Raw genomic sequence first — 129,390 nt, 5'->3', positions numbered from 1 at the left:
GTTCGTCTGTTGTTGTTCCTGAAGTAGTTGTAGAGTCAAGTTCTGTTGTTGATTCCTTTGCTGTTGTTTGAGATGTAGTTGCAGCGTCAGTGGTAGATTCTGGTTCACTTGTTGTTTCTGCAGTTGTTGTAGAGTCAAGTTCTGTTGTTGATTGTGGTGTAGTTGCAGCGTCAGTGGTAGATTCTGGTTCACCTGTTGTTGTTCCTCCACTAGTTGTAGAGTCAAGTTCTGTTGTTGATTCCTTTGCTGTTGTTTGAGATGTAGTTGCAGCGTCAGTGGTAGATTCTGGTTCACTTGTTGTTCCTGCAGTTGTTGTAGAGTCAAGTTCTGTTGTTGATTGTGGTGTAGTTGCAGCGTCAGTGGTAGATTCTGGTTCACCTGTTGTTGTTCCTCCACTAGTTGTAGAGTCAAGTTCTGTTGTTGATTCTTTTGCTGTTGTTTGTGTTATAATTGCAGTGTCAGTGGTAGATTCTGGTTCACCTGTTGTTCCTGCACTTGTGGTAGAGTCAAGTTCTGTTGTTGTTGTTGTTGTTGTATGTGCTGTTGTTGATTGTGGTGTAGTTGCAGCGTCAGTACTAGTGGTAGATTCTGGTTCACCTGTTGTTGTTCCTCCACTAGTTGTAGAGTCAAGTTCTGTTGTTGATTCTTTTGTTGTTGTTTGTAATGTAGTTGCAGTGTCAGTGGTAGATTCTGGTTCACCTGTTGTTCCTGCATTTGTTGTAGAGTCAAGTTCTGTTGTTGATTCCTTTGTTGTTCTTTGTAATGTAGTTGCAGCGTCAGTGGTAGATCCTGGTTCACCTGTTGTTCCTGCATTTGTTGTAGAGGCAAGTTCTGTTGTTGATTCTTTTGCTGTTGTTTGAGATGTAGTTGTAGTGTCAGTGGTTGATTCTTGTTCACCTGTTGTTCCTGCACTTGTTGTAGAGTCAAGTTCTGTTGTTGATTCCTTTGTTGTTGTTTGTAATGTAGTTGCAGCGTCAGTGGTAGATTCAGGTTCATCTGTTGTTGTTCCTGCACTTGTTGTAGAGTCAAGTTCTGTTGTTGATTCTTTTGCTGTTGTTTGTAATGTAGTTGCAGCGTCAGTGGTAGATTCAGGTTCATCTGTTGTTGTTCCTGCACTTGTTGTAGAGTCAAGTTCTGTTGTTGATTCCTTTGTTGTTGTTTGAGATGTAGTTGCAGCGTCAGTGGTAGATTCTGGTTCACCTGTTGTTCCTGCACTTGTTGTAGAGTCAAGTTCTGTTGTTGATTCTTTTGCTGTTGTTTGAGATGTAGTTGCAGCGTCAGTGGTAGATTCTGGTTCATCTGTTGTTGTTCCTGCACTTGTTGTAGAGTCAAGTTCTGTTGTTGATTCCTTTGTTGTTGTTTGAGATGTAGTTGCAGCATGAGTGGTAGATCCAGTTCCATCTGTTGTTGTTCCTGCACTTGTTGTAGAGTCAAGTTCTGTTGTTGATTCCTTTGTTGTTGTTTTTAATGTAGTTGCAGCGTCAGTGGTAGATTCAGTTCCATCTGTTGTTGTCCCTGCACTTGTTGTAGAGTCAAGTTCTGTTGTTGATTCCTTTGTTGTTGTTTGTAATGTAGTTGCAGCATCAGTGGTAGATCCAGTTCCATCTGTTGTTGTTCCTGCACTTGTTGTAGAGTCAAGTTCTGTTGTTGATTCCTTTGTTGTTGTTTTTAATGTAGTTGCAGCGTCAGTGGTAGATTCAGTTCCATCTGTTGTTGTCCCTGCACTTGTTGTAGAGTCAAGTTCTGTTGTTGATTCCTTTGTTGTTGTTTGTAATGTAGTTGCAGCATCAGTGGTAGATCCAGTTCCATCTGTTGTTGTTCCTGCACTTGTTGTAGAGTCAAGTTCTGTTGTTGATTCTTTTGCTGTTGTTTGAGATGTAGTTGCAGCGTCAGTGGTAGATTCTGGTTCATCTGTTGTTGTTCCTGCACTTGTTGTAGAGTCAAGTTCTGTTGTTGATTCCTTTGTTGTTGTTTGAGATGTAGTTGCAGCATCAGTGGTAGATCCAGTTCCATCTGTTGTTGTTCCTGCACTTGTTGTAGAGTCAAGTTCTGTTGTTGATTCCTTTGTTGTTGTTTTTAATGTAGTTGCAGCGTCAGTGGTAGATTCAGTTCCATCTGTTGTTGTCCCTGCACTTGTTGTAGAGTCAAGTTCTGTTGTTGATTCCTTTGTTGTTGTTTGTAATGTAGTTGCAGCATCAGTGGTAGATCCAGTTCCATCTGTTGTTGTTCCTGCACTTGTTGTAGAGTCAAGTTCTGTTGTTGATTCCTTTGTTGTTGTTTTTAATGTAGTTGCAGCGTCAGTGGTAGATTCAGTTCCATCTGTTGTTGTCCCTGCACTTGTTGTAGAGTCAAGTTCTGTTGTTGATTCCTTTGTTGTTGTTTGTAATGTAGTTGCAGCATCAGTGGTAGATCCAGTTCCATCTGTTGTTGTTCCTGCACTTGTTGTAGAGTCAAGTTCTGTTGTTGATTCTTTTGCTGTTGTTTGAGATGTAGTTGCAGCGTCAGTGGTAGATTCTGGTTCATCTGTTGTTGTTCCTGCACTTGTTGTAGAGTCAAGTTCTGTTGTTGATTCCTTTGTTGTTGTTTGAGATGTAGTTGCAGCATCAGTGGTAGATCCAGTTCCATCTGTTGTTGTTCCTGCACTTGTTGTAGAGTCAAGTTCTGTTGTTGATTCCTTTGTTGTTGTTTTTAATGTAGTTGCAGCGTCAGTGGTAGATTCAGTTCCATCTGTTGTTGTCCCTGCACTTGTTGTAGAGTCAAGTTCTGTTGTTGATTCCTTTGTTGTTGTTTGTAATGTAGTTGCAGCATCAGTGGTAGATCCAGTTCCATCTGTTGTTGTTCCTGCACTTGTTGTAGAGTCAAGTTCTGTTGTTGATTCCTTTGTTGTTGTTTTTAATGTAGTTGCAGCGTCAGTGGTAGATTCAGTTCCATCTGTTGTTGTCCCTGCACTTGTTGTAGAGTCAAGTTCTGTTGTTGATTCCTTTGTTGTTGTTTGTAATGTAGTTGCAGCATCAGTGGTAGATCCAGTTCCATCTGTTGTTGTTCCTGCACTTGTTGTAGAGTCAAGTTCTGTTGTTGATTCTTTTGCTGTTGTTTGAGATGTAGTTGCAGCGTCAGTGGTAGATTCTGGTTCATCTGTTGTTGTTCCTGCACTTGTTGTAGAGTCAAGTTCTGTTGTTGATTCCTTTGTTGTTGTTTGAGATGTATTTGCAGCATCAGTGGTAGATCCAGTTCCATCTGTTGTTGTTCCTGCACTTGTTGTAGAGTCAAGTTCTGTTGTTGATTCCTTTGTTGTTGTTTTTAATGTAGTTGCAGCGTCAGTGGTAGATTCAGTTCCATCTGTTGTTGTCCCTGCACTTGTTGTAGAGTCAAGTTCTGTTGTTGATTCCTTTGTTGTTGTTTGTAATGTAGTTGCAGCATCAGTGGTAGATCCAGTTCCATCTGTTGTTGTTCCTGCACTTGTTGTAGAGTCAAGTTCTGTTGTTGATTCCTTTGTTGTTGTTTTTAATGTAGTTGCAGCGTCAGTGGTAGATTCAGTTCCATCTGTTGTTGTCCCTGCACTTGTTGTAGAGTCAAGTTCTGTTGTTGATTCCTTTGTTGTTGTTTGTAATGTAGTTGCAGCATCAGTGGTAGATCCAGTTCCATCTGTTGTTGTTCCTGCACTTGTTGTAGAGTCAAGTTCTGTTGTTGATTCTTTTGCTGTTGTTTGAGATGTAGTTGCAGCGTCAGTGGTAGATTCTGGTTCATCTGTTGTTGTTCCTGCACTTGTTGTAGAGTCAAGTTCTGTTGTTGATTCCTTTGTTGTTGTTTGAGATGTAGTTGCAGCATCAGTGGTAGATCCAGTTCCATCTGTTGTTGTTCCTGCACTTGTTGTAGAGTCAAGTTCTGTTGTTGATTCCTTTGTTGTTGTTTTTAATGTAGTTGCAGCGTCAGTGGTAGATTCAGTTCCATCTGTTGTTGTCCCTGCACTTGTTGTAGAGTCAAGTTCTGTTGTTGATTCCTTTGTTGTTGTTTGTAATGTAGTTGCAGCATCAGTGGTAGATCCAGTTCCATCTGTTGTTGTTCCTGCACTTGTTGTAGAGTCAAGTTCTGTTGTTGATTCCTTTGTTGTTGTTTTTAATGTAGTTGCAGCGTCAGTGGTAGATTCAGTTCCATCTGTTGTTGTCCCTGCACTTGTTGTAGAGTCAAGTTCTGTTGTTGATTCCTTTGTTGTTGTTTGTAATGTAGTTGCAGCATCAGTGGTAGATCCAGTTCCATCTGTTGTTGTTCCTGCACTTGTTGTAGAGTCAAGTTCTGTTGTTGATTCTTTTGTTGTTGTTTTTAATGTAGTTGCAGCGTCAGTGGTAGATTCAGTTCCATCTGTTGTTGTTCCTGCACTTGTTGTAGAGTCAAGTTCTGTTGTTGATTGTGATGTAGTTGCAGCGTCAGTGGTAGATTCAGTTCCATCTGTTGTTGTCACTGGTTGTGTTGTTGATTCGTCAGTTGTTTGTGTTGTTACAGCCTCAGTGGTAGTTGAAGGTTCACCTGTCGTTGTTCCTGCGCTAGTTGTAGAGTCAAGTTCTGTTGTTGATTCCTTTGCTGTTGTTTGGGTGGTTGCAGCGTCAGTGGTAGATTGTGGCTCACCTGTAGTTGTTCCTTCATTGGTTGTTGTGACTGGTTGTGTTGTTGATTCGCCATTGGTTTGTGTTGTTGCAGCCTCAGCTGTAGATGAAGGTTCACCTGTTGTTGTTGTTGTTGTTGTTGTTGTTGTTGTTGTTGTTGTTGTTGTTCCTACACTGTTTGTAGAGTCAAGTTCTGTTGTTGATTCCTTTGCTGTTGTTTGTGTTGTTGCTGCGTTTGTGGTAGATTCTGGCTCATCTGATGTTGTTCCGACAGTCGTTGTTACGTCAGGTTGTGTTGGTGGTTCCTTGGATGTTGTTTGTGTTATTGCTGTAGCCTCAGTGGTAGGTGCATATTCACTAGTTGTAAGTACTGTAAGAATGTAAAGATATCGTTATTTCGGCCAAGCAAACATTTTCTTTTCTCTTTTTCTTTTTTTCTTTTCTTTTCTTTTCTTTTCTTTTTTTTCGTTTCTTTTCTTTTCTTTGTGTGGTTGACAAAACATTAAGTTGATATACTTTAAAATTCAAGTATAATTGGCAACAATAAGATAGTTATTGAAATTAATAAACAAATGGACAGTATACACGTTAAGTATAACAGTATAACTGTTAAGTCAAAAATGATAATAAAACAGGATTATTCGGTAAAAAAAATTTCTGTAATCGGAGCTACTCAATTTGTTTTATTGGCCAAACAAAGATGGTTGTTTAGTAGGTTTTATGTTCATGACTGTTTAATATTTATAAAATTATGAAATGGCTACACGGTGGAGATATAAGAATCTCGCCTGCCTCACACCTCCATGGTCAGACTAAAATACGTCATGTCGCGCCACCCTCAAGGGCCGTGATGTAGGGCTCAAGCTGAAAAGAGTTGTCCATCATGTCAGCGGCGCTCCAACTCGGCGTACCTTATCAAGAAATGGATCAAAGAAATTTCGCTAATAGTAGATTGGCATTATTATCACTCCTAAGGTTATTAGGTAGTGGTTAAAATATTTTGACCTTGAGGCACAGTCATGTGACCTTGAGGCACAGTACAGGCAAGGGATAATCAACGGGCACTACAATAATGGATCATTATGGTAACATTATTGCAGATTGTTGAACTACTTTGGAGTCAATTTTCTAGGTTATAAATATTTATATATGAATCCATAGAAATGTCAGTTGGATATAAAATATAGTAAGTCCAACTCCTTAGACTCAATATGAAGTATTGTATTTACAATGATTGATTTGTTTGCGTGAACTGAATACAGTGTCATATATTACGTGCGGGTATACATGTAGTTGTAAGTGCATTGTCCAACATATCTTGTAGATTCAGTGGTAGATACATAACCATAGCCGATATATGTACAGATAATAAAGACTACACCAGAGACTCTTACCGTGTTTTCATTCCAGGTCATCGTATTATTGATTGGGAAACCATAATGACTGTACGGAAATGCTCTTTTGACAAATCCCTTTTTATAGCTTGGCCAAACAACCAATTTTCACACCCTAGATATTAACCCTAATCCGAAGTGAGCTTTAGACTTTGTGACAAGCCATTTCATATTGAATTGAATTGAATTGAATTGAATTGAATTGAATCGAATTGGAATTTATTCCACCAGAAAATGAAAACATGACAATTAAGGCTAATTTTGGGTACGAGATATAACAGCAAAAATACATCTCCTGTGAATAGTGATGGAGATTATATTGGAGGAAAAAGAAAACAAAATATACATTCTTTGAAGGTAATACAAAACAGAATTCTGGTGAGAGCCATGGAAATAGTTCCCAAGGAACTAATCAAAGTTCATGGACCAAACGTTCATGACAATTAAGGCTAATTTTGGGTACGAGATATAACAGCAAAAATACATCTCCTGTGAATAGTGATGGAGATTATATTGGAGGAAAAAGTTAATAAATATACAGAAACTCTCGGTGTAGCAAATAAATGAATAGAAATAAATAAAAAGCATACATAAAAGGAAACTATAGCGGCAAGTTAAAGGGTCGGGAAGATGTAGTCATCCCCTCAAAAAGCGCTGTTTTAGCTTCGCATAAAATGTTATGCCGCCAAATCTTTGACACTGGCACAGTATACAATGTATATCATTGTTATGATTTCTTCAGTGAAATGAATCGACTACCAAACATTAGGCAACATTTCCAAGCAAAAATACATGGCATGGTGACATAGCTCTTCTTTATCACTAGTAAACGTAGAAAGAAAAGTATGATGCTATTGAAATGAATATGGTCGTATGAGATTTAGTCACCATATGTTCGTTGTATTGTTTCAATCAATTGATCAAACAGTCATTCTGTGTCGACTCTTTACAGATTTCGGCAACCAAATTTGCCCTTTGGTTTCTCCTTTGGTTGGCTGCCGCCAGTCGTATCAATTTACATGGTAGTTTTATTCTTTGTGGCTCATGCTATCGCTATGCTTGCAAGCCCTTTCTTCCTTTAATACCTTAGAAGTTATATTTTATTAGTACGGACAAGAAAAAGATTTTAGTCTCTCTGGTATTAGTAAACCAGGAGGGTAATGTTCTTTCGTAGACGTAACAACTAAATATAAGAGTCGATAGTGAAGAACTTTGTTGGCATTAATCGAACTGTGACAGTCATGGAACATGTCCTACTGTCATTCTGACGTTATTTGTTGAATTGTAAAACATATCTAATTGTGTTGCAAATTGGGATAATTATGTGTATTAAAGTGTTCCCGTATTTCCATGACAATGTTAGGGGTTTTAAGTATTCGTATATGATAAAATAAGTTGGATCTATGATTTTAAGATAACATTTAACTAGCATTGTCAAGATAAAACAGATCAAGATACGTCATCTTCTTTCGTCTTTCGCCGGGTAGAGAGGATATGTTACAATTACGTTCACGAATACTAGAGGTAATATATGTCTGCCATACAGAATCCTATAAGCAATTCCTCGTGTAAATTCAATTTGGAGATTCATACAGCCATAACTGATGAGTGTATATCAGTTAGACGTTACCAACCCTTTTGCTCTCTGTAACTGTTAAGTGTTAGAGTATGACTAACTTTACATTACGACCTATTTACACCACCGTCAAGTCAGTCTATTATTTTCTTTCAATTTATCTTCTAAAACCGTCAACATTTACAAAACAGTAACACACACTATTTGTGATGACCTATCGCAATTAATCCTTTTACAAATTGAACATTTGGAGAAATTGACAAATATTTATCACTATTGTGTGTATAAGGGAAGACTGCCCTGCGTGTGTACGTCGTATGTGTTTGTGGGTGTGTGTGGATGGGTGTGTGTGTGGGTGGGGGGGGGGCATTTGCATGTTAGACCGGAGTACTGGTAGTTCTGGCTGGAAAAAGATCAATCTCAGTTCTTAATTTTGGATTATTTATGTTGCTGTATACTTCCTGAAGCATGTATGGCAGCATATATAGTCTAGTCCCTTGACGGTGTTGAGACCACGTTGGCATCCAGACTAGAACGCATAGCAGTCAAATGTTATCGACACCCCCAAATTAAGAAATTGATTCACGAATCTATGAATGATCTAGACCGCTTATTTGTACTGTGGTGTGAAGTCAGTGTATACAGTACCACCAATTACAATTGGATAGACTGACTAGATGGACTGACACATGTCAAATTCATATTCGGTGTATTTTTCAACAGGAAACTATTAAAAAGTTACAGCTTCTCATATCTAGGTTTACTTAGGTTTCAACTCAGTCGAAACCATTGATTAGTAATCATATAGGAAAGATGTGAAATATACATTTGGTATTTTGTTTTTAAGAAAAAAAAGGGAAGTTAGATATCATTTCAATTCCATTTCAAGTCATGAAATGATCACCTAGTATTTGGTCACGGGAGCCCCATCGTCCTCAGTATTTAAATCGTGGGTACTCGATTAATTGGACGGTTGCTGCAAGCTTTAAGTATGTCCAGAGAACCGGTCATTCGATTATTACGTATAAAAGACCAATACAAGACTAACGGCTTGGCTGTCGATGGACGGTTCTTGCTGTTATCCGCTGCAACACTATACGAGTAATACTGTACATATTTAAATACTCCTGAAGATTAAAGGAAATGTCTTCAATACAACTAAATGAAAATGCCCTTACTTGTACTAGTACCAGTCATAGGTAGTACTGTCTGGGTACTCAGGAATACGATCCCAACAATTAGGAGGATTTTTGTCACTCCTCTCATTGTTCCTGATGCCGCTATTTTTCCACGTCAACCGAAGCAGTTCCTTCTCTGACTGAGTAGTGCCCGAGTAGGCTGTAGTCCCCAATACGTTACGGTTTGCGCAACTTCAATGGTTTGTTCAATTATATTGGTTTTATGATGGCAGATATACCACGTGCCTAATTGTGCAAACAGGCTATATTAATAAAGGTGTAGTAACTAGCCGTCTGGCCAATGCGTGTGTCCCTTGCCATGTGTTAACATTGGTAAATCACCATGGAGAGGATTGAGTATGATAGAGAGTGGTCAAAAACCAGCATATATATAGATCTGATCACGGAATTAGTTTGAGATTTATGATATATTACATACACTATAATACATTAATAATATCACCTAATTGTGATACTCTGGGCCATCTATGTTAATTTAAAAGACATGCGAATAGTCATAATTTGAGTCAATAATCACTGAGGAATGAAATGTAGACTGGGTCTTACATTGTACTTCCATGGTAACATGAAACGAAAAAACCCCTTCTTCATTACTGTTCTAAATTAGTTAAATGTTGCACCTGTACGTCGCACCCCTATGGCAACCAGTCGCAAATAAATGGATTATGATTGCAGTATACTTTATTTCGACTTACTGGCCACATAATTTATTGACCCTTATTAGTCCTGTGTCCAACGCCCAGAAAGTAAACATGCTTTAATATAAAAGTCCTCCTTTAAACGCATGTCCAACATACCAATAAAACCTGTCAAAATTTCACCGTTCATGTTAAGAAATGTGATTTATCTAAATATTCAACAAACAAGTTATCAACTTTGTCGTATATGTTGTCAAGACTGGTCTTATGTGTGTCAACGAATGGTGTCGTTGAACCGTCAGTTTTCAAAATGATAGTTTTGGGTCATTATATTGTTTTCATTGCGACCGTGTTTTTTTTTCGCTACGTTATTTATTAGTGCTGAGAGGTACACCAACACTTCAGCAAAGCCCATACAATGACATGACTGTAATGGTATGTAAAAAATAACTATCATCCAAAACCATAAGGAGTGTATTCTTGCCAGTCGACACATATGCGTGTGTCTATGTCTGTGTCTGTGTCTGTGTCTGTGTCTGTGTATGTGCCTGTGCCTGTGCCTGTATGTGTGTGTGTGTGTGTGTGTGTGTCATGACTATCAAAATCATGCTGAAATATAGTAAATGCGAATAATCTATCAAAATCATGCTGAGATATAGTAAATGCGAATAACAGAAAAAAATCAACAGGCGGAGACAACCATGCAATCATTCTGTGAGGAGAAAAGAAATTTGATTTGACGGGCTACCGCTGTCATGATATTTGTTTGGTTTCCGGGTTGACCCCCACCCCGTCTCCATTTAGGCTTTTCTTTTAAGGAGCCTTTGTCAATCTACCGTCGGAAGGATGACAACGCTTCAGTTTTCAGATTACTTTGAGTTCGACCGTAAGAACTTTGATCAAACTTCTTAACATGCAAATATTCATTCAAGTAGTGACGATGCCTGAATATTTGTTAGTATTACAGTGCCATACTCAGAGTTTTCATCACGTGACCACTGGGGGATATTGGTCTCTGGCAGTCTGGGTAATCACGACAAGAAAGTCTATGGTGTAATGTAACTCTGTCATCTTTTTCACTCTGAATCAGCGATTGATCATTGATCAATATGCCATGAGTCAAGCAATCAACCAACCAACCTGTAACGTAGATAGTTACACTGATCCATCAACAAATGTCCTTGCAACTAATTTCAAATGAGTTTTGCAATTTAAAGATTTTTTATTATAAGCGACTACTTGCGTTGTTGAACTTCTTTGTTTGATAATTCATAGTGAGTAACGAACGAAAGACTAATCAAGTAACTATCCATGACCAATCAAAATCGTCGCTGTCTTCATAGAAGTCAACATGCCAGACTGTAGACTCTGTCACCAGCTACGGGAGCATCGCTATTAGCTGTTATGTATGTACCAATATCTACCGCATACCTGTACTGGAATATCCTTATAATGTGGTCCTCATCGACTACATAGAGCTAACCATTTGTTGACGTGGTACTGCGACTACGTAGTCGATGGGTCCACAGTACAATTATGCAGTGAGTAGATATCGGTACATACAAAAAAAAGCCCTTTTAACGATGCGATGCTCCGAGGACTGCGAGAGTCTAGTCAGCCTGTCGGTCGATTTTTAGCAGAAAATTGATGGCGCACTTAAGCTATCATTTAAGATGCAGTTTAGAATAGTAATTCAGCAGTTAATGTATAATATTGAACAAAGTACACATAGCGCTTTTACTATGACCGAACGATTTCTTCCCGAGATATTACTATTTTACCTCCTCAAATCAAATGTAGGGTTCATAAATTAGTTATATATAGTATTATTCCTTTGTCGAAAGCTTGACGACAGTGTCTGTGGTGAGGACTCGATTAGCAATTGTTTATACTAACACGGCCTCTCCTTCAGTGGTGACCTAAAATATTTAATTTGTTTGCATGTTTCACTTCGGGTTCAACGTCGATTGGGCGGGAAAATTAAGTAGGCATACATCAAAGTGTCATCAGAAAGGTGAAGGCGAAGAATATTTGTTTTCAGCGAGGAAGCCGAAGCTCAGAATATTACACCCAAGCACGTGCAATTACATTCCAGGCAGTTAAAGTTCGGCACATATGGCATATGCCGGATTTTGCCCTCAGGAATGTAATCAGGTTGCCCCCACCTGGATATTGGTCTGCGTGTTATTCATTATGTTTTTCAATAATATAATCGATGTCATAACTCAAGTCTTGACCTACATCTCCGGCATATTGATCATCAAGCTTACACAACAAACATACTAATTACGATTTTTATGATTCACCAAGCTTAGATACTCGGAAATTCCAGCTTTGGCTTCGTCACGTACTGCCTTTATTAGCACCGTTACTAAACTAACTCCATACCATGTATATGACTTTATAATGCCGCAATAACCCTCGAAAGGTCAGCTACGATTGTATATTGTAATTCATCAATAAGTGGACTGATTTCACGTGATATATTGTACATGTGGTTGTTAACAGCTGGGATGGCGCTTTCTGTGCCTTTGCTACTAGAAGAACGCCCGGAATATTGATCATCCTAAGCAGCCATTTCTAATGTTCAAGAATCATAGAATCATAGAATAGTTATACAATAATCTTCATCAACTTTGCAGCACATGGTGTTTCTGAATTACAACAAAAAATGTCAGATCTGGCATAGAAGGTACCTACGGCAGACTGGGGCGAAGCATTCTTGTAAGCAATGGCATCAGCTCGATAGTTGTCATAAACATTGTTTGGGAAAAACTTTGCTAACTTGCTCATACATAGTGCCGTACCGAGGGTAAAACAGCATTTTTCTGAGCAAGATTAGAGATATTACACGTGGGATTTCGTGGTTGTGTAAGCAATAGAGACGAAATCATCATCCTGACAGTTGCCCTCTCTCCATGAAAAAAGTGCTTTATTAACGAAAGCAAATTATTAATTTATTCCGAGAGTGAAACATTTTATACGGGTGATGTTTTTTCTTATTGTTATTCCTGAGAGTTCAATGACTCTCAAAATCTGCTAGCCTATTTACTGTCCGACGGTCGTTCTATCTAATTGTATAACAGAAGCGACCGTTGTTGAGTCACTCAGCTTACCGTGCCAGCAGAAAGCTAAATTATGTACACAATCATGATAAATGAATGACTCGTGTGCCGTTTCATTCTCAAGTACATTATTCGGTTTGTCACCTGGGGACTTTTCAATCACGAATCCAAAGAAATCCGACGATCAAGCTGTAATTGCTGTTATCCTTGCGTACTTGTAATCATGTGATTACATGACTGTAAATGACACACGTACAGGTAACAAATGAAAGGATCAGTGAACAAACAACATTATATAGCTTTTTGAAATATAATAACAATATTTTGTTTCAACTAGATTAAACGATTATACAACTGAATCTATACAATGGCTAATCAACAAAAAAGTACATTAATTTTGAACATACACAGAACAAAAATAGTTGACGAAATATTTAATCGAATTTGACCTCACTCAATGATGACAAATAGACAATATATACACATTTACAACCGGAAAAACTTATAAATAATACTGAACATGATACAGGGTTTATAATGTGTGATGATACATAATAAAAATATTATTCAATATATGTTGTATTGTGATAGCTTAGGAGGTAGTTCTTATGCACACAGTAATACTTCGAATCTGCCACTAGAAAATGCTGTGACTTTGCTGCGTTCAGACAACATTATCATTTGCGTTGTGTTGCCGAGTCATATTTCTTTTTAAAAATCAATATAAATTATGACCCTGCTACATTGTTACTGTGTATATTGCGTCCATTTATTAAATGATTATATTAAATACTAGTAATACCGGTCTGACTAGGGCTAAGAGTTCAGAAATCGCATTATACTAAAACTTCTTCCCATCAGAAACGCTTGAAGGGAAGAAGCAGAAGACTTAAAATTGTGTCTAGGTTTTGTACCATATAAAACAGGCTAGGAATTTTGACTGTTACATGTACATATCACCAAGTTGTTACTGTATGTATGTATGTATGTATGTATTACATGTACATATTTCTGGTAGTACTAGTGATGTTTTCTTGCCCCTCCATCACAAACAGTAACAGGGTATTGGCAAACGTTGAGTCTTTATATGAGAGTGTCTTGTTCATAGTTTTCTGTGTGCTGAGGTTTGTTTTAGTCTCGTTTCTTGTTAGGGAAGTTACAGAATTGAGTTACCTTTGTGCATTTTCCTCTTCTTTCGCTTTCATAGTTTCAAAATCCTGGTATATATCTATCTGTGTATACAGCAAGAGGTCATATCACCTTAATATATTTAAACAAAATCGTGTAACAAGGCGACCTGTAGGACCCTGTTTACGATCACGTAAATACCTTTTCACTTACATGTACTGTGATTTAATGCTTACAAAAAGTTGTACTATGTCACGGCAGTCCTGATGTATTCTGAACGGCAAATTAAATACGATGACTCCTTGACAGATTAATGTGTATGTTGTCTAGATATCTGTCCACACAGAAGAGTTAAATTCATCAGATAAGTGGTCTAACGTGATATACTAGCTTAACGGTAATCCATCATGTCTTGGCGCTTTATTCTCCCGGAGAGAACTCGACATGAACGGAAAGTCTCGTGGTTACTTAGTAACGTTTAGTCGATAGTCTTTCAAAATGCAGTTACGTTAGTCGTGTACTAAAGTCGTTACAGAGGTCGTAAATTATCACAGCTTCCGGGCTATTCAGACCGAATTTAATTTTCAAGTACGTGTTCCATTGACTCATTTTGTTTGAATCGACACCAACCTGACGTCCAAATCGTTATGTCGAAGTAAAAAAAAAACAGGAGAATGATACGATTTGAGATCGATTACACTTTAACTTTTAACCCATGGATATTACATTAAGATGTACACCATGAATACAGACAGTCACAGCATGTAATGTCGGTGTTCTAAGAAAACTTTAAAAAATTCTTGTGCCAAATAAGTGTAACACGAGACAAAGACATGTCTTTCAATTGTAAAATCAGGCCGCAAGTCTTCTTTTCCGAATACAATTTTGTATTTTTAATTTACGCTACAGGACGTAAAATTCAATTTCGCATTATAACTGAAATTTCAATTGGTGTTGATGAAGTAACAAATCTAATTAGGGATTAAATGATTGTAAAGTGACCTAACCTATGCACATACATTGTTTCTAACTAGACTGTAAAGTCTAGACTACTACTTGTAAAAGCATGTTCTACCAACTTCTGACTGAAGCATGTAATCAAACCGCAAGCTTGCTTCAAGTGGTATTTTATAGTGACATAACTCGACCTGTGACTCTAAATTAGAAATTACTAATACGAGCGATTCTGAATATTTAGTTGCTGATGGGACAGATGCAAGAAATGTGAAGGTTTTATATTATCTACATAGGGGTAACGCGTAATGATTGGATCGTCTTTGTAATTACAACAGTAATTTGTAAGGCTAAACTGTCCTTGTCTATCAATCATTTTTTTGGATTCTCACCATACATTAAATCAGGAAGTATAGTATACATGTGTAAGTATAAGTTGTTTAGACATCAGACCACTTTAGAAAACATGTGTGGGTCTGATTGTAAACTCGGCTCATTTCCTTGATCTGATGACTGTGTTGAATTAAATTGACTCACGGTAAAATCCAACTGCCCGGGTTTACTAGTTAAATGACCCTGAGAAATCAAAGCCTATATACATCTGATGATGCAATTATTCAAAATAACAAAGGATCGAAGTGAATTTATCATGTCAAACCTTTCTTCCATCTAGTCATCATCTAGTGCAGCGTAAATCTGAAGAAAATAATAACATTGCAATATTGCCTCTAGATCTGGGCACTTTTAAGATGACTTTATATTCTGTAGCATTGCTGCATATTTGTTCTGTTGTAATTGCTACACACTTCAATGTGTTGTCGGGGATAATGAAAGAAAAAGTCATTTGTGTATGAGTACGAAAATCTAAATGACGTTTGGTTTTGTGGAAAGTAACTTCTCCAGAAATCACTTCTCGACTTGAAATTGCCACCGGTTAAGGACTGTGATAATTAAAGAAAGCTCTTCGTTGATATTCGATTGGATGAAGCACACGATACGTGTAAGTGTATGAGTGTATAGAGACATCAGCTTACAGTCCGTTTTAGATCATACCCGCGACCTCAGGCTGCAGAGCTGTTAGTCAATGTCTGAGTAGAATTATAAACAACGCCTAGCTAACCAGGACATGAAAAGCTTCAAACTTTCTCCGAAACAGAATGTCACCACAGATATTTAGAATTCCCCTTCATAAACAACCACAGTGATTTATCTAGTATAACACAACAACATTTCTAACTTCTGCTTTCACGATGAGATTTTCTCATATGTAGCTAGCTCACGAACTAGACATTTAATGTGTCAATTGCCGATTTACAAGGGGTCTTAACCCATCTAATCTCATCATCATGATTGATCCTCACAGTCATATCTAGAACAGACGATAACGAGATGTGACGTTATCTACTCGAATGACGTGATGTCTGATGGACTTAACGAATTCTACAAAAACACATATTTCAAATCATTAGTAAACTTATCGATCTCAGGTATAAGGTTCGTATGTAATGGCAAATTCCGATGCAACTTGATTAAATGTTTAAATTCTGTTTCGAAAATAACTCGATGGTTTTGTTCGTGTGTACATTAATCGTACAATTACTCTCACTGAAGATCACAACATGAAGCAAAGCTTATTCTCCAGCAAGGCATTTCCACGAAGAGGTAGCTTCAGAGCTTTCGGTCACCGACCAAAATGTTTGATACTACAGCACAAGATTTACCTGGAATTCTATGGGGCGGCAATGTTTATCCAGCTTGTCTTCAAATGAAGATGATATACCCACTTCAAAACCATAAACTATTCTATTCGTTTCTTGTTACACTCTTTAATTTACTAACCCCCTTGTATGTTACACACATAATTATTTAAGTCACATTGCATTATTTATCGTCCATCGCAGAGGCAAGAGTTGCAATTACCTTGTTTTATTTTTCGGGAACATTGCAGTTTGACTATTAATGGTTTGAGAAATTCAACTAATAAATCCAAGAGCTCATGTAATAGTTTAACTTTTGATATACTGGCGTTAATTAGCTGGATCTCCTTCCACATATTTCTTTTCATACTCAGTAGTAAGCCATAAACCTATTATCGACAGTCGTAATCTGCATGAGTCTGATCTTGTACATATATTTAGGCGCCACGGTTCTTGTCTGATAGGCTGTGTTCAATTAAGAAGATTGCTTCTATTAAAACCCACAATTTATGCAAATAAATTTTATTCTCCATCGAAGGTCTAAAGTCCTCGATACCTTTCGTTTATAATAGGGATATTTACCAGAATTTTCGTATGTTCGTTTATTTGATATTGAGGGAACAAGATATTATTATGACACTTTACATTTGCATATATCATCGTTGTAACACCTGTACTTTTTTAGACAAGGTATGTATACCATACCATTTAGTCAGTAATTATTCCCAACAGGGTCATTTACGAAAATCTGCCTTGTTGCGATCATTTCACCGGATATTTATAAGACATTATTTCGATTTTCACTATAACGTTTGTTCTTCCTTATGAGTTGACAATGTACGTAAGCAAGACTGCCATTGTTCGGTTATAAAAAGTTGTTACCATTGCTCTATTGGGAGAATACTCATAATTGAGCGAAACATGAATCCTGAAAACATGCCATTGTGTTAGTCTATTCTTCGTCAAAAATATCATGCATGTGAACGAGGTTTGATTACCATAATTAGTTATGATCTAACAATCTGCTTCATTTAGTCCCAAATTCAACATTTTAGAGTTGTGTAATGTTTAGTTTAGGTGTCTAAGTAGTGTAGTTGTAGGTAGATCGGCAGAACGTACTAGTAAGTGATTCTCCACTCTAACTATCTTTCTAAGGTACCAGGATCTAACGAGCTTGTCTAAGTTTGGAATTAGCCACACAGGTATCGTCACTCACACGTACGCTTTTACACTCAGGCAGTTGCGTTGTAAATGAAAATCTAAAGTAGAAATAGGAATCCGGAATAGCTTTATTCACAGTTACATTCTCATATATAGTCTGAATGACGTCATTAATCTTGAGATACTTTGTCATAAATAGATGATCCCTTACCTAGATTCATTGTTCTAGAAGACATGGCGAACTTCCACCAGAACATTTAAGATTGACATTTAAGATTATGCCTTATGTAAATTTTCCACGTGTAAGACAAGTGTTGATCACGCTATTGGAAAATTAGGCATTAATCTGAATTCGATAATCAACAAGTTATCTTGGTTGCAAATACTAATAATCAATGTTGTTTAATCAAAACATTGATATTTGTTAGCTTCTAGAGATAAATGCAATTAATACAGGATTAGTAGATAAACCAACATATCACGCTGTTGTTAGCTCCTGTTTGTAATTAAATAGCATAAACTTTTTAGGGTAAATTTTGCGTTAATATTGGTAAAATATGCCAAAAATCCAAATATGATATTTCTGGATCGTAACAATATTACATTTCTCACTTGTGTTGTGTTTGTTCCAGTGAGTGTAGACTTTTTTATATTTTAATAAAACAGATTATTTACAAGAGCAAAGAGAACACTGTTCAATACTGAATTAAATTATGCACAGGAAAATTATGTAAAAAAACATCTTCTAAAGGCGACCATTTTCTTATATGCATTTCGGTCTTATTGCTATAGTTTCTGCAATTTATTTATCGATGTTTCTGGCCTGCGTCACTACCGGCCTGAAGTGTCTGAAATTGGAAGAGTTTTATGCAATTTGCAGCGATACAGATACTGTTTCCCATGGAGTACTAAATAATTCAGTATCATTGAGAAATGGTTTGAACCCAATATCATTTGTTGAAGTGTTAAGTGTAATCAAATTCTCTTGTTCCCTGAATGCATTCCTGAAAAGGTCCAAAAACCTTGAGCAAATGTACAGTGTTAAAATAAATGATGTCTTGTTTTGATCTCGTCATGGCAAAATGTACAAAGGGGATTGTTAGTTTTACATGGGATCATTCTAAATAAATCATTGTGCATACAAAATGCGGTGCAACAATTTGAACTGAAATTCTCTAGATTTCGTGTCACTCACCACTTTACATAGAAGATTATAAATCTTTGAAAACTGTTGAAAAGAGTCGTCAAAGTTTTACATATAATAACTTGCTCCAATCGGACCTTTGACCTCTGCTTTATAACCAGATTTTAGAAGCCCTGTACATAATGCACTGTGAAGACTTTGATGTTTTCGGAAATATAGAATTGATGTTGTCAACAGCTTTCTTCTTTACCCGGTATGGAGTATCCCATTCGTACCAAAGTTTACGTTCAGAGCACTGAGAGCTTTATCTTCTTTACTGTCAAAGAAAGAGTACAGTGGTCAAAGATATGACAATATTAGTACTGCCAGTAAATGAGTCAGACTGTATAATCGCATAAGCAATGGATCATATGTTAAGTCGAAGAATTGATTGTCTATCCATATGTTGCGCTTGCCAGAGATATTGTCTAACAGCAGATTTCATTTCAAGTGTCCACGCCATCCTGACATTTTCTCCATCATTGTTTGTTAACACAGAAAGACGAGACACTAACCTTTGCGATACATTTTGCTTCTTCATTGCTGTGATGAGGTGAACAATTATTGCTATAATTGTATTTTAAAGTGTAAGCGATAAACTATACTTCCAAGGACGATTTTTTATTAGTCACTGCAGTAAAGATGAAACATTGATCCTGGAATATTCCAAGGTCCTTCATTGATCAGAGATATATCAACCAAACACACTGACCATCTTCTGTTTGTTAACTGATATGTTAAGTGCACTAGACGTGCACCCTATGTCATTATTTACATTTCATGTGTTGCTGCCCTTCGAGACAATACGTTTTATGTCCATCCAGCAATCCTTTGAATATAATCACATCAAAAAACAACATAATTACTCTAGTACCTGAAGGTTTATAAGCTGACAATGCTCTGGATCCAGCTTGATACGCATACACACGTCATACACACAGCCATTGCCCCTGGCGATTTCATTTTAGTTCATCTGGTGCAGCACAAGTCGTAACAAAGACAAGGTGTCTGTTATCATGAGGCCAAACAGTTTCATTAAGTCAAGATGGTTTTATTGAGACATCGTAATGACGTGAAGGAAGACTGTTTTGAAGGATATACCCATCCAATAGTAGGGTATAATGACGTCATAAAACACAGCAATACGACTTTATAACATTATACAGTAGTACATTGCATCGAGTTAAAGTACATGACATTACATCGTATTACACTACTCACATCACGAACTGACATTAAATTTCATTATATTACAATACGTTGAATTACATAACGTTCCATGACATCACAGTACAATGTGTTACATTTCATAGCATTACTATACAGGGCATTGCAATACATAACATCGCCTTCAAACGCATTCCATACCTTTACATCATAATACACATGATTATGTCTCAATTCACTGTATAACAATACTGCATTATTTTTTCATTACAGTGCATCAATCACACCACATTACAACGCACGACACTACTTCCTGTGACGTCGTCACTGGTACAACTCTGACCACGTCACACGAAGTTTTTGTATTTGAATCTACATTCTCCCATCATAAGAGTAGCCCTCATAGGATCCTTTGCTCAACAGGTAGCCAATGAAGATCGAGAAAAAAAACAGGTGTGATGTGTTCAAACTTCTGTGTTCGGGTAGTAAGGCAAGTATATGTCAATAACTAAAAACGTTCAAGTGATGATGGTTGTTGTTTTACAGTGCTTATTCTTTGAGGATGTAACACAATAGCTTCTTCGTTTATGCATACAGTATTGAACAGAAACCTATCCATGCTTCATTATTGACAACAATGTCTAGATGCACAGATGGAGTACAGGTCTTATCTGATTTTAGAGAGAGAGAGAGAGAGAGGGAGAGAGAGAGAGAGAGAGAGAGAGAGAGAGAGAGAGAGGGGGGGGAGAGAGAGAGAGGGGAGACAGAAAGAGAGAGAATAAATATGTGTTTAAGGCCCAATCTTTGACTACTATCTGATTTTGTAGAGAGAGAGAGAGAGAGAGAGAGAGAGAGAGAGAGAGAGAGAATAAATATGTGTTTAAGGCCCAATCTTTGACTCCTACGTCTTCGCGTAAGTGCTGTCTTATCAGTGGAGTTTTATATTGTTAGGACAATCTTTCTTATTGCATAGCTATGTCACTGTCTGTTGAATCGCCAAAATAAATGTACGCTATAACAAAGTTTTATAATATAGTGAAATCATTTAGTAATACAATAACACTGTGTGTTAACGTTTGATACGTCTATAGCTATTGTACAATAATCGAAATAAAATATCGTTGATATCGATACGGGCACAAAATCAAACCATGTGCACATGTCCCTTGTTATAACCTTTGCACAAGATTCGAAATTGGTCCACTCGACGAGCTCCACTTAAATAATCTTATCCCAAATTAAGTATGAGTATTAACAGGTCACAAAATCAGTGTTAGAAACAAATTTCAAGTAACCATGACGACGCCCATATCAATTACTTTGAAAAGCTGTAGTGTTTCAAGTTGGGGGGGGAGAGAGAAATACAGAGCCATGACAAAGCTAAGAAAATAATTCATAAGGAAAGACTAGTAGCCATAGTTGCCCATGCTGTAAGACAACAGTATAAATGAGATTTGGTGGGGGCCAAAAGAAAATGGGTAATGGCTGAAAAGGATGAAATATGTACATTCAAAGCCAATAAGAAAATCCTTTTTAACCACCTTGATAATTGCTGCACTAGTAAAATAAATTGATTTGAGTAGTCGGTTGTGCGACGATGCCAATAGCGCTGTTTTTGTTTAAAACTAGTTATGCACCATTTATGATTACGTGATGTACGTATGCAATGGTATTTAATTTTCCTCGGTTATTCTGCCTCAGTTTGTGAAACAGAAATGTCAGAATTGTCCTCTATCATTATACAGTACAAATCTAATATTATCATGGAATATTATCAACCGTAGGCAATATGGTCATCAGAAGCAATTGTAGCCTGATGGATATATTTATTGTTAACGAAATACAATCGTCAAAAGATTCGTTTCCCTTCAATTCAATAAATAACTAGAAATATCTTTCAGAAAGACGTGTTTGGAGTATGACACAAAACGTGTTTTTTTCTTAAAATTGTAGTGGACATATTTTACTTGTGCCATATATATATATATTCCAAGACACTCTTCCTACCTCTTAAATCCTTAGCCTGATTTGTTACTCGGACAGCTGTTGTATCTTCAGCTTGTTGTGATTCCAGCATCAAGTCTTCAGTATGTTTATTTATGTTATTTGCTCAGTAAGCTCATGAGTCTCAGTGATTGCATAAATCAGATTTTGATTATTCAAATGAAGTCATTATGTAAATGAACACATGCAACTCTGATGAACACAAGACACAGTAGTGAGTTAACCATGAAGGCAACATATGAAATGGGATAATTTACATGTAATTTGTATATAACTATGTTAATTTAAAATACAGATATGCTCAGTCTGGTAACAACGTTAGATGAGGGACACCTTGTAAACTGCATCAGTTTCAATCATTGCAACATTACAGCCTGAAGATAAGTGCGCTATTACATTAACCACAGACACGATTAGTCTGTGCATCAACACATCATAGGCTATTCATAAAGCTGTATGTCACCCATGATCAAAAGAACGGAGCCCGCCGTTCTTTGTCAACCTGGTCGTTATCCTACTGTGATTGTACGTAAAACAAAGAAGTAAATGGGGTTTCATGTGGACCTCGTGGGGGTTGTGGAGTCGTCAATCAAGACGCCAATCAATAAACAACACGTATCACTGCTCTCTAGATATATATTATACTGTCATGTTTTAGTTGTATCATGTATGTCTCACCTTCCACTTTTGTGTGATAACGTCCTTGAATAAGCACACCGGATCACTGAGCGTATATTATTCGCGCACCTTTTTCCTGATAGGATTCGTAATATATGTACAGATGAATACGAAGATCTCAGAACATAGTCTATGGCTGAAAATATCTGAACTTACATCGAGAAGATTTTATTACCAATAATTTGAGAAGTAAATGCTCTCTTTCTCATAAAATTCAAATTTGAATTGAAAGATGTGATCAGCTTAAGGTAAAAAATGGTTATTTCGTAATGATGAGCAATTCTGATGTCCATGGTGTAAACAACAGGGACATTTTTTTTCTGTTACGACCTGTTTTTCCAGTGACAAGCGCATTTTTGTAAAATATCTATAAACTCTGCTTTAAATTGTTTGTTGACTAGAGCATAAACTATAGGATTCATAGCTGCGCCGAACACTGCTACTGTATAGGCGCATATTTCTAGTTCGTATAAAACATCCCTGCGGTCGAGTTGCTCTCCCTGGAAAGCTATTATCATTGTCACAATTGGTAATGGCATCCAGCATATGACAAACGATCCTATAATGTACCATGCGCGCTTGGCAGTTCTAGCTTCCAGTCGCCTCTTACCACGTTCTTTGGCCGATGTGTTCATGACACAAACAGAACCATACAGCTGTTGTGAGGAATCTTTGTCAGTGTTTGCGATGGGTATGTTCAACTGCGTTGTTTGCTTTGTTGGGATGTCAACAGTTACTGGCAGCGACTGATTTTCCTCTACACTACTCACTTTCAGGACGACAGAGTTGAAGTTCGTATTAATACTAGTAGAATTTGGGCAATTAGTAGTTTGGACTACAGTTTCTGTTATGTCGACTTCTGCATGACAGTCACCCATGGATGTGTCATTAGATGACCCTTCCAGGCACTTTGCATTATTGATGCAATCAATTACTTCGAATTCTTCGTTTGATTCCACTCTTTCTTGTATTCCTGAAATATTCCCCTGGGGAATGTTGTCGTCAAGGCAATTGCAACCAGAGAACGTGTCCGTAACAATACAGTGGGGCTTATTTTCATCGATATTGGCTTCCAAAGGGTCGTTTAAATCGTTACCAGGACAACAAGTCTGTTGTGAGATGTCACTGTTTTTTACATGATGCGTTGCTATGCTCTCCTTGTCAATATCTTGTTCATCCAACGAACGTGTTCCTGCCATATCTTTCATTTCTTGTGAGGTAGAAACATTGTCATATGATATATCAACTTTTGCTTGTTGTCCACAACTAAAAACTTCTGAAATATTCTCCAATGGCGGACTAGGTACCGTCTCATATATGTTTGTTTCTTCTCCTGTTAGGGCAGCGCTTTCTTTCCCAACGACAGTGAAATTACTATTAGTATTTACTGACCCCGGCAATGACATTGTCATGCCATTGGCAGATTGTTTATCAACATTCATTATTTGGTCACTGATACAATTTTCACTGGCCTCGCTACCTACTGCAGCACCATCAGATTCAGTAGGCATGTTTTCTGTCTTTAAGGTCATTCTCCCTGCCTCGTTTTCATTATCCAAATCACCGGGCAAACTTGAGCACTGTGCTTGCGTTTTGTTAGTCGCCTCAAAGGCACTAACTCTATCTACGATGAGAACGGAGGGGGCGTCTACATGGGTTATTATGGTGACCTCAGGTTTTGAATCAGGAGATATTTGATTTTTGGCTGTCTTTGGAGAAATGCCGTTGTCCATGTTTTTGTTGTGTTTATATACCGTTGTCAATATGCGTATATAAAAGACTATGATGACTACCAGAGACATTCCTCCAATTGGTGAGATAAAGTAAGATCCAGACGTCATGGTATCATTGTACAAGCTGTAATACTGTACTTCACCCTTGCACATTATAAATAGTGGCGAGGTCCTGAATTTCGCTGCAGTAAGTAATGCGAAAAGGAAACTAAATGACCATGCAGTAATGATACTACCAGTCACTCGTTTCTTTCTGTGTTTTGTTTTAAAAGGGTGCGCAATGGCATAGTACCGTTCCATGCTTATAGAGGCAAGTGTAATCAATTGAGTGCAACTGCATAACGTGTGGAAAAAAGCTTGGGAAGCACACAGTTCGTCTGTTAAATCTACCGTAGGATACTGCCCATTGACTAGGATGATAATGATGACAAGTGGAACGTTACAGACACACGTCGCTAGGTCGGCAATAGCTAGATTCACGAGCAAGGCGTTGTTAGCTGTCCGTAAGTACTTGGCTTTGTAGACACTCAGGCATACCAATATGTTGCCAATTATACCAACTATAACGGTGACAATGAGTAATATACTCGATAAAACCACAACACTCATGTGTAGAGGTCCATCATCATTATGCCATGTTTCTGAAGTCGTCAAATTCATGTCCGTCACAGAATAAAATCGCAAACTAAACACTACGATACTAATAAAGTTACGCTGCTGCTCATAAAACACAACGCTGTACGACGGGCACATCCGAACTATGTCCTTGACAAATAGTAGCTAATGCGGAGTGTCGAGACTCGGAGCTATAGACTTGTCCATGGAGAAGTACTCGTAATGAGTTTTTTGAATGAAGTAGATGTACAATCGTAGCAAATGATTGCCGCAGGTTTATAACGATTCATGTAAACGTTCTTACTCTGAAAGTAGTTTTCCTCTCGGCAACACACTGGGTTCTCTTTCTCCATTTAGTTGTTACAGCGATGGCTCACTACACGACACTAAGTGTGACATTGTCATGTGTGTCAGTTAAGTTATTATCTACATTATTTCTTTTCATAAGCCAATACACTGTGACAGTGGGTTCTATATACTTATCTGTAATTTTGGTACCAATCCGGTCTCGGCGACCCAAAATGAATGTCAGTCAATGTTAACTGCTTCTTCTATCGCATGTCTTACGATGTCATTCGTTGGAAGTATGGCGACTTGAGAACCTGTTACACAATCTTCATATTAAGCGATAGTTTAAATCTTCCTTTTCATTTCAAGACTGAGAAGCTTCGTCTTGCACTTTATCATGAAAGACACGTAAAACTTTCCTCTCGCAGAATTCTCGTGCGTGGTTGACGTGTCAAAGTCAAAGGTCCTCTTCTATCTATGCACCACATGTGCCGCTTTCATAAGTAGAAATGATCCGTAACATCTTCTATATGCAAATTAGTTTACATACACATGCGCAGTGGCAGTACTGGATTTCAGGGTCATTGGTTTCCAACATATCGGCGTAATAAAACATCGTGTAGGATGATCGAGATCTGCAATTCTTCTCTTTAGTACATTCCTTCCCAGTACAATTATCTAGAAGTAACACCAGAAGAAACTTTAGATCAGGTCATTCAATTACATAAGATAATACTTTATTTTTGATGACCCATTCCCATCCCAATTACAAAAACACAAATAGTATCAACTGACGTTTTAATCGTCAATTATCTAGTATCCAGGGTTACCTGGGTAACGTTCAAATTAAAAGGACTGTGAAGCTTTTGTAGTGTCTACATGAAGCTAGTCTCAGTGGCAACAAACACGACCTTCATTTCAATCCCTGAATCACTGAATTGTCTTACGAGGGGTTTAAAGTCACTTCATTTTCGAAATTTCATAACTTTATATATTCATTTTCGCCTTTTGTTTTCGCTGAAAATTGCACATTATATGTATATGAAAGTAGTAAAGTTGAAAATAAAATGACATTACGTACGTTCCGAAATATATTTTCAAAGATTGGCTTATATCAATACAGAACTGATAAAACAGCATATTAGAACAAACACATTGACTTACTGTACTCACACCAAAGGCAGTACTGCTATGTGCAAGCTAGTTGTAATTCATGGCAACAAATGTACATGTATATTACTGTTGAAAGACTCAGAGGGCAAAGTATTGAATTTCGCTATTAAGGTCTGAACTACGTTAATAGACCATGAAAAATTCGTTGTGTCCTTGTTAAAAGCTTAACTTCCTTTTCTAGATTGATGCGTTTCACAACGTAACTCATTTATCCATTTATGAATTGGGAATTCCAATCCCTCATTAGGAATCACTAGATTTGACAATTTCGACCACTATTAATATATATTGTTTCGTCGTTCAAATCAGTCGCTGGTTTTTTCCTTCCAGGAACTATTAGCATTTCAGTTATATACTCAAATGGCCAACGATGAAGTCCCAAAGGATTAACTAAGCGTGCCTTATTTGCTTTTAATGACGAGAACAGAACACAATATCGTATTTGAGACTGTGCGTCAACAACAGAAAGTCGTCAGGCATTCCTTCGATTTCTGTCTGTGTATGTCCCCCAAGTCCCATCGATAGGACGCAATAAAGTCATTACCAGTCGATATGAGATTTAAGTCCAGGCTTCTTGTAATATGGCCGCCTTTGCAAATAAATCAGTCAATTTATCCTAGGGCTTTTGGTATAGGTCTATCGTACTGTATATGTATACACATCGATGATGATGCGGTGACATTTAATTATGATACCACTCTTTCCCCAAAGTCAGAGCTGTCTAGGTAAAATATCGACCGTAAACCGAAGCATGCAAAATGTCTTCATTTTGAAACTTTGGTATATGCATGACAGTAAGTTTGTAAATGATAAATGACACATTTGAAATCGTATATAGTGGTTTTGATATGAAATGGCATCACGAGCGCTCCATATCTGAAGATTGTATTGTTCGGGATTTTTTAGTCATTTACTTTCTTTCTTCGACATGTATATAGCCACGTCGTTGATGATTTACTAAGGTAACCTTTCAAGTTTTTACATCAGTGATTCACTTGAGAACGCCAAACATAACAAGGTTCTAAGCATGCTCTGAATATTTCATAAGTCTTTGAAGATTAAGTGTATGAAAGCTGATAGTTGAATCAGTAAACTAATTTTCAAGTTTATTGTAGTATTCCTGACCCAAATAATTATATAGAATACGTTGCCATTGGACACGGCTAAGTGATACTGTAACAATGCATAGTCAATACTTCTATCTGTACAAATTGATATACGTTGAAATTCCAATGAGAATAGCGAGAGATATATATTCGGTTCATGAACGATCAGCCATTAATCTATTTATATGCCATATGGATGGTAACACGCAACCTAAAAACATTCAGTTTTACACTGTGTCAACCTTAACAAGGTATTACTTTGAATTGTGTCCATTATAAATTTAGAATTCACTTGAGAAATGTTGACATCTCTGCCATCAATCTCATCGTTTCGGTGCACACTGTGTGAAGTCACAGTACTTTTTTTCGCTCACTCTACATTTCATGCTTGACTTTTGTTGAAACCCCATTATAATGACATAACATAATGGTAGTCGATTAATAGTGTTACCCTTTCAAAATAAGTAATAAGACTTTTCATTTCTATCATGGCAATTCTGTTAGAGCTATTTCATTGTTTTTCAATTATGATTATATGTCATAGGAGATGGGGAAAAGCAACTAAATTATGCAAATCATGTTGCCTGCTGTTTCTTTCAATTTTGAAAAAGACCTACTGCTGCTTAAACTAACTAATCTACCAGAAGTTTTGGAAACACTGAAATATTACCACACTTTGCGTATGAATGCCTAAGATAAATATGGAAACCTCAGACTAGAGAATAACTGCTGATTACCTTGTCAGTGAATGTATTTACATGTACGGTTTTGTTCATGCTTTAGGTAAAATCATGCCGAATCGAATTATAGACGTTTAACTAAAGAGTAGACACTGGGGAGTACTAATGTTTATGAAGAGAACTTGATTGACCGAAAGTATTAAAAGAAAACGGACACGACTTGGCGAAGTCAGAACAGCAACCCTATTTCCATGTTCGCGGTAAACGTCAATAAGTAATTATAAAATGTTTATATACTGTCATCAAAAACAGGAAATTACACAATCTCAGATTCTATTCAAGGCATCCTTCACAAGTACGTCTTTTAGGACTCAATCGTTACCCTTTATCTTAAGATTGATTGGGGTACGGTATAATTACATGCACTGCACGATCTGCAATGGAGAATATAAGCTGGCCAATTACAATCACTTGTAAACTTCAATTACTAATTAGTAGCTAAATCTCCAATACTTAATCCTGATTTCATTTTGACACCGACATCGCTAAGCACGTCTTTTGCAGTTGCTGTATAATAGCAAATATCATGTTATGGGTGTATCCTGAGACGTTTTATTTAAAAAGACATTAAGATTTCATAAATAAACAATTCGGCTGAAGGACAAGAGACACAAATTAAATTAAATACCAGATATATACAGCATCAGTACACCTACAAAGATATCAAAAAAGGGACACCAAGGCTGATATTTAGTAGACTGGTTTTATTAGAAAAAATTATTTACAGCACTCCTTCGACAAACCATGCTACAGTTCCTTCAGAACACGTACTAGTAATTGAAATGATGTCGAATATTAAGTACGACTAACCTGGATTCTATCCCATTGACTGTATGATGTCACTTTTGATTTATGTGTAAGCCTGCCGTAACTGACAAAATAATCATTTGCAATCTGACAGCCTACCTTGGCGCCAGATGACACTGATTCCATTTAGTAGGGTCACCTAATGAATGTGTCTGGGTTGCTGTACCTCATGATATTAGCGTAATTTATTTTCGAATCCCAAAGTCGTCTAGCTATCAATTGAAGTACTGATACCAATCGCTTACATTGTTTTTTTTTCGCATTTAACTCCATAGTTTTATCATATAATGTTGTCCTTGTCATTATACTAGTTTTTGGGCACTTAACAAACTTCAAGCGTGCACGATAATGACATTTTTCGTCATTTGCTATGAGCTAACCAAAGGCATAATATGCTACTACAGAGGAAATAACAACACGATTTTCAAAAAATCACAGAATATATTTCGTTTTGTAGATGATATATTATTGTCTGCAAGAACTAAGTGTGGTACAACACAGATAAAAGATCCTGACAGACCTCGTCAACATTTTCAATACATGACGATTGAGCTGATCGGTAATGTTTCTTAGCGGCTCATATGACAGACCTTTTATTAGGGCCATATATACCGCCCAGGACCAAAAGAAATGACTTCACCAAGGAAGGAAGAAAGGAAGGAAGGAAGGAAGGAAGGCAAGCTTAGTAAACAGGTGGATGAGGTTAGGTGTTGGGAAGACGGTACTAAATATGTACTGATTGGGAAAAGATAAATTCGAATGGGGTTCTTTGATGGCTACCACATCCAAAGTACGACCAGGCAATATGGGACTCTGGTGTCCCATGTTTGATCACATATCAAAGCACACTGTATCGAATCTGAAGCTGTATCAGCAATAAACGTTTTTTAATACACCGGTCAACATCTATGATTCATTTCGAAAGCTTCCTGTCTAAGGATTTTAACTTATCTTTCTTGATAAGTATGAACTAGGCAATTTGATTCTCAGGCGTCGCTCTAAGTAGACAGACAAAGGGCAATGGAATCACTTGTCGCCTTTTTGATAAAGTGCTCGGCAGCAATTGACCACTTACGTCATTTTATCGTAATACCGTACTGTAACCTAGAGTAGGTGGCGAATCTCACACAAAATATCACGATTTTGACACTTGTTTGTATCATTTCGGAAGATCTACGCCAACTCTAGATTAATTAATTCATTAATTATGAAAATTAGTCGGATACATATACAAGTCACACCCATCATATCTGTAGGACGTTCCATGATATCCTTTCTAGATCCTCCGTATTAGAATACATTCTGAGCTACCATACGTGATACATCCCTTAAAAACGTGACATGGTATTTAGATATATATATATATATATATATATATATATATATATATATATATATATATATATATATATATATATATATATATATATATATATATATATATATATGTTGAGGGTAGAAGAAAATCAAGTCGGGTTTTTCGTCTCTACAAGCCTGTTTCGTGAGTAAATCACTCGTCAGGAGATGTTGATGGATATATATATATATATATATATATATATATATATATATATATATATATATATATATATATATATATATATAAACCTTATGCAGTTCGCTAGAATAACAAGAACACATGCGACACTAAATAATGTTATTTTTGAATTTTGCATTATTGTGACATATTGTAACTACAAAGCGTCCTTACTTATGGCAATTACTAATTGATATGCGTAGTATATTTAACCTAGTCAGTTCTTCCCATTCCCATAAGAAAGCGACTTCTTAAATTTCATTAGAAATGATTATGTAGATCTATGTAGTTATTAAGATATCATGTCCACAGACAGACAAAGCTACAACACATCCATCATTTACGAGAGTTAAAATGAATGTTCAGCTAGTAAATAGGAAATATGGTATTAATTTGCTGTTTGTGATTTGAAAATATTCGATATTCATATTTTGACTGGACATAGTGAAGAGGAAATGTGTAATACACATAATTCAATAACAGAATGAAAATAACCATATGTCAGGTGTTACTCGAAAGAGTGGGAGGCTGCTAAACATGTAGGCATATGGTCTAACAACTGAACACGTATAATGGAAGCCAGTCGTTCATTACCGGATTAACGTGTGACTAGAACTATCATAAATTCAGTAAGGGTATTTAAAGCTTAGGGAAACTAATTGTTTGCATCTTTACACAGCAGGCCTTTCCTTAAAAGAGAGTTTTTTAGTAGTCGCCATTTTTTCCGTCGACACGATTTGAACACCAGGAAGTAGTTAACTGGTGGCATATGAACATAGTTATTTCATGACTGACTTTGCACATGCACTTTTACAGCATTATTGTGTTGATAAAAGCATCATTCAGGTTGGGTTTTTTTTATTTCTATGGGCAAATGGTAAATGTACAAGTGTCTTTGTTTTGTCTTTGTGTGTTATCCTTATGCTATAGCAAAACAGTAACCGCAGACGTGTTCATCCACAGAGGATCCCCGGAATAGCAACGCAAAAGTCGGAAAACTGTTTTTCTTCTGCAGCGTGTGTGTCACGGCCAACATTGAAATACGACGAAGTCAAAATGTTTAGTTGAATTATCCAGCGTCCTAAAAATACGAAATGACATATGATACTGTATGCAAGGCATATAGATTGTTTGCATTAGATTTGTTCGTACATTGCAGACTTAACTTTTTTGAAGACGTTTAAAATGTATTTGCAAAATACATAACTAATCAGATACAGTAACAACTTTAAACAGTTTGTCCCTCATATAACAAAACTGTTGCAATATGGGATGTTTTAAACGTGTCTGATGACACATTGTGAAAAACATGGTTACCACATTGTTGCAAATTTGAATTGTAAAAATCAGCTGATGTTAAAATCTCACACGCTGCAGTAGGCGGTTGTTGGTTTCTAGGGTGTCTAATTAGCTGATGATCTGCCTAGCGTAACAATATGCAGAAGAGATGTACGCTTTGTCACTGAATTAATCTAAGTATAATCAAGTGTGCTACAACGCCATTGACGTTTATTCATAAACGAACACAGTTTTAACTTTGTTTAACTTTATATCATTCTTCTTACGCTTTCTACTGAACAATATACACCTAATTTGTTCGTAACTCGATATCTTTGAGCTAGTCAGAATCACTGATCCGGGTTTACCGTCTCAAATTGAAACTCATTTTTGCCCCAATGATCTCAAACAATCGGAAACTTGTATGAAGTCACTGTAGCTAATTGGATCCCTTGGCAGGCAGTTATACAGCCAGGGATAATAGAAACTGAATGTCAAAGATATTATAATGGAACATTCAAATCCTGGGGAACATATTAAGGACTCTTTATGATTCAGTAAGAAATTGCAACAAAAGATGTATGTAATACAAATACTAACGACACAGTTTTACTTGACTATATGCAGGCTGCAACCGGAACTTTTTTTTAAAAATGTTTTGTTAGGAACAATAACTTATTAACGTGTACAGTTACTGTGTATATAAATTGGAAATAAAGCAACAAGTTTTACCAATGTCGAACTTCATCTGTAGAGTTCCTCTTAGCGAAGTAGACGGTTGTTTAATAGCTACAAGCTGCCGTACATTTGGTAACCAAATATTGGTGTGTGTGTGTGTGTGTGTATGTATCTTGTCTAGATAAGGGACAATAATCTTTGATTTCACACCAAATCGCCAACGATATTTCAAATATATAAACATGATAGTGTGGGTTTATCACAGATTTATTACTAGACAATTCAACATTAAAGGGTGATAAGGACAAAGTAGCTTAACAAGAATGAATTTTACTGAGGCACAAATCATTTTTTTTTAAATTATACAAATGCTTCCATATTAGTGAAAATCTGAAGTCTGTTATAAATCATCAAAAAGATCACTAAAATACATTCATTGATGGACGTTGTCACGGCTGTTACTCGACGAACAGTCTCAGAAAATAGTCATTGCTTTCACACATCATGCCGAACACAAATAAAAAACAGGTTAACAAAAACTGGAAAAGTCCAAAACTGATCAAATCACAAACAGCCAAGACCCCTAGTTGCTATACTATGTATGTACATTTATTTTATCCGACTTGAAAACTCTTGACACTGCCTGTAAGGAGTTTACATCAAAAAGGTCATTTGCAAACTTTTGCAATACGCTAGACATCATGCGGGGATATTGATGCTAAACAGACTAGACGAACAAGAGTTATATAGATCACAAAATCTATATTTTGAGGATGGACTTTGATGTAGGACAAGAAACCTGGGGACGTAATTTCCATTCATTACGATGTTCTCGAATATATTACACTGCACGAATTGCATAGATTATTGTTACAATATTTCACTACTTATGACACTAGCTTCTAAAGTACATTCTGAGAATCTTAGAAGCATGTTTAGGTAACGAGGTCAGAACAAAATTTTAGGCAATCGCGAATTTATAATTCAACATCGTTAATATTACATTCATTATAGTAACGCTACGTCTTGGTAGGGACCTTCCAGTCAACGAAATCGTGGGGTTTGTATCAACACACGTACATCTAACCAATAATGATGACGTGAATACTTAGCCACCGGATAGGTTAGATCCTGGTCTCGGTAATCAACTCTGGAAACTGTCAATACAACCCCATTAAATGGATGGTTTCTATGTTGTCAGCCTTATGTCAATCACTAGTTTTATAAATGATGATTTTATATTTTTTCCATGGATAGTATTACTAAACATCTGTCTTCCCACCCCCTCTTCTCCAAACCATAAGAGCTATCTAAGTACCATGGAGATACAAACTGCCTCGGAGCACATCGAACATCCTGGAAGAATTGTGCGCGCTAGGTGGCATTAGTTTTCTTTTATAATGATCTTATAGATGTACATATAGGTTGTTATTTTAAACCCAGAAGCTTGCCACTTATTGTGACACATTCCACCTTTACAAAATCAGAGTCGTGATTCGAGAAAATTGATTCTAGGTCAGAAACATGAACATGAAATCCCAGGTGACACCATGACAGTTTATTTCACAACTTTATGTATTGTATCTGTGTAGATATGAGTCAAGTTTATTTGTTCTGAGGCTATGTCGGATATTGATTGTCAAATTCAGAGAATTCATAGATTCGTAGAAGTGTGTTCTTATATTAAATAACATAAAGCAATACACCAGGGAGCCAAGCTCAAAAAGCTTATATACAAACGAACCTCATATTCTATTCTTCACCCTTACATACTAGCCATAATACCTAGAAGGCTCTGTCTATTCAACTCTGAAACTTGGCCATGGAAACCTTGAAAGTAGACGTGACCTCACAATTTCAAAACCACGCATATCGTTTTGCAACTTGGATAGTTGATACCTATCAATTGGAATCCATTGATTCATTGCATTCCTGCAATTGTTTCCTTGAAAATATTAGAGGCATGCCTCGCCCCATGTTGTTATAGATATTGACTAAGAGATAATCACGTCCTCTATTTTTCTCCGATGATAAAATACAAGAATTAATCAGAGCAGAATTTTGTTATCATATATTTCTTGACAATTCTTCCTGACTTGTCAAGCTACAGTTACAGCATAGTAAATCAAGTCTTGCAAGAAAATTCAACATGATTTGTTTCACCAGATATATGAGAAAGCATATACGTATAGCATTGTGACATTGATGAATTCGTTGGCAGCCAGAATAATATATCTTTGCTGTGTGTAAGCACCTTCAGCTGTATTCCACAAAACGTTGTTTCCCTTGAAACGTTAGAAATATTATAGCACTTTATCATATCGCTCGATAGTAATCCTCAATTACGGAGAGTCGCATAATGGATTACAAATCATGCAGAGAAAGATGAATATTTTTAGTAGGTGGTATTTCATTAAAGATCGCTTCGATTTTCATCTAAATTAATGTTGAGTTCCAAAATGGATTTTTCACTTTTGTACAAAGTTTCCCTACAGTGTAGACAATGTGAATTTAGTGATAGCTGGATGGATGGATGGATGCTGTACACGCCTGAAAGGACTTATGTCTGTCGTTTGCATTTACACTTAATAATGCAATGTTCATGTTATAAAACTTTAATGTTGAAGCATTGGTGAAACCAGTTGCACAATGATTTTAAATGGAATTGGACCCAGAGGCTGTTAACAGGAACACAATTTAGGAACATTTTTAAAATCAATTATGCAGTCGTATGGCTACATTTCCATCTTTTGATTAAATGCTACGACCAGTAATATAATGTCAATATTTGCATTATGTTAATCTTTTATGGTATTTATGGAGCGGAGTGGTACATATGTACACCAGAAAGGCCCCACTTTAGGAGGTCCGTAAATCGTACTACCTAGGTTCGCAAGGTTTTATCACGTACCTCGTGGATTGTTAAATTTATTGTTTGCAATCAATAATTTGGGCATTTTTGGAGGTAATATGGGACGTGATATTGAAAATAAACTCGCAGGTTCTTTTTTTTTTAATTTTGGTGACCGTCATATCACCTGGATTAATATATACAATGTCCAGGTCCCAGTGGACATCGTTCACACACGTTGAAACAGAACACAAAATGTAAGGATGAAACATTTGGGCAAAACGAAATTATTAGACAATCATGTGTCCCTTGACAGGTTATAATGTTACTAAGTTGGAATTTACTACACCGTGCATATTGTCAATAAATCGTAGTGCGTGTGGCGACGTCTCTCTCGGCTACATCTGAGCACAGGGGCTCAAATATCAATAGTAATATATCTATCCGACAAAGTTTACTATGCATTTTACAGTGTGACTACTTGTAATGTATCGTAATGTTTGCTACATAGATAAGTTAACATTGCTATTTAATAAAATAATTGGTCATATCTGTCATTTTTTCCAATATCGATACACTTTTGTTTGTTTGTCCATTTGTTTGTTTGCTTGTAAATTTGTTTTAAAATGACTTCTAGGTGGAATATCACGTATTTCGTCGGGCAAACTATTTTAGAATTTTCGCGCCAACAAATTTAATCGAAGACTGAGCACAACTACTTCTGTACTTTGGTGTGTGAAGGTTTCTATTCTTTTTTCGTCTGGTTTCATGGCTAGAGCATAGGAGAAATGATTGTTGAAGTATGACAGGGAGTGCATTGTGCATCATGTGAAGTGCATCATGAACAAATATGTCTACTTGAAATTCATACTGTTTAGAAAAGGTGGAGCATTCTGTGCATAATGTTTGCTACCTGTCATGACACGAACAATTGTCTTTTTAACCAGTACAATATATGTTAAATGAGTTTTATATGTGTTTGCCCAGAAGTCAAGACGATATGAGATAGGAGATTACATAAAAGTGTAAGTTGTATAACAGAACAAAAAATGAACAGTTGCTCTTACCTGCTGAATAAAATATACTAATACATTTACATATCTTTTCCTTAATTCCGATAATATGCTGCTTCGAGGTTAGATATGACCTGTCCAACAGCAGGTTACTCCCCCTCCGACAGGCAACACCGATATACAACTTAAAAGCAAATGTTGCGAGGAATACACGCGATTAATATCCCAAGTTCACTCGACATCATTATCCAGGTAAAGTGTCTCTATCAAAGCATAGCCAATACAGTACAGAAGATATAGGAGCATTTACATCAAAATAGCGCCCTTTTGTCATGAAACATCTATACCATTAACGTCACCATAGCAACAACAATAACTGTAATGTGTAGATAATGGGAGAGATGACAGAATTTTATTGTTCAAATGAATAAATGGATAGTGCAGCCTCGAGTTTGTCACTTTCATGTAGCCATGTTAGTGTTGCTGATTGTGACATCTATTGTATTGCGGAAAATAATTGAATTTGTTGATAGACGAGACTGTCATAATGTTTTGATATATGTAACGTGTGGAATGGTAGGTAGGATACAATCTTAAGATTTTTATCTTTGATATATTACCGAAATTTCTATGAAATAAGTTTGTCCATCTCAAATACGTGTCCATTTGAGATGGTCCCTCAGACGATTCCTTGTCAGATATACAAAGTTGTGACAACAGTTAATGCTATCATTCACTTACAATGTGATTGATTTCCTTGTAACTATTAGATACAGAGTTAAGAGTTTGAATTTATACTAACTTATTAATGTCCACATATACAACTTGCTCATAGCTAATCATATGGCTCGTTACATCATCACACGGTACTTCTACCGGCATTGCCGTCGTGTTGATATACCTTGACAATAAACCAATAAAACAATCTCATCTAATCAATATTTCAATCAATATATATATCTTATAATTGATAAACATTAATATCTTATTTCATCGCTTATTTTGAAAATGAAATACATTCCAGCCATTACTACAATTGGATATATTCCCGTTTAGGGATGTAGTTTAATTGAGGAAAATAAAGAAATTATTGTCCCTTTCCCACCACTTTTCCCACCATTTGAAAAAAGGAAAATGTTTTCATTTTACAAAGCAGCACGGGGTCATCGTATCAACTGTAGACATGTACTAGCGTATGCTTAAACAGTGAATTTCAAAGATGGGTGGCTATAAAGTGAAGTTGTAATTTATAGTCGTTCGTAACATTTGTGTATCTAAAGAAAAACTCCAACATGACTGTGAAATATTGTTGCTTTCAAACTCCCTAGAGTATTAGACGTGATACCTTTTGTATGTAAGCAGAGCAATAATGGAATTGTACGGGACACCTTTGCCCAAGCAAAGCCATAATGCCCGGCTGTTCTTCTAAACTATCGATACTTTCATTTTAAACCTGATATAAATCACCGACAACATGGTTCATAATCATTTTGGAATATTAAATCACTTGTATTTTGTTTTTTGAATTAGACAATAAAAAGGTACTAATCGCACACAGATGGTATTAGATTAATTCAAGGCCTAATTACCGTCAATGGTCATAAACGCCTTCTTCATAATGATTCGGTGTGTTTGTTGTTTTTCTGTTAAGTGACGTTATAAAATTTATGCATGCGCACTCATTGAGAAAAAGAATTGATAAACATTGCACAACCAGTAACATATGAGAAACATATTTTCATTTTATGTTGAATGTTTCACACCATACGTCTTTTAACAAATTCGGTTCTTTTCTGTCTGATCATAGTACATTTCATTTTCAATCGTTAGCAAGAATTCCATAGTTTGATTTCTCATAAAAGATCCAAGTACTTTCAAAACAGAATGACATTTCACACTGTCTTCGTTGAAACATTCCATCTAACCTTAATTTTAACACACTGTGTGTGTTTACGCAAGATGCTATATTCGTATTCCAGTCTTAACAAGGATGAAAGCGTAAACTACACCTATATTTACTCCTAACTGACCTGTTAGACTTTAATCCAGTGTCATTGATGGGTTCAGAACGTGCTTTGCATATTATTAATAATGAACTCCCACGGTCACATTTGCTGAAATCACCATTCTCTCTAATATATGGTCATTTTGATGTCGTTTATGAAGTATATTAAAATATGAAAACACAGTCGCATTATTGCATATATTGATGTGTTGTTGAATCAGTTCCTTATATCAGATCGACCCCTATACTTATTTCTGTCTCCACCAGCCCAAATAGAAATAATCAAGGCGTAAAACTTACATTTCCCTTCAGTATGGCGGTCCTTAGGTATCAATCGTTAATGCCAGAATAATACCCATTCGGCTTCTGTTGTAAGGCTGTTCACGCGTTCAATTCCAGACCGTGTCTGTGTCATCAATATATTGTCTTTCGACAGCTGGCGGTTCATAAAACATTATATTACTTGAGATTTCTATCTTTGATATATTATTATTACCTAATTTTCTATGAAATACGTTTCTTATTCTTAACTTCACGTGTCCATTTGAGATGGTCCCTCAGGCGTTTCCTTGTCAAGTTGTGATGACCATTAGTTAATACTATCATTCACTTACAATGTGATTCAATTCCTTTTAACTATTAGATACAAAGTTATAGCTTGAATTTATACTTATGAGTGTCGACATGTACATTTTGCTTATAACTAATCATATAGCTCGTTACATCATCACACGGTACTTCTATCGGCATTGCCGTCGTGTTGATATACCTTGACAATAAACCAATTAGGAATCCTGTCTGAGTATACATCCGATTCCAAGTTTTGACAATCAGTCTGTTGGATCGTACGATCACTTTTCAAACAACAACTTATTGAATTGTAAGCTGTTAATACCATCAAATATGAGTGCTGCTCAACTGAGTTAACGAAGTCGCAGTTTTTTAGACTCGTGTTATTTAACGAGACCGTACATAATCGACGCCAACTGTTGAGTGGGTTTGTAGTATAGCCTTTTCTAGTGTAGCTCCACTCATTCATGTAATAGTAAAAACCTGTTTGCATTAAATGGTTATATATACATTAGAAATGATATCCGAAACCTTTGATTTAAAATAAAGAGTAATCGGCTAACTACCAAATACACGACATCATTATTTCTCTTTACTAATAGTTTTAAATGTCCTGGTATCATATGTTATACAACAAACATCGTTTGATGATAGAGCTTATTTAAAGATCGTAAAACTACACACATGCACAGATTATCAGTTTACACACATGTTTGACCAGCCAGACAGTTGTAAAGACAGGCAGGCGCTCAGACAGATGGATTGGTGGACAGACAGACAGACAGACAGACAGACAGACAGACAGACGGACGGACAGACAGACAGACAGACAGACAGACAGACAGACAGACAGACAGACAGACAGACAGACAGACAGATATGTTGACTCCTTTCTTTGGGATTAAAGAAAATGCCTGTGAAAGTTGTAATTCGACCTCTGACACTTAAGTATAGACTATCAAACATATAAAATGCTAAGAAATATTAAATTTCATTTCTTCACTGCCTTTACAGTATTTCAGATGTATTCTCACTTCATCAAAGGATACACAAGAGTTGCTTGGATACTCTCTATTTGTTGAGTAGTCACTCTTATTAACTTAACAGACAGTATGGCATCATACCAGATATACAACTAATTGACGAAATTACCAAGGTACTTGTTAACTGGACAAAGCGAATTCGGAAACCAAGATGGTGAATTTACAAAGTTTCATTATAGGATACTTTTACTTGACACTTGTGTTGCTTTAGGTCTATTTAAACCATTCAGTAATCGACATTTGCTTGTACAACTCGAGGTGCGTCACTCATTATTCCGAATCGTTAATATTAAAGTATGCGACTGTATGCTACATTGTGCCAGATTGACATGATAAATGGCATGAGATACAGAACTGGAAAAATATCATTCGTAAATGTGAATGAGAATGATACAAATATCCAAATCGTGTGGGTTGTAGACAACGGTGACTGACTTGCTTCATATAACTTGAATTCGTCATTGTTTAAACAGTTTGCGATTCAGATTTATTCAACATCATGGATAACAGTGAGATTTTGCTGCTTTCTGCACGCTTTTCATCTTTAATGTTTCCTTCAGAATTACAATTTGTACACTAAGAATGATGTGAAAAAAATAACAGTTATCGTTGAGTGTCGATTTGAAAATACTGTTAATTACCACGTTTCTTTTATAAAACATCATTTATTTATCCATACATAACGTATGATTTGTTTTACAGTCATGAAAGTTTTATTGTTGAAAACTGGATGCTGCCAATTCAATCAATTCAATTCAATTCAATCTTAAAAATACATCATTTCACAAGTCTGGGCTTTTGGATTCCATGTTTGTTACATTACAATTGAGTACTGTCCACTTTATTTGAAATTAATGACCAAATGTATATCTTATAGTTCTTATAGTTCTGTGTATCTTATTTAGACCCGATATCATATTTTCATATTTACAATGACAACATATTGTACACACTATGTCATGTTTCATATTTGATGCTATCATACTTCCATACTGAATGGTAATTTATTAGCATATTTTAAATCCCATCCAACCAATATTTTCAATCAAGGTATATCTTATACTTAATTAAAGTTTATATCTTATTGCATCGCTTATGTACATTCCAGCCATTACTACAATTGTATATATTCTCTTTTTGGGACGCAGTTCAATGGAGGAAAATAAAGAACTTATTGTCCCTTCCCACCATTTTTGCCACAATTTGAAAAAAAAGGAAAATATTTTCATTTTACAAAGAAGCTCGGGTCATCATATCAACTGTAGAGACATGTACTAGTTGTTATGCTTGTTTTGTGACACGGTGAAGTTTCAAAGGTTGGGTGGCTATAAAGTGAACTTGTGAATAGTTTATAGCCATACGTAAAATGTGGGTATCTAAAGAAAATCAGTCCAACTTGAATGTGAAATACGGTTGATTTCCTAGCTTATTCAACGTGACACCTTTGCCTGACCAGAGCCACAGTGGCCTGCTATTCTTCCAAACTATCGATAGTTTCATTTTTTAAACCTGAAATAGATCACCGACAGCATGGTTGATAATGATGTAATATTAAATCATTTATATTTTGATTTGTGAATTAGACAATAAAAGGTACTAATCGCACACAGATGGTAATGTATTAATTCAAGGCCTAATTTACCGCCAATGCTCATGAATGTCTTCTTCATAATGATTCGGTGTGTTTGTTGTTTTTCTGTTAAGTGACGTTATGAAATGTATGCATGCGCACTCAATGAGAAAAAGAATTGATAAACATTGCGCAACCAGTAACATATGAGAAATATATTTTCATTTTCTGTTTAATGTTTCACACCATACGTCTTTTATCAAGTTCGATTCTTTTCTGTCTGATCATAGTACATTTCATTTTCAATCGTTAGCAAGAATTCCATAGTTTGATTTCTCATAAAAGATCCAAGTACTTTTATAACAGGATGACATTTCACACTGTCTTCGTTAAAACATTCCATCTAACCTTAATTTTAACTCCCTGTGTGTGTTTACGTAAAATGATATACATGTATTCGTATTCCAGTCTTAACAAGGATGAAAGCTTAAACTACACTATATTTACTACTAACTGACCTGTTAGACTTTAATCCAGTGTCATTGATGGGTTCAGAACGTGCTTTGCACAGTATTAATAATGAGCTCCCACGATCACATTTGCTGATATCACATCCTCTCTACCATATGGTCATTTTGATGTCGTTTATGAAGTATATTAAAATATGAAAGCACAGTCGCATAGCTATACTTATGCATATATTGATGTGTTGTTGAATCAGTTCCTTATATCAGATCGACCACTATAATTATTTCTTTCTCCACCAGCTCAAACAGAAATAATCAATGGGTATAACTTACATTTCCCTTCAGTATGGCGGTCCTTAAGTATCAATCACTAATCCCAGAATAATACCCATTCGACTTCCGTTGTAAGGGTGTTCACGCATCCAATTCCAGACCGTGTCTGTGTCTGTGTCATCAATATTTTGTCTTTCGCCAGCTGATTCATAAAACATGATATTACTTGACATGAATAATTAATGGTATTGATATCACAGTCTGCTGGGTAGACCAGCTTATGCTAGTCATACGACATGTGATCGATTACATCAATGCTTACACAATTTAATTGTCAGTCAATATGGTGTATACCCAAGTGGCCATTAACTGGTGTTCTAATACCAATAATTATGTGTTTGTACAACAATTGATCATGAAGGTTTGGGAAATGACAATTCTTTACGATGTGTAATTATATTCAAAATTCCTACTTTAGGCAGGGTTAATGCAGGGTAGTGGATTAAGTGCACATTATACGAAAATTGAACAAAATAATAGCTTAGTAGCGTACACGCCATTCTGTTGAGAAATGCCCACAGGGAACAAATTGCTGTAATTGGGCATAGTTACACTGCTAATGATATTATGCATATCAAACTAGCGGATTCTTAAACCATGCACTGTTCAATTGAACGTCGTGATCATCTTATCGTATCGTGTTAGTGTGATCGTATTGCTTTTTGTAGTTTTATACGGAATAACTCTCTAGTGTCACGTGATTATTTCCCAAGAAAACTACATCATTGAATTCGAATGAAATAGAAAGTGTCCGCATTTGGTGATTATTAAGGATGCATATAAATAATTGATAGCAATGTTATGATACAGTGAATTTCACAATACTGTTCAGCTTTTCTGTTTCATGCAACCACGCAGAACCCATCAAGAAACTGGATATGCCACACTTTTTTGCTATATTTAGTCTAAATGTATGGCAACTACATGGATACATTCGAGCGCCAATGTTTTTCTTAGACTCAAACACACGATGGAGAGCGCGTAAAATGTCCTTTGCGGTGTCCATTTGATGTCTGTATGGTGGCATGTGTAGTTCATTTCACTTAAAACTCATTCAGTCAGACTTCTAGCATGTCCATTTTCTTTTGGTTCCTGCGTGGTTGTATCAAACAGAAAAGATAAACGGTATTGCGAAATTCGCTGTAACTACACGTAGGCATCACTCAAAGTAATTTTATCTCTGAGTCACATTTTCCTAGTCAGCATATATATATGCTGCCACTGCGGTATAGAGCACTGTCTTATAGCAGATTGATACTCACCGAGTTATATATATATATATATATATATATATATATATGAATACGTTGCGGTAAGAAAGAAAGAACACACGTCGTTATATTATGTCAGATTGTTGTGACAATAACATAGTTACGGTCCCTTCACCCAGACGGACTGTACGGCAGTGAAGATTAATTATTAATAAAACCTCGAGTATCAATTAGGATATTCTCTACGGAAAATAAGTTATCACAACTTAGATATGTATGGACTTAGATTTATTTCTGATTAATTTCTAATGAATATCTTAGTTTGCTGTTTGCACCGAGTACTTAGCTGAGACGATATTTTCATGTTTGTTTTGTATTTAGCCTTGAATAGATAATGTCCTATTGTAAACACTTAACTCCAGTTGACGTATTCTGTTCAGGTTTTCTTGTAACAGGGGTGTTAATGTTTTATAATACATTACACTGACACTAGTCATACCAATTTGATAGCTACGACTATTTCTATAAAGTGGTTAATATTTACTGATCACTTGGATGCCTCCCATCTGCACATTTATCAAATATCGCCGTATCAATTAACATGAGCGTATGCTCTTAAAGGCCACCGACCCAAAATCGCATTTCACACAAGTATGAACAATAAAATGTTACAGAATACAGAAAAAATGCGTAAATACGCTCCATTTTTAGTCTGAATGCCTTGTGTACAAATACTGCTAAGTTCATTACTAAAGAAGCATTATTACAAGATATGAGTGAATAACAATTTTCAGTTGTTAGTTATCTATATGACCATTTCAGTGAATGGACGCGTTTCCCTTAAATTCTGGTACATTTTATGTCATACTTTTTCCATATTTAAACAAAAGTATTTTACCGAGTGTTCCATTTATTTAGGTTATTAGTATATCTATGTATAATGGGGTTATAACAAGATAAAAATCACGATCTTACCGTACTTCCCTCTCAATTGTTAAAAGAGAAAGTAAAGCCAAGCATTGGAAATATATTTGCTGTCTGATGAGTACCCCTTGGTATTTTTCGTGGTTCATCAGTTGTATAGGGAGAGTCCTGAATATCCATAATATAGTAAGAATTACTAATCTATTCAGTACATATATCTGATGCTCCGAGGGGAACAGCTGTCGTGTACAAACATTCACAGTCACATCAAATATGTATATCCGTGAATTGTTGATGATTGAGCCTGAAGTACATATTTCTCTAGCCATCATAACATAATGAGTCGATAAACGAAATAAATTCTACATTGTAAATTTAGAACATATTTCCTACATAAGTCTTGGCATGGTACCAGTAATATCCACTTGGTTACCGCAGTATTTACTTAGTTACAACAGTACTCACTTGGTTACAGCAGTGTGTACTTGGATACAGCAGCATTTACTTGGTTACATCAATAATCACTAACAGTATTCGCTTGGTTACAGTCGTTACTCACTCTTGTGTGCAACAGTTTCCAGTTTAGCAATACTTTTTGTTGGGTTATAATCATGGTAGATTATGCATAGAAATAGAATTCTAACTGAGTTAACATAATAACCTCATTCATTTAATTTTACCGGTTTCTGCTGGTTACAGCTGTGTTTTGTTGGTTAGTAGTTGACTTGATAACAACCTTTTATATTTGATAAGGTTAGTCACTTTATTGTCGCTCGATTACAGTAGGTTTTTGTTATTTAGTTATCAGTTTTTGCTTGGTTGCAACAGTTTATATCTCATAACAACACTCTTGTCTTGGCTATAGACATGTCAGTGATTTGGCAGATTTCAGTCAGACAAATATACTCACATTGCATCAGTGTTTCCTTTGATACAGAAGTTCGTGACTTGGTTACACCTAATAGTATATACTTGTCGTTCACCTTTAAGCTATATTGATGTAATTGACAATTATGTACTGTGTATTTAAAAATTACCTCGTGGCAGTTTTTCCCAAATTGAACTGTCGGAAAAACAAGTCACTTATGTCGATACGCATCAACAGAATTCCATTAAGTAATTTGAAACGTTCAATGAAGCTGCCCAGCACATAAACGACACTTGTTTTTTTGTGATACACACCGTGTGTTCATGTTCAAACCATTTGAATAGAGGTTTAAGATTCAGACCGCAAGGTCTTATCATGTTATCGTGAATGTCAACGGTAATATTAGATTTCGCAATGAATAGTTTCACTTTCCTTGTAGATCGCGGGTCTCGTTTGTCAGAAAGCACGTCTTGTTGGGGGAAATAATATACTAAAGATTGTATCGTTCCATAGCGAGGGATATCACATAAGAAACGCATTCAGAATATAAAGTGATTTAGTTCCTGTCTAAGTTAGTACTGCGTGTAATTCCTTAATTCCATTCTCCATTTCTAGGTCTGTTCTTACCTTTGAATAGCATCAACCTTTCTTTGGAAAGGGACACATATGGCACGGTACGGCTTATTTCCAAAATGGGGCAACTGCAAGGAGATTGAACACTTTGAAATAATCCATTTGATTTATTTAGGATTCTATTCCAAACACTTAAGCTTATAGTTAAACAGAGCCAGTCAGGAGGAACACATTAGAAAATATCTACTCTGTATGCCCCTGCATATATCTCCACTATTATAGTATACACCATAAGGGTACAACAGGTACACGATGTCACCACTAAGTATTTGATTAGAGCTATTTGAATAGCAAACCTGATCAAACATTTAAACATTACTATGTAATATTTAATAAGCTTATTTACAAAACTCATTATAATAGTAAGGTTGATCCATTCATTTATGTTTTATGATTCTGGATACTTTATCAGGTGGTGTTCATACCATGTAACATATGATGTAACAATAAAGTGTAATGATACTATGCATATTCATCATGGCAGCATTAAGATTCATACACAAGTTATCTTCTTCCACTTTAGATTTCAAGAGAAACTTCGAACAAATTACTTCTACAGTGACTAACTGAACAAAGTGTAATGTATTTCTACCTTTACCACCTCGTAAGCCTGTATAGGTCTGGTAGTACCCAGATGACTTTTACGAATATAGTTTGAGAGAAATGGAGAACAGAAATCTTTTAGAATTCAAACCCCAGCTACGTATTCAACAGTCAAACTGATTTGTCAATGTCCACTTCTTCCAAACTAGAATTTCTCGCAAAAGTGTCAGACATACCGCCCAAACAGACTTACTAGTCAGGCGAAATAGAAATTGTATTTCATTGTAACATGCCTCATGACCACCTTATAACGTATTCAGAGATTATATCAAACATACAGGGGGTTTCAATACGAACAAGAGTATTCGATGATGTCTGTAAATGTCAATTCAATGCGCATAGTACATATTTCATCAATGCTGCTGCATTCTGTACAAACAGATCTAGTCAAATTGTTAATTGTGACAGCAAACATGTGGGAGTGTACAAAATGGAGTAATATTACAGTGTTATGCTTTTAAGATTAGATTCCAAGCAATCTATGTTTGATATTTCTTCTGCTGTTCAGTAGTTCTGTTATTGAGCCTATCCCAAACAAAACCTGCTAAAAGCAAATTCGCAATAACTTTGTCGTTTTCAATTACGTGGGCAGCATAAACGTCTGAAATTATATAGGTTTCGGTGGCCGTGTCCAGTAACATCAGCAAAACAAGACTGCTGTTACAGTATTACATCTCAGACTAGTGCTCTGGGATTACATTGTATAAGTTCATATATATCTCAATATACTAGACTCCATGTTACAGTAATCCCTGTGATCTGAGAAAGCTATTTTATAGACGGTAATGTTTAACACACAATACCACTCAAACACAATATAAATCAACGAATAGCCGTATATGATCATGTGCTTGTAATGACATGTGCGATTGTATGGTTAACAAGCTATGATATATTTTGCCACACGTCTCCTCGTGACAGGCCCACCGTTCCGTTGTAATGCACTCTTTAAAACTACTCGTCTCGTTTTTAATGTTCTGTGTAGTGCAAACAATCATTATACCGTACAATCTCAAAGATGCTAAGAGTAATTATTCAAATTTGTAAATAAACACACGTAAAAATTATAAAACTCACGTCAGTAACCATGACGCTCACAAAAACATAGGAAAAAGATAGTGGTATGTGGCAGATCGCTTAATCAATCGTATGGAAACCGAAATAATGTTTAAAGAATTTGACAATATTATACATCAACATATGTGCACTTACAACGTTATCAATGTTATGGAATTGCTTAAATGGGAAAGGCTACCAGGCTTAGTTCCGATTTACATGTCTATCCCATTTATAGAAATTAACATATCATACTGCAGTTTAAGGAGAAGTGGTCGGTTATATATAGGTAGATGTACCCCTGTGAGGTCAATATTTGCGGTATATGTGCATATTTCGCCTACAGGGTATATATCCCCCCATTATACGACCTTGTTGCTCCTCCTTAAATCCGAAGATTATGTCGTGATTGGTATTTTTATAACAGTCAGTAGTCTGATGAGCTCTGCGTCAAAGCAGTCATAAACGCTGCGAGGTTTCTGTATATAGTGCATTGGTATTATTTATATAACACTTTCCCTTCACAATGTATTGAACAGATGCAGTTTATACTTTGTATGGAGCCGCTGCATGTGTGGTATTTTTTTATGAAATATTTTGATAGAGTTGTTATGTCATACCTTCAATAACTTGTAGTTTTATGCCTTCATATATTTCCAAGTGTCAGGTTGTCGTAAATGAGCATTACTGTTAAAACGACGTGAAGTTCATAAATAAAGTTTCTATCAAAATACTAATCACACACACGCACGCACGCACGCACGCACGCACGCGCGCGCGCACACACACACTCACTCACTCACTCACACGTTTTATAAACGTAAAAGGACTAGTCATACATTAATAGACGTAAAGGGGACGGCGGAAAGATGTAGTCCCTCGGTTTGAAAAAATCAATGGTATGGGGCCTACCACCTTAAAATAACCAGGCCACATACACACTGTTCCGGTTTTCCGGGCAGTCACGTGATGGAACACCCATAAGAAAATTCTGTTTTTAGCATGGAGATTTTGCCTCTGTCACTCCATATACTCATACCAATCGTTCGTAATCTTATTCACAATGTGAACTGTTCAGACTCTAGGGATTCAGCCGCCCACGGCTAAGATTTATTACTTGGATGTACATACTATTAACATGTACGTCACCCTGGCAGATTTTCCAGGCTTGAAAATCGCAAAAGAAATTATGTGGACAAAAAATAAGGAAAAGAAATTATGACGAAGAACAGAAGTTAATGAGATAATAAAGATATCGAGATTAGCCTCTTCTCGGTCGAGGACCCAATTAGGACTTAGCCTCGCATGAAATGATTGTCCAAATAGCACGGCGTTGCTGTTACAAAATGTATCAAACTTGTCACTGAACAAAGGGTGTCCATTTGGTTAAATTTGTTCCCTAAATCTATGGTTTTGGTTCATTTTAAAGGTAAACTGAAATCATTTACCTGTTTTCTACATCGTAAGGGTTAGCAATATCACCAGTGGTACCAGTTTGATTCAATGCAGCTTGCCAATGTAGAGAACTATTAGTATTAACTCCGATTTTGGTACAGTTTTCACCATGTACGTCTTCGCTACAATTATTTTCAGATGTGTTCTCAAATCTTTCTGATTTTATGTCTGTGGACAATTCCGAAGGTCACGTATTGTTCGTTGTTGCAGGATATTAAAAAGGAAAACTACTTATTACTGATCGACAACATCTATTCAATCCAGTTAGCACGAATTGATTTGTAACTGTTGTACTTCTACTGCGCAGTCTCCGTAGTGATGTAGAATGTTGCACATATGCGTCAACAAAACCAATCAGTCAAACTGACTTTGACGGTACATACAGTTGCCTGATTGTGACTCTAGTATATCCTGTCTAATTCCAGTACTTCAGGCGATATTTTTTCTCCCGAACCAATCATTTGTCACAGATATGTTTCACTACTGCCAGGTCAAACTGTAAAAGAATACGGGCTAATGACTGTTCTGTTGCTTTAGATGGTTCAATGTTTGAGTTGCCACTAGCTACATATATCGAGTGACATACTACGTTTTTCTCCTTTGCATCTAAAAAGCTTAAACCGGTTGACTGGTTTTGGTAAATCGTGTAAGAAACAAAACAGTATTGCTAAACGTAGTTACTCTCCTGACTGGTACGATCATGTATGGTTTACGTTCAATACCCTACATTTGTGTTAATCAACGACTTTGACCATGAGAAAGAAGAACCATCTAATGCATTATGATGGCGACACGCCTGTACAGATTAGTAATTAAAAATAAATTTAAAAATTGTGCTGTACCAAATATCCCTGACGAAGCCCTGATGTGAGGACTCAAGTTGAATGCTAGGATCTATCCAATTACTTTGGCGCAATACAAAGTTTTATTTATTTAGTGCATATTTTGTTTATAGTCGAGTTATTTTTAAAGAAAATGTAAATCACTTTCCGATAATGAGATTTAAGTATCTACTCCATTGTAACGATATTTTTCTCGGAATTTGAATTAGTATCAAGTGGTGCTTTGCAACACTAGTCCATACAGAAAGGAAGGTTGTTTGATAAAACAATTTACTTTCACGTGGAGAAGGCATCAATTGATATAGTATTGAATGGTTACTGTATGACTCACATTTGTTTTAGTTCATGTACAGTGTAATATAAGAACTAAATCACACTTGTCAATTCAAATAATGACCGTTTTGACACACGATTTACAAAATTGTCCCTAGATATATCTCCCAATACTCCATTTTCAAAGCTAAATGTCTCTGGAATTTCGACAGAAATAACCATGTTTGTGTTGACATTTTTAACCTTTCCCTTCTTAGTATGAAAATAGTTCGATTTGAAAGACACCGATATGATTTCAAACTGTTAAAGGACACGATATTGTTCGTGAATTGTATGACATTTGACATTAACAAGCATTTATCCGAACGGATGCATCCATAATTATCCCTCGTCATTCAAACTACTACTACTACTGTAACAACAATGTGATGACTGGATCGTACCAAAATTGTATAAAGTTCATCACATAAAAGTCTGTTGTTTGACATCTTATAAAATGTCTACAAAACGGGTTTTTCACGTGCACAGTTTTCAGCTTTCCGTATGCCGTTATTTTACCCAATAAGTGTACATGATAACGGCATGTATGTCTCATGTAATGATTTTACTGCCGTTAAAAGCCTGTTACACTTCATGCTACCGGTAAGATAGCAATGCAATTTACGGTGCCAGATATTTGCTTCATCAAGATGCCACCTAGATGACAAACATTATAAACGTTGAAATATAAACCGGGTGATAAACAGACTTATTTCTAAAAGCAATTCCAGGTTATAAATTCCTACTCCTTGTCTAGATACATTTTCACCATTCTTTCCTTATGTTGATAAAGAAAACAAATTCGAACATTCTAATTTTGATAAATACAATGTTGATTATATTATTAGACTTAAATTTCTTCTCTTCTTTTACTTGTTCAGTGCATGTCTGATGTAATAGGATATTGATACATTGCTGCCTGCTTTCATTCGCTTTATGTCTGCATTGACATTACGACATAAGATATATTACCAAATAATATGAATCCGTCTATCTCTCACTTCTTTTTTATGGTTTTAATTGTCGCGGACGGTGAATTATCGCATTAACAATATATTTACAGTAATTAAATTTATGATTGATAGCTTTAACCTTTTCCGAAGATTAGAAATGAATAGATTTAAGCGAAAGAGTTTTCCACGTACATGTAAAGTGTAAGCAATTCATTCACAACCGCCACATAGAGAAGTATGATAATGCAAATGGCACCTACATGAACTGGTTCAGACATTACTGAATCAATGTCGAGTTATATTTTCCGGATCAGAAAGTTATGTAACATACTTTCTTGCGAGTATTCAATATTAAGATATTGTTTTCCTCTAATACATATCTTTTATACCTATAGAACATCTCTTTAGGCTGCTTGTTAGGCAATGATTGTTGAATACTGGACACCGTGATGTTTGTATCATGCTTGCTTGGCATATAGAAGCAAACTCTTGGGGGGAAAATAACAGACTGGATTCAGTAATGTATTGCAGTGATTTGGAAACATTAGCTCGGTAAACTTTTGTTGTTATATTCTGTCTGGAAGACACATAGATAAACACACAATGACGACGACAAACACACAGATTTCATATATACACGGGCATAGGTATAGTATATTCATAATATATTATATATATTATATATTATTTGCGTCTGCTCGTCGAAGAATCAATTACGTGGTGCCACGAGGGTTTTAATTTTTAATCCGATTATTTCCATGCTTGGGAGAATACTCTGAAACAATGACCTATAATAGGGCTGCAGGACAAAGTCTGTAATTTCTAGGGGACTGTTAAAACGAATAAAATCCTATCTAAAGAGCTATCATGATGCATACAGCTTTCTACTTAACCTGTCTCGTTCATAATTGAGTATGGCCTTCGAGAACGACAGACAAGTAAGATACATGCATGCATGCATGCATACATACAGACAGACAGACAGACAGACAGACAGACAGACAGACACACACACACACACACACAGAGACAGACATACATACATACATACATACATACATACATACATACATACATACATACATACATACATACATACATACATACATACATACATACATACATACATACATACATACAGATTTTAATCCTGCTATTCAGTATACTTATGATATTTCAGACTAACTAACTATCAATTTCCTTGACATCTCCCTTAGGATTGATGGTGATGATATAGCTACATCTATTTATACAAACCTACTGATACACATTCATATTTGCAGTATGGTTCATCACATCCTAATAAGTGTAAAGATTCCATTCCCTATTCACAATTACTTCGTTTACGTCGTATTTGTAGTAGTGATTTGGATTTCAGAAAAAGGTCTGCTGAATTTTGCACGTACTTCCATCAACGTGGTTATCCTATGTCTGTTACCAACGCGGCTTTACATAAAGTATCATCTTTTTCTAGGGAAGCTTGTATCAAATCACATGATCAGAAGAGTAACAACGATCGTCCCATACTAGCTCTTACATACCATCCCTTTTCCACTAGAGTTAAAAACATTATATACAAGCATTTTAATATCTTACGTTCTAATAGGGTTACCAATTCATTGTTTCCTGAAGTACCATTAACAGCTTGGCGTCGTGATACCAGTCTTAGAGATATGGTGGTACGTACAGAACAACGTGAATTGGAAGTTAATGCTGGTTCATTTCCATGCGATCGTACTCGATGTGGTACATGTCGTTTCATAATTAATACTAATCATGTTTTTGGCCCTAAGAACAGTGTGCCTGTTACAAGTAGATTTACTTGTATTAGTACTAATGTAGTGTATTGCATTACATGTCAAAAATGTGGGTTTTTTATATATAGGTTCAATTGTACGTCGTCTTGGTGATCGTTTCGTGGAACATCTCCGTCTGACCAGACAAAAGAATCGTAACTATCCCGTATCTATGCATTTTATTACCAGCGATCACAGTGTATCAGATATGTCCATTTCAGGAATTAGTAAGGTTTCTGGTGATGAGAAAGCATTGAGGAAGAAATCATTTTCCGTCTTGGAACGCTGGAACCCCTTGGAATTAATAGATTATTCTCGTCATTCCCAATCTAATCAGGGTATTTTTTAAATTTCAGGCGTATTCTATTGGGTTCTATTTGGTAAGTGCGAATATTAGAACTTTTCCCACGTTTAACCGTTTATATATCACGCGCGGTTTTGTTCCATCATATTCAGAAATGTTCAGGTTTTAACCTAACATTTCTGTATCTCGCCGATTTTTCCTTTGAAAAAGAATATTTATTCGAAACGTCGGATTTAACAGCTATTTATACGGACTGATTTATAAGTTCCATATGCATTACTTTCTACACACACACACATACACATACATACATACATACATACATACATACATACATACATACATACATACATACATACATACATACATACATACATACATACATACATACATACATACATACTTTCTACGATAGCACTCTCGCAAAAATGTTTTAATCGATTTCCCTTCATCCTTTTGAATCTTCGTAACGTTTTCAAATACGATCTAGTGATGGAAACCGACCTTCGTGAACTTTTCATCCACAAACATCACTTGTTTTGCCAAAAATTCATTTTAGGACCTCCCAACGTGTTCAACCCAGCTAATAGTTCTTTTCTTAATGTATTCAAAGATTTTCTCTGCTTTACTAAAAATATTTTCATTGCATATACGAGACATACAGTTAACATTTAACGACAGGCCGCATTACACATACGGGACATACAGTTAACATTGAACCAGTACAAGTAACATACATTAAAACATACAATATTCATGACTGTGTTATCCTGTCCAGAGAAAAGATCCACCTTTGCGAGGTAAAATTAAAAGAGAAGGAATTGTTACATGTAATTATGACGCTTACTTGTCTATGATTGTATTTTGCAACTGCAGTTCATTCTTAGTATAAATCTATTTTTGATTTGAGATTATTATTTTGACAAGCAACAGCCATAAAAATTATCTTTATACATATCATAAATGACATTTGTTCAGCGACTTGTCAAATCCATTGGACAGAAACTTATCAGATCGTCCAGTTGTCTTAGATGCACTCCGCAATGTTTTTTTTTACACAGATGCATCTAGATTAAAAGCTGAAAGCCCTCCGGTTTTGATTTCCGTAATACTTTCTTTAATTGTGGTGTAAGCCATAGAAAACATGAAATGGAAATGGCAAAGACTCATGATTTTTTGCTTGAAGGGAGAAAACTTGATACTACATTTCGCGTTGTTATGGTTTTATGGTGCCCTAAAACATAACTTCATGTAAGACGCTTTGGTCATATTTCAGTTTTACTTTCTTTCAGTTTATTTGATCAAAAAGGATAAGTTAGGGTATACAGCTAAACAAAGAAAAACCGTATGTATAGCTTTGTTGTCATCTAATGGCATAACATATTGGGCAGTAACGTCTAGTTCATGTTCCATAGTTTGAGTCAATAGATAAGAGTAAAGTAAAGATGGTATTAACTGTGTATTCACTTCTGACTGTGCCAAAGGGGGGACTGATGGTTTATTTAGTATTGCCAGTGATATGTTCTGTATTATTCATTTGGTTATTAATTTCTTATGCAAACCCGGGTTTGACTCTCTTCTGGCACATTGTAAAGTACATACTATTAGAATGACTAAGCCTACTCACAAACTACACGTACACCTCGTTCTATTGTATATTAGTGTGTGTCTAAACTAGACCAATGTTGTCAAGTCATACCATAACTCGGTATGGCCTTTTAATTGCTTTAGATCCATTAAATGTATACTGGGAAGAGTGGTCGATTTCTACTTTTGGATTCATTCTTGAGTCCTATATGAGTATCGACCCCCCCCCCCCCCAACTAAGGCATTATTTTCCGTCTCAGAATGTTAGGACTTACGGAACGAATGCGTTATATTATATGTCCTCAACAAGCTTATACGAGAATACGGATTTGCGTCTTTCCCAATTATCATAACTATTCTAGATTGTTTCAGTTATAGTCAGAAGAGAACTGATAAGTGCATTGACGTTTACATTAAACTATAAAAGTTTTGAAGTAGATATCTTTAATGCATGGCTCACACGATGCATCAAAGTAGGTGCATTTATACTTATATACTCTACGTTAACACTAGATATGCTGAGTTCCCTTTTATACATGTAGGTATGGCGGAGTAGGCATAGCGCATGACACGGTAACTTATACTGTCTTTGAAATGATCATTAAGGAAACGTTAAATATTTACTTTTGCATCATAGGTCCCGGGTACACAGGGTTAATGATGTACATACACGAGTGTTGCAGCAAATACATCATACATAAATACATAAATAGTACAGGGTCAGGTCATGTGAAAATATGAAACCGTTCTTTCTACTAGTAAATATGGGCATAATGTGTAATGCTTTGATATCAGTAGACATGTATTAGCCTACTACTCGTCCATCTTATTATAGTTCACATACAGCGTACAACAGTAAAAGATACATCTTACAGAGGTCAAAAATATAAAAACTTGTATGTCTCGATCATTGACGTCATTATATCATGCACAAGCCAAATTGAACACAAAAATAAGCAATTTATACCCTAGTCGACAGTGAAAAACTTGGTGGGGGTCAGGTAACTATGAGTCGGAAAAAATATAATAAATTAAAATAAAAAATCTTCCTAATCCACCTGTTCTAAAATTGAGTGTAACCGGAATCATACATTTTTTTATTAGGTCTTACCATTGACAAAGAAAGTTAATTTTCTTTCCAGGCCATTCTTCAAGTTAAACACGTTCAGTGTTATGATGACCTTGGGATATCATCCTATCATTGAGAATGGCTGTTACACACAACTCGATATACGCAGGATTTTAATACTACAATTAAACACCTGTTTCTGAACTATGAGGGGATAGTGCTGTATTCATATTTCTGTAATGCCCTAATGCAAAAACCATTTGTCATGATGGTGCTTGTTTATTTCAGAATGCATTAGTCAAATTACTACTGTAACAGCACCATCATGATGATGGTTCTCCTAAAATAATGCCTACCTACGGATAGTATAGAGTCATGGCTCATACAAGAAATCCATGCCATTGTAGATGATTTCTTGACATGTCAGCTTAAGTGCTTAGACGTCGATATAACAAAACACGACCAGGTGAACAGGTATTACATACTAACTCTTAATATCAAGTCTCCAAAAGTATCTTATCCATAATGATTGATATACACTAAACAGAGCTAACGACTCGAGTTTGTGAACAGACATACAAGTCATACAAAACCCACGGTTCAAATCTGGTGTGTGAATTACAACTCGATTGCTTTATTTACCTCTATTTCCTTCGTATATTGTTGTTTGGTTTCGATTTTGTTGTTCCGGGAGCGGGCGTTCACTTCCAAAACAACAAAATCGAAAACAAACGACAGTATTACGAAGGAAATAGAGGTAAATAAAGCAATCGAGTTGTAATTCACACATCAGATTTTAATCTGATAGATACAAACCATACTCCGTCGTAAGGTATACGAGCGCTACGAAGAGTCTAGACTTCATAATCACTGTGTTAGTCAGAAGTGTGTTTTCTTGATATTTACAACATTTATGAAAATTGTTATTTTTGAAAAAATAAACGCACTTCTGACTCACTTAGCTGTAATGTCTCGTATGACCAGGTATCCTCTACTCTACTTCTACTACTGCAGATATTGTTATTTGCCATTTCTAGCATAGAGTAATAACTCATACAAGAAATTCATGTCATTGTAGACATCTTTACAAGTTTGAGACGTCGATATAACAAAAACACGATCAGGTGGATAGGTTTTACATAATAACTCTTAATATCAAGTCACCAAAAGTATCTTATTATTAATATACACTAACGGTGTGAAATGTTCCCCTCGTCATTTTGTAGCAAAACCTTAGTGGGAAACAAGTAATAATAGGGCAGGGATGTAAGAAACTACAGGCTATGTTGAACATCAGATTAAATAAAAGCGTCTAGAGAAGCTTCATCTCAGGCAAAATTGTTATCACAAGTAAAGCTGATCCCGGTGGTGTCTTTTAGATGTCCGTAATGTGTGAGTATGAAAGTTTTAATGTTACCTTTGGCTTTCAGATGTGTTGATTAAAGAAAGAGTGCAATTGAAAGGAAATAGCTCAAACATTTATGAGATTCAAGGAATGTCATTCTTGAAAGGAAATGAAAGTACGTCACTGTCTCTAAAAAGTGGGATGAATTCATCGACTTTTCTGGAAGCAACTATACATAGTTTATGACTTACTGTGGCCTTCTAAAGGTCTTTTTTCAGATATTGCATCCATACATATTGGTCAATCCGTTTTAGCATATGTAATGAGTCATTAGATATCAAAAAACAAGAACAACAGCTTTTCTAATCTGAAATTTGAAACCAGGATTAACCATCTTAACCATCATTATATTTTAATCTGCTCCTGGTACTTTGCACCATTTGCTTACATACTTACATATCGATTGTGCATTAAAGGTTAAGCTTATCCTTTGGGGATTTTGGCATATACGAATGATTGAGAAGGACTCATGTTAATATATTTTATATATATATATATATATATATATATATATATATATATATATATATATATATATATATATATATATATATATATATATATATATATATATATATACTCAACATATACAATATGTCTATACTGGAGCAAACAGTGCTCAATACATATACATGTAGAGCGGTATAACTATTAAAAATAGTACAGTATCAAGTAAGATACACAGGAGCCGTTACACAGTGTTTCATGCTTACGCAATCATCGGACGACTAACGGTACAGTCAGTGATGTTCTACTATAAAAGCTCAAAAATTCTAAGGTTCCATTTCACGTGATATGGGCGCCACAATGGAAGTTGGTCAGTACATATAGATATGTACTGATGTGTGTGTGTGTGTGTGTGTGTGTGTATGTATATATATATATATATATATATATATATATATATATATATATATATATATATATATATATATATATATATATATATATATATATATATATATATATATATATATATATATATATATATATATATATGTATGTATGTATGTATGAAGAAAGGTGATATGAAGAAAAGGTGGCTTGGTTACTTCGTTACATTCGATTCTCCACTACAAATTTGTTTCCTATGGCCAGTATAGCTTGTCACACTCATCAGGTGGGTATATGCATTTAATCAATGTATCAACGATCTTCGTGTGTTAATACTAACCGTCTCCAACTTAGAACTTCTATTGCTTCAGCATCATATTTTTAATTTTAAAAATAGATATTTGACAATTACAGTGATTACATATCACTGGCACTGTAGAGAGATTCGTCTCGTCAACAAAACATCGTTTTCCTCTGCGTTCCCATCCTAATGGGCATATACATACTAAAGGTGTTGTAAACCTGGGGTATTTTAATAAGTTCCACATTTGCATATAAATAAGCTATGTAAAGACAGATTTCAGTTTTAATCCTGTGAGAGTATATCCACTAGTATAGCGATGATTGAACATATAACATTGCAACTGTCCTGGTCTTATATATAGTGCATGATTTACACTGAAGTAATGCACTTTCTCTATCCGCTACACTCGTTTATAGCATTCATATCAAGTGTAAAGGTATACTGTTTCAATTGGTTTATTTGCATTATTGATATGGGTGCTATAGACGATTGCGGTACATACAGAAAATGCTTTACTTTGGTGTTATGGGTTGACATAAGAGTTGTAACCTTTATGTAAACTTACTCACAATTATACATTTTGACGTTATAATCAGTTATTGAATACACCTCTGTGTATCAATTATCTTAATAGTAAAGAATTTTTTATACTTCTTCCTCTGACATGAAACCACCAAGTCCGACCTATTTTTCAAATTGTACAAATTGACAACTAGTTTCCGACACCTCTAGAATATAGGTATATATGCATTAGGGAAATTAGAATTGTGATCAGCACTCGATCATTTGATTTTAAAACCGCTATTCATTATAGGCAAGATGCTATTTCACAAGGGATATTAAACTCTCAAAGTGAATGTGCCAATTCACATTACATAAGTAATGGATAACTTTTTTAGACTTCAAAATCATGTCAACTTTATTGATGACGATCCATATTTATTGACCTATGGTCTTGGACTTGAACACAGAGTGGAGACAACACATTGCTTATATATACAAATAGTTCGTGCATTCTCATTTTCCAATCACTTGATGGTCGAACAGATATATACGACGTTTTCAATCACGTTTTCTTGGCGGGGGGGGGGGGTGATTCACATTCTTTATCTTGTAATTCTTTATCATGCAAGGTATTTATTGAGGCCTAATACCAGTCCACTAATACCTTCTGATCCGAAATAAATTGCAATTATGTTGGTGTATGAGGAAAGGAAATTACATCCTCTATCAAACTCGTTACATTGCATTGTACAGTTGGTTTTTATGTCGCCGACTTATAGCAGTTTATGGCTAGCCCCTCAAGCTGCTTCTTCAGAATGTATCGGCAAATCTATATACGATTATTTCAGTTAGAGGCAATGAAGATTTTACTGTCATGTCAGATGATGAAGATTGTTCCCATACATTCGTCCATAAAGCTGTACTTAAGGTTACGTCTCTAATAGTAATGGTCACCATTATTTTTGAAATCCGGCATATGCTGTATGTATGACTTTGCCATTTCGAAGTTTTCCCAGGGATCCTAATAACACTATTACTAATGGCGATGGATCCGTTTTAAAGTTATATCCTATATCGTCTTTCTTGTAAAGTGGCACAAGCTTAGTTAACAAGATTTTTTAAAATCTTATGTGAAAATGTGTTGTTTTTTCAAAACATATATACATGTAAATAAATGTGCTTTTCATATAAACAGATTACAATTATGTAGAGATTTATGTTAAATTTACACTCAAACCCTTCGTCATATACTTTGTCATTGTTCTTTGAAGGGACGGGGTCTCTTTTCAACAAGGCATTGATTGGGTTGTTCTTCTATGTATGTATGTATGTATGTATGTATGTATGTATGTATGTATGTATGTATGTATGCATGCATGCATGCATGTATGTATGCATGCATGTATGTATGTATGTATGTATGTATGTATGTATGTATGTATGTATCTTTTGTTTATAGCTAGACCTGTGTAACATCATGTGTGACGTTTTAGCATACAGTGGTAAACTACATGTCAAAATTAAACATTTTTAACATTTGTACAGATTTTAGAAACCTCCTCGGCTGCGAAATTTAACGCGTGTCAAAAAATTAAGAGTGTGATCTAAATGAATTATTGTTAATGCAAAGAGTTCGTCAAATACTGACACTAGCAGAAGAGAATTGTCAAGTTACAGAGATTTATTCAGTGTATGATCTCACTAGGAAGTCATCAGCCATTTACCATGTATTAAATTCAACTGGAAACCACTTCCGGATAGCTATCCCACATCAGCCATATTTTTGTCAGTATTGAAATCATCAGAAATATAGTGTGTGTTCTGTTTGACTTACGGCAACATACGCTAAAGTTCAGTCATATATCAGGTCAGATCGTTTCAAGTCAATATTGCTAATAATAGATTGCTAACCGGAAAGAAAACCCCATGCATTCTCCTGAAAGGGATTTCCCCTCCATTTTCCAATGTCGGACACCCGTGCAGTATAGCAATCCACTACAAATTTATTACTGCATAGTAGTCATTTGTATGACTATTGCAACAACACACACTCCATATACACATGTCTTCCTTAATGCTCCTTCCACTCAATTTACCCTGCCAACGTTGGCCTGTTATGTTGACCCTGTTAACGTTGATGAATAGCTTATCAGATACAACTCTTGAAAATGCATCTAAATTTGCTTGCCTTCTCTATCTAGCTGCAGGGTGTCATACACACGTAGGCCAACACTACATCTTTCTTACAAATTGTAAAGCGATTTCCTATAATCAGTTAATGTAATACGTTTGTAGATTGAGACATTAGTTTGTTCGAATTATCAAGGGAAATCATACTCTTAATTAATCATTCTATCATACTATAATATTAGTAAGAGTCTTTTATTCAACAGAAACAGTGTCGACAAAAAAACGAAACTTCTAAATTAATATTGTGTTGCATAGATAGCTGGCAGAGGAAGGGCTTGTAATCCCAACACATTTCATGTTATAAATGTTGTCTTTTTAGAGAAATGTATTGTAAATTCAATCACCACGAAGTTTTTAATTACATCTTTAAAATGAGTAATTTGTATGTGGGCTCGCACGTGTAAAGGACAAGTTTTATTCCTTCGCCAGTTCCTGAACAATCACAGAATACTTCCTGACTTTGGCATGATTACATGTACAGTACAGTAGTGCGGATGATGATAAGGGACATACCACAGTGTTTGATTTATGTAAACTTATATGTACATTTTCGAGACTTTCTGATGGTTTACAATGTCTTTATTACAGGGTTGTTGTATCCAGATTACCATGGCAACACTTTAATATATTTATGTAACTTAGATGCATGGCACAATAATTTCTTTAGTTTGTGTCTGTCAGTCGCATTGCGTAAATTTAACAATTAAATTCTTCTGTTGTTGCCTCAATTCATTACTATAGTTATTCTATCAATCGTTATGTCCTGTCTAAATAGGTGTTGTTCCATAATTTGATCACAACAAACATCAACGCTTAACAGTTATTTCATTACGTTGAATATATAGTAGATAGACTGGCAAAATAATCTAATTTTGTACATGCACATCAAATCGATCCATTTGTTTAAAAAATTATTTTTTTTCCATTTTCCCTCGACACAAATATCACGTTATTTTATACCAATCAAAATTTCGTGGATGTCGTAACACCGAAGACAAAACATTGCATCTCTCTCTCTCTCTCTCATCTCTCATCTCTCTCACCGTTTACTAATCTAGACGTAGCTAGTAAACTTTAATAAAATCGATTTAAATTTTCAGTTCATTACGCAAATAACAAGTCTTCTTTTTAAAAGTTTCTTTTAACCATCAAAGCAGACGTCCATTCTGAAATAAGATATTTAATGAATTTTTGAAATGAACTTTATTATTCTTTGAGATCATTACGTAAGCTACAGCCTTAATAGTCTACTCAGTCCCTATAAAGCACAATACATAGATAACTTTCAATTCCGGTGGTGTAACATGACAAAACGGGTGGTTCTTGTAGTATTTCAGACGCCTTCACGTGCGTCTCGCATCAGTACAATGTGTCAACAGTTGTAATGTGAACTTTCTACCTTTACAGACAATCGAGTTCATTGTGTGTTCCCATACATGATGCACCATTTCTATCAATAAATAACTACTTGATTAATTGGATGCTGTACAAAGAGGATCCCCGCGGCCCTATAGATGAATAGTGGATGCAGAGAACTGATATCTGGTGGAACATTACATTATTGAATGAATTGTGAATATTCAGGAGATCCGTGCATATCAGATAATCGCAAAATAAGGCCTAAAAGAATTATTATTTGGTTACGGTTACCCGACCCCACCTAGCTTTCCACTGTCGATCCTAAACTTTTTTTTCCGTATTCGAGAAAAAAATAATAAAATCGCAAAATTGGGAAGTGTCACGAGAAATAGTGGATGCGAAAACTTGCATCAACTTAAAAAGGCAAAATAAAACTGTTCTTCCAATCTGTAATGGCTGTACATCTGATGGGAAGAAATAAACAACACGGAGATTATTTGGAAAGCAATGGGAAATTTGAACTAGACACCCGCACAGAAAAATATATATATAATAAAATATACCCACCTATTCTAAAATTGAGCGTATTCGGAACCACACAATTTTTTTTTATTAGGCCTAAGCAGACAGTGAAAACATGAAATTTGATCTTGAAGCATTGCAGATAGAGAGAGGTATCAGATTTGAATAGTCATATCATTTACAAGCTTATCTTCCTGTAACCTACTTTTAATGTCCCTCAAAAATGATAAGATTCATCTTTACTTCCAGTGTACGTCTCGTAGACACATGTCCTCATCAAATAAATCAAGGGAGTCGTTGTGATGGTTTTTTTTTCTGAAATCACGCATTACATAAAATGTAACATTTTAAAGCCAAAATTGTCGCTGCATGATAGCATAACAGGAACTTCGTGCAGACACTGGGAAAACAATTGCTTTCTGTTCTTGTTCCGGTTGAAAAGTTGCTGACGTTTTTCCTGCTAATACTGTGATGATCACAATGTGGTTACATGTACATTATTCCTTATTAACCACAATAGACAATTGTAAATATGATTAAGAGGGAAAAAATGCCGTCATACTTATTTCAGTCTCCTAAACTTGTGTCGATTACTGCTATGAACTGACACAGGATTTTTGGGTGATAGAATGTCACCTCAGCAACATACTCAACTTAGAAATCTTATAAAGAAGCCCTTCTGCATTTGACGTGTGCTTGGCCATTTGGGGGATTTCCTACAAACGTTTCCGGTAAAACCTCCAGTGATAACATCATTTCCACCCTAATATCTTTGTCTTAAAACTCTTTGTATTTTTAAAGATCTATCTGTCTGTCTGTCTGTCTGTCTGTCTGTCTGTCTGTCTGTCTGTCTGTCTGTCTCATGAGTACTACATGTATCAAAGACGAGGAACGGCAGAATTATTAAAGTAGACAGCAGTGACTATCTATACAAATCCTTCCTGATGTACATCTACTTTGTGATATTGACTTTCTGTGGACGACCAAATCACACACGGGGGGGGGCAGATCAAAGCACACATGGGGGACAGCTAAAAGACGCAAATCGATGGTCATGACTGGGGATTTACACAAACATCAAGACATTCATTAGAGACGATACTTATCGAGGGAAGATGAAAGTAATCTAAGCAACTTGTCGATTCTCTGTCGATTACTCATAAACACACTTATAACACGGAATGACTTTATACGAATATTTATCAGAGATTAAAAGGTATTGATGAGAGTTTCACGAAGTTTCTGAGTTACATGTAAATCGATATTTTACTTCGGGATATAATTTATTGGAACTTCGTTTTACTCTACGTAGTCTAGAGCTAGAGACATAAATGATAGATCAGGCTGGCAATGGCACCGTATTTCATGGCGTCATAGCCATTCAGCCTATAGACAAGCAGGTAATAAATTGACTACCATGTCAGAGACTAGCATGGTACAATGTGTGCGTGCGTGCGTGTGCGTGCGTGCGTGCGTGTGTGTGTATGTATGTATGTATGTGTGTACGTGCGTGTGTGTATGTGTGTGTGTGTGTGTGTGTGTGTGTGTGTGTGTGTGTGTGTGTGTGTGTGTGACAGTGTTTGTCATACAGGTGAGTTCTTGGGTATGCTTTGACTAAAATGGTGCCGTACCTCAAAGCACTAGTAGTTTCAATATCTGGCCATATAGTATCAGGCATAAAGTGACAAGAAATACTAAAACGTGATTTTTACAAAAACAAACAAAACTATACTCCTTCGGTAGTAAGTTTATGAATTAACCAATATCCCTGTCACCTTTTTACAAAGAATCCAAGACACAGCAATATTGGTCAGGTTGTAACTAGACAAATAAATAAATAAATAAATAAATAAATAAATAAATAAATAAATAAATAAATAAATAAATAAAAGCAATTATTCTACCGTTTATTTCATTATCAACTAACATTTCTGTAGAGAAATATACAGTAACCAATGGGATTGAATCAATAGTTTACTGTGTTCAGTTTGATTTCTGGAAAAAAAAACTGTCAGGTTTATTTCACTGCTTGAGGAAGAGACTGGAATAAAGTTTTTTTTATTACAGGTGCTTTTACTGATCTTTCGGAAATTAAACGTCACTGAAAATAAAATAAAAACCAGGTTAATGTTTTATACACTTCCCGTGTACAAAAAATAAAATACACAGATCTACCCCTGTAAGAGTCATCCATTAACCCAAACCGACTATTATAACCTTTAGTATCGATTATAAGTTTCATCAAATTCTAATAACTATTGATATCGGTCTTTATTCGTCAGTTAAGCAGCCAAAACTGATAAATATCTCGTATTTTATACAAGTGAGTGGGAGAAAGGTACTCAGACAGTCAGACTACAGCGTTGCCATTGGGCAATTCTGGTGTATGCTCGCTATAATAGTAACCTTGTCAGCACATTTCATTTTCATCTTAGATCGACAATGTGATACTAAAAAGTTTCATGCCTTGTCCCTCGGGGTTCAGCCATATTCCATGACACGTACACAATATTTGTGTGGGATTAGATTACTCTATTCATGCTGTCTGAAAGCTGTAAAAAGCCATGATAAATTGATGGATCCACAAACTACAAGGGTTTTTGACAGAGAATTCTACGGAATCCCTTGATATACATTGAATTCATGGAATGGCGAGACAAAGTCGTTTCTAGCTAGTCTCAAAGTCTAGCATTGACCAAGGCCACATTTTCACCGTGTGATATTTGGCTAATGTAAGAAAAGCTGCAATTTTTAGATTTTGTTTTAATTATGAGCCTGAAGTTATCTTCAATGATCTTATTTATCTAGTCCAGATCTATGGATGTCAAATTATAACCGATGTCCGAAATTACAGTTATTGATGTTTTAAGACCAAGAATATTGAATAAACTATCCCGTTATTCTGTAGTAATTTTCAGCTTTCTTCCGCCATCATGGTATCTGGTTGATTATCTAAACAGTCAAATACACTCAGCGGTCAACGTGTCAAAAAAAACTCTCGAGTTGTCGTACGTCTGATTATTGTGTACGCCAATGCAGTTCTATCTGATTTATATCCAACAGCGAGAAGATAGTCTAGGCGATTAGTCCAATGACGTAAGCAATCACGTAAATAATGGAAATGATTCTATTAGTTAATGAACGATGAGTTTTACGATAGCACAAGAGTCTATGAGGTTAAGTGATTGTTTTATTACTAACAACTTGCCAATAAATACTTCATCAGAGATAACGCGGAAAGATGGAGAGGAACCGACACCATATACGGTGTATGTTGGTACTGTTGTAAGGCGAACAGTGGAACCCTTTTTTTCTTTTTTTTGGAGACATTAAAGTGGCTATATGGATGAGGATTGGGTATATATTTTGGATTTCTAACTCATAAAACAATTTTACATATTTCATGGCTTCCTATTTAAAACATCAATGTGAAAGAAAACTGACCAAATGTGGGTTGTAACTCAATACACACACACACACACACACACACACACACACACACACACACACACACATATATATATATATATATATATATATATATATATATATATATATATATATATATATATATATATATATATATATATATATATATATATATATATATATATATATACAGTGCAAAAGCTATACAATGTGCAAAAAGTATATTATTGTAAGTACGTACAATGACAAACATTTTACATTATATTTATTAATCTTCTGCAATTTATTGAGTTACAAACAAGGACTTGGCATATGTTGTTCACATTGCGTTTACAAGTAGGAAGTCATGACAAAATTGTTTGATAAATTAAAAATCCCAAATCAATACCCAATTCTCATCTACATGGCCACTTTGAACATATATTACTTCTTTCTTTTTGAATTAAGAACCGAAAGTCATTCATCTTAATGAAATGTTAAATATAAATACCGTTCATTTTTATGAAAGCCAAATCATTATGGAACCTAACACATTCAGTGATTGATTTGTAACATTGGATACAGTTGTTTACCATTTCTCCACCATAATGAAGTTAGAGCTAGTATTACTAGTTCAATTTCACCGCTTTCAGGAATTTCGCAATAGCGTACGAGTAATACTTGGAACCTCTAACTAAGACTACGTGACAAATTATTTTGGATTGACCTTAAAGTTTACGCTTTCCCGTGACTTGCCATTTGGGAAAGAAATTATTTTGAATTAGGTGAAATAATTTAATTAGAATGGAATTCACTCTGGGGTTATCATTTTTTGTAAAGTTAAGTTACTGCATAGACAGTGGACTTCTCCCACTGTCTATCTTCACTCTAACAATTTGTATATCCTTCATATGAAGATAAGAAACGACTTACCTACCTTTTTAGAGAGAGGTACTGTATGCAGAATAGCCAGTCAGTGCTACTTGAATGCGATGGCAGTGTTGTATACAAATGAACTGCTATTCCTGCTCACACAAATGTAGCACGTCAACTTGATTAATTTTCTCCTGGAAATCGATGAGCTGCTATCAGCTACGTTTAACTTTACATATAAAGAGAGGCACAGATATGAGCTCTGACAACATGCTACGGTTATACAGAACGCGTCGCATAAGCTCTCACAGGGCGACGTGAACGAGTTGAAGAAGAACCCCGTTACCTTGGAAACCCAAACCGAAGCTGTACATCGTCGTCACTTTATGCTGAATGTGACTGATTCTTAAGTAAATTATGCATATTATAATTCAATATAATTTTGATATGCCCCAAAAATGAGAGCACAAATGTGATTATGATATTAAATTTCTCACTTTCAAAACTCATGATAAATAGAACAAGTCTTCATAAAAGACACGTCCCCTCAAATACATTAACTTTTATGTGACTGAGTAGAGATATGATTTTTAAAGAATGAATGGTGGCAACAAATAAATACTAAAAAGTGTCTGTGATAATGTAGGAAATTGTGATTGAACCTGAAGATCCAGGTCAAGGCATATTACTTGTAAACATGATTTCAAAGAATTGACAATATGTAAATTCTACAATGAGTCTGTGATAGGCGGGAATTGGCTTGATTTTGACAAATGACCCTGAAGGTCAAAAGGGTCAATGTCTCAAAAGATAGCTTGCATCTGATAATATGGGGTAGAAGCTTTATTAGAATCTCTGTGTTACAGTTTTTGAGTTACGTAGAAAATATTGATTTTTAACTGCAAATATGGCTGCCATTCAGTAAAAGTGATATGAGCAACAAAGATAATGCGTGTGTATAATTCTTTTCTTCAAGTGACGTACATATGTCCCATATGATATGCCACCTTTGTGCCAGGTTTGAAAGAAATTGGATATTGCATGTATGAGAAATGACGTACTACGGACGAACGGACAGAGCCCATTGTAATAGTTCCCCCTTCCGGGGACGAATAATTAGGCCTACCTTCAACCTTCAAAATTCTAGTGGCCATATGGATGAGGATATTGGGTATATATTTTTCATTTTTAGTTAATAAAACAATCTATCATAGTTTCCTACTTGAAAACTCAATATAAAACAACATTGATCAAGTCTGTTTGTAACTCAATACGCAAAAGGCTAAACAAATGTGTAAAAAGATTGTTATTGTATGTTATTGTACGTACAATAACAAACATTTGTCATTTATTAATCTTTTGCAATTTATTCTGCTACAAACAAGGACTTGCCAATGTTGTTTCACATTGATTTCTAAGTAGGAAGCCATGATAAAATTGTTTTATGAATTAAAAATCCAAAATAAGTACCCAATCCTCTCATCCATTTGTTGTTATTCTGGCATTTTACACTCAATTATCTTTTAAATTTCAAAATAAACATTATCGTAGATAACTAGCGCAGTTCAACTTGGAACAAGAAATGTAATTTGTCAGGGTGTGAGGGTGGGGGTGGGGTTGGTGGGTTTGAGAACTGTATGAAACACCTTGTATTAACACATGTATAGAAACAGCGTGCCAGGAACAGAATTGTGGGTAGGCCTAGGGCGGCGAAGACAGTTTCTCGTCAGATTTAACTTAAACCGATTGATAATACCGAAATCGTGACCGGTTGAGAACGTGAATGAGTATGGTAAATCTGTCTGTAAACGATTACAGTTACAACTCATTAAGTGGAGTATTAGTCAATCAATCCGAATAACGAGAATGTTCTCGTTTTGTCGAGGGGTCGTGAGGATGTATATTTATGCATTGACTACGTGAGGATTATATGAATTGAATCATTAGCGAGATGAAGCTACACTTGTTTTCTGACGATTGCTAGAATGGAAAAAACTTGATGATAGGTACATTAACCGGTTCATAAGAAATATTAACTTGGCTATTATTAATGTATAAACCAACGTGTTCATCATATATGGATTCCGTTAATGGTTCTGTAAAATTTAATATGCAATCACCCATAACCCCGTAATATAATGAACAGACTCAAGACGCAACTTTTACAAGAAATATATCTATTTTAGTCAGACGTACCTCGTCAAAAAATTGATTTCCTTTTGTGCCACCTTTGAGACTATACATAATGTTTTGTAATTGTCGGCATATAGTTTCATATATTCGTGTTGTGTATGTTACACGATTACAGTAAAGATTATTCGATAACTTTGTCATGGATGAAAAACGCGCTTTTTAACACGTATTGTTGTATTTTAAGAGGTCAGAGGTCAGATATGGTCATGCCAATTAGATGTAAAGGAAAAATACCCTTGATCTTCGTGCGAATACAGAAACCCAACACTTGAAATGTTGCTGGTATTATTGGCGCTATAGGCTAAATACTTGAAATGTCATGGCGAGTTTGGAAAGCTGATATGATGTTGACAGTTCTTTAAGAATTCAGGATACGGAGGAGAAATCGATGTTACGCAAAGCTCTGGCATAATTTTTCATTGTCTCGATAACCCTTATTCAATATATCCAATATATCCTTCTAATTAATATATTTCGATACTTCAAAGTTTTGACTTATTTATATAATATCCCATTAATGAAATTGGTATTTAGATTTCAAAGTACTGAAAATATTATCAGAAAAGGGAGAAGCCAGTCTGTCTGTGTCTCTCTTATTTTATTTTCTCTGTGCATAGCTGAATAGAGAGAGAGAGAGAGAGAGAGAGAGAGAGAGAGAGAGAGAGAGAGAGAGAGAGAGAGAGAGAGAGAGAGAGAGAGATATGTCGAATTTATAATTTAAAGTACGTTTTTAGCAATACGCAAAGTTGTCTTTGTCCCTGAGGGCGCTGCGCTGTTGGAAGTTTAAATATGAATAGCTAAAGAAACCGATGTATTTAAGAGTCATGGAATTTGAACGTTTCATTCGATGGAAAGGCAGTAAATTTGTAATAATTTTGATCCAGTTCAAGAAGAGAAACATATTGCATTGATGGTGGTAAAATTACTGCACTTCTGTATATATAACATTTTAATCTATATTCTCTATCCCTCCCCTTCTCTCAAACTTGCAGTTTGGGGGATCAAATAATTTGATGTGATTTGTTTTCTGATTGTCTTAGATTTACAATTACTGAGATGAATGCGTTTACCGTCAATGTTTTTCACTGATCATTCACCATGTAATATTCCAATGAAAAAGCAATGACTGTTGGTCTAACCTGAACATTGATACACAAACTACTTTTTGCCTTTGTTGCACATGTAAGCTTGTTATCTTGTTACCCCCCCCCCCCCCCCTTCCCAGTAATGTGAACAGCCCAACCATCTCACCTATACAGCAGAGCAGACATAAGCAAAATGACTCGGGTACTACGATTTGATTTAATTAATAACTTTATGTCGATTTATTGAACTTGTACAAACCACAACATACAATACATGTGTTTGTAGTAGGCAGTTATATTTAACACTACTAAATGTACCTGGTGGTATTATACCATTGCCTATGTGTGTACTTGACATCACAAGTAACATAAATCCAAGATAGTTAATGACGAATTATTTATGAAAGTCCTTCCCTGATAGATCAGAAATTTTGTTCTAAAGGTAAACTTTACAACTATTGTTCAACAATATCAACATTATCCTTGTAAAGAGTTTACAAAAAAGAAGAAGCAATAACTATCTAACATTCATAGGATATTTCACCATGCCTGTGTTGATTGTTTGAATTGTTTTTCAGAAATTGCTTGTCAAATGCTTCTATTGTACGAAGTGACAGTTTTGAGTCTGATGACTTGTGTCATTCAGTTTTAAAACTTTTACACTTGGTTGTCAGATTTCGCCAGGTGAACTGTTTCAGTACAGCTTTCTATCAATTTCCATTGGTCTAACAGATTACCAACTTATAAATTTGGTAGTATAGATACAAGGGTTAGTAGTCTATGTACCATGGACTACTGCTAATTTGGTAGTCTAGATATGTTTAGTAGTCTATGTACCCTGAACCATTGTAAATTTAGTAATCTAGATACAATGTTTAGTAGTCTATGTACCCTGGACTACAGCTAATTTTGAGGCCTGGTCATGGATGGGGTACATTTGTCTATTAACAATTTGCACCTATTTTTAATATTAGCCACTGTGGTGACATTGAGCCATCATGGTTTGGTTCTAAAACTCAAATCTTGTATATTAATTCCTGTCAAACAGTGAGAAGTCTAACCACAATACAAAATTTTTATATGGTAAACAGTATATATCTCATTTCTGTACTAGACTAAATACAAATGAAAATGAATGATAAAGGACTTAAAAAAACATCATTTTTATTGTGTAGTACACCTTAGTGTACTTTAAAACACAATAAATGCTATTATTGGCAGTATCAATTTTTTGTATCTGATAAAAAGTGGTGTCACCAGGATGTAAGACATCCCAAGAATCATGTTGTGATAAAATAACAAACACAACCAGAATTCATATGTATATATCACTGCTAATAAAATTGTGAATTCTATAAATCAAAATGCATTTTCCTTTACAAGAATTCTGAGGAGAAACAAAAGCTGTATACTGAAGAACAAAATGTCACTAACAAGTGTGACGTACCCCTCCCTCTCCCTTGAAGTGGTTTGTGAACAAGTAAATTGTAAGGTTGATTATTATTCCATGGCCTCATTGCCACAACAACAGAATAATCCCCTGGTTTATGAGAGCAGAAACGGTGACTGGTTCATGAAAATAATGAATTACAAAAAGTCAACTTTAATCATTGGCATTTCTTATCTTTCCAATAACTGTGCAGATTGGAGTACATAGTTCATGAAACTGTACTGCCATTGAAATACTTTCACTTTTTGAACATTTTTTGTTCTTCCAAGTATATAACACTGAAAATATGTTTCATATTTAATATCATAACATGCACATTACATTTGAAAACATTTCATATTGACTAACTGATAAAAACTCAAAAAGGTCTAACTTACATTCTAATGACTAAAAAATTAAACTTGAGAAATTCAGAACAATTTTGTCTACAAAAACCATAAAAAGCTATTTTTAATATTTTCTTTTACCCTTCTATAAAATAACAATAGCAACAAATAATTGGCCCCAACATACTCAAAATTAAAAAAAAATACACTAGGAAAAAATCTGATTATATGTAACGAATGTAACAGACAATATGTAATACCTTCAGATTCATTCATATAGTCAAACTGTTACATACATATTTCTATACCAGCCAGCATATGCTGGTGTGTCACTTTCTTGTGATAAGTATTGCAATGTCTCTTTTTCATGGAGTACAGTAATTGAAGGTTGTAGAACGACTTTACTGTTATTCTTACACAGTTATACTCACAACATTTGGGTATACTATATAACAGCACTGTATGACATGCGAGTGTAAGTATGGCATACTTGGGGTATTTGCTCGAGTGAATGTAGTGTTCTCTGTGGCAGTACTCTCATGAACATTGCTAGTGAAAGTACAACAGAAAACACCACCAGTGTGAGTGCATATACCCCCCAAGTACATACCAACATTGGCATTCATGCTGTGTTTATCCAAAAACAGCACAATGCTGTAAAAATCATACTGTGCGATTACACAATTTTGTGTACATGGAACGGCCACTCACTTATTTGCATACAATTATTTCTCTCACAGCATACGATAGACATCAAATAACTGACTGCATTTGAACATCTACTAAATGAACATTAATACATAATAAACAATATTGTGTGATTCTTTAAGAATTGCACACATAGTAAGGATTAGTGTGGGAACACCACCAACTCAACTGAACAATCTTTGTATACATAGTGTTCAACTATAGTTTAATTCTCAAAGAATTATACAGGTAGTAAGTAACTAAAAGTGATAGAAATCCTACAAATAAACAGCTACCATGAATAATCGTAACTGTTTACTTCTTATAGAATGATGCAGATACTAAGTATCTAGCTGTGATATAGTGCATAACACAGTAACTGCTTACAATAGTTCAGGTTAGCATCAGTCTTGACCTGTACAAGACCTCCAAAAGGGGGAATATTAAAAAAAAAATAAAAAAAAATAATTGCTTGCGTTAAGTGAGAATTTATATGCTGTATAACATGCAGATTTTGAGTGATACCACGGAAGACTGTCTCCAATGACAGTATATACATTGTAGATATCAATATTTGTTATAGTTTTTGGACCGAGACACATCCAGTAAACTTAAAAGGTCAGGTGCTGAACATGTACCTGATAAAGTAAGCCTTGGTTTTGTTTTGAAATATGTATGGTAGGTACAGAGCGATTCTATACATGCATAATGTCATAAAGATGGTCAAATACTAGGGGAAGGCTCAACACGAAATGAATGTGTTAATGACCTGAGTGGTCATATACACAAGATATTAAAAACCATAAATGCATATGGATAAACCTACTCTTCACAGCCATAAAATCAATGTACTCGCATCAAAAGTTGTGTGATGAGGTTCATGAATAATCATAGCAAATAAAAATGCATTGTCAGAATCACCGGTACCTACGATTTCAAAATTGTGTTTCTTTCAAAAAAAGTTCATTGATAAAGCAAATAGGTGGGTTGTTTTATCATGGTATTTTGAAATGGAATGTGTGCGGATCTTTAAACTCACCTTGTTTTAAAGATCTAACTTTGATGTTTGTAACTGAACTTACTTATTTGGTTAAAATAAAATACCTTTAAAATTATACAGTTGGTCAACCCTGATATTGTGGCAGCATGATGCATATACCCGATAGTAGTCTTGTATAACTATTTCCTAAACATCAGAAAGGAAGTTTTTCTTCTTTTCAAAAGAATTGTTTTGTTCTACTTATTCCCCACCATTCTCCTTTGGTGCGTGAACTTGAATTTTCAAAATCAAGACACAGAAAATGAAAATCACGTCATGTATATTTCAGAAAGAGATATTTGTTCTGTCAGTAACTGTATTCTTTGTGAATTGACCATGATCATGTTACATCTCAACAACAGTTGTAATAAGTATTATGTAGATTCGTGTATAACGGACTTGACTAGTTGCTAGACAACTAATTTCCATTTTTCCTCGTTTTCCCATCTTATTGAAATAAGTACGAATTTTTTATGTATCTGTATCTTATTATCATTATTATGCTTTGGAATCTGGGAAATGAAGCATTATTATGATTCTAACCTGACTTTCTGGGTTTTAACTGAAGAATATGATATGGTCTGTGAGAAACTAGATGTTGTACAATTTCAATATGTTTCTTTCCTTGGTACTAGGACTCACAATACTCACAATAACTATCGACATCATACAGTATTCATTGTAATTCATTGCTACTTTGTGATAATACACAGAAATGGCACAGGTAGAATGTATCTCAACATACGATTTACCACAATACTCTTACATTTTAGTTTAAATTTTTTGGCTTCTGAAAAATTCTTTAGACTGTTGAAAACCTACAGCATAGGAATAAACTCTGGAATCTATGACAACATCATCTTCCTTTGCCAAGTCTACAAGAAATACAAAATAATGAAACGCCATTACTCATCTGAAAGGGAGGAACAAACAACGATGTTACACTATATGGACGCAACGAAAAACTTAAATTCTAACAAGGTGGGGTAGGGGGTGAGGTTCAATATCACAATATACATTTTTCTATTCAACCAAACTACAACCAGCAACAGGCAAGCGTTTACAAGCAGAACTTTAAATTTAAACTGCTTCGACAAAACAAACCAGTTGGTTTTTATAAGCCTCAATTCAAGTTATTTTCCTGGTACTCCAATAAAGTGTAAGCAGTGTGAATCTGTTGTATCATCATGATTTTTACAATTTAGAGAAAAGAATTTTTTATTTACCTTGTAATTTGCGTAGAAGTTCACAAAGTGGTATTAGGACTACTTCAATGAATTCATCACCATCTGTAACAAAAAACAAACAAACAACCTTGTGACTGTTTTGATACACTGTGTCCTTGATAAGCAGTAGTCTATAACTGTATGTCATACATGTACAACATTCTAACGTTCTAAGTTCTCCAGACAGACATTTATTGTAACAATCTGCACACATTTCAGTGTTTTTGCTAAGGTTGGGGAACAAAAAGCGAGAAAGGGGTTTAATTTGCATAGTTTCCAATAAAATCTACTATAAGTTTTTTGGGAATCCCTGTAACATTACAGGGGAATCCCCGGTAGATTTTATCTGCTTACTGTCCTTTAACAAAACACTTCCTTTCCTAGTAATAAATGATCACTAGCTAGATAGGGAACATGTCAGATGTTTCAAATAGAAAATTTGTTACTACGACATCAAGAACAACAATGCTTTGTTGTGTACAATGTTTTTACACTAATGCATCACATTGTACTGCATCCTTTGACGTAAAATTTTGTTGTTGTTTTTGTGAGTGAAATCTAAGTTTTATATCAAGCACTTACCTGTTCTCTTTGGTCTATTCAGATTGACTGGATCATCACCATCGATCTAAAAAATACAAATGTAACATCACATTCTGTGTAATAATGCAAAGGAAAGTATAAAGTGATTCAAAGAATCAATTTGTAATAATGCAAGGTAAAAATTTCATAAAACACCAATAAAATGTATGAGAAAGATGACCCCAAAACAGCATACATTTTCAGTGGTATAATGCATAAGACTTGATGTATTGCTCCATACATAGAAATGAAAAATTTAAGCAGTTTTTTGTACTTATTTACTGCAGAAATGAATGGCGAACAGTATCCCTTATCTAAGCATATGAACTTTCAACATCTCTAATAATTAGATGGTTAATGTTGAGATTTTTGGTTTAGAATCAATGCCTGGTATGTGAAATATGCATATTCAGTGTTGTAAAACTAATGATGGTCTTAGTCTTCATTAGCATGTAATAATTTTGTAATGAAAACTACAGAGACAATGTATCAATGAATGTACTGTATACAGAAAGTATCATTTACCTGTACTGAAACTTGTACAACTGTACAATTGGACACTCCAGGATCCAAACAGGTTACTGAAATAGAAAAAATACAGTGTGAAATTAAGGGAAAATGACTGTCGGTCTTAAGGACTGATAGGTAGCAAAGCTGTTGTACTTGATGCAGTTTATCTGTATCTAGTTTAAAAATCAGTTTAAATCAGGTACCATGAGGTCAGATTCTCATTGGTAAAATTTGGATATCTATCCATATCACTGAATCAATATTATAAATTTCAAGTGGTCATAACGACCAACAAGTAGGTGTAGCGCTGCAAACCTGTTGGTCCTTATGGGAAATATGTTGGTCTAGGACCAACGTTAATTTTGCACACTGCATGTAATTGTATTAGTGGTATTATGCATACCACAGTACAGTAAGAAGAGAAAACCTACTTAAACTTACACAGTGCCTACATATTTCTACTGTACGTTGTGTAAAACACAAGAAAAAACGGATGGTCTCAAAAACACTACATATCCCTAATCCTGCCAGGGTCACCATCTGAAGCTGAAGTGGGACATATAGGTTTCTAGAAGACACTCATACTGAGACCTGCTTTTGTCCTGTTCACTAAGGCTCATCAGGTAAGTTCAACAGTTGGTTGAGAACTATCATGAAAACATAAAACTTTGATGTGTGCCCTCTAATGATTGCTAAATTTTGTTCTTGTAGGTCAAAATGAGAAAAACTGGGACTTCTTGCGAGTCACCACACAGTAAGTGATAGGGGAACATCAAATTTTGGTTTGTCACTAGAAATTGTGTGCATCAGTGGCGCATCAAATTGACTTAGAGGGCACACTGTAACTTATGAACCAAATGAAACACCATATTTTTGAAGATTGACACCCCTTGTGTGTTATGATAGATCACATACCTGCTCCTGAGTATGATACAGATCCAGTATAACCTGTTTCTTCTTTCAATTCCCTAACAGCAGTATCTTCTATCTTTTCATTAGGATCTATCAAACCTGAAAAAACAAAAAATTAAGGTTATGAAAATTGGGATACCATCAACAAAAGTTATAATTCTGTGAGTTGAAATGTTGTACAATCATAGAAATATATCACTATTATAAAACTTTGTTAATGTGGTAACTAAAACTTTAATGTGACTGAAGTATATTGTGATAAAACACTGTACTGGTATTACATCACAAACATATTTATAATACTAAAGTGTAATACTTCATAGCTGGTCTGTACTTTCAATCAAACATAGCTATCTCTTACCTACAGAAAACTCCTTAGCATATAACACTTCATGGCTGGTTTCTACTGTTAACTCTTACCTGCAGGAAATTCTATAGTGTAACACTTCATTGCTGGTCTGTACTGTTTGACAAACACCATACAGTCATAATGTAAGACTCGTTTCAAAACTGCTATCATACAAACAGCTGATGTAAAATAGAAGGAAATTTTATCAGGAAAAGAAACTGACCATACAATACATAATCCTATTTCATCCATCTAGTATTACTCTTTCAATGGCCTTCATATCAAGCAGTTACTCTACATCTAATATTTGTAAGTTGTTTGTGGCCAGTGATGAAGTCGATGTCATGACTATGAATTTAAGTTCAGGGGGTTTCCCAGGGGTATTGATACATAGCATAGCGATGTTTCATGTTGCATACAATGTATGTTGATAATTGACATGTGTCTGCTACATGTATGAAAGCTGTAGCTTTCTTGAGTCACTAAATTTGCCTCTAATTATGATGTCCAAATACAATGTCTTAATTATTCGCTTTAACAATTTTCAGTGAATATATTGTTGGTTGTTTGCTCGAAAAAAATAATACCCCAGTTACAGCTTAGCTAGGCATAGACCCTACACAAAAGGTCTATGAGCTAGGGTAGGTTTAAAGAAACTTTCAGATGTAAAATGAACTCTTTGATAGAATTGATAGGTAATTTCTCTGTATGGAGCAGCAAACGTTATTTACCATCTGCAGTTAATCCTTTATTTCTGGTAGTTCTTTCTACTGCTTCCCATGTTTTTGTCTTTCCACTTGGATCTTGATAAGATACCCTATTCAGAGACAACCATTTACCACTACTTATTGTCTGAAATACAGGGAACAAAAATTAGCCATATCTTCCTTTGCCAAGTTTTTCTTCGATGATCAGTCTCTGTTAATCTCAGTGAAAAAAGATGTTGAGATGACTGTACTGTAAAAACTTACTTAAAATGTTACACATACGAGTTCTTCTTTCAGACAGTGACTACTCATTATAAAATTAATGATACCAAGTCCATTTTGTTTTTTGGGCGAGGTCGAAGGACAAGCTATTAAATATTACTAGAAAGGTACACTTCAGAACATGTACAGGTAATCTTCAAGATAGTCTAGTTCCTATACAGTATCGTTACTATTTACACCTCCACTCACGGTATAGTCAAAGTCGTTAATCTACAAGTCTGAAGTCCTGAGATGCAATTTAAAATTCATCCGCAGCCACCCACACAGTCTTAGAGACCACATTGGCATCCAGACTATCTTCAAAAGAACTCTTACACGGTGTATTAAAGTTAAGTCACCCATGTGGAATGTGTGCAAAGATAAAGTTTTATAATTGTATACAGCAACTGTAAACAGAATAACAGAAACAAATCACTTTAAGAGATGTTTACATGTTTGAAATATATGAAAAACTCTGCCTTTGAAATGCTAATATTTTGCCATCGGATGATTCATCATGTTTATATTGTCATTGTCACGTCCTTCAATAACAATGCCAAAGTATCAACAGAAACGCAGTCAGTACAGTACCAACTGCGCATGCTCTCATCCATGACATCACAAGTTGTGGTAACCTGTGATGCAAAGGGTGCCAACACATTTTAATCGTAATCTCACCTCTTCCTTTAGATATTGGAATCCCATTCTCGTTTCCTCTTGTTCCATGTTGTTTATATTGTTGTCATTACAATTGCTAGACATAGCGCATCGCCCAGTAGTTCGAAAGCGTGTGAGAAACGTGGGTTGAAATGCAAAATTGTCAAGAGACAGATGCTTGCAAATTGAACCAATAATATGATATCCACCAGCTTTCCCCGAGATTTTACTATTCCACGCCGATACGTAATTCCTAACTTGTGATAACTTATACGATTTCCTCTCACATACGTTGAAATTCGGGTAAAGGAAGACTGTGGAGGCAGTAAAGCACACACGTTTGAAGAGCTTCATTCATTTAGCCACTTCACGCAATGATTTCTTGCGCCCATGTCCATAAAAGAGACCCATCTCAATATTGAACTGTTTCTTCCAGTCAAATTTCTTAGTTTGGTATCACTGTTCATACGACATAATGATATACTATATCTATGGTTGGTTGGAAATAACCTCTCAAGAATTTATTTCGATGCTAGCTTTCCGTTCGTCTACGCGGAATGATCATGACAGCGATGTTGTGAAGTATTGGGTCAAAGTTCGCCAGGTGGTGTTTGAGCGGGCTTTGGACTTTGTAAACATTCATGTTTTGGGAGGAAGCAGGAGCAACTCTTCGAACTGATCGGTTATCGTAACAGGTAATGTGGAGAAAGTTGTGTGGGATTATGTATGAGTATTACCATGTTTCAGTTTGAAAGTGGCAAACGTAAAGTAGTTGTACAGGGAAAATGTTTTACAGTGCTGACTAAATAAAATTGTTGTGAATGTGAACCTTGGTTGGGGTCGTATTGAGGACACGTACATGGGTATTTAATACGTGGTGATACTTGTACTTTTGTTATTGATGTAGCTACAATGTCTGAATCATGTATACATACATACTTTAGGAAGCTCATTTTGACGTTTGTCAAACATTCAACAGTTACTAATGCGCTAAAAACAGAAGAAATTCAAATATCGCAAGATTTCTAAATCGTGAGAAATTGGAACACAAGGTCGTTAAAGGTCATCGCATGTATCGGTAGGACTCGGAGCATAATTACTCTGAGTCAAAATTTACAAACCATACACAGGTGATTTAAACCTTTGACGTCAGTATTGCTGAGAATAAGGAAAGTATTCTGAGGTCAAACAGCGGTCAAAATATACTTGGGCTTTTGAAACATTTGGAAATTGTAATGGGATGTGTACACATGTACGGGGAGATAACTAAGAGTTGGCCATTGAATCAACAACAGTGATGACGTCAATCGTTCCAAAACAGTTCTTTGAAGCGTATCTATCTCTCAATATTGTCGCAGTGTGTTTTGATTTCGACAACTGTCTCAAAGTGTAGTCTCAGTATATACTTTGACCTTCATTTGACCTAACTCAAAATACCGAATTATCATATATTTTATTAATTCATTTCAGACAGACTCACTAGGGTAATGCCCCCGCCCTTTACACTAGGAGTTAGTAACCGCTGGCATGTATGGTATTAGTATAAATATTTGAAAATGTTTTAGAGAAATGAACTATGTCAGAATAAGCATCAGGCTACTCTCCCGTGGCTATTTTGAATACATTTGTATGAGCATAAAATGTTTCACTGGCAAGCACCCTCCTCCTCCCTCCAAACCTCCCCAGTCATGAACTGAAAGACCAACCAATCAAAGTAAATGTCTTATGATTGATGATGAAAAATCTAAAAGAATACCAACCTATCAATAACCAATCTATATAAAAGAAGATGACATAGAAAGATTGTATAGAAATATTGACCTGTAACATTTAGTTATCATTTGATATTATGTGTATTTCACAGATCATCTGTGGTGACAGAACAGATATAGACAGTGTACCACCATGGCACAGTCACCAATTGGTCGACGTACTTCAACAGATGGTCCCTATCACAGAATTATAATTTCTCCCAGACCAAGTGTTTCTTCTGAAAGTGATGGTAAGTTTGTTTTAACCCTCTCACTTTAAAATATATCTAATTTATGCACATACATATACAATTTTTTTTCAAATTGTGATATTTTAATTAAAAACATGTAATTACAATTAAAATCATGAAAACTGAAACAAAGCACCAAAAATCTTACTAACACTGCTACATTTTATTGTCTGGCTCAACAAAATACCATAGCCGCAGAGATATTTGTTGAGCAAGACAGTAACATGTAGCAATGTTGGCAAGATTTTTGTTGAGCTATTCAGTTTCAGGTTTCATGACTTTGATTGTTTAATATAGATTTAACTATATTTTCCCAATATTTTGTCTTTATTCAGCTTTTTGAAATACTTTGCAAAGGCAGTAATAGTTTAGACTCAGATGTGTATAAGTGACTCATATTTTCCTCAGAGAAATTTTTTTGGGAATATTAAAATTATGATAAAATTGGCCACCACAACATCCATACAAAATGTCTGTCATCATGGTGATGTGAATGATTAGATGAAGGTGATATAAACATCACATGAGTGGATGTCACAAAATAGTATTTCTTGTGATATGAAGTAAACACACAGCTTTTTGGTAGCATTTGGTTCACAAATACCATAATACAATGTATATATATATATGTGTGTGCCCAAAGTAGAGTAGCACAAGCTAATCATGCCAATTCATCAGTGATGGAAAATGTTCATATTTCAAAGCAGTTAAGTAAAGACATTCATCGTATAATTTTAACAATGATGAAAAATGTTCATATGTGTTATCTCAGAGGCTTCCTCAAATTTAGTATTGATAATCATCACATTTAAAATTGCAATAAAAAAATAATCAGATAATTTCTTTTATTAATATTATGAAAGGTCCCTATTGAAATTTATGGAAATCTATTGTAATTCTTTTCTTGTATTTGAACAGAATTTTGTAAGTTGTTACTATATTTGAACAGTACATTTGTTGTTGTTGTTGTTGTTGTTGTTGTTGTTAGTATTAATTATCTAACTATACCCTCTGAAAGTTTCATTGTTTAATGAAGTCCAGTTCAGGTCATTTCTGTAAAATTATATTTGTACATTCTTTAATAGTAACAGTAATAATAGTAACTGTATTTATGTCTACGTGCATATTGTGGGCATTCCGAGAGCAATATACGTGAAAGATTGGACTAAAGAAGTACAGTATCTTTTACAGTGTAGATATCTGATCTGGTTTTAAACTCATCTTGTATCACACGATAAAATGAATAATAAAGGAACTGATAAACAAAGCTCAGAAACTTTGTTGTTAGTTTAACCAGGATTAATGAATGTGACCAAAGTAGTTGGTTTTTATACTGGTGTTGTGTTATGAAAATATATGGTCAATAAAAACTACAAAATTAGTTGTGGACCACTTTTAGTTTTGTTCACCAGCAGAAATACCTGCAGGGGCACACCATATGTGAAGTTGTGACATTTAGGAGTAGAGTGACTCTAAATTTAGAGTGTCTCTATTGTTATAATTTACTACTATGGCAACAAGGTGTATACAATCTAGTTGACATCACATCTATCTCCTCATAAGAGGTCACACTGCACTGGTTGCACCTAACCTACAACCTCACAAATGTTGTGTGTGTGTATTTACACATGACTGAGTAATGGTAATAGGTTGTTTTTTTTATATATTTTAAAAGCAAAATTTCTGTACTGATGCAGGTTAAAAGAATATTTTTGATAATGTATTGTGTTCACTAATGAGTTTTTGACAGTCCCTTTCTGTGAAGAAAATGTTTGAAGTATGGAAAGTGTTCAATGCATTATTTGTATAAATGACCCTTGTCAAATGAATTTACATAGCACTTAAAGATGATCGATTGTGTTTCAGTAAAAATTGCTTTCTTGCAGCTGAGGAAAGAAATAAGATAGAGATGTATGTTTTGAATAGGAAAATGTTTGTTGCATGCTAGTAACTGACTGTAACCTGATATGCAAGGACAGACATGCATTTTCTTCAAGTGATATAGTGCCAAATATTGTTAGATAAATTGTGATTGCCAATTCCTTTGATAATTGTTTAACGCTTGCACGTTCCCACAATAGCGAGAAAGGGTTCAAATAATTATTTGTATGGCGTAAGTATTATTGTTTCTCTTCTTAATATTTAAAGGGGAATGCCACTCCAGGAAATGAAGTCATTTTCAAAAACTATGGGTTCTTGAGAGTCATTTCATTATTTTTCATCACCTACAATTACTTGCAATTTCAGAGAAACATCAGAACATATAGTTTATGAAATATGTCTATTTCCTGGAGTGGCGTTCCCCTTCAAGTCTTCTCATTTATCCAAATGAATGATTACACAAAGTTTGTACTGCCCACAGTGTTTGGATAAATGATATTTGAATGTATAGTGTAGATGATTATTTGTTGAATGTTTAGAAATACAGAAGTTTAGTATACTATTTCTGTGAGTTTGTGTTGAGGCATACATTGTACAGCAACATCAGGCAAAACTTCTTTGGTATTTTGTACAAAGTTTTGAGATGCCCAAAAATTAACAAGAGAGTGACACCTGTGAATAGCAGAGAGTTTCACTCAGACACTAATGGCAACTATATTACTTTGATGGGAACCCTTGTTAAAAAATAAATAAATAAATAAATAAATCTGTGGGTTGAACTGAGGTAGTTTTTAACAACTTACCATCCTCAGTGAATGTTGTTTATTTATTATTGATGTAATGTTAAGTCTTTACCTGTATTCAAAATGTCATTTTATTTGTGTTGCATTACATCTACAAATAAACCAGACTTCAAGGCTTTGATGTAAAGTAGTGCTATTGTGAATGATGTCCTCTGCTGAACAATGCATGGAGGATCTTTTGTGTATGGCTATATGTTAAACAGTTTGAATTTGCATATACCTTATACATACCTTAGTGTTCAAAATACTGTAGTATTGGAATGGCTGGTTATTTTCATTGTACATTTGGTGAGTACAGCATTATACACCAGCTATTTCAAGCTTTCATGTTGATAAGTTTACGTGACCATTTTGAGTTGCTATGAAATTTTGAGTTTTGTTTATTGTAAGTACAGATATTTTTTCCAATACAAGGTTCCTACCAAATGCATTTCTGATCATGTTGATACATGTATGTTTGTCAGCTCGAATCAACTGATTAGTTTTATCTTTACATATTCAAATATTTCTAACTTGAATACACTTTTAACATAGATTGAAAGATTAATCATAAATGTAAAACATGTTGAAGGTATAAAAGCAACCTTGACTGTAAACATCCCAGAAGATAAGAGTAAAAAACTTAGTATAAAACCAACTCAATGAAAATAATCCTTTGTCAACTAAGGTATTCAACTGTTCAACAGCAGCTTGAGACAATCACATGGCATTCATGAAATTGTAGAGTACAAAAGTAGACTATTTTCATGTACAATATGTCCTATCATTATAAGCCCACCAAAACTGTAGCAGTCTCAAAATGATCTAAAAATATGAATAATCAGGAAGGCATTACATGTGTTCCCTTATCAATGTAAGAATGTATGTGTGCAGATTACTGTATATAAACCAAGAACATGAATTCACTTGCAGAGAACCAATACAATGTCCTTTTAACCTTGATTTACCCATGAAAATTGTATATACCGTCAAACAGGAGAGAATTGACATTAGAGTAATAATGTATCGATGTCATCAATCATCTTTTGCTAAAATTGGGACATCCATCATTTCATAACCACCTAGATGACAAGAAACCAATGGGTCCAACCAGTATATTGTTGAATTTTGTCTTTGTTCAAAACTACTATTTCAAGTAGTGTGATACATAGTGAGCGAGCCAAACTGATGTGTAAAGTCATTGTAGTACAGATATACCCAGGCTGTATGTTAGTTCAACCATAGACCCTCCTCTACCTGGTGGAGGGTCTATGGTTCAACCTTGTAGGTTATGTAATTACATATAAAATGTCATATCATGGACTTACACCCATATAACATGATATTGTGTGAACACTGAGAAATAAAAATGGCACAACTATACAGTCTGAAAAATGACAAAATACATGCATTTTTGAAAAAAAAAGGGTCATTTATTGCAGTGACATTATTTCCCTTACCTCCTGAGATTCAGTGAAGGCTTCAAGGATACATAACACATATCATATCATATCAGGTGTCTTTGTATGGTAGATAATATGTCCGGTACAGTTTACATTTATACACTTGTCAGATATTTCATAATCAAATATATGGTGAATCTGGTGAATACTATAAAGTAGCTAAAAATAGAAAACACTTTGCCTTTTGGTATTTCAGAAATATAACAAACGTCTATATAAAAACAAGCAGAAAAATAGTGACATTTCTCAAACCAGAACTCCATCTGGCAAACTTTACTGGGTGTTATCATAGTCTAGAGAATATCAGTGTTGTTGAATCCTCCTCAGTGAGGGTTTTCAAGTCATGGATAGCCTCTAGACTGGGACTACCTGGAAAGGATTGCATTGTATTTATTGATGATTTAATATTAATTAAACTAAGTACTGTGGTGAAATTTAAAAATAAACAATGATTTATACTAACACAAAATACTATATAAATATTCAACCATTTTGTACACAAAGAGAACCAAATATCATCAGGTTTACAAAAGATACAAAATCCAGTATCAAAAGATATCTTTAATTAATTGTTGACAGATCTATCCAATAAACACTGTTCCTGGGTACTGTAACTTATTATAAGCTTGATTTTATGATTATATATTTCCATTTTCAATAAATTCAATGTCAGTCACGTTTAATAAGTTATACACAAAATTATTGTATTGCTCATAAATAATAAATTGTATTCTTAGTCTGATTCAATCAGGCAAATTATGAAACATGTATATTATGCCTACCCAGCAGGTCACAAGTTGTACATGTACCAGTAATAACTTATGATGGCAAGCATTATCAAAGACACATATTTAGAAGTGTCCTACACTTCGACTTCTCCAAAATTAGTATGTCCGGTCTTGGAAGCATGATACTCGGCTTCTCCATAGCCTGTGAGTCCAATGTTACAGTCTATACAGCGTAATTTGAATCTCTCCAAATCTGTGTAGTGTTTCATCTGCCTTGCTTCTTCAGCTAAGGACAGTGCCTCAGCCAAGACAACATCATCTGTTGTGGGAAATGTAGTCTGGATGGGATTGTCAGGATCACCTGTTTCTAAGACCAAAGGGTCATAATGAACTCCGTCATAGATGACCAGAAGCCTGTTTTTATAGCTTTTTGACTCCCCAAAACGATTTATATGTGCAGACTGGATATCAATGACATCAATCTCGACACCATAAAATTCAGAGAGTATAGCGATTTCAATAGCACCACCCCAAGCCTCTTTGCTCATAATCCATGCACAGTATTCAGCATTATCTCTTCCAAGGAAAGCTGAAGTATAGATATTTGGATTTTTAGATACTGTTCTGGCTATCAGCTCTCTCAGTTGTTCAACTGTATCTGAGGATGGTTGTCCATTTTCTATCAGAAAAGAGATACTAGAAAATAGACAAGAATTGTCTGCAGGAACAGGAAGTCTCCTCAGCCGCCCTTCCATTGATGGACTTTTTACTCTGTTCACACGTTTTGCAGGGCCTGCAGATGGATTTTCCTCCACTATCATAGTATCCCCAGAACGGAATGGTAGTGTACGTAGGAGAGCATTTTTGTTTGACAGGTTCAAACTTTTGAGCGGGTAACCGTACAGGATGACTTGTGATTGGCTCGGGATACCGGTCAATGCATATATCTTTTGCATCAGGCTGCTCACAGTAGAATTTAGAGTCAATCCCTCAACTGTATATCTTCCATGTTTGGATTGGCATCGTAGCAAGAGTTGTTTATTTGATTCCATGGTGTCTCTCCAATACCACCGACTTCGCCGGTGTAGACTTGGTCTGTAAATAAGATCATCCAAATTGTCAAAATCGGTAAACATGACCAGCAATAATATCGTGTAAGTAACGTCTTCTTCTATTTGACATTTGCGCTGTTTTGATCGTGTTTTTATAAGCGACGTAGAAGCGACCCGACAGTTCGAGAAAAATCGACGTAAACAAAAAGGTCAAACAGTGACTCACTCGTGATGATGTGATTTTATGACCGATCGGAGTACGAATTGTACAGTACGTTACGCTAAACAAGTCGTGTGGTGACTGTTCGCGAATATCGAAATGATTTGGCTAAGCTTCGAAAAGCATGTAGAATGAACAGGACATGAATATCAATATTTTATCAGAATTTCTTAGTCTAAAACAAAATAAATAGACTCACGTTCGACACCGGTCCGTTCACAAGGAGGCAGCCATGATCGATTATGTTTCTGTCGTTATATGTATGACGTCATGTAAATACTTGGTCTACGTCATCCAAAGTTGCCTACAAATTTTGCAACGTTAGTACGCCACGGTCACGGTGGAGGAAGATGTCTGCCGTTCGCCAGAGGACACCCCTTGTTAGAGCAGGTAATTTCAGTCAATTTCCGTTTCCAATTTACAATTCAATGTTATACGTTCGTTTTTCAATCGTATAGAAAGGCTTGGTTCAATTCTTGAGCTGTTTATGGGACATTTTCATCATAATTATTGTGGTAGAAATTAGAATGAATCGTGCACGTACGAGCCATGCGTTGAAATAATGAATGAAATCTCAAGAGTGGTTTATCTTGTCAGCGCATTATTTGGCATGGGGAGGGGAAAATTATGTGAATTTTTTTGTCTGGGGTTCATCAGTACGACTATTTATAATTTGTGACAAATAAAAGCTATTTTAATATTATAATTTGACCCGGACCCGGTGGAGTCGCATGCAGAGTGCGTGGCGTAAATAAACTAATGAGGGCGCCATAATTTCCACGCACGCATTAGTCACGTTGTCGATGTATTGAAATAAACCACGAGGCCAATCCCCAATTTTCGACCAATGGCTACAGTCGCATTGTAGTAATTAACATGATAAAGATATAACGGCCAGTAGTCGTATCTAGTTTTAATATGAATGGGAGATGTCGGTCACGTCATGACGTCACTAAACATGAACCCTCCGCGTGAACACTTTTACTGCGGAACAGCGTGATCAGATCACACTATTTGTTGAGACCGGTAAAATATCATACGCATTGTGAACAACCACGTTTGCTCTTTGTCACAATTTTACGGCGTTTTATTGTAATTCGACAATATCGCAAGTTTACGAAAATCTTCAAACCAAGTGGTCGAAGGGAAATTGTTTGCCCAAAAGAAAAGGGAATGTAATTCGAAGCAGTTGAGTTTGAACATACGACGTAGCAATATATATAACATAACAGTTAAGGGCTGAAGATTTGACTCGAGTCCTTACCAACACATGTCAGAGGACCTCAGTTGGAGCTCATAATGCCTTTGCCAACACCTATCATTAACTGTAAGTTTTTACAATATTTTTCTGATGATTTTTTTCATAAGAAAAACCAACTAACTGGTTAGTGATAAATCAGTAGCCTAGATGTGTTGTTTCCAAAACATTGTGTAAATCATGTGATTATGCAATGAATTTGATTAATTGTGAATGCTGTGTATTTAGTAAATGTCATTATATTTGACTAAATTCAATTCTTTTACATGTAAGTAATTTGTATGGCTGTGTTGCCAAATGATAAGGTAGATTTAGGATCTAGGGGTGCCATGTATTTGAAAATGTGTTTGAAGTGTCAAAAAGTAAATTTGCCAGTGGTGACAGACAACAGCTGATAATTAAACTTTATTGAAGGGGAGGGGGTCACATCTTATTGACATAAATGTGTGTGACTATATTTTATATTCAGAAGTGTTGCATGCTTGTGTTGTGTTCTGAGTTTTGTGATTTGTACCTCCTAAGGTTATGCCATTTTACAAAGTTTCTTTTCTTAATCAAGTCCACTGCATGTACAGTAAAATGTATACTAAAGTTCACTATAACACTTTGATTAATGAATGCATGGATGAAAGCATGCAGAAAACTCGTGATTCAAGATCATTTGATATCCCATTAAACAACAGAAGTATTATAATGCATGTATTGAGAGCAAGTGTCTTTATTCAACAGCCACGTGCTACATTATATTCCCGACTAGTTTAACATGTTAGATATCATTTTTCGTAACTTTTTGAATCGGGACATCTGGATGCCCTGGTGGTATTGACTGGGTAGGGCTATGTTTATAGCCATACATAATTAAAATGCTTCCCCTGTATGCTATAGAAATGTATTGATCGCTGTTAAAGAAAAGCAAACATTGTATAAGTAAGTTACCCATTGCTTAGCACTGTCATCAAAAGATTTGTGCGTGGATACACAAATGTCTGGTGTTCTGTATGTCGACATGTATCCAGGTCATATGGCAAAGTTTGTTGAACCAAGTGTTCAGTAAACAGTACTGAGATAGATGTAGCCTCAGTATTAAAGTCAAGCTCAGACAGGACACTAATACTTATCTGAGATTATTGATTGTCAATTTTTGATAGATTTAATTTTCACCCAAATAAGCAGTTTGAGTTTGCTGTCTGGCTTGAATGAATTTCACAGGTGTAAGCAAAGTTTAGAAAAATTCTACAGTAACTTTAAATATTGGTTGTGTTGGGAAGATAAGATTAAGAAAGTCACCATTATTGTGGAAGATTCATTTGAACAAAAAATTGTGATTTTGAAACTGACATTTTCTTGTAATTTCTTTGTGAACATTTTCTTTTTTGTTGTCATAGAAGCATAACGGAAACAATTTGAAACTGATTTTTTGAGCATTTGCTTTTACAATGTACAAATGTACCTATTAGTATTGAGTTATCAGCAATGCTTACAGAAATACATGTATTGATTCAGGTATGACCTTTCACCTTCTGTAAACAATTACACTGCAAAAAATGTATACACCCATATATTTCATTAATTACAGGCTTACAGCACTTGCAAAAGTGGCAGACTTATTCTAAAAATGTTATTTTAGGAGTTCAAATGTTCCTTTGATCTGGGTTTTGCAGTCCAAATTGGGTTGATAGATATTTTCTAAAAGGTAGATACATATATGAATAGAGGATTGTGAATATGTCAGTTGTGTTTTCCACTTTGACCTGTAAAGTAAGAAAATTGTTGTGTATCCATCAATATTGTGCCCTTGACCATTATCAGTTTTTAACCCTTTGTTGTGCTATAAGTGTTCTCGTGTCAAAACTTTGAATTACTGATTTTTGGATCTCTCACACACACACACACACACACACACACACACACACACACACACACACACACACTGACTTAAGTCAATGTTAAAAGCTGTTAGATAATTTATCAAGAAAAAAAATTCAGAAAACTTATTCAGTTTGTTGTTGAGTATGCAGGTTCAAGTAGTTTTCTCACCTTTTTCACTTTAAAAAAAAATCTATTTACCAGAAATACTGAATCTGCACAAATATAAACTTATGTAAAAATATTTATTCTGACAAAATGTACAAATCGATGACATGTCAAATATAGAAAATTAAACAAACAGTTGCAATACATACTGATCAACTATAAATTATAATAAGTTTAACATTATAGGAATGTAGATAAAGTTATTCTAATGTCAACATAAAGTATTATTCATTTTGATTTGATGGAATTTTATCGGAATATATATGTTATTCCGTACCAAAAACTTTGACAACACACACACACACACACACACACACACACACACACACACACACCACATCACATGAAAATGTCATTCTGTATCAAAAACTTTATGACAACTTACACACATGCATGCACATTTGCACACACTAACGCAAGACGTTGAGGAACACAATGTATATGTTTTTCATTATTTAGCTTTAGTCAGTGTTGACATGATCACTGTTTCGTGTGAAAAGTTTGAAGTGTGTGTGTGTGTGTGTGTGTGTGGATCAATACAAAGTGCATGATTGAAGAAAGACAATAGAATACAGAGGTATACATAAATTAATACTAACGTAATAGCAAGTAGTTACAAAGTTCAAAACAATATTATTATTCTTCCATGACTGGCGACCATCAACATGTTGAAAATTTTGTCAGAGAATGTGCAACAAGAATGAGGATGATCAAAGCAGTTGTAATTCAGAATCAAAGTAAATGAATAAAGAATAAAGAAAAGAACAATAAAGAGTAAATAAATATTAAATAGTTATTGTAAAGTGTGATGTCACTTGAGACATCAAATGATCCTACAGTTACAATGTCTGATGATATACATGTATTGTTCCATCCTTTGATGATGGTTTTAGGGAAAAATGAACATTTTGTAGTCTGTTTTGAATGTTCAATTTGAAAACAAAACAAAACAAATGAATCTTAACAGGATTTGCATATGAATCAGTGTATGTTACTGTATACAATATTTGTACCAGACCCGTTTTGGCTTGTACATATAGGGTTTGTGAGGCTTTGTATTTAATTTTTAATCACTAAGTAAATTACCAGGACATGTGTTTAATTAACATAACAAAGCCCAGTGTCATGTGATTGCAAATCTTGGGTACTCAGGCTCACAAATGCCTACCTCGTGGAGCACGCATGGGATTGTGGGTAAATTATGCTTAAGACAAATTGCAAATGGCTGCTGACCTGTTGCAGTGCGCTAGTGTGTTTATGAATTGTCTGTTGCATTTCTTCAACCAGATTTTGGCTTGAAAAGAGACAGAGTGGCATACATGGCATTATGAGTCTCTATTTTCCAATAATCTTTGGAAGAGGTACTTGTTTTGTCGTTATAGAGTTATTCTGTAGTGAAAAGGAAACATGCAGTGGTAAAGAGAAACCTAGCACATGGTCAGCATATTCAATATGTTTTCAATCTCTTCTTGTTATACATTGAAAAGTTTCATGTAGTGTCGTTGCTTTCACAGGAGTTTTAGACTTCATTTAAATTCTCTAGTTGAGCTAATTATTGTACTAGTGGAGATGTTGGATCCCAGTATTACATTTATACATGTAAATTACAGTGAATTGAAATGAGATCTGCTTGACCTTGAATAATCTATGTTCACTAGTGTTTGTATTGTTTGTACCAAAGTCCTGTTATTTCTTGGAATTTTATCATAGCAGGTAGCCATTATTGTGAATACTATTAAGAACTTGGTTTCTAGTAAGTCCGTGTAATTACATGCCAAACAATAGGAGGACAGCCTTTAAAGGGGTTAATCTACAGCATGGTTGTAAAAAAAATGATCTATATATGGTCTGAGTAGTCTAGCCAGAAATAGCCCGGGTATGGAAATTCTAACACATCTACCTTTAAAACATCAACCTATTGTGTTAGACTGATTAGCTTCTTGACTGAACTGTATTCATTAACGTTTTCTTGGTATTCTGTGTCTATTTGTATCTCACAATTGCTGAAAATGCAGAAATTGATGTGTACAGAACTGGATGGAAGAAAGGGCTGTTACAGCTAGCATAAGTGATGTGGGAGCGAGTTATTCTAACGTCAAGATTTTGTGTGTTTTTTCTTTCAGCATCATGTCCAATAGCCCATCCACAGACAGTGATTGTTATGGTAGGTTTACCTGCCAGAGGCAAGACATATGTAGCCAAGAAACTTACAAGGTATCTGAATTGGATAGGAATCCCTACCAAAGGTAAGACTTATCCAACAAAATTAGAATTTCATATCGCTATGTCCTTTCTAGTTTTGAAAAAGGCAAATAAATGATGGAAGAAAGTGTAACCCTGTTTTGAAGGGAAAAGACTCAAAAATAGTTTTAAAACGCTGATGGGAATGAGGAAGAAATCAGATGGAATTTTTCATCGTACATATACTCTTGAATATCTTATCAAGGTTTTAAAGAGGAATTCTTGTATGTTTTATATAATTTGAATGTCATATGCTATAGTAGTAACTAGTTGCCCATCCCTTTTTCGAAAATTTACAATTATAAGATTATAAATTATTGATAGCATAAGATAATTGATTGCATTAACTGGTTGCTGTTGTTGACTCGATCAATGATTAGAACTTTCACTCGCCGATCAGAGCTCTCTGGAGATTGGTGACCATGATTATTTATGAGGTCTTAACAACAGTCGAGGGTACTATGATCTTTTTTTATCGCGGACCAAAAACTATTGTAGTTTGTGTGAAATGTAGTGAATTGAAATGAATATACCAGTGTAAATCATTGGTGTACAGATAGAATGAAGAAGCTGTACTAAGTTGATGTCTGTTTTGTCCTACTAGTGTTTAATGTTGGAGAGTACAGGAGGAGTGCAACAGACTGCTACAAAAACCATAATTTTTTTAGGCAAGACAATGAAGAGGCCCAGATTATCAGAAAGTAAGTGACATGAATACGTCTATTGTGAGTCTCCTATGTACATGAATCACAGAGAGTTCATGATAGCCACAAGTGTGGTACTGCACTTCTGGCTAACTAACGTTAATTCTACGCAAGTACAACCAGAATCACAGTACATGTAGATGTTGTGTTGTGCTCCTAGTACCATGTGAGTTTGATTGGTACCATGAACATATAAAGAATATTACATCATTTGGTTTGGAATGTCTTTCCTTCAGAAACCCAAGTTTTAGTTATCATTCTTAATTTGATGTACTGTTGGCTGGATCAATGATTATAACTCACTCGCCGATCAGAGCTCTTTAGAGACTGGTGAACTTGTTACTTTATTTATGAGATCTGAACAACAATTACAACCCCATAGCACCAAAGTAAAGCGTTTTCTGTATGTACCATAATCGTTTATAGCATCCATATCAAGTGTAAAAGTATACTGTTTCATTTGCTAATTGAGCACATTTGAAAGGCCACATGCCAGGCTTGTAAATAAACCAATTGAAACAGTATACTTTTACACTCCATATGAATGCTATATATGAGTGTAACTCATAGAGAAAGTACTTTACTTCAGTGTTTCTCGTATATAAAGCAAAAGAAAATGTTGGTTTGATATTTCTTGCAAGCATGCTTGAGACTGTTATCAGCAAAGCTGTTTTAAAAAATCTTTAGGACTTCCCTGATCAATGTATTTTGAAATTATTTTGTGTACAGAAAAGCAGCCATGGATGCCTTGGTAGATATGTGCAATTGGTTGGAAGTTGAGGGTGAGGTTGCTGTATTTGATGCAACAAATACCAGCAGAGAAAGGCGACAGGATATCCTAGATACATGTTATGGAAGAGGTTTTAAGGTAAATTAGTGCTTGTATTGGTTCAGTCTTGGTGACTTAAGTATGTGTAGAAGTTGTAAGTCTGAAAAATAGAATGCAAGTATTAGTATAGGCTATATATAGACAGGGCTGAAATGGCTCACCAGTAGTGGAAGAACATGGCAAGCGGTGTTCGTACTTGACCATCAAATGTGTAAATACGAATTTTAGGAAAACACCACTATATGCTTTCTCATTGTCGATATTTTAATTTATTGAAAACATCTCACAGACATATTGACATGCTGATTGAAGTCCATAATTCTTTCACTGTGATGATTTACATTGATCTTCTTATTTCAGGTGTTCTTTGTGGAATCAATGTGTGATAATGCCCTTGTAATAGAAGCAAATATTGCGGTAAGTTGTAACATTCGCTATCAGTCAACACCTCATAGGTGAATGTATATCTAAAATGATGATATGTCGTATCAGTGTTGATTATTTTTTGGGAAAAGGAAAACACACCACAGCTGTTTTTTGTCTAATATGAATCAAGAGGTGTGCTGATCAGAAGTTACAATCAAGATTGTCACTTGTCAATGCATATTCTGTGTTGGTCAAAAGTAGGAATCAACAGAGAGAAAATTAATATTACACATTGTACAACTTTGATATCTGTAAATGTTGTTGGTTTGATCAATGATTAAAACTCACTCGCCGATCAGAATTCTCTTGAGATTGGTGACCACATTGTTCTATCTATGAGATCTAGCAACAGCCAAAAACAAAAGTGTAACATCAACATTTTGTTCTTTTGTTTGTCATTTTGTAAATGTTTTGGCACAACTTTTGTGTTATTTCAGGAAGTAAAACTGAGCAGCCCTGATTACAAGGACATGAACAAAGATGATGCAATCAAGGATTTCCTCAAGAGAATTGTACACTACGAAGCGGCGTATGAACCACTAGATGAACACTCTGACAGGTAAAGGAAATAACAGTAATATAATTGGATAAATCTACTCTTTGTGTACAACTTCGGCCTACCAAGCAATCAAGAAATTTCTACTAAAGGGTTTACTAAACAAAAGTGTGTTCAGCACTTGAAATAAATAACAAGTAGCCATGTCCTAAATGGTTGGTGTGATGAACATACCAGTGTTACTGCATCATTTGGTTTTTAGAAGAAGAAAGGGAGATTAAAATTTTAGGGTGTATGCTTGATATTGTTGGCTGGATCAATGATTAGAACCTTTACAGTCATGTATCAGAACTTATCAAAGATTGATGACTTTGTTTTAATTTATGAGATCTAAACAACAATCATGGGATGGGGGGGGGGGGGGTTGATATTTCTTTGTGAAAAGAATTGTACACTATCAAGTTATGCATGAATCACAATATGAACAGTACACAGTTCCTTCAATTCATTGACATTACACTATAATCTATATATCTTATGAACCAGCACCAGTCAGTAAATCTGACCTCATTTACATCATTGTTTACATTTGATTTCAGTGAGAAGTCCTACATTACAATCATGAACTGTGGAGAGAGATTTCTTGTAAATAAAGTTGATGGTATGTTTTATGATTAGTCTTATTCTAATACTGGTAAGCCTTTTGGTATTTTAAAATAGACAGTAACAACATGAAAGTTTTGACTGCATCACTGAAGACTAACTATGGTCCTGGTATATTTCAGAAGCGAACAAATATGTCTAATAACATATTGTGGAAATCTATTAAATCGGGTTTGATGAAAGAGGTTGACTCTTCCTTTTTTCAACAAAACTTTGCCAATGTTTTTGCTTAGGTTGGGGAAACCCTGTGACAGAAAGGGGTATATGGCATAGTTTCCAATACATTATACCATCATGTTGGTGGGGAACCCCACGTAAAATGACTGGAGGAACGCAGGTAGATTTTACCTGCTTACTGCCCTTAACATAAACACTTTTCTGATATTTCAACCCCATGTAGGAAGTCTTCAGGGTAAAAGGGTTCATATTTAAGTTCCAAGAGCAGACAGGGATGAATCTGTTAACTTGAAAAAAAGACTTGGAATACAGTCCAAGGCTGTCTTGTAACAATTTTGTATGATTATTTTCACAGGCCACATTCAAAGTCGGATTGTATATTACCTTATGAATATTCATATTATGCCAAGAACTATTTATTTAACGAGGGTAAGTTACCTGTCTGACAAGTTTTGTATTTTACTGATGTGTAATTCCAAAGGACAATTGCATAATGTCGCACAAGCTCAATAAGTGAACATCATTCGTTTAGGACAAAACCCATCCCCCTAAACAGACGTTGACACATTCGACATCACATGTTCATATATGGTGTAAACCATGATGCAAAATGTAGCGGCCACACCAATACGATGATTGTTCCTGCATGAAATCTTGTCCAAGATGATAGAGAGATCACCAAAGTTACTGTAGTAAGCTTATATTAGTGTCTAGTGATATAACTGTATTGCAATATTTTTGACCAATGTCTTAAGCAAAACTAAGTGTAACATCTGACAACTTGTGTCATTTGAGATAAAATGCAATGAAAAGGGGATACCCCATGTCATGTTATTCAACAATTAATTCGCTTTAACAGTATTCTAACAAATTTGTGTTTTGCCCACAGCATGGGGAGAGTGAGCTGAATTTGAAAGGACGAATAGGCGGTGATGCTGACCTGTCGGACAGGGGGCGACACTACCGTGCTGCATTGGCTGAATACATGACAAATGAACATTTACCAGACCTCAAAGTGTGGACGAGTCAGTTAAAAAGAACGTCACAGACTGCTGAGGGAATTGATGCACCCATTGAGCAGTGGAAAGCTTTGAATGAGCTAGATGCAGTAAGTTGAATTTATTATTATGCCATATCAATTCATCTGGTTGGAGGTATCTTAACTAAATTCTGTTCAGTACTTGAAATAAATACAAAAAAACAACTATGTCCAACATGGTTGTAATGTACCAAGAACAGTACATCCTTCAGTTGCTCTAGAAAAAAAAATATTTCAGAAAATAATTAGGTGTATTCGTGACACAGTGTTGGCTGGATCAATGATTAGAACCTTTACAGTCATGGATCAGAACTCGTCAAAGATTGATGACTTTGTTTTAATTTATGAGATCTAAACAACAATCATAGCAAAAAAAAAGGGGGGGGGGAGCAGTTTGATATTAATTTCTCACAAGCACACTTGGTTGGAGACTAAGAAAAAAATCCTCTGGGTTTTCCAGGTGTGAAGACATAATGCTGGGCAAGAGTAGATTGTTTCTGTAGCAAATCATGATGCTGAGTAAAGAAGAAAATAAATACATTTTTAATCCTGATTAGTTTATGTGAGAATTAGGTCTTTTCTGTGTACATATACAGTAAAGCAAATCATGACAACCCAGATCTTGATAGCCAGTGGCAGGGACATGAATTTTCTGTACTTTCCACCTTCAACTCGTAACATTGCATACATTTTGATATGCCACACATGATATCAACTTATGTTGGGATATTGTCCATGGGGGCCATTCCTTTCTGCAGGGTGTGTGTGATGAAATGACATATGAAGAAATTCAAGAGAAGCATCCTGAAGAGTTTGCACTCCGTGATCAAGACAAGTACCATTACAGATATCCCAAAGGAGAGGTAAGGTTAATCTACAGTTTATTTTTGATTTTCAAACGTGTGTGTGTGTGTGTGTGTGTGTGTGCGTGCATCTGTCCGTCCGTCCGTCCATCCATCCATCCATCTGTGCGTGTGCATGCATGCGTGTGTGTGTGTGTGTGCATGTGTAATTTTTGATCATTTGTAGTAGTACTCATATTTTGAAAGCACTAGTTGATATGAATTTTACATAAGTGTGATATCTGTTGGACAGCAAACCTGTGGATTTGGCCAAGTGGTAACACATGTTTTTGTGATCAGATTGTAAATTTAAAGTTTACCGTGTATAGTTTGTTATTTCGATGTGTCACAGAAGAAAAGTAAGCTGATTTATGAGAATGACATAAAACCTAAAACTACCACTGTAGACTAGACTCAAAGTGTTACATTTTTTGTTCTATTACAGTCATACCAAGACCTTGTTGCCCGGCTGGAACCAGTTATAATGGTGAGAATACAAGCTTTGTTCTGATAACATAGCTACTTTGTTTGTCTGTTTGTTTGTTTTAATGGGCAGTTTAGAGTACAATACAATCAATATATACTGCTTATCTGAAGGAGAGAAACATTCAGATAGCCTTTGGAAGATATCTCATTTAAGAACCTACTTCCAAAATGCACCCTGAAATAACTTCACTTCTTAGAACATGCATAATTGTCAACTTGACAACTATCTGAACCCTCTAATTTACCTACTACCGATATGTTAATGAAACCAATTACATATTTCTTTTCCTTTATACCAACTAGGAATTGGAAAGGCAGAAAAATGTGTTAGTGGTATGCCACCAGGGAGTGATGAGATGTCTTCTAGCATACTTCCTAGACAAAGGCCCAGGTATGCTTTCTCCTAGTATCTTCTTTCCTTTTGAGTTGCACTGGCAGGAAATGATAGAACGTATCAGTAGAACTTCTTTGATATGAAATTCATATATCATAACACTCTACTGTGTATGAATACTTAACAAATGAGTTTGTGTTATGTTCAGATGTTTTGATGTATAATAAAACACAGTGCCCTTGCCCAATAGTAGCCATGTGGGATGACTGAGTTGTGTCAAAGCTATAGAGATCAATAAGAATTTCATCACCATTGTTTCTGAAAAGTGAATGCTATAAGTTCTCAAATTCTTCTCTTTCAGATGAATTGCCTTACCTGAAATGTCCATTGCATACAGTTTTAAAACTTACTCCTGTTGCTTATGGTGAGTTGTTCATCTTTTCTTTGAAGTCTTCGCTTTTGACAAACCGTCACAGACAGCTTGATATTCCTACACTACCTTATAGCATCCTACAAAGATGTGCATATCTTGCAAGACTAAATTCTACCTCTTTTTATTTGCATATGTTTGTTGGTTTGATCAATGATTAAAACTCACTCGCCGATCAGAACTCTTTAAGAGACTGGTGACCACATTGTTCTATCTATGAGATCAAATAACAACAGTCAAGACTAAGATGTAGCATCAATCAAGGATTTGAGAGATCAGATAAAGTATTATTTATAAGATTATAAAAGTGTCTCAATGTACATGTGAATGGTTTACTAAGATTCAACAGAATTGCATCTTTTTGTAAAGATCCCATGACGGACGAGACCTTGGTAGACAGCAACTATGTGTGCGTAAAGTCAGCAATTCATTGGATATCAGCTTCTTCCTCAACTGATTTGTTCATACGATTTCTTTTCATTTAGGGTGCCGAGTTGAAAGTGTGTCTCTAAACATAGATGCTGTTGACACTCATAGGCCAAAACCATCCGTAAGTAACATTTATTTACAGTTAGATTCTCCTTTATCAAGACACAACACAACCTCTGTAGACTTTGTATGGTAGTTGTCTCAGTGAACGTGAACTGAACATGGTATTGGAGCTGTAATGTCAGTTGGAGACTTCACCTCTCCTAGCAGAGAGAATGCAATCTGGGATCTCCTTCATTCTCTATAAATAACTGCCACATCACCTCCAGAGGGTGCTGTTTTCTTGAAAGGTGTGTTGGTTTTCAGATGCAGTGGGGTTTGTTTACAAGAACCATTTGCTGTGTCTCATCTATGCAACTCATAACCATAGTCGGCTGTGAACGCTTCAGTGTGTGTGTGTGTGTGTGTGTGTGTAATAAAGCAATGACAGCAGGGATATCATCAACAAACAGTTAGTTGCCTTCAAGGCAAATTCAAATTTAGGAATGAAAATCATTACTAGGTTGAAAATAAACTAACTTAGGACTAACACTTTTTAGTCCTAAATGATCAGTCCCATTTCAGACTTTAGAAGGTCTTCTGTCTGTCTTGGGTAATGATTATAAAATATGTTCATTGCTACACTTTATAAAGTGACAGTAGTCATCAAACTGGGAAATTGGCTACACAAGACAGAGTACCATTAGAAGTGTTGTATTTCGTCCAACTCAGTATGGATTGTAAAATCGCAATAAGTTGTGGCCCGTGAACAAACAGCCTTGGCTTCCATTGCAGTATTATGTTCAAGAAAGGTTTTTATTGTGACTTCCTACAGTAAAATCCTTACTTCTCTTGAATTATTCATGTTCCTGTTGTAAAATGAATCAGAGTAAGTTTTATAAGACAGTTGTCATAAATTCAAACATTGTAGTTGGTTCTAATGGGGGCCAAGTGATCAGCAGTGGCTACATACATTCAACATCTGCCAAATTCGTGATTGTGGTTTTGCATAGCTCTCATATCACTTCACTAGCACTCTAGCATTTTTGACTTTGATGCTTCATTTGTGCCTCCTCTTTTTGAACAACCCTAGAATTGCAGGTAAAACAATGTTGTTTAAAAAAAGCCTAGCAGTGTGCATGTCACCATTTTTACAAGTATTTACCTAGTAACCTGCATTCTTGTCTGTTTTGCTCTCAACAGCATGTCCAACCCATCAAACGTGAGAAAAGAGAGAGGCGCAAATGAGGGAGCCATTGTTTCAGGAGCTATGCAAAGCTATGGGCAATCATTAGTATGTAACAGGCAACCAACTTTGAAGATGCTAGGGACCACCTCAAAACAAAAGCAGACACACCCCTTCCTTAAACCTACCCTCCTTCCCGCCTGCCTAGTTTTTAGCTAGATACAGGGGAAGGGAGCAGAGGTTTACACACTGCCAGTGGATAACTTTGTCAGGTTCTTCAATAGATATTTGTGCTGTAGGTCTTTCGTGCTTTCTTTAGCAGCATTATTGATGACCCAGAACTGTCAGGAATTATTGTAAAAAGACACTTCTGAGTCAAAATTCCATCGATTATTTTTTTTAAAGGCTCGATCATGTCTAATGATTTTAAAAGCTAAAATGTCATATTTACAGTCATGTGTGTTGGTAGAGCATTGTGACTCAGTATAACTGGAAACATTGCCGTTTAAATAGTTGAACCAGAATGGTTATTGGACCGAGATACTTCACATGCCATTGTAACTTGTTACGTACTACTGTAATGCAATAAGGTAGGTACACTGACATTCCTGATTCCTGTTTGCAAGCATGAGACGTGAAACAAAACAAGACTGCAAAGGATATAGACAAGACTGAAACTCGAACTTGTTTTTATAGATACCTCTAGTATTACTGTCCAAAGTACAGTAACACAAGTGACAAAGCTGTCTGAACTAAGCCGATAGAGTCTTGTGTTTCATCTTGTGCCAAGGAGTAGTCAGTGTGCATATCTTTTCATATGCAAGGATGATACACTAAAATGTATTAATATAATTCTGCCATACTATATATAGCTCGAAAGAGCGACAGACATTGACGACACTTCTGCACATATAAATTTTTTTAAATTTTTTTTTTGTAAATACCACTGATACCAAAGAGACTTTATTAAGTTCAAAGTTCAAAAAGTAAGGACCACTTGAAGGCAGGTTATAGTGAATATGATGTCCAATGTTATCTGTAGTTAAGCTGCATAGTTTGATACAACCTATGAGATGTTGTATGCAAAGGCTGCAAAAGATACTGATTATCTCCGCCTCAAGGTACCTTCCAATTATCAGCCATGCTACTACCATTAACAAATTAACATAGACTGCCTCAGTCTGTCAATACCTTGGTGTCAGCTTAGTGCCAGACAAATTGTAAAAAAAATCCATCCTTACACCTATTTGTACAGCTATTGATTTTCATGCTACAAGCAGATGTTTTTTGTTGTTGTTTTTTTTTTTTTTTTTTTGGGGGGGGGGGGGGGCTAAGTTTCTCATGAATGATAAAGTTATGAGGAGAGATAAGTGTCACATGTGAGATACAAAATGTTTCCATTGAGTGATCAGTCAATAGAAGAAATTATTTATGATCTTATTTAAACAATTATGGTGCTTTTGATGATTATCATCACAACATCAATCAACAACGCACAAATTTATGCCATGGATTTTTTTTAATTATTACATGTGTGATATTGACAGGTGTGTGTTGATGACTAAGACAAATTTATTGGTAATTTATTTGAAACACAATCATTCTATTAAGTTATGTTGGTGTATTGTATTTAGATGTCTGCAGCATTCGGTGAAATGAAAATTTCCTATACGCATTCTGTTCTCAGGTTGAGTTAGGATTTCAGATTCGGATTCTCAACAAATGGAAACAGAAATATATTAAATTACAAATATTCCAGCTTTTCTGACAGATTTAGTGCAAGACAGGAACTCTTTAGTGTTATGGTCACCCTTTGTTAGTTGAGATTATCAGCTTTGGAGCACTGTACCACTAGTCATTTCAGTTTTGATGTTTCATACACACCACGCATCATGACATTGGTTAATTTCTGATATCAATGAAATCATGCTACAAAAGATGTAAGAACTCAGTTTTATCCCAGGTCATGTACTAAGATCATTGCAAATATTTTGTCAATTTCACCAGTTTTACCTCAAGGCTTGAAATATTAAGACAGTTAAAAAAACAACTTTGAAAGGCAACCTGAGCTATATCACTGTGTGAACATATCGGAGCCATCAAACCATTAATGAGGTATGAAAATGATTAATAAAAAGTTTGATTTACATTTATAATTATAGAGATTTGTAAAATATGACAGCATGTGATTCTTCCAACAAGGTTACCTTCGAAATCCGAATCGAAAATAATGTATTTTCATGTTTGTAAATACTATTATATTTGACTGTATCAGTCATTGAACGTAATTATTTGACATTTGAATTGTCCATCACTGTGATCATACATTTCTCTGCGTTACTGAGATTTCATTGAGTGACTAAAATCTACTCTCTTGACTGCCTTTTTTAAAGGGATGATGTAACTTTGTTTGAGTCTCCCCGCTACAATAGAATAACATATGATATAGCACAAGCTTTACAAAATTTCAGTGCTGTAATAATTTCCTAAAAGCAATACAAATCAAAAACATAAGTTTGCTGTGTAAATTATCTAAATATAACGAGATGCCTTTGTTCCTAAATCGTAAATGCTATCCAATGTACAATTTAGAGATTGGAATTTTTCCATAGACTCTGAATTATGCTACACGTTTCGTACATGTGAACTCTTTCGTGTTTTGTCAGAACAGCTCCAAAGGAGTAATTCACACATTTGTTGTATTCAACACGCTATATAGAGTAACACATTTTCATAAATGTAAAGACAATGCAAAGGTTTCTGTATCTAACATTGTTGTCATGGAAACCAGATAATCTTGTATGGAAGAGACATTTAGAAAAGTGTTGACTTGTTATTTTTCCCCCAGATATTATCAACAACAAATACTGTGCAATCATGTTCAAGTGTGGAACTAACATAATTCTGTGGACAATTGATAGGCTTGCTTTCAGTACATAATCTTTTGAAATGAGGTAGACTTTTTTGTCCACTTTGATATCAAGTAATATATCTCAGTCTATAAATTTGGTTGCCCATAGTTACTGACTGGGCTGAAATACTGTTGCTGAATGTACCAATGCAATATTTACAAACTGTGTATAAATCATGACAACAAAAACAGATGCAGCAGAATCTTTCTTTTAAGTGATTTTTTGAATCTGAATCCGTTGGTGTCAAATGATGGAGTACTCCACCATATTCCAACTCTATGTTATGCTATGCTATGATGCCTGTCAGTCTCTCATGTATAAAATGTGGTATCAAATTCTGAGTTTTGAATTTTTCAGTTTGACTTTACATTATATCAAGTTTAGACCTTTATACATGCTTTTTATTTATTGATTTAAAACAACAAATTTAGATATTTTGCACATTGACACTGAATGTGAACTACAGCAAAGTGATATTAGTGTGTCAAGTTCTGTGTTACATGTAAGTAGTGTTGTGTTGGAAATTGATCACATCTTGAAATTTACATGAAAATTCATGGCCAGCTAAGTCATGTGTTTTATATATAAACATCAATGTCTGTTAAATATACACAGTTATTCACTTCCTGTGTGAGTAAAGCAGCTGACAAACTTTATTTACATTTGTTTCCGTTTGCTCGCATGTTTATTTTTTCTATCTATACCCACAATGTGCAGTTGTAAAATCTGTTGACGCGATTATGGAAATTGTGACGTGATCTATTGTAGAAATCAAAGACAACCATGTAAATTTGAGTAAAAAATACTAACATGTGACCCAAGGAAAAATACAGTGGGTCACCAGAAAGTGACTTGGTATGCATGAGGAATGCACAAACATAATACCATCTTGTGTGCAAGATGTTTACTATAACTGAAATCATTATTCGTCACCTTTTTGTCTTTTATTGTACCCCCCTCCCTTTTTTTTCCTTTTTATCAACATCTCCTTATGGACTATTGGTAGATTATATATGTATATATAAATAAATATAATGTTTATGAAGATGATTTAGGATTTTAAAGAAGTATGTGTTATGCTTTATGTGTAAATAAATGCAAAAAAGTTATTAGATATTGTTGGCTTCCTTGGTCCATGAGTATGGTATGGGTGATGGTGAGAGAAAAATAGAGTATAGTACATGTATGTGTGAAGTAGATGATGCCTTGAAAGCATTAAATCACCCCTGAGTTCAAGTGTAATGCTATCCTGGAAACCAACAGTTCAGTTCAGTTCATTTCAGTACAGGGATAAGGTACCCAAGATGGATAATAGAAATCCCTTAAGTTCAAGAATAATACTAAGACAGAGTGTCGTACAGGTTTTTGAAAACGTTGACTGATGTTGCATTCACCACATGTGATGGTAGACTGTTTCATTTGTCTATGATCCTGGGAGTGAAAAAATATTTCCTTGTATTTAGTCTGATGGATGGCTTTGCAAGCTTTAAGTTATGTCCTCGTGTAGACGTTGATGACATTTGAAATGAGACATTGCAGGAATCCAGACCATTTAGAATCTTGTATGTCTGTATCATATAACCGCGAGTCCTTCTTTGCTCTAGCATTGTTAAAACCGAAATGAAGAAGTCTCTGGTTATATGGCAATTTTCTTAGCTTCGGAACAAGTCGGGTCGCCCTTCGTTGTACCTTCTCCAATGTGGCAATATCTTTTTGTAGCCATGGTGACCATGCTTATACACAGTATTCTAGTCTAGGTCTCACTAATTGCTTGTACAGGCACTTAATGATGTCTTTTGATTTGTGTGTAATAGTTCTTTTGATAATTCCCAACATGTTGTTTGCTTTTTTTTGCTGACTGGATGCAATGAGTAGAAGGTCCCAGAATTGAGTGGAGTATTACACCAAGATCTTTCTCTTCTTCAGTATGTTGTAGTGGTATGCTGTTCATCTGATAGACGTTTGATGGGTTATTTGTACCAATATGCATTGATTTACATTTCTTGATATTAAAACTCATTTGCCAATCTTGTGACCACTTGTACAATTTGTCCAAATCTGTTTGTAATGTGTTGGTGTCATTTCCATCATAAACTGGGCGGTATAGTTTGGTGTCATCAGCAAATTTCTTAACTTTAGACAGCATTCCACAATCAATATCATTTATATATATCAGGAATAGCATGGGACCAAGCACAGACCCTTGAGGTACTCCACTGGTGACCGGTTTCCACGTTGATGATGAACCATTTATTACTACCCATTGCTGACGATTGGATAACCATGCCTGGATCCAGCGAACAATATAACATGATAAATCTTGATGTCCAACTTGGTGTAAATGTATAGTCATGGTAATCTTGCAGACTCTGTGTGCCAAGCTGTCATCAGTGGTCTCGCCATTGGTGCAGATGTGTAGTCAAGGTTACCCACCATCCTCTCCACACTCGGCTGTCAATCAAAGGGTCAATGAAAAACTGCAAAGACAAGTTTGTAAAAAAAGAAATATGTCTTGACAAATCCGAGTAGTAACATAACCTAGGATTGACTGATGATCAAGGTTGGAAATACAGTGTCTTTCTTGAAAGAACCATAAAGTCGATTGATGATGTCCTTTTGTGTTACAAATAAACCTAAACTTAATACTTCACAAAATGCTTGGTGTATTCTTGAGGATGTGAAGTCACATTGCTTGCACATGCGTGACTTCAAAATACTGTCCCAGACAGATGGTAAAAGTATACCAGCCCCAACTCTGTTTAGAGACAGTTGTAATGTTCTATTTTACATGGCTTCCTTTTGTGAGAGGATGCATTACTTTTACAATATATAGCATATAGGTTTAGATGCGACTTCTCCCTGTATTGTGAGTGATGTTCAACAAATTTGGTTACAATACAATATTTCCTTTCTACTGAATGGGTGATTCACTGACAAAGCTGTTGAGTCAATAACAAATATCATTGGCTTAATAGGCAAGCATATTTGTGTATGTATGTATGTATGTATGTATGTATGTACTATGTAGTAATTGTACATTTGTAATCAAATACATCATCATAAACCGCAGGCCTCTTTACAGCACCATCCAAATGTGCTCTTCAGAGGGTGCTGTGGCAGCAGAAACATGCTCTGGTATGGTTTTCAAGAGCGAGTCAAATACTGTTGTAGCAAAAACAGTAAAAGCCAAGTATGAAGTGTCGACATGTTCTGTTGATAAAAAGAATTCACATTATTTCGCTTAAACATTTGCCCTGCACACATGTTGTCAAGTCAAACATTCAAAATTTCATTTTGATGAGTGAAAAAAGAAAGTACAGGGTGTAGTTGTAAGAGTTTGTAATGTGCATGATAATGGTATGTTTCCAATGACTGTGGTGTTGCTGTCAAAAGTATTCCTCACTATGTGTTCTTGGCAATTAAGATTGTAGTATGTACATGTATATTCTGCATCCGCAGAAATGTGCATCACATAGTATTGAAGCTGTTACATACCAGGACATGTATACAGAAAATCACTAAGGAATTTAGTCTGCAAGGTACGCCATGACGGGGCGCCCTCACACATCGGCCAACCCCTACAACAGTGTGAGAGGAGGCCGGTGAGGGTGGAACGTCACGATGTATCTTGCAGTCTATAAAGAATTGTGTTCTGAAGTTTTCTGAAAATTCAAATTGGTATCATTATAAAAGATAGATGTTACGACATAGAACATTTTCTGTATTGCCTTTACAGAAGCTGAATAGAAGCCGAAGAAACTCTGATGCATTGGCCACAGTTCCTGCTTATCCAGACCACTCCATTGATAATATCAAACTTGATGAGGACATAAGGCTTTCAGAAAATACACCTATCGTGGCAACACCAGCCAGTTGATGATGTAGACTGCCACCATTATGTCTACAAGAGGCTGTCTCTGACTTTTGACACCCTGACCAATCAGCCAATCATTAGTCAGAATGGACCAATGCTGTAATTGGGGAGAAAACATGAGAATGTAGTAACAGACCGGGTAATCAACTACCAAGCTGAAAGCTTAGCAATCACTAACATTTGTGCAACTCTAACTTTGAAAATAACAATAACAGTCTTACATGATATTTTCATGTACACACAGTGCAAATGTGATGTAAATTATATAATACATGCATGCTTTGTTACATACCTCAATTAGAGATTTACTGCAAATGAATTAGTTGTCATAGATTAGTTTTGTGAGCTTAACTTAAAATGAAATAACGCTATGCACTGCATGTATGTACTTTGCACGTCTTTCTCGTTATAGTGCTGAAGAAATATTTTGACTGTTAATGATTTCAGCATCCTGACCACACATAGTATGGCTTTTAAACCTTGTATACATCCATGCTACTTTTGAGTTTTCATTGGACAGTTGATTAGAGTAAGATAAAACAAAGTGTGTGGCACATGTACGTAGAACATATGTATACAAGTATGCTTAAAATCTTCAATCATTGGTGACTTTGAAGTATGATATTTATAACATTTAGAAACATGCACGCAAAGCATGTGTAAAGATTGTTACTTTGTCACACCTTATTACAGCTTTGGAGATTTGATTTCCATGTAAATAGATCATTTGACATTAACAAATATTGAATCCAGATATGATATTACCAGTGACTAAGTAACTGCAAGTTACTGAATAATCTAACAATAATACTCACTCTTTAAGTTGATACTGTGGCAGTAAAGATATGGATGGAAAGTATAATCAAGTGAAATTATACACAGTATATTGTCACTAGATGAGTGTAATAAGTGGTGAAATAGTTGTCTCTCATCTTGATGAAATTGTGTGATATACACAACTAGAAATTTCACAGAATTCTAAATGGTGAAGTTAGCCATTTGCTTTCCACATGTTAGCCATGTGATTTTGAAATATTGCATGTGCCTTTCACATGTTGCCCATGTGCTTCCTGCATGTGGCTTGTGTTAAAGAGTTGCATGAAAATAGACTGTGCCTGCTTCTTGTCATCAGCTGCTGATACAATCTTGCAAGCATGAGCACTATCAGTGAATGCAACAAAAATTAATGTACATCACATCACTTTACACCATGTAGTCTACTGTAGGAGATACAAAGAATTACATATAGGAAAAGCAGAAATGTATGTTAGACTTCCGAGGTCTCACAAGAGTTCAGCAATTCTTGTAGATGTGGTGATTCTAAAACAGCATGTACTATAACATGTGTTCAATTTTTAAGCACAGAAAGGATTGTCCAAGTTTTTTTTCCAACTTTGAAGTGACCAAAGAATGCACAGTTGGTGTGATGATATTTATATCAAGATTGTCTTATTTCATGGAATGTTTTATTATTCGAAGAGACACAAAGAGGACTGTTCATATTTATATGTGTAGGAGTATTAGCAGAGTAGGTTGCTATGGAGTACAAACAGAATAGTTTTGATAAGCTGCCATGACAAGCCTGTTTATAGGTATGCTTGCAGATGCTGAATAAGGCCATGAAGCTAAACAAAATTGTATGGACCCGATTGCGCGAACAAAGAACATGTATAAAAGTTTGAGAAAAATGTCTCGAAAATGGCATGAAAATCAGAAATCCTTTGAAAATGACACAAGAATAGAGATGTCTTGACCCTCCCCCCCATGTCAAAATAACACATGTTTATCCTTAAGTTTCAAATTTTAAGTACAGAAATGTGGAAATAGATGTCTTGACACCCCCCCCCCCCCTGCCACCGCCACCACCATGATAAAATATTAACTTTAAAACCAACCCAGTGTATTTTTGCAAGATATATAATTGCGTTGCCTAGTAATGTGTCTTTATATTGAGGATGGTGCTTTAAAAAATGTTCAATAGTTTTGGAAACGGACAAGGCCATCGGTATTATGATGTAAAATTTTCTATTTGTGAGTTAAAATTGTACATGTGTGTGACAGTATAGAATGATAAGAGTGTGCAGTAGTACTGATATGTGTACACATGTAAATACTAAGATGTAGGTGTTATACTGCCCTCATTGGCAATTCATGTATCTGAAGATAAGAGATGTGAAATGATTATCAACCTACTGCTTTATCCAGAAAAGTTAGAATTCAATAATTGTTGACTATCTACCCAGAAGCAGTAGGTAAAAGGTTACCTGACTTGGTATTTTACAGGGGTTCCCTGCCATGATTACGATGTCAATCGAGATTCCAGCTTACTAAGATTGAAAGTACAAACTAAAACTGTTGTTGCAACACATTGATATAAGCTATGAATGGACATTATTTTAATTATACTCTCTATAGGGTGGCATTTCTGATAGCTAGTTTTCCTCAAGTGGCAACACACTGTCTTGATTACAGGGTGATTATATCCACACAACAGAGGCATCGCTATCACCCACTTGAGTAATCTATCCCATCCACCAATAGTTTTAGTTTGTGTCTCAAATGCCACTGTAGTGTGGTACAAGGAATGGAAATCTCAGTAAGTTTTACCAGATTTCTCCTTTGTGGGTTCCCAAAAATAGGAACAAAAAAGTTCCCAAACCTTAACGAAAATACTGATCTACATCTAGATATCAAGGCCTTCAATGTATTTATCAGACTACAGGAAAAAAAATATGATTTCAAAAATAGATCATAAAGAATGTATTTAATAAAAATTCTTTTGATTACTTGCCCTGAGAAATACTCCACAGTGAAACAGTACTAATATTTACAAGATTATGAAATATATACATTTTTGTAGACTAAGAAATGAACATTTTAAACCCCTAAAACACCTTCAAACGTTTGAAATGGCACTGTGAAAGGTGAACAAAATCCTGAAAATATCTTCAAAAACTTTCAAATGATTGTAAGATTTACATAAATGGATGAACCATAATGGTAAACTTTCAAAGACCTTCAAAATGTATAACTCTCCTTGGCTTTGATAAATGTCAATATTTGGATGACTTAATGAAAGTCACCGATGAGACTGTAGTAGTGCCAGCATTCCACATGTTATGATAGTAGGTGAACTTTATATTGTTTGGGAAATCCTTGCATTGTTCAGTTACTGCAATAGAGTTTGAACCACTAAAGATACAATATGCCATTCCAACTGATCAAATTGTAGTCGCCATACTGTAGAAAAACTGCAAGTGTAGCCAACACTCCCAAAATATTTCTTTGCCGAGATTTTCATTGTTCTACTAATAAGCAAAGAAGAAAATTCCCCTCATTTCAAACCCAAATCGTTCCCTTCCGTTTATAAATATAAGTTGCAATGTTATCTGTTTTGTACACACTCTAACCAAATGCCAGTGTATTTTCATTTACAGTAAAGTAGGAATAAAACTGAAATTATTTTGTACATATACAGTATGACTGTCAATGACTTCAAATACCAAAAACAAGGTGAAATGTACAATGTAGAAAAACAAATTTAGCCAATCTTATATGTTTGTTAGCACCAATATTAAAATCCACTGCCTTTTGACAACAAAAAATACTCAAGTTAGAGACATCAATGTGGCAATAGTAATTCTACACCCACTTCATACCTTGTTTGTGATCATATATTTACATTGTTTACTTTTTGATACTTGGGCAATTATTATTTCCAAACAAATGAGGAATGTGGTAAAAGAAATGAATATGTGATAGACTTGTATGATAAACATTAAAATAGCAATACTACTTTGATTTTTCAGTTGTGCCAGGTTTTTGATGTAGCACTTATTTATTTGTACAAATGCAGTCCTGTTGTCAGAAATTTCAGTTTGGGCCCAAACATAGAATACAAACCGTAACATCCAAGTAAAGTGTTTCCATTGTGGAACACAATTCATATCGAGTGTAAAGTATACTTTTTCCATTTGCTTATAGTTATGAGCCCATAATGTGTTCACTCTGAATGTGGCCAATCTGTAAACTGTTGCAGTGTAAAGCAAATACGTAGTAGATGACTACAGTCACGATTGTAAACATAGATGTCATAAAACATTGTTCACATCTTGCCAGAAGCTAAATATATACAGTGTATAAGGTTGTGATGTTACCATGGGGATTTTGAATTCATTATTTCCCCATTTGCGTGGATTGTAGGCTAAGTCCACTGGGTTGGCTTTCCATTTTCATTAAATAACAGGCAATATTGTTTCCAAATTGGTGAGAAAGAGCACATACCAGGTTTATAAAGTGAATGAAATTGTATTATTTTACACTAATATGAATGCTGTAAATGAGTGTGACACACAAAGTGCAGTCACTTTACTATGTGTATTACAGGCTGTAATGCATAGTCCTAGATATACGCATATTACAAGAAGTTCCGTGAGATTTGTCATGTGATGAAAACCTGGCACAGACTGAAAGTAGACTTCACTTTATTTCAATGTTCTTAACTCCAACATCATATTCAGATATTTCATATAGTATACTCATTATAATAGTGTAAAAAAATCTCTATTTTTAGTAGAAATTGTGTATAATATCTATTCTGGGAGTGAAAACAGGAAAACCAATGTATACAGTATATGTGTATGTAAAGCTTAGTCTATATACCGTATTCTGTGTGTGCTAATAATTGGGGCAATGGGTTGACGGAAGCAGATGTCAAGGTTATGATAATATTATGTGCAAATGTGTACCAGACTTAATTAGTAGATATGGTGAATAATTGATGGAGATTTAATAAAGTGTAATAAAATATATTAGAAAATGTCTGATCTCTACACGAGTTGATTTATTACCCCACCAATGAAGAGAGAGAGAGAGAGAGAGAGAGAGAGAGAGACAGACAGACAGACAGACAGACAGAGGCAGGCAGGCTGACACAGAAAGACAGAAACAGAGATACAGACAGATAGTGAGAAAGAAACTGAGAGTGTGTGTAAAACTGAGTGTTAAAGAGGCTGGAGAAAGGTTATGAATTCAGTACTGTTTGTTTATTTGTTTGTCATTTGTTACCGGTAGCACAATATCTGAAAAGGTTATGGGTGGATTTCAATTTTACATTGTGGTAAGGTTGTCTATAAGATATAGAGAGTTTAACTAGATTTTGGTGGGAATTTGTAGTTACCATGTCAACCGAAATTAAAGAAATTAAGCATTTTTGTCAAAATAGCACATAAATTACACGTATTGCCTTACCATGTCATGGTGAAATGTTTAATTCCATATAGCCCTAACCTGGTTCTTTAATGTGCTGGATCCAAGGTTTTTAAAAAATTGGAGTGGTAACCATGGCAATCACAAATTGAAAAATTATGCCTTTTGTCAACAAGAAGTAAATTGTGTATCCAAGGGCAGTTGTGAGTGATAAAAGTAGAAGCCAAGGGCACCCCAGGAATGTCTTGTATAGTCTCCATGGTTACTAAAACGTTGCCGCTGCCAGAGATTGTATTCACCCAAGAAGTACTGTGTTGGTAGAGGTATGTACTCTAGTGAGTCCCCTCACCTCCATTTCATGACAACATGACCATACATACATACCATACCATAACATACTTCAAATACATGTACAGTGCAAAATACTTTGTCCACACAAACTTTGAAACCTTGCCATCAGTATGTAATTATACATGCAAATCACTGTACATCCCATACTTTTAACAGCCTCATATATTGTCTCTACATGCAAATTTTGCAACCTTGTCATCAGTATGTAAATTAAGTATACATGCAAATCACTCACTGTACATCCCATACTTTTCATAAATCCATATACTTTATCCACATGTGCAAACTCTGACACTTTACCGTGGTATACAAATAGAGTAATTGTACATGCAAATCACACGAGCTCACTGTACGTCCCATACTTTTCATAGCTCAATACACTTTATTCACATGTAAACTCTGACCATGGAAGTAGAACCCCCATGGTATGCAAATAGGATAATTAAAAATGCAAATCACCATACACCACATGCCATACTTTTCATACCTCATATACTTTGTCTAAATTGCAGTTAGTATGCAAATCAGTTACCTATACATATAAATTGTCATACATCACATACGATTTTCATAGTCATATGACAATTTGTTTCAGTAAATGGCATTAGCTTGTTGTAATAATCATGTACAAGTGTTCATACAAACATTTCTAGTTCTACCTACACTACACTAAATTTGAAAGTATAATATGCAATGTGCAAAGATCAATATAAGAACATGGTGAACACTGGATTGAATGGGATGGTTGTAGATGTTGGTCACACAGCTAGAGACTGTTGTGGAATGGATAACCAACAATATCAGAGACTCACACAGAATGAAGCCATGTTGTTCTATTGCCCAGATTGTGAGGAAGATTCAGATTGAGTAGAGTTATAGTTAAGTTACTGCAAATTCTTAAAACAACTGTCATGTACTGGTAATCAATGAAAGACTGAACTACAATGTAGTCAAAGAATAACATATACGGTATGTAGTATAAACGTTGAAAAATAATGTAATAAAAATACAAATTGATTTACCATTATTCCTCGTATTGTTTTCTCTTGTTACTGATACAACTTGGCATCAGCCTTTAGTCCAGCATTTGCTTTCCTCGCTGATGACCTTGACTACACTATAGATACGTTTGCACTAAACAACAGCAACACGCCATCTACCAGCACTGCACTAAAAACAACAGCATACGATCACTTACTAGTCACCACACAGAACCACACATCAGAACTCTCACAAAAGGGAAACACACACCCAAAAACAATGAAAGCAATGGGAAACGAGAAACGAGCTAAAGGCAATCATGGTCAGATTTGAAAATATAATATGTGTAATGTGCAAAAATCATTATAAGAATGGTGAACATAGATTGAATGCACAGCAGTGTGCTCTCGAAGCCAATTTGATGTGCCACTGGCACACACAATGTCTACTGACACACCAAAATTTAGTGTTCCCCTATCTCTTACTATTTCCATTATGTGTACTTCTCTATCATGGTTGAATATAGAAATTATGACACTTGTTTCTTTGAGGAAAAGCAATGCTGCCTTCCTGGTTCTCCCCATCTGGTAAGCTATCTCAGTCTGCATAATGTCATAAGATGATGAAGCATATCTGTGTGGAGACATTGCTCGGCAAGACGGTTCCTTATCTTGCCAGACTGGCCTGGTTCAATATGCTCTTGATAGTCTGTGGATGATACACATTCTCTCTGGGTTGTTACTGATGTCCCATCAAAGGTGGACCTTCCAGTCGTCTCAAACAGTAAATTATCCCACCATTACATTTACCTAGTACAGCTGTCAGAACACAGACCCTCCACCAACTTGGTTGGTGGAGGGTCTATGGTCAGAACTACCATTCTTCAGTACATCATTTCTCATAATGCGTTTATGTCCATACCAATTATTATTGCGTTCGCTGGGTATCATTGATTCTTGGCCACCATCTAACTATTTAGAGGACGTTCGATAAAGACAGACTTTCAAAATGACCAATCGGCCACTGCACCATCAAGGAGGGAAAACTCAGTAACAAAACTGTGACGTAGTTGACTTTTACTTTATTCAAACAAATACTCTTTTTCATAACATAGAACCTCTAGAATTAATAACAAAATAGTAAATAACCATAACATCTCCACAAAATATCTTTCAAAAACAGTTATTTTCACAAAAACACTTTTGCCACATTATGTTTTTCAAGAGAAAGAAAAATGTCATCCTTATTAATAACATATGTTTTACACAAATCTTTTGGCAGTTACATAGCCGCAACCTGAGATCACACATGCATGTTTGTAGTCTAGTTGGAATTATAGGATAGGCTCGATTTTCTACAATCTCTCTCTCCACTGTATAGTCAAATTTCTTCCTTTAGCAGAACATTCCGTTCTTACCACCGACAGTGGCAGTTAAATGTTATTGGAGAGTTGATATCAATGTGACGACATATTTTGTTCTCACATGACTTACTCTAAGCCTGTCGGTTGAGTTTCTAGTAAACTAAGCAAAGTATCCAATTAAAATGGCCTGTCAGTGTGTGTGATGAATTACTACTGACATGCACTGTTCACCCTTTCCCCAGCAGGAGATTAAGAGCTAGATTTTCAGTAGATTTTGTCCGTTTGACTATATGTGGAGAGAGATTATAGAATATGAAGCCCAATGAATAGCAACTAGACCATATCAAGAATGGCAGTATTAATAGTTTACCTTTGGTAGAATGGATTGATTCAAGGCACATAAATGTACGCCAAGTTATACAAATGATACACACAAAAGGTGAAAATAAGATACATTGTACAATATCATGTACATTAAACAAAGTGAACACATAACAGAATACAATTTCCTTCATCCATATTTCTGCTTACTTGGCTAACAAGTCTGATCTCTTACTGATTCAGAATTAGTTTGAACTTTGACCTTTGTATTTAATAAAGCAAGGCCTGCCTTCAAGTGGTTTCTTCTTCCATAAACTACAATGAAAGCCAGTTGAAAGGACATAAAACATTATCTGGCTCAAAAAAACCTTACTAGCATTACTACATTATATCTGGCTCAACAAAAATCTTAGCATGAGTTAAACACTGCTTCTTTTCATCATATGGCAGGACAAAACTCTTACCAGCATCGCTACATATTCTCTGCATGAGCCACCATTATCTCAGCAGATTGTTACCAAATCATATACATTGTAACAAAGTATACTTTTTTTTACACATATCAATATATTAACATGTACCAATGTTGCATTAGATGACAAATTTTAAGCATTCAGCCTTTGAAAACGATATACGCTACAATAATTGTTATTGCTTTTTGGTTTAATAAGTTATATGATAGGCCTCATGTGTGAGGAGAGAACACTATTCTCAGAATGCAGTGAGAGAACACTATTCTCAGAATGCAGTGAGAGAACACTATTCTCAGAATGCAGTGAGAGAACACTATTCTCAGAATGCAGTGAGAGAACACTATTCTCAGAATGCAGAGAGAGAACACTATTCTCAGAATGCAGAGAGAGAACACTATTCTCAGAATGCAGTGAACAGCACCCAAAATATCTCATTTTTAAACTGTCAAAAAAATTTCTTGTTCTACCTTTTTCAGACTGTAGAACTTTAGGCAGTGTGGTAAAAATGAAGTCGAAACAAACTAATATTACGTCAGCTGCCATTATATATAGTAGTAAATGGCATTGATGACGTACAAGGCAGTACTCATATAAATATTTCTTGTTCTACCTTTTTCAGACTAGAACTTTAGGTAGTGTAGTAAAAATGAAGTCAAAACAAACTAATCCTTATATCAACTGTAAATGGCAGTGTTCTATAAACATTTCTTGTTCCATCTTTTTAAGACTAGAACTTAAGGCAGTGTGGTCAAATTAAGTCAAAACAAAATACCTCTTACATCAGCTGCCAATATAATAGTAAATAGCATTGGTTTGCAGAGATGATGTATATAAAGGCAGTGTGCATAAAAATACAAATGTCAATATTAATTTATCTGATAGAATACTAATGACCATTTCATCTCTTTATATAGGCTGTGGTGATAAAGCTTGCACAGGTTTTGGATTCTTCTTGAAATGATACACATAAGCTGTGAAAATGGGATCTTTAACCATATCACAACTGTATTGAAAAAAAACAAAAAACAAAACCAAAAAAAACTTGCATCTCAACTTTCACAAAGTATTTACTTGTTAAACTAAACACCCTAAGTCACATACCATTTGTCCCAAATCATTTATTTGGGCATGTTCCAGAGTATGGTGACTGTCCATACACATATGGAGTGATTTCTCTCCATAGTGTTACACAAACAATGAATAATGGATCTATTTTTTCTGATTCCTTCACCATTACATGCATAACACCCAACCAAACAATAACAGACAACAGTTGGTTTAGAAATTAATACCAGAATGAAAACAATAACTCATTATGACCAGACCAGAAATGGCTTACGTACTTGACAGACATTACTGCAAATACTGAGACTATGTTTTACAACATAAAACAACCAGCTTGCAACATGTCAATCACTCAACAAGACCATAACCATTAAATCCACAGCTTCCTGATCTTGGAGAGTTGACAAATGGAAGCATCATTTCCACAGCCATCGTACCATCACCTGCAGCACAGTTCTCACTACAGTAGATATTCACTTTGAAATCTGTGGTCAACCACTCCCCTTTGATACCACAACTTTGACACTTGATATCAGGCATTACATTACGGATCAGGACATTGCTCAAATCAGACAAAATGTTTTCTTCAATTCGTCTCTTGCCTGTGAATAAATAAGTGAAAAGGGTGATTTTATAGCTTTATCTGTAATTTACCATAATACAAATTCTGCTAACAATATCATGAGTTAATTTGTTTGTAACAAATTTTCTGCCTGTTCCAGTAGACAGATTATGTAACACTATGACAGAACCCCATGATGCAAGAGTACAAGTGTGGTGTACCCTGGATATCTGCATGTAGTAGCTTTCATGAGTGTAGTGAGTGAAGGTGTAACAGAAAATACCACAAGCACGACTGGAAATACCCCTGAGTACCTACATTGGCATTCACGCATCATGGAATCTGTTAACAGTGTTATTATTACACATGTTTATCCAGAACAAAATAATACTGTGTGATCATACGACTTCATCTACAAAGAATGATTTTGCATTCATTTGCATATCATTTGCATACATACATGTAATGATGTTTTCAGTATTGCAATGCAATGCAAATACCAGTCATATTCACACACACACCAGTGCAAGTAATCACTAGCACCATATGTACATTTGTAATAATAATAATGTTCCTTGGCTTACTATACTCTTCCCATACATAGCACTGAACAACTCTCAGCACTTGTTATGCCATTTATACACATTGCTAGTGAGTCAAATTTAGAACAAGAAGTTGACTTATTCTCATACACGCTTACAGTAATGCATGTACAGCAGACATCATGGTGTCGACTGAACAGACGACTCTTATTCAGTGACATGTCTAGGTTGTAAAATGCTATTTCAGGTAACAGAAATTTGTAGGACAAGGTACTTGCAATCTATCATCATGGAGAAACTGACTCAGAGCAATTAAATGTTTCACTCTGTTACCCACGCCAATGTGAAAATAGCTCTAATGTTTAGAGAAGTTGAGGTAGTGATGCAGCGGTATGCACAAAGCTAGAAATATACCTCGATATGATACATGTTGTAACTTACCTAGGAATTTGACGACCACTTCAGTAGTTGTGCCCATATCGTATTCATATCTAATTGATGAGATATCCTCTGTACAGTATTTGCTTAGCTTCTCTGTCATGGGTTTGTCACCTGACATCAGTTCATCTTCACGTGGGTCATAGAACGATGTAACTCTGATTGTTCCATCTGTCTCTCTCACTTGTTGTAGAAAAGCTGCAAATATTGAATCCTGCAAAGATAAAAATCAAATAAAAGTACCTATTTATAATTTACCATGCATCAAATCCTAGAAGTTAACCTCCGCTGACTCCATTCAACTGATCTACTGACTCAAAAGGTAAAGTCTAGTCAAACTTACTTCTACCTTTAGTACTCTTGTATTGATTACTGCTATCAACGAAAAGTCTAGTCAGGCTTATTTCTGCCTTTAATACAAATGTAATTGACTACTATTATGAACTCACATATGATTTTTGGGTTATAAAATAGCACCTTAGTAACTTACTCAACTTTGAAATATTGTAAAAAAGCCATTTTGCACTTGACATGTGTTTGGCCATGGGAGATTTCCCGCAAGGGTTCACGGGAAAATCTCTGGTAATGACATCACATTACCACACTCTCTTTGCCTTGTAAAGATATATGAACGGGTAAATGTGATGCCATCACCTGAAGTGTGCATTAAACCCTTGCTAGAAATTCCCAAAATGGCTGAATGTGGATGAAAAGCACCCAAACACCCTTACCAAACTAGGAGCCTGTCCTTCTAATGATGACGACACTGATTCTTCAACTGAAGGTCTGTTTGAACTCTTTTTCTTCTTGATGATAAAGTGACTCAAATGTCCACAGCATTCCATCCACACTCTACGTAGTATCTTGTCTAAATCTCTAAATGTTGCATTGAGTGGTAAACCAAGGAGTAACTCAAATGCACCTACAATCAAATCAAGTAAACAATCCAAATGATTAAGTCATTGAAGAGATAGGCAATAGAAGAAACTGTAACTTAGAAAACTGTATGGATAATTTCCCAAAAAGATCATCCAAAACTTTCCGACTCGCATACAATCCTTTTTTTTTCCTATGGATATAATTGTATGTTCTTTGTCAAACATGCAATGTCTTACTGCAAAAGTCAATATTTCCTAATGCTGGCCAGTGTCTTGACCAGTCAGGATGCAAGGTTGGAGACAAGCAATGGATAATTTACAAAACAGTGAGGAAGGAGTGCTAAAATGTCAGCCTCCCTAACACCATCAAAATTCACATCGGACTTTGAATTTATCACATTCTTGGGGGTCCCTAAATGCTGTTATTCGAGGGCAAAGTATACACTTTCTGGTAAAATTATATATCTTTGTAAAACATCACTTACCACTCCACTGTGTACTCTGTACCTGTACAAGGAAAGCATTTGGCTCACCGTCTTCACACCAGCACTGGTCGATATGTTTATTCTTCTGTCTTTTGGCAATAGTTGTATTACACTTATTACATTGCATAGGAACAAATCTGAATGGATCGATGGTTTTTGCAGCTACTGTGAAATGTACAATATATTAGAACATAACAGTTGTTTTATCTTTTCATTTTTTTCCCATTCTTTTTATTTCAAAATTTAGGCAAAATGAAAAAAATCAATGTGAGTGTATCTTCATGTAGTTTTCCCCTTAATCCTATTTTCATAGTCATACTGTCAACAGTTGACACAACACACTGGTCTGCGATACCAGATTCCTCACTATCCAGTGGTTTTGTTAAGGGTGGTAAGCAGGTTAAATCTACCAGGGTTCCCAGTAATTTTACTGGGGCTTCCAAAACAACATTAATGTAGAGTGTCTGGGGAAACTATGCAACTTTTACCCCATTCCTCCTTTCTGTTACCAGGGTTCCCCAACCTTAGCAAAAACACTGCTATCTGTGCTAGTTTTGAAAGCTTTTACTCTATTGGAATGACGTACATTTATTTAGCCTGCATACTATTCAACACACAAGCACAATGACATATACATTGAACCTTCACTGCAAAAGTTGATGACTGTGCCAGTATATTATCATTTTTATGTGTAGTTTTTCTTATCGCACTACAGTACTACGCTGATAATACAACATCCAAACAGTAGTTTATTGCTATGAAATGATCAAGACATTACAAATTTCTCAACTAAATTCACCTTTCTTCCCTTTGGCCCCCTTCTTCACCATGCCATTATTTTCATCACTGCCTTTCTGCAATCTCTTGACAAGCTCCATCTTGTTGCCCTGAATGGAAAGTTTCTTCGCTTTCAGTCTATCTTTTAATTTATTGACTGATATTTCAGCCAGTTCTAATCGTTCCACTAACTCTACTTTCTTACCACTTACAGGATACCCTTTTGCTCTCAGTTTTTCTCTTAACTTTGGTGTTGTAAATGACTCATATGACTTGCTGGATTGTGCCATCTTCTGTGGAAACATTAACAAAAGTAGTAGTGAAGTTACCTTATTGGAATCTAGTTTTTGAAGTGACTACATAGCTTTTGTCCAAATAACTCAGACGTCATCAGCGTAGTGATGTTATGCCATTTGGTCAGATGACCTCTAATGGATACACCTGATAGACTATTGTAAATAGGTGGAAGATGGTATCCAAAGTCACGGTTGAGGGACAGCTGGTATTCTCTAATTTCGATGGATTCTGTTATTTTCCTAGGCCAGTAGTTGTCTTCTCTGCCCATCTCTGTTGTTATGGTGTGTCCTGTGGCTTTCATATGCTCCCCTACAGCTGTGAGAGAGCCTTTTTGCACAACATCTGATGATCATTGCACTGATGACATCTGAGTGATTTGGACAAAAGCTGTGTAGTCACTTCAAAGACTAGATTCCAATAAGGTAACTTCACTACTGGTATTACTACTATATAAAATGGATTCAAGTATCAATTTATATTCTACTACTAAAGACAGTTGTACACACTATACGGTAATACTTATATATAACTTGACTCTAAGGTCGTCTATAAATGACGTGTGTGTGTGTGTGTGTGTGTGTGTGTGTGTGTGTGTGTGTGTGTGTGTGTGTGTGTGTGTGTGTGTGTGCGCGTGTGTGCATGTGTGTGTGTGTGCTTTTCAAGCAGGAATCTACATGACTTGTAAATAATGGTGATCTGAACTTGAGATGCGTAAATGCTTACAAACTGACAATGGTGCAATGCACCGTGTGTCAACAACAACAAAAACTGGTCTTCATATGAACACACCAATCAAAGAACTATGATTGAACTTGTCATGACTAGACTAGTAAATGATCAATACAACATGTCTCAAGGTTTGAAAAAACTAACAGATAAATATTACCGGTAGTAATCACACAAATAAATCAATCTTCTATGGGTTGATTAGTAGTGGTAGTGCTTATAATAAGTGCAATATCACACTGTCCCAAAACTTTGCCTTGCCTTGCCTAACTTAAAACACTGACTCTGACTGCATTAAGACACTTTGGTGGGTTGCTTCCCTCCCTCTGGTATTGAAAGCTATCAATATCCTTCAATTACACTAGGTTACAATAGTCAAGCAAACATTGTAATAACTTTCCCACCACAGCCAACTAATTTCAAAAGAATTACTAACAGCCCGGAATTCTTTGGATACACATGAGTCTGCTTTATGTTAAGTGTAAATTGTGTTATTGACTTAAAGTTTAGGTACAGTACAAGCCAGGGAGTGAAAGACATCTACCCTTCAGCCAAAGGTCAATCCATTCAGACACCACCAAATCATCAATACATGATTCCTATTAACATATGTTTTACATGTAGGTGCACTGATAAGTGCCTTGACTTGTGCAACATTCACATGACGAACATCGTTGAGAGGATCAAGTGTAATCACCTAAATAGTAGTCTATGCTTATTATAGTACCATGTAAATCAAAATTATAATTTTAATGTATCACTAGAAATAAAGCATTCAAATTAGTAACATACACCAAACATTTTTGACCCCGTCAGACGTCTTGGTAGATATGATTTTTTGAAAACATGTTTACCCACCCCACCCCTCCCAAGAAAGAAAGGAATAAAAAAATATTTAAAAATAAAACACAAGTTTGAAAATTGATCAGTATTGCACCATCAATCTAGTTATCTTATATCTTGTAAATGTTAGAATGTTTGGTGAAGATTGCTGCAAACAAGTATTTCAAAATGTTTCTTTTCACTACAAAATGTCCATTTACCAGCATTAAAAAATGTATGCTTCAATATATTGACAAAATATAGGACTGAACTGCTCAAGTAATTTTATAGCAAGCATGGTCAAAATACAGAAAAGTGAATATTTCACCCTAAATAGTTTTTTGTTTCTTCAATTATTGGTTTTAATTTTTCCGAGATTTGCCCCCAAAAAAATAATTAGTTATTTTTTGTGCAAAACCTGGAAATAAAAAGCTAACCAACAACAAATATGGCTATATTGCAGCTATGTAAATATAAACTACATGTATATTGGCGATGATAAATTGAAACCGGCAAGCATTGTACAGGCCGATACCTCAGACCACTATAGAGCACTCTAGTGGTCATAGTGGTCTGTGCCCTGTAAAGTTTTATTTATTCTTGGACAATGGGTTGCCTGAACAATGACCTCAACTTTTTGTTGCCTAAACAATGACCGCAACTTGTATGTTGCTAAAAGTTTATACTGGTCGCAACCTTTGGTGTGTGGGATTGTTTTTTTTTGGGGGGGAGGAGCAATACAGTATTAGGTACATGTATATATCTTCTCCTGTAATATATCGACTGGGTGTGTCTGTACAGCTTGTCCGCTATGTACCAATTTACGTTCAAGTTACATCAAACTCTTGGCATAAAATTGGATGTATGTATGTATGACGGGGTCGTGCCTCGAGACAACGCATGCACATCCAGAAAGGGGAAGAGGGATGTATTTCCTGTCGCGCTCTTATCCATGTATACATCATGTACAGACAGTCATACATACAACATGTCTCATTGCTACCAAGCTGAAGAGCCAATGGCGATGCGATATAATGGCGGGAATTCTTGACGGCTGAAATTATGTATGTACGTACATCAGTACGTATGTAACTTGTAATGTAAGGTAACGCACGACTCTCCCCCGTATAGTACGCTCTACAAATCCGTAAAAACTGAATGAATGTACATACATTTTTAGCTTGAAATCAACCCAGAGTTAGTGCCCAATAGGTTTGTTACCTTGCTTTGGTGTTGGCAAATCTGAAAACGGTGTCAACGGGTTGTTTTGGTGAGCTGAGTAAAGTGCACCAACCTCCACGTGTCTCTATACACAGCACTGCGCAGCGGAAGTGTCTGTGCACAAACAGGAAGTAATGTATATGAGTGATATTATTATAAATACCAAAATAGTGTCCACCAGAAATTTATTGATAAAATATCCGTGCTTAAAAAAATTGGCCAGAAAACTAGAGAGCGAGCGCATACTTCCACAAAATACCAAAAAAGGACGATAAAAATAAATCTTCCATATGTACGATTACATTCAAAATTAAGTGTTTGAGGGCGGCATTTTTTGTAAACGTAACATACACATGCATTGTACTAATGCATTGATTGTGCTACAGTTGTAACCATGGTAACAGCAACATGGAATATAATATTGTCGTCCTTGAAATGCATGCAAAATGTTATACATGTATAAAAAGAATACCTTTTTTTTTCTTCATTTGAATAAGTAAATATGCATGGCTAGTCCTTTCACACAAATGTAAGAGATGATTTTATAAAAATACTTTTAGGGAAATACTGGGCAAACAGTGAGTGAGCGTGTGTTCCATCTCTGAATTTTTTTACAAAATGTGTATACGTTTTGATATGAACTAAACTATATAAAATGAAAAAATAATTAGTGAGCTTTGTTTGCGAGACTGTAGGAGACCGCATAACAAAACGATTTAGCTGTGGTACACAATGGGCCTGCTATGATTAAGTGGCTATTTATAGAACATGTCACACAATATGATATGCATATGTTCAGATATGAGAAGACGACGACGACGACGACAACGATGACAACAACACCTACACTTATAACTCATTTAACACATTAGTATGTTTCAATTTTACAATTAAGATTATTGCTATTGTTATATTTTATTATTTTTTTTTTTTTTTTTTTATTTCTTAATGTATATTTTAAATTTCTTTTATGTTACTTTTTTCGTCTGTTCTTTGTAACCTTTAGTAATTCCTCTGGGAATTATTATGTGTTCGAATAAATTACCGAGTACAATATAATATCACTTGTTATGTCTGTGATAATATGAGTAACAGTACACACCATATTTGTCTCCTTTGGAAAAAACCTGTCAGATCCATGCATATGTTGAAATATCTTCATGAGTAAACCTACCTACTTAAAGAAAAACTCAGTATTTTGGCCCTTTGCTCAAGGAATTCCATAGGAAATCACTCATACATATAAAAAATTACAGAAATCATAATATATATTTTCCATAAATGCAAGTGCCATAAAATCATCATGCAGTCAGAGTTCTTGCAATGAAAAAAAAAGCAAGAACAAGTCTTCATGGAATACAACTTTTTGAAAAAAAGGTATTTTGTTGTAGCAGTAATCATTCCTAAATGATAGTACCAGTAAGTAGTAGCATTAATGAAAAATTACTAAAGGTCAGAGCAAGATGTTAAAAAAAATTATGCATGTATGTTCTCAGGACTGGAAATACAACAAAAAAATTACTGTTATACTGTGTGGAATGCTATTGCAAAGAATATAATTAAAGGAAACAGGCATGAATTAAATATCACCACAGAAGTGTTTGTACTGTGTACAGTGCAGTGTAGTATCATGTACATCATGTAATATGTTGATGGAGAATAGCGCCATCTAGTGGCAGGAATTCACTGTAACGCCTTTATTCATAGGTTTTGCTAGTCATTGCTAATATTCGTGCTTTACAGTAAATCATTACCATGGACATTAGCCAAAAAAAGGAATTGTTTCTGGTCAGGACAGTTTGTTTAAAATGGTGCGATGACAATTTTTTTTTTTATTATTCTTAACAAATTTGGTCACTCGGTCTACTAATTATGGCAGTTACTGTTCTTTTTATTTATAACTTCAGAGCAAGTGTGTATGTAGGGCAGATGTCATTTGCTTGTCCATGATTGGCTCTGAAGTTGTCTTCACTGAAGACAGACACTGTTTCTCCACAGATCTGCAGACTGCATGGACTGGACAAACATACACAAAAAAGACCGATGCAAGGGTATTTAAGTGAACTGACCAGAAACAAGTTGTTTTTTTGGCCTTAATGTACCTTTCATCCATTTGTCTCCAAGGTATTATTGCATTCTAAAATCATCAGTAGATTGAAATTCCTTTGAGTTTCTATTCATGCTTCAGAACTGGGTTACAGGGCTAAATAAAAAAGGGGTAATAAGTAAGGGTACAATACAAACATACATGCTGTAAAAATAATGTGCGTTTATTAATAATAACAATATAATAACTCAATCTATAACAAAGAAAAACCATATAATAAACACCTCAAAAAATAACAACAAAAATTATCACATCAAAAAGTAATCTCATGAAGTAAACATAACATAATTTGACAACAAGGCTAAACTAATGGATTACAACTGGTAAAAGTCGACTAATGCATTTTCCTTGCTTGCCATAATCATTTAGGGTGAAGACATCTTGTGATGTGTGCTTTTTGTACTGGTAACATTGTTTACAGGTACATTGAGAGACATCACATACTGGACTGACAATTAAAACAACTGTAACAATATACTTTTACACTTGATATAGATGCTGTAAATGACTTGTGACAAGCAGAGAGAATTCAAACGCTTTAGTTGACTGTTACCAGTTGTAATTTGACTGTTCTTCTTTACAATATTTAGAATCATATCTATTTGCTATACTACTTGCTACATAAGCAGTGCATGTTACTGATCAAACTCCCTTCTAAGGGTCACTTCTCACAAAATGTAGAAATTTGTGCAAGAAATAAACTTTTCATACATACATCATGTCCAGTTGTCCAGTATATTCAATGCAGAGTTCTGCTACAATTTTAGTGGCTGGACTAAATATCTTTCAATAAATATCTGTAGGCTATATTTTTAAATAGGAAATTACAAAAGTCAACAAATAAATACTATACTACATTATCAACAACACACAGATAACTGAAAATGATCCTGTCATAGTAAAACAATTGTTGATAAAAGAACACAAGAAATGACAAAGTTCAACATTGGATACCATACCCATACATGATACATCTTTGGCACTGTCCTGGAAGTCATGTTTGTACTATTCCAATTGTCTTTATATAGTGAGTATAATTCTTTTTTTACTTCATCCATTATATATATTCAAGTACCTTACAGTAACCTGAGTATGAAGAGTTAAGAATTACTGATGCAATATTTTCCACTTCTTCATTTGTTCATTGCCATATGTGATGAGTACAGTGAGTTCTACAAAGGTTGATATACCAAATGTATTATATATCATTTGCATGGTAACCTAGCACACAATTTTAGAATGGTTCTCATTTCTAGATACACATCCATAGCAACCCAGAGATTACAATCTTACAGTTGCTAAGCATATGGCACCTAACAATTGTTCCATCACACAGTGCTGTATGCAAAGCAATCATTGAGTTTTACAATTATACTTGTTCCTTGATACATAATATACATAGCACTTGAACACAAAAAAGTTTCAGAAGTTTCAGGTTGGTATGTATATGGCACCATACATATAGTTTATATGCATGTTTCTTACAAAGGGCCATATGCAAAGCCACCTGAATACACCGCTTTACAAATGGTTATTGTTCCTTGGTACATATACTTCCATACCACCTGACACATGTACAGAGCTTTGAAGTATAAAGTTGCACAAGGCACTATATATCATGATGCCGTAAGCAAAGCAACCTAAGCAAGGAGTTTACATTTACAATGGTAATTGCTCCCTACTAGACATTACCATAGCCACAGAAACCAGAGCGCGGGGAGTTTAAGAATGGTTGCAACATTTCCAGATCTTCACCTTCTGCTTTAGCACACCTTGGAGTACAGTAGAGTTCCAGAGATTGATTCACCACTAATCTAGCTATCTTTCCACACCTTTCACATTTTGCTTCTGGTAATATATTTCTCATCAGGATACTGCAGTAACGAGGTATTAACATGTTTAACCACTGTTGCCTCATTCTCTTTTGACCTACGGTCATAAGTGTTGAAAAGATACTGGTCAATGATTTATACCTTTAAACTTCTACATAACATGTACTTTTGAAGAGATTTTATGTTGTACTACCCAGAAAAACTGCAATGAAATTCTTGATGCACCCAACACCTAGGCATCACCGTTATTACTATGTAGGTACACTATTACAGTTCTAGACATATTGACCTGGACAGGATGGGTTTTAGTGTGAATATTTGTTAAATACAGCAAAACAAGATATTTTTTGCAAGAATGGAGAGACTTTTGATTCATAGTGTCCAAAAAAATTATGGAAAGGTTTTGTAAGAAATCTTGTTTAGAAGTAATTACTCTTTAGTGGCACTAACAACTGTACGAGCAGTGCAGAAGCACTATCACTCCATATATAGCCTTTGTTAGAGTTAGACCCTTTCAAGATTGCTAATGACTTGGGTGAGAATCAGCCTTAATTTCTATTGATAAATTTTATCTATCTTTTCTCTGACATTTCTTTCAATTCACTTTCTGTGCAGCTGCTAAGAGTTCTAGCGAGAAAAAGATGTAATAAAATAAACCTCTACATGCTACTATTGAGAGGATATAAATAGTTACCTAGAAAATGGACACCAACTTGACTTGAGGTTCCATGATCATATTCATACACAATACCATAGTCTTCACTACTGTACTCTTCAAGCTTGGTTGTTAAGGGTTTCACTGGTCCAAATGATTCAAATGGTCCATTGTAAAGATCAGGATATCTTTCAAGGGTCATGACTGGAGTTGGCCACAATTGCTCAGCTGGACTTTTCTGTCATAAAAAAAGGAAAAATGTTTAATTTAATTTAATATCTGTTATTTATCCAACCATAAAATCCTATTGTTATTACCATTGTCCATTTCTACTGTACATAATTCATAAACTTTTGTTCATAAACCATTCAATCATGATCACTAGCTTAGGGAAAATCGCAAAATGTCACACACTCTCAATAAATGAACTTCGTTCATTTTAGGGGGGTCTGCCTTCATTGCATGCAATTGCTGAATTTCATTTTCGCACTCCTAACTAAATTTTGAAAAT

The 129,390-nt window shown here is 35.4% G+C and overlaps 4 protein-coding genes across 10 annotated transcripts; 1 reads left to right on the top strand and 3 right to left on the bottom strand.

The window, feature by feature from the left end:
• Nucleotides 1-74,797: 74,797 nt before the first annotated feature.
• LOC144442516 (ADP-sugar pyrophosphatase-like) lies at nucleotides 74,798-79,603 on the bottom strand. The gene is made up of 8 exons (XM_078131884.1): nucleotides 79,270-79,603; nucleotides 78,355-78,475; nucleotides 77,695-77,802; nucleotides 77,278-77,373; nucleotides 76,378-76,433; nucleotides 75,853-75,898; nucleotides 75,271-75,333; nucleotides 74,798-74,919 (listed from the first exon to the last, which is right to left on the bottom strand). The coding sequence occupies exons 1-8, from the start codon at nucleotides 79,600-79,602 to the stop codon at nucleotides 74,819-74,821; spliced, it is 924 nt and encodes a 307-aa protein (XP_077988010.1). The 5' UTR covers nucleotide 79,603; the 3' UTR covers nucleotides 74,798-74,818.
• Nucleotides 79,604-79,866: 263 nt separating this feature from the next.
• LOC144439603 (6-phosphofructo-2-kinase/fructose-2,6-bisphosphatase-like) lies at nucleotides 79,867-112,586 on the top strand. Of its 6 annotated transcripts, none has more exons than XM_078128867.1 (16): nucleotides 79,867-79,943; nucleotides 81,113-81,250; nucleotides 92,792-92,914; nucleotides 93,514-93,610; nucleotides 94,343-94,481; nucleotides 94,803-94,859; nucleotides 95,306-95,427; nucleotides 95,964-96,025; nucleotides 96,560-96,633; nucleotides 97,094-97,312; nucleotides 98,002-98,106; nucleotides 98,531-98,572; nucleotides 98,875-98,962; nucleotides 99,267-99,329; nucleotides 99,821-99,885; nucleotides 107,638-112,586. In XM_078128867.1, exons 2-16 carry the CDS (start codon nucleotides 81,154-81,156, stop codon nucleotides 107,776-107,778), a joined length of 1,494 nt encoding a protein of 497 aa, XP_077984993.1. In that variant the 5' UTR covers nucleotides 79,867-79,943; nucleotides 81,113-81,153; the 3' UTR covers nucleotides 107,779-112,586. The 6 variants fall into 6 exon arrangements, with proteins under 6 accessions (XP_077984993.1, XP_077985012.1, XP_077985003.1 ...); XM_078128886.1 differs by lacking the exon at nucleotides 107,638-112,586 and adding an exon at nucleotides 106,078-106,482; XM_078128877.1 differs by lacking the exon at nucleotides 107,638-112,586 and adding an exon at nucleotides 101,007-102,315.
• On the bottom strand, nucleotides 85,321-87,702 carry LOC144439653 (ubiquitin thioesterase OTU1-like). The gene is made up of 2 exons (XM_078128896.1): nucleotides 87,576-87,702; nucleotides 85,321-87,199 (listed from the first exon to the last, which is right to left on the bottom strand). The coding sequence occupies exon 2, from the start codon at nucleotides 87,154-87,156 to the stop codon at nucleotides 86,239-86,241; it is 918 nt and encodes a 305-aa protein (XP_077985022.1). The 5' UTR covers nucleotides 87,157-87,199; nucleotides 87,576-87,702; the 3' UTR covers nucleotides 85,321-86,238.
• A 2,830-nt stretch (nucleotides 112,587-115,416) lies between the features above and the next one.
• LOC144437503 (uncharacterized) lies at nucleotides 115,417-124,385 on the bottom strand. 2 transcript variants are annotated; one of them, XM_078126448.1, is made up of 6 exons: nucleotides 124,286-124,385; nucleotides 121,242-121,512; nucleotides 120,443-120,607; nucleotides 119,811-120,001; nucleotides 119,083-119,293; nucleotides 115,417-118,139 (listed from the first exon to the last, which is right to left on the bottom strand). In XM_078126448.1, the coding sequence occupies exons 2-6, from the start codon at nucleotides 121,507-121,509 to the stop codon at nucleotides 117,886-117,888; spliced, it is 1,089 nt and encodes a 362-aa protein (XP_077982574.1). In that variant the 5' UTR covers nucleotides 121,510-121,512; nucleotides 124,286-124,385; the 3' UTR covers nucleotides 115,417-117,885. The 2 variants fall into 2 exon arrangements, with proteins under 2 accessions (XP_077982574.1, XP_077982578.1); XM_078126452.1 differs by having other exon boundaries at nucleotides 121,425-121,512.
• Nucleotides 124,386-129,390: the final 5,005 nt, after the last annotated feature.

This window comes from Glandiceps talaboti, chromosome 1, assembly GCF_964340395.1.
Source record: "Glandiceps talaboti chromosome 1, keGlaTala1.1, whole genome shotgun sequence".
In the NCBI taxonomy this organism is placed as follows: Eukaryota; Metazoa; Hemichordata; class Enteropneusta; family Spengelidae; genus Glandiceps; species Glandiceps talaboti.
Note: the sequence above shows the minus strand (reverse complement) of the source record. Positions and strands in the feature narration are given on the sequence as shown.

What these genes read in the sequence shown, in the direction of transcription:
- LOC144439653 (XM_078128896.1), bottom strand. Translation starts at nt 87,156, where the DNA reads ATGGAATCAAATAAACAACTCTTGCTACGATGCCAATCCAAACATGGA.
- LOC144437503 (XM_078126448.1), bottom strand. Translation starts at nt 121,509, where the DNA reads ATGGCACAATCCAGCAAGTCATATGAGTCATTTACAACACCAAAGTTA. An exon ending in GGGGGCCAAAGGGAAGAAAG is followed by an intron (nt 120,608 to 121,241) that starts GTGAATTTAGTT and finishes TACATTTCACAG; the next exon opens with TAGCTGCAAAAACCATCGAT. An exon ending in ACAGAGTACACAGTGGAGTG is followed by an intron (nt 120,002 to 120,442) that starts GTAAGTGATGTT and finishes ATTTGATTGTAG; the next exon opens with GTGCATTTGAGTTACTCCTT.
- LOC144442516 (XM_078131884.1), bottom strand. Translation starts at nt 79,602, where the DNA reads ATGAAGCTCTTCAAACGTGTGTGCTTTACTGCCTCCACAGTCTTCCTT. An exon ending in TGTATCATACTCAGGAGCAG is followed by an intron (nt 76,434 to 77,277) that starts GTATGTGATCTA and finishes TTTCTATTTCAG; the next exon opens with TAACCTGTTTGGATCCTGGA. An exon ending in GAATAGACCAAAGAGAACAG is followed by an intron (nt 75,334 to 75,852) that starts GTAAGTGCTTGA and finishes TTTTTGTTACAG; the next exon opens with ATGGTGATGAATTCATTGAA.
- LOC144439603 (XM_078128867.1), top strand. Translation starts at nt 81,154, where the DNA reads ATGGCACAGTCACCAATTGGTCGACGTACTTCAACAGATGGTCCCTAT. An exon ending in CTTTGAATGAGCTAGATGCA is followed by an intron (nt 97,313 to 98,001) that starts GTAAGTTGAATT and finishes TCCTTTCTGCAG; the next exon opens with GGTGTGTGTGATGAAATGAC. An exon ending in ACTTACTCCTGTTGCTTATG is followed by an intron (nt 99,330 to 99,820) that starts GTGAGTTGTTCA and finishes CTTTTCATTTAG; the next exon opens with GGTGCCGAGTTGAAAGTGTG.